Source organism: Cupressus sempervirens, chromosome 4 (assembly GCF_028749045.1).
Source record: "Cupressus sempervirens isolate cs-2001-9-10 chromosome 4, ASM2874904v1, whole genome shotgun sequence".
NCBI lineage: Eukaryota > Viridiplantae > Streptophyta > Pinopsida > Cupressales > Cupressaceae > Cupressus > Cupressus sempervirens.
Window position 1 is genome coordinate 466,913,572 of NC_143121.1, and position 144,179 is coordinate 467,057,750.

Genomic DNA, 144,179 nt, shown 5'->3' on the forward strand with positions numbered 1-144,179 from the left:
AGTATGTCGAGTCTTGTTATGATTACAATAGTTGGATGCAGATTATTAGATATAAAAAGTATGTGTATGTATGCACTCTCAGCAAATTATATACAATAGAAAGTTAATTTAAAAAGTAAAAGGGTAGTTATATACATTGATGGAAGGCCAAAAGCATCAACGAATATTGTAGGTTTTATAAATAGTATGCAACCCGCATCAACTATTAAGTAAACCAATTGCATATTTGAGGCGAGCAAGGGAAATTGCGTATTTTTTATGTGCGATAAAAATTGATACATGCAGGGGAAGAGTCACTTATTGATTACCATTAGAATCGCCTAGATACAAACAAAGCCACTATCGTGGCCAGGGTGGTCGTACTATTCACCATTTAAATCAACCTCCAATTAATGACTCCAACACGCCATTAAATTATTAAGTATTTTTGCTAGCGTTTCTACTAAGTTGTAAACTATTAGTACTGTTCAAGATAGTTGAGTGTAATTAGCACTTGTTATCTCATAAATAATTGGATTTGTTTATAGACTCGCATTTTGGTATTACATAGTAAAATGAACTTGTACATGATTTAAAATCTTTTTTTTTTAAATGGGTTATACAAAATTATTCTATCATCTAATTATCTCTTCTTTTAATTGAAGCTCTACTATAAATGTTTCTTATTCAACATACCTTAGAATAACAACACGTGTTTTAACATGTCTTAATAAAGACTTGCTGAAATACAAGGCTACATTATGGATCAGCAACCACATAGATGTGACGATGATGATCCTCATGGCACTTCTTTTTCCTAAAAGGTAAAACCCATTGTTATTGTACAAATTAGATACAAGAAAAATGTTAAATAGTATTTTTTATTATGTTTTTGTCTTCACTATTGTTTTCAACTAATTTAAAATATAGTGCTAATAATATTGTTGTCACAAGCGAGTGTTGATCAGAGAAAGGGAAAGGAACATGCAGTCCCTGAGGAGGAGTCCTCTGAGGACCCATTCTCTGTTGATTTAGCATCAATCACTGATCCTATGGTTGCATTTTAAAAGGTCATCTATAACATTTCAAATAAATGAATCGATTGGCATGTATACACCCTCTAACTCCTAAGTCATAGAGGAGAGGGATTGTATGATGCACCTAGCTAATAATTTTAAAGTGAATACAAAATTAAGTTCACAAGGGAACGAAATGGAGTTAGTGGGGGTTGTAGGTAAAGATTGATAAAGGATTATTTTGATAGCCTATAGCATGATCATATGATTGGCATGAATAGGCCTAGGCCTAGTTATTATTTAATATCATAGTATAGGTTGCCTCTGCTCACTAGTAGTAATAGTACTAATTATATTGTACTATATTGTGAAGAGACTATACAATGATCATAAATAATAACTAAGTCTGGGCCTATTCATGCCCATCATGATCATGCAGTAGGAAATCAAAATTATCCTTTATCAATCTTACCTACAGGCCCACAAATTCCTTTATGTTCTACTATGACCTAATTTTGCATGCATTTGTGGTCAGTAATGGTAGAAAGTAAGTGAATGCAAAATTAAGTTGCATGGGAACATAATGAAGTTTGTGGGGTTGTAGGTAAGATCAATGAAGGATTATATTGATTGCTTGTTGCATTACCATATGATGGGGCATGAACAAGGCTAGGCTTGGTTATTCTTTTTTATCATTGTATAGTCCCTACACAATATAGTATGGTATAGTTAGTACTATTACTACTACTGAGCAGAGGCAAACTATACTATGATTATAAATAATAACTAGGCCTAGGCATGTTCATGCCCATCATAAGATCATGCAATAGGCAATCAAAATAATTCTTTATCAATCTTACCTACAACCCCACAAACTCCATTATGTTCACTTACTTTCTACCATTATTGACAACACATGCATGCAAAATTAGGTCACAAGTGAACAAAAAGGAGTTTGTGGGGTTGTAGGTAAGATCAATAAAGGATTATTTGGATCGCCTGTCATTAGCTATCCATTTCTGGGTCTCCTCTCACAAGTCTAAATCAATTAATGTCTCATTTTCCTTAACTTCATTTTGCCCTCTCTCTGTCTTAGATCGAGTGACTCTCACTGGTGGAACTTCTATTGAAGGACTAGTTAATTTCCTTTTGGAGGAATATTTCTTCGCTTTATTTTTTGAACTACTTGTGTTACAGAGGTGAAGGCTTTGGTCAAGAAATTTAACATGAGGCTAATGTTATTTTAAAGCCCTAGTGGGTCTAGTCTCATGAGACTATAGTTTTGTTGACTCTTTTATCATTAAGCCACTTTTTAGTTCTTATAACAAGGAAGGTCTTAAACTTAAGGTCATCACTTTCGGGAACTGCCCAACGGATGGGCTAAGTGTTTTCATACATTGGATCTAGCAGATTTTCACCATCATCTTCAATTCCACTAGCATTCATCTTTAATCCAAAACTCACAATTTGTGAAAGAGTGAACCAACTCCATACAATTTTCAACACCTCTTCCTCATTTGCGTAGTCTTCCCAGAAATCTTCTAATGTGTGATGTAGAATCTTAGGTTTCATAACAGGTGCGCCCTAGCAAAGCCTTTGTTGTTAAAGTATTTTTTGGCCTTGTAAAATTGAAAATTAAACTTGAAATGGTCTACCTCAAGATTGAGGGCATCATAAACTAACTCATTATGAAAGGACGTACCTGTCTCGTTCTAAGGGTAATACATTTTACTCACGAGTTAATTGCTAATATAACTCTACTAGTATGAAGCAATCCAAGGCATATCTAGGTAGTTTCACCGGTTGGCCTTCGTACCCTCCTACTCTAAGCTAAGTAAACTGAGGAAACTATGTATAGTAGCCGCCATAGATATCTATCAATTGCTACACTTCTTACGACAATCTTTTATTTGGGATCCTAGCTAGCTCACGAGTCAACTTTCCAGAAAAGGCGTCATTTACCCTTTTGTAGTTTTGACTACATTTTCTCTTTTGTAAGCAAGAGTAATCCTCATAAATTTTAATACCTTCCAAATATGGTTTTAATACCTTCCAAATATGGTTCATGAGGTAAACTACTCTGTTTCCTAGTACAAGCAAAACGATAGAACAAAAAAATGACATGAAGAACCGTCTTCTACCAATCAAGGTATTGGATTCCCTACATTACAATTTGGATGAAAAAGTAGATACAGTCTTCAAAATTGTACAAATGATTTGACCCTTCACTCTATGTAACAATGCTACCAAATCCTTGATATGCAATTGCATATATTATTTGGTCAAGGGCCTGAGTAACTTGGAACAACCCTTCTGAAACTTAACCAACCAATTTCTTGCTATCAGATTCCTATATATTTGCTTCTTTTTGAAAATAACAAAGTCACCGGGAGACGGGGAGAATTCGAGGTCTCCAGTACTGATACTGGTACCGGTACGACAATTTTTCAAATAGGAGACGGGGGTACTTGGAGACGGCAAAAAAAAATTTAATAGTTTAAAGAGTCTAATACTAAAAGTAAATACAAAATTTGAAAATAGTAACACTGTAAGACTAAAGTAAATAATAATAGTAATGTCACATTAAAAATTAAAATAGACTCAAAGTCAAAAATTTCAAAACTCACATAATCACAATATTGTATCTCATAGACATATTTGTTTTTTCGAATATTGCATATGATCACCATCATATCAGATTGATAATCGCTGAGATTATCACTACATATTCAAATTTTAAATTCAAAAAAGTATAGTTTGACGTTGAATTGCGGATATGCAAACAAAAATGAAAACTTTGTACAATAAACAAAAAACAAAAATATATCTAGTATTAGTATGTTGATGGTACTATCATCTACTCCACAAAATTGTGATCATCCATCTCAAGGTCTTCAACTATCATGCTCTCCAAAAAATCATCTCTCCAAAAATATTTTAAATGATTTAATCATTTAAATTGTTGAATAAAAATAATTTTAAAAAAGTTTTCTAATGTTTTTAAAGTTATTAATTTATTAAATAAAATATTTTAAATGATTTAATCATTTAAATTGTCGGTGGTCCTAATTTTTGTATTAAAAACATTTAAATGAGGGCTAAAATATATAAAATTATTTTAATATTATATTTTACATTTATATTTTACTAGGAGACTTCAGGGAGACTTCACTTTTTGGATTAGGAGATGGGGAGACTTCAGGAGACTTCGTCGTGAAGTCTCCAACCTTTTTTGAGGTCTCTGGAGACGCAAAAAGTCTCTGAGACACGTCTCGGTCTCTGAGACGCGACTTTTAGGGGGGAGACGGGTCTCCCGGTAACCATGGAAAATAAGGACCAACTTAATGAAATGGTGAAATGGGAATAAACAGGAATAAATTATTCTCTCAGGGATCCTAAGAGCCACTATGACTATTTCGCTATTAATAGGTAACAAAACCTTTCTGGTAAAAACGTACATGAGGTTTAAAGTAGTTCAAATTCATTGAAAACTATTTAAGAGGAAGTTGTGCCTTGTTAAAAATCCAGAGGGAAATCAATTGTGATTTACTCTGCTGTTGTTTGTAGATAGTTTCTCAAAACGGGTACAGAGTCAATATATTTGTTATTTCTGTGAGAACAATTTGTTAACCAACAAAAACCTCTTGAAGTTGGCCCTAAATTATCTACTTAAGATGTGTCAGATCCAGTGAACCCCACTCTATACAAACAGCTAATTGGAAGTTTGGTCTACTTATCTACCATTCATTCAGATATCATATATGTAATGAGTTTGGTTTCTATGTTCATTGAACAACCTATGGAAACACATTGGAATGCAGCTAGAAGGATTCTCAAATATGTTAAAGGAACTTGGAGCTATGGTCTCAAATTTCAACATTTGAGGATAGCAGATTGGTTGGCTACATGAATTCTGATAGGGCAGGTTCTACAGAGAAGTCTACTTCTGGTTGCAAATTTAGCCTTGGATTTGCAGTTTTTTCTAGGAAGTCCAAGAAACAACCAACAGTACCACTTTCTACAGGGCAGAATACAAAGTTGCAACATTAGTAGCTTGTCAAAAAATAAAGGTTGAGAAGACTAATTAGAAGACTTTCCACAACTATAGAATGGATCTATCTTGTTGTATTGTGACAACAAGAGTGCTATAGATATGACAATGAAACCAGTATTCCATAGTAGAACTAAACAGATTGAGAACAACATCACTATATCAGAGAATTGGTTCAAAGAGGTTTGATTGAAATTTATGTACTGCAGTACAGAAGATCAGATTGCATGTATTTCCACAAAGGCTTTAGCCTGTGAAAGACTCTAGAAGCTCAGAGATCTACTTCATGTTCTTCCCAATGGTCACTATGAGGGAGAGTGACAAAATTAATGCCTATTGGGGCTGCTTCTTTTTACTTTACAGCAGCCCATTAAATATATGATTGTATGTATTTACTTTTGTAGTTGTAATATTGGTGAATATGGTTGAATTCCATGTCACCTCCCTTTTGATTTTCTATTTAATAGATGCCCTGCCTCTCATTTTTTCAAGGCGGTTTGGGGTTTTGTAGTTTGGTTTGTTTTATGATCAGCAGATCACCATTGTTAATTTAGTTTCCTTAACACCTACACAGTGAAGGCGATAAAATGTTTTTTCGTTATTTCACATAAGTTTATATTGCATGCGATTAACTTGGAATGATTTGGTAATAATGGCTGTGAAAGCAGAATCAGTAAAGCTTTGTTCTATAAATTGGGAATGAAATGGTCAGGTTTTTACATGATCTGTTAGTAAATAATTGTGTATGCACCCTGAATCGTAGTTTTCCCTAGAGCTAAAATTGGGAAACAATGGAATAGGCTTTTGGGTAACCAACATCATACCACCCTGCCCACACAAAGATTTGTAACAGCATGCTAAAATAATAACCTTTTCAAGTAAAACTAAAAAGCTAAAAGCATCTGAAACTTTCATAGACAATGTCATATTTTCACTTTTACAAGCCATCAAAATGAAGAGAATATGATGTCATAGGATCATGGTACCTGTTTTATCCAAACCTCAATACTATTTGTATTATTCTTCTCACAAATTATTTTATTCAGCTCAAGTTATCTAATATTAAGGTGAACATGTACTTTTTGGATTTATTTCATGACCATTAAAACATCAAATGGCCTTGGAACGCTGCTGCCAATAGTCAGGAAGAAAATTGAACCACTGACAAAAACAAACAAGCTGATAGTAGCGAATAGTCTGTTAATGGTTACTTATTCCAAATGTCACTGGTGTATGTGAAAAAAAAATTAAAGAGGTACTGATGTGTGGGCAATAAAAGCACATTAGAAAACCTCATGAATCAGTTTCTAAATTTTCAATCATTTCACGAGTTTCATCAACCACTAACCATGCCTTACTGTGGCCTCCAATCACCTCACCTTCTTTCTTTCCATCCTTCCAAAGCTACAAAAAAATCATTATTGGAAATTGAGTATCCATAGCCTTCATTCCGTTTTGAATACTGTGCATTCCTGCCAAATTCTATTCAATCTTTTTATATTTTGATTACTCCAGCTAACATAATTACTGCATAAAATGGACTAGAAACAGCCATGATAAAAATGTACAGCAAATGCATGTACTCGTGATAAAAAACTTCAAACAAACATTGGACTTCTGTTTTACCTGAATTGTTGGCATCTTCTGATATCATATCACCAACCATCATCCATACATGTCACAAGTACAGGCAACTTTTAATATAAATCTATTTAGAAGTTCAAAGCAGATATCTTCCAGATGTTGCAAAATCTGAATTCATACTCTGAAAGAAAACACAATTTAGATAGATATAGAAGATACATGTATATAAATTTTAAGTTAACCAATGTTCATCATCTTAAAAAAGTATTCTCCCATGCATTCCATTTCAAATATTTCAATTCAAGGTTAATTCCTAAACTAGGGTTTGACTGAGGCAACCCCTTGATGTAGCAAGAACCCAAGGGTACCCCTATTAGAGGTAATATAGATCCCTACAAACAACCATAGAGTGGAAATACAACAACAAAGCAAGATCTGACACCAAATCACAATACTTTATTCATAGATATAACTCTTTACATGCAATATGCTTTGACTATAAGGCCTTTTGTGCTAGGGCCAAATACAACAACAATTACAATAATAGTTCTACAAGATCCCACAAGATCCAATCCAATTGCTAATCCTAGCTAGTCTAGATCTGCACTCTAGAAGAAAACCCCAAGGAAATATTAACTTGTGCTCACAAGCCCACCAAGAAATTTCCTAGTTCTCCAAGCCATAGCTACTAACCCTTCAAAGTTTGCATCCTCTTCTCCAAGATAGATGAAAATGACTTAAAAACTCCACAAGACCTCCTACTTATACCCAACTAAGCCACAAGTTGGCCCAATTCATTAGAAATTTAATTAAAACCCTGACATTAAATATATGTTGAGCCACATGTTGGCTATAACACAAATTAACTATCCAAAATTGGCTCATAGACAACTCAAAGCTGGGGAAATGTGAAAGGTTCCAACTACAAACACAACCTTACTGAATCTATCTTGAGACAGCCAAAAGACAAACAACATTTCCACGAAAAATGTTGTGACCTAAGCAACCAAAACAACATCATTATACACAAAAGCAAAAATTACTCAATAAAGCCAATATATAATCTCCTTAAATAAAGAAGGCATTTGATCTTCAGAAAACACTACTTTGTAACTGATATAAAACAAGATATTAATTCTTCTAGAGCAAGGAAAGAATAAGAAAAGACTAAATTGTCCTTCCTTCCAAACAACGATAGACTGGCCTGTGTCAGAAAGTCTTAAGTGGAATATATCGGCATTGAAAACAATAAATCTGAAATATATTGTATGGTGTGATTTCAACAAGCAAAAAAGGAAGTTCCACTCAGTTCCAAAAGTATTTGCTGAACTCAAGGGTACTTAGGAGTTTTCCAAACAGACAAGAAACTTGACAACAGCACAAGCTGAGTCATCCTCCAAAACTCATCAATAACTCATGAATTACTTAGGAAGCCCTCTCTGAAATTGCAGTTTGGCATTAAAACTCAGCTGACAGACCAATAAACCCTAGAACACTTAAAACCCTCTAACTTGTCCAATTGTCATTTTTTACTCCAAACATATGAATCTCAATAGCATGTAAGTGATTGTCAGGCAATTGAAGTGATTTATCAATGGTTGGAGAGCAATTTAGTAGGTATTTCCTAACTATTTTTCTTTGTGGTGTCGTTTTTCCTTTCCAATTTCAATAGATATTTCTTATAGTGAAGAGCTTATCATCCACAATATACCTGTCATTTTGTAACTTTACACCCAAAATGTCAATAGCTAATGTGTTTTTAACATATTCAGTTCCTAGAGAAACCTTCTAATCAGAAGATATATCAGTCAGAGCAGAAAAAAAGACTTCGTAATGGGTGCTTTTGCCAACCCAGAGTATTATTTTCCTTGACATATTCAACGTTAAAATCATGGGATTGTAGCTTAATCCTTTCGATAGAAGAACTTTAAGTTGTTATGATGGTTTTTTGCAACATTCCAAGTATTATCTGAATTTGGCTAGTGAATGCATGACGGCTAATACGGCTATCATTACAGCCATTTGATAGCCTCATCAATTGATAGCAGCACATGTCTCATAGGTTTGACCTGTTAACTTAGCTTGTCGTTTATGCAAAACATCATGTAGGAACCCTTAAAACTTTCAAGCATGCCTGGCCAATAAAGATCTCAAGATACAATAAAGAAAAGAACATGAACCTTTCTATGTTGTTATCTAACCTTGCTCTAATGCCATGTTAGATCATTAACCCAGAATTTAGATAAATAGCAATAAAGAATAACCAGAAAAGATACAAAAGACACAGAAATATCCTAGGGAAACCCTTCTAGAATGAAGGGAAAAACCAAACCACACACAACAAAAGATCATTTTATTGATAATGAAATTCAAGTGTACAATGCCTTTTGCTTGAAGCAATATATATAACATAAAGAGAGACTCTTCATATTCTAACTAAAAATCTCTTTAATTTCCCAAAAACATGATTATTTATTTTCAAATAAACTCTTTATATTTTCATGCCTCAACGCATGTCGAATAACACTTCTTTATATAGTTAATATTACAATTTAATCATAAGTGTCCTCTTCAGCTGAAGGTGACCATAATGATAATAATGTCCATATTTCTAGAGATAAAGATCTCTATCGCAGCTACAATCTCCAACAAAACTAACTCCTCGCTCTCCGAGAAATTTTGCATTGTACACAAAACCCTTACACAATTATAGATGAATTACTAAATATGTGATTTTTGTAATACCTCCTTAACCCATTCAAGTTTATTCAATGTCCTCTACGATTAGATTGAGGAAATGTGCTACACAGAGGGGTAAAAAAATTAGCGGGGCATTTGTCTTTCAAGCATCTCCAGTAGAAACACAACCAACAACTTTGGTTGTAATAAAATTAACATCATTTGGTAACCTTACATTTTTTATCACCAAATTAAATAACTTGAAAAATACAAATGCAGATTTGTTTCTATGCAATGCATCCATAGATTTCAAAATATCAGGTCAATATCACAAGAGATGAGGAAATTGATGAAGGTTTGTCTCTTTCTATTCATCCATCCATCTAGCATTATGGTGTAACTAGTCTTTGTTCACCCTAGCCAATATTTATTAACATCTTTAACATCCTATATTGCATTACTGAAAATAGTAATACTCAATGCCTCAAAAGATGACGCTTTAAACTCAAGACATGCAATTGCAATAGCACCCACCATACCTTGTTGATGCAGTACAAGGCAGGGGAATCCCCAAAGGCGATGTCCTAGCCCCCAGCAATTAACCACACAACGGAAAAATAACAATAACACATATTTAGATCCAAAACAATGCCAATTCTCATAATAGAATCATAAGATTTACATCCAATATGCTCGGCTGTAAGGCCTTCTGAGTTATGGCCAAATACAAAGTAGTTACAATAATAGTTCTGAAAGACCCCGCAAGATCCAATCCCTAGCTAGTCCAGACCCACAATTTGATAGACCACCCCAAAAAGAATCTAAACTTGTGCTCACCAGCCACCAAGCAACCTTCTTGTTTCCCAAGCTCACATGTAGCTACTAGCTCTGCTAAACCTAGCTCTTCTCAGCTACTCCATGTTATACTGAATGACTCTAGATTTCACAAGACCCTGAACTTATACTAAACCAAGCCATAGGTTGGCCTAGCAAGTTACATTAAATAAACACCCACATAAACTCTCAAGCCACAAGTAGGCTTGGTAATAGACATTATATACATGAAATAATTAAATACTTAGGACAGGGCCCAAGTTTACAAAGCATAACTAACTCAAATGACAACATAAGAGTAAGTGCCCTTAGGCATAGGTCCACAAGCCATCCAATGATCAAAATCCATGAGTGCATGAGCCAATTCCCACAAACCGAAGCTCGTGAAAACAATCTCCAAAGTTTGTCCAAGAAATTAGGAACATGCTACCAGCAGCCACCAGAACGGCTCTAACTCCAACACGATTACTCCAGACTTTATGCGCACTTAGGACAAGGTTCCCCAATGTGCTACGAACACATCCCCATATGCGCGAACCATAGGCCCATGAATTTGAGCTCGATGCTCCTACATACAGGATTGGTGACTACCCCAGGATGCTCCTGCAAAAAATACCCCAAGTGCGAAGAAAAGATGTTCTTAACAGTTGGAAGAACATCTTCCAGGATTAAAAACATAAACCCCAAACTGGTTCTTCACATACATGTCCTCCAAGTTATCAACTTCTATACTCTTGCCTTTGCTCCACTTCTACAACTCCTTTCCTGCAGTTGTCATCTTCACATCTGTCTTTGGTGTGCCAGAAGTCTGTTTTCCATGCTGATCTCTAACCTTCGAGAATTCTTCAACTCAACTCGACTACCAAAACTCATGTTCCTCCTACTGAGTTCTACATTTTGCAAAGAATCGATGAAAATGTCTTGCCACCCTTCTCAATAGTAAACACATTCTTGACACAATCATGCACTGCCCTGCAATCATACTGCCAAGGTCTACCAAGTAATATTTGACAACTACTCATATCCACAATATCACACAACACTTGGTCAACATACGGTCCAATCTGAATATTAACAAGACACTGCTCCCTTAATTCCAAAGCATGATCATCTTGGAACCAACTGATCCTATAGGGACAAGGATATCTCACTCTTCAAACCAAGCTTCTAAACCATCTCCTCAGGAACTAGGTTATCAAAACTACCACCATCCACAATTACAATCCAACATTTACCTCCAGAGTTACGAGTCCTAAACAAATTCCTCCTCTAACAAGGCTCCAACACCTTCTTACCAAGCAACACTCGCTGAACCAACAAGCTTTCCTCCTCCTTCTTAGGCTCATTCACTGAGTCCACATTCTCATTTACCACAGCAACTCTTTTATCACTAGCCTTTTATGAACATTCAAAAGATCTGTGACCCTCCCTGCATCTGAAACAAGTACCCTTGAATGCACCTTTGTTTGTTTTATTCCTCTATTCAACAGGTTTTGGTTCATCCTCAGCAATTTGTTTGTTCTTCACCAAGTGATCCTGCTTCTCCTTCCCTTGAGAATTACCTTGATGTGTTCTTTCAACTTATCTTCTGCCCTCAGAGCATACTGATAAGCATCCTCAATTGAATCAATCTTTAGCATACCAATCTCATCCTGGATATTGAATCTCAGACCATTAATATATCTAGCCACCTTTTCCTTAGAAAGTTCTCTATGCCCAAACCGAATTGTCAACTTATAAAACTCCTCGGTATAATCCTTCATGGTCATATCCTTTTGTTTCAGATTCTACAACCTCTTAAACAACTCAAGTTCATAATCAACAGGAATGAACTTAGCCTTCAACTTAGTCACCATCAATCTCCACCTAGTGATCTTCATTTCACCTTCCTCTTCGCTATCTCTTTGCGATTCTTTCCACCATAAAGTAGCATGTCCTTTCAGCCTAGTTTGTGCCAACTTCACTCTGAGTGGATCACTGAAATCCTCTAACTCAAAGTAGTCTTCCAACTCACCAATCCAATCAATCAAGTCTTCAAGATTCAAAGTACCTAAGAAATTAGAAACATCCGTCTTATGCTTCAAGTGAGCTCCAGATCTATCCAACTGACCAATTTTGTCTTCCACAGGTCCCTCCATCCGATCAGTTTTGTCTTCACCACTAGATCCAACAGCCTCAAAGTCTTCAACAGCTTCTTCATAGCCATCCTCTGTACCCACCTTCCTTGGTACACCAGTTGTAGCCCTCGTGATCTTAGCTTGCTCAAGCTCGAACTCAAGAACCAAAATCTAAAAGACATTGTTATGTCACTCTCAAAGACTATCTTTGATTTGATACTGCAAACGGAGTCGAATTCTTCGCAAATTAATAGCTTCTCCACCACCTTCACCTCTGATACAATAGATATCAAAACACAGTTTAACACCATTAGTGAACAGCTAGGGGATTTGGAGACTCTTAAAAACAAACAGTGGGAACTTGCTGCTAAGCAAAATTCCATACTCCTTGAAACTAAACAACTTGGGCCACCATCTATAATAGCTATGCCCGCTCTTTCTGGAGTTAAAAAGTTGGTCAAGGGAAAGTTTGACAATGAGCAAGTAAGATGTTTCCATGAGCTCAACCTAAAGGGTTCGAGACCTTCCTCCCACCAAAGCAAATCCTTTCACTGCTGGACAGTCATTTCTTAGCGATCAATCGGGTATCTCAGATATCATACTTGCCAAATGTTGGTTCGGCCCTGACGACACTTTTTACCTTCAACTTCTCTATCTATCAGATAGGTTGCAGGCTCTTAAGGGCGATCCCTCTTCCCACTAAGATCTATTTGGACAAGGATTTCACGAGACACAAGTAGCAGAACTGAAACACTCTAGAGATTTGGTGGCAAAGGTGAGGGGCAAGGGGAAGTGGGCAGTTATTCAAAATCTCAGGGTTGTTATCTGTGATTCACCTCCCCTCGATTGGGAACAAAGACCGGATTTTATAGCTAAATGACGGTCTCACCAGCGGTTGGGCAAGAGTAAGCCCTCCTCCAGCTCTCTTCTTATGAACTGCTAGAATAGAAATGGTACTCTTTGGTCATTGTCTAGTCTCCTTTCTGATGTTGTGGGTTTGGCTGAGATTCTGGCTGTTATGGAGACTCATGAGAGTCTCGCCCGTCCTCTTCCTAGTGTAGCTGGAAACTAGTGGTTGTCAGTTTGCAGAAAGGAGGTTTGGGCATTGGACGAGGTGCACAGTTTCAGAGGGGTTGCTTGTTTGATTAAAAAATGCCCTTTTCAATGTTACCTCAATGGTTCATTTAACACCACTGCTAGGTTCATAGGGATCCATATTTTCCATACTAGTCGCCAACTCAAAGATAACTTCGTGGTGGTGTGTTACTTGCCACTGGCTTCCTCTCTATATGTCATGCACAATCTTGAGGACAGTGACCTTTTTCTGGATTTACACAAAGTGTATTTCCAAGTTTTTTGCCTTGGATGACATCATTATTTTGGGTGACTTTAATGCACTGACTAGGGATATGCAAGTTCCTCTACACAACTGCAACTTTGACCTCATTTGCACTCACAAGACAAAGCCTGACAATTTGGATCTTCGGCACCTCTCTAAGGATTTTCATGGCCCTCTTCCATGCTCGATCGCCACCTTCTTCAGTTCTAGGAGTCCTCTAGCCTGGTGATCTTGCACAGTCTTTGTTGTTACCCCGGCTCTAAGCTTTTTACTCACTGGCCTCATTGTGGGGGAGCAAGTATTGTGGATTATGTCTTAGCTAGCACCTTGTTCATCTCTTCCATTAGCTATTTCACCAACACCTGCCTCCCACTGGCCAATCATGCCCTCCTCATCATCTGTATCCACTTTTTCCCCCAATCCTTGGGCCCCCCTCATCAACCCTCATCAGTAGTTGCTAGCCCCAATACCCTTTTCATGTATCCTAAGAGTGATCAGGCCCTCTTTATCCTCCATCTTAGATGGCTCCTCCCCCCAAATCGCTTCTCAGATACTAGCCAAGCTTCTTCCATGTTCAAGTTATTAGCTACTACAATGTAGAAATCAGCTCTCCTTTCCATCCCCCACCGCACCTCTCCTTCCCCTCTCAGCTCGATGTGTAAGACTTTCCCTATGAACCGATGGTTCAACAATGACTGCAAGGCCTTCCACTGCTCTTTGCGTTCCACTTCACAGCTAACTCTCCCTCTTACTCACAGTTGTGGCTTTTGTATCATTGTTTTCTTCACCATAAGAAGCAGTTGTACATTGCTTCCCAGTGCAGATCCCTCTGTGACACGCTTGTTTATTGGTCAAAATTGTTCTGGTGCACCCTGTTCTCCCATCACCCACCCCTTGTCTTCCACCCTTGACCTTCACTCTTGCCTCGCATGCCTCCACTCTCTATGACATTCCCGGCCAGCCCTTTATTCACCCCACCCCCCCTCCCTAGTACCACTTATTTACTCCCTTCAACATTTATGAGATCGTCAGATCGTTGAGATGTAGTAGAGCCGCTAATGAGGAAGGATTCCAGGTGGATCTCCTTAAGCTTGGTATTCTGGTTCTAGGCTCCTACCTACCCATGCTTTTTAATAGAGTTGTGTGCACTTGTCTTCCAGACTCTTGGTCGAGTCATGTAATTTATCCGATTCATAAATCCAAGTTGGTTTCAAACCCCAATAACTATAGGACCATCATGATTGGGCATAACTTTTCCAAACTCTATGCCACTGCGCTTAACGCAATTCTTACTAGTGTACTTGCTAGGGGACATCATAGGGCAAGAGGTTAAGCAAGTTTTCAAGTAGACTTTGAGACCATGAACCATATCTTGACATTGCAGATTATCATTGGGGAGGCTCGTCACCGATCAGCGAAAGTCTACTGTTGTTTTGTGGACTTTTGCAAGGTGTTTGATTATGTCCCCCTGAATGGCACTCTTTCAAAGACTTAGAGACATTGGTGTTTCAGAGACTCTACTAATGGCGTTCATAAGGCTCTACAACACTGTTGTGTGTATATTCAGAACTCGCAAGGGCTTTTCAAACCCGATCTAGAGCACCGTTGAGGTGAAACAGGGCTGCCCTCTCTCCCACACTTTGTTTGGCATCTATATTGATGAGCTTGAGGCTTACCACCAAGATTCTTCGCTCCTAGGTGACGGCTGCTACTTACACCAAGTCATGATCTCTATTCTCCTCTTTGTCGATGGTGTGATTCTACTAGCATCCTCCATTGAGGGGCTTCAAAGGCTTCTTGATAAGCTGGCTTCTTTTTGCGACTTGCGTCAGCTCATTGTGAACCTGAGTAAGACTCGGCTTATGGTCTTCGATTGTCAAACGGAAGACGTCACACCTCCCTTGTTTATGGGGCCAAGAGATAGAGATTGTTTCTTCATACACTTAACTTGGGGTGAAGTTTTCTAGCCCCCGTTTTAGCTTGAGACCCATTGTTTGGCCTAGGATTAATAAAGGGTTGGGCACCCTTGTAATGTTAGAGAGAACGCTTCAAACACCATTTTTAGGACACCTACAAATTGTCCCTCCTGGAATCTTTGGTCAGATTCACAGTTTTATACGGTGGTTTGGGGCGTCTACCTCTTGGACTATGACTGATCCTTGCTTGAGTGGGTTCAAACATTTTTTCTCAAGCATATCATCAGATGTCACCGTTCCACTCCATGCAATGCTATTTTGGTGGAGTTTGGAGCTCACCCCTTCAGACTTGCAGTCATCTTCGATCTAGTTTGGTTTCTTCACCATCTCAGGGGCTTTGCAGATTCGACTAGTGGCTAACACAGATATTCATACCTAGGTTACTGCTCTTTGGTCACTGTTGTTGGATCCGATCTATCCACTAGGGCCAGCTACTGGTATGCTCATGCCACTACTCTACTAGGTTCAATTGGGATTGAGATTGATTGTCTCCCTCCCTATTAGTTCTCTCTGGATGCTCCCACTCACCTCCTCCCCTCTTGTCAAGAGCTGAACGGGTGTGTGAGACTTGATATTTACAGACAGTACATTAGGACGATTGGGATCAACCCTCTGGGAGGGTTGCATCTGCAGATGGGCTTTTATGCCGAGCACTTTTTAGATGTCTTTGATGGGATTATCATGCGTCCGCAATATTTGACCTAGCATTGGTGCCATGCCCTTTGTATCTCTCTTGGTTCCTTCTGAGTTGGATCCTGATGAAGTCCTATTTTTTAGGCCTCCATTTGTGCACCTGATGTATTCACTATAAGCAAGGCTGAAAATTGAATCCTTGTGATTTGGGGAACAAATTGAATGTTAATACATGGGTGGTGACAGCAACTATCATTTGTATATATTCATTGTTGGACTGTGTTTACCGTTTTTTGCCTGCAAAGGAACCATCAGAATTGTCAAGATTGGGAATTGGATATTTGGAATGCTGTGAAAGACAGGGCTTGACTAGCTGTTATATATAGGCCTGTCCTGCTAATGAATAGTTTGAGTTTGTATATTTTTGTTCATTGTTTTAGTTGCTCTGATGTATTGATAACTAAATAACAGAGAGGTAATGACAGCGATAACATCCGATGCTAGTGTCTTATAGTTATGATGACAAACACAGTTGTGAATCCACTACAAGAACCCCTTAATGTACTTCATCAGAGCTTCTCTATTTGTCCTTGTGCAATTTGTCAAACAATTGATATGAAGGTGTAGTTTGCGATTTCATTTTCAAGAGATTTGTTAGTTTGACTCACTTAGCATGCTCAGAATCAAAGATAATAGGATATCAATGGCATCAAAGAGTTGCACACCAAACATCAACTGAACATAAATGTGCTTATCATCATAAATATTTCATTGAAATCTCTTCAGAGAATTCAAACGACAATACAAACGGTCCTGATCTTTGTTGCAAAATAACCAGATACCTTATCTGTATATAAATTACTGCCTGAGAAATGTAACAGCAAGTGTGATATTGGGGGCACTTTATTTTCCCTTCTTGTATTATTTTTTTGGGAATGTGATGAAGATTTGTGGCAGCAGGACCAGAATAGTTGCTGAGTATGAGGAGAGGGGTACAATCAAGATTGAAGTCCTAACTTGTTGTTTTCAAAAATTCAGTGACCTCCATGCGATGCCTAGACATTCCCATGAATTCTCCCCTTGAAATGAGAAAACATGTCAAGTGCAAGAAGCTTAGCCTAATAACAAGTCTAGATTATGAGAGGCTCCAGGTTGCATAACGGCATCAGACTTGGGATTAGAACAGTGAAATAGATCTACACAGCCCGTGGAACGATATCTTATTTGATCACCAAGAATTTTGATTGGATGGGTCAAAGCCTAAGGAAATACTACCTTGTCAGAAGTGTTGGAGTTTTGTTTACCGTATGGATTAATTAAGCAACGCACACAGGAAATAGACACGAACACCGAACAGCAAATAGCAGAACTCTTATTATTATTCGCATATACCAACAGTACATTATGCTTTGATGACAAGATATCCTAATAATCATTACAATGCTTCCCGAAGGGGTTATAAATACTTTCCGACGAACCTTCCCGAAGGTATCGGTCGGCCAGGTATATTATACCCGCTACAAACTGTTTTACCCTTCGGCTACATAACAAGACTTCTACCGAAGGAACCCGTCGGCCAATGCACAATTTTTACCGACATCATCCCCCCCAAAAAGAAAATTCGTCTCCTGACGACTAGCAAAATTAGGAGACAACCCACAATCAAGAGAAATACTGGAGAGAAGGAGGGTTCCCAGAAGAGTGTTGTTGACGACGCAACTCATACACCTGGTCGGTCCGGATGTGCAGATCTGTCTGAATCTGTGAATTAACTTCTACAGCCTCCTTCAGTAGAAGTGCAGCATCCATAGCCTGTCTCTTGGCCAACTGTAACTCATGCTCTGCTGCATCTTTATCCCGGATAGCTGCGTCCTTCTCCTGTACCACTGCTGCCATATCCTTCAATAGTTTTGCCCGCTCTGCTGCCCATGCTGCCTGCTTGTCGGCCAAATCAGTGGCTAACTTTTCTCTTGCCTCTTTTTCAACCGCTAGAGACCTCTGAGCTGCAACACTGTCTGCTGCCCTATCCGCCTCCGCGCGCTGTCACGCATAGTAAACCTCTTTGTATAGTCCCACGATCTCATGTGCCAACTTCATCATCGGAGTGTCACTCGATCCCAACTCTGGCTCAGTGGCCCAATCTACCAACATTTCTGGTGTCTCAACTGCCGGCCAACCTCTATCAACAAAGCAAGTCTGAAATCGCTTAGGACAAATCCCACGAATATACGCACGAATCAAATGCCACTCCCTTCGCCGAGTGAGAGCCTGAATCGCCACATCATGCCCTTTCTTTAATGCAGACTTCATAGTCCTAAGGTAGTCCCTGCACCTGTCCTCATCTAACCCGTAATCCTCCTTGGCGAAGTCCTCGAATGACCATTCGGGATCACTATTGTCCTCCTCATCAGTGGGAGCCATGCCCACATCCGGTGCCACCTCCTCTGCTGTCGGCGCAATCACGGCATGTGGCATTCCCTCCTCCTGAGACTGAGGCTCTGGTACAGGTGCTACTCCTGAATAGCTAGGGGACTGAATGGACGGGCCACGCTTGTCAAGGACGAGTCGGAACTGCTGCCTCAGAAAAACACTGGCTCTATCCATGACCTCTGGTTGCGCTGGGTCCATACACTCTTGTACTCCTCCGTCTGGTACGTTCTCTACTGGAAGTGCCTGAGCTTCTGCTAACTGTGCTACTGTAACAACTGCTGTTGGCTGACTTATGGCAGACGCCACGGGTGCTGCTACCGGAAGTGCTTCAGGAGCTGCAGAAGTCTCTCGGTCAACGGGTGCGGCCAGGTGGGCAAAGCCGACCGTAAATCCTACCCCCGACCGGACAGAAGGTCGTACCCCATGTTGCCATGGTGCGGCTAGTGTGACTGCTTGGTGGGATCCTCCAGTCATCAATATCGGTCGCCGAGTCTGCCCAAATCCTGGAATGTGAGCCATGTGTAGGCCTCGGGGTAACAACTCAGAAGTCATAGGAACCGTAGTACGCGGAAATAGCAAGGGGGTAGCCGTGACAATCTGAACCGCTTCATTATCCTCGCCCTCGCCTTCTTCTTCCTCCACACTATCCTGCTCAGAAGATGTCTCCTGTCGGCCGCTGTCAGTATCATCTGCCATGTCCATCCGGGGCCTCTTTTGACCTGCTGAACCCTTCTGCCCAAAGATTGTGTCCAAGTGCTTCCATTGCATGATAGGAGGTTCTCTTGGAGCCAGTGGTCCAGGCTGTGCCTCAATCTCCTCTGTTGGAATCACCCGTGCTACAGCATCCAAGAATAGACCAATGGCGTAATGAGGCATATAGAAAGTCTTGTGCTGGAAAGTCATGAATTCATGCATCCGTTCAGCCAGCACAGACGCCCAATCATACACTTTCCCAGTCATTATGCCGTTCATCATGGACACCTGCGGAAATGTGATATCCGATGCCCTAGAGGATCCCGTGAGCCTGCTTTTGACTAAGTCCATCAGACACCGCCATGGCCCTTTCGGAATGTCGGTTTTCTTTAAACCCCTCCCCTTTGATGTCTCGGCTAATGCCGTCTGTTCTGCTTCAGTCAAATCTCCACACACTAATTTGATTAAAAATAGTTTTCCATCCTTTGGAATTTTCTTCGGCTGAATCTTTCTGCCCTGCTGCCCTGGAATGCCGAAAACCCGTGTGAAATCTGCTGCTTTGAATGATACCACTAAGTTCCGTCCCAGATACTGAAATGTGCTTCTGCGAGAGGCTCTGCCATATGTTTCAATCATGGTACGCAGGTACCCTTCATACTCTCTAATGCAAAAAACCGGCATCTGAATGGCCCATTCAACCTGTGCTCTTTTGATGCTTGCTTTGACTGGATGGTCATCAGGGGTTTCATGCCACCATTTCCGACAATCCATTCCATTTAATCCCTCAAATTGTATACTCTGTGGTGTGACTTCAGCTACTGCAGGTGCTATGGTCTTGCGCTTCTCCTTGCCACTACTCAAGCCTTCATTCAAATTACCTGTACCTGCCATGCTCCTGCCTTCCACAAGTTTGGACTGTGCTAATTGTTTTTTCCATTGCCGTTTACCTACAGACTCCATTAATTAGATTTATTTGTTTCTACCGGTCTCCCAAATCCGTACAGTGAAGAATTCTTCCAAGTCCGTACGATGAAGAGTTCTTTTCAAAAATATGTATGGTAAATTACCACCCTTGACATGCTTTTCACAATCCGTACACACAGGAGGAGATTGAAAATCCGTCCAATGCAAAAGTTAGAAGAAGAATCAAATAACAAAGCCGTACCTCAAAAAGACCACAAACCCGTACCACAATTTCCCTCTTCAAATCCGTACGGTGGTTGCATTCGTTGCACGCCTGAGAAAAATGCAGAATACGTACATTATGTTGCATTATTGTTTCAAAATCCGTACATCGCCTATTAAAATCTGTATTGCTCAAGGCTCCAGGAAAATCCGTACATTGCCTTCAGTTCCACTCTTTTTGAAATCCGTACACCACAGGAATGCATTTCTGATGGAGTCCGTACTGCTTGAAAACTTGTACAATTAATGGAGATTTCCGTACACACAAAAGTATCAAGGAAAGCCGTACACTTGAAATGCTGGAAGCCTTCAGTATGGTTAATGTACAGTGCCCTGCAAGTTGCATATTATAACTTGGCCCTTCTCCCACCTGGTCTTTGAAAATCCGTACAATGGAAATTACAACTTTTTTGGCTCCAAGTTCCGTTTGTTAATCTTTTGAGGCGGCTTCTTCTTGAAAAACCGTACCACAGCCATGGAATCCGTACTTCAACCTAAAATCCTTACAGTTTTTAAACAAACCGTACTACAATGCCACTTCAAATATAAAACCCGTACGGTGATTACTAAGAACCCGTACGGTGCTTTTTAGAACCGTACTCCACTTAAAGAAATCCGTACGGCTGAAAAACCGTATGGTGCATCATTAAAACCCGTACAGTGCCTCCAAAACCCGTACTCTGCTTAAGGGAAAACTGTACGGTGCATCACTAAAAACCGTATGGTGCCTCCAAGAAACCGTACGGTGCTTTACTTTTTTTTCTTTTTTTTTCAAGTCAGTGTACCTTTTTTTCTATCGTAGAAGTCTTCCGCTCATGATATATCTTCAACTTTGACCCATTCACCGCCTGAGGTACTTCGTGTCCATCCAAAGTCCATAATTTGATTGCTCCATTGTCCCCTACTTCCCGAATCTGATACGGGCCGACCCACTTAACCTTGGACTTGCCTAGTTTGATCTCATTCCGGCCGTCATACTTTAATACCCACTGTCCAGGTTGAAACTTGTTTAGCTTTAGGTGCTTATCGTGCCATGCCTTCCGCCTATTCTGCGTTACTTCAGTTGCCCACTGTGCTAATAATCGCTTCTCCTCTAACTTGTTCAATTTATACAGTCGCTCCCTTAAACTTTCCATGTCGCCCAACTTGTTTTCGAGTGCTATCCGCAAGCTTGGTATCATAAATTCCGCTGGTACTACGGCCTCCTGTCCAAACATCAGTTGAAACGGCGTGTGTCCTGTTGTGACTTTGTATGCCGTACAGTAAGCCCACAAAGCAGAAGGTAATTTCTCTTCCCAATCCTCCCCTTCGACGGCGCAGGATTTGTATATAATTGATACAAGGATTTTGTTGGTAGCTTCGGCCTGTCTGTTTGCCCTTGGGTAGTACGGACTTGACAGCGAGTGGTAAATTTTGAACTCCGTGGTGAGCAGTCGGATCACATGGTTTACAAAATGTCCTCCCCTATCGCTTGTTACTTTTAATGGAATGCCGTACCTAGTAATAATTTGCTCATAAATAAACTGTGTTGTACTTACCGCTGAGTTGTCTGGTAGTGTACGCGCCTCCACCCATTTAGTCAAATATTCCGTGGCAACCACAATGTAACGGCATCTTCTGGTTCGGCTCGGCTTTAGGGGTCCTATGAAATCCAAACCCCATCGTTCAAAAAGCTCCTGAGCATGAGAAGGATTTAGAGGCATGAAATCTCTTTTCAAGGGTTTTCCCGCGCGCTGACATGTATCGCATGCAACAACCCATTCCCTGGCATCATTGTATACTGTTGGCCACCATAATCCTGCTAGCAGTATTTTTCGTGCAGTTGTGTTCGGCCCCATGTGTCCTCCTGCCGGTCCTTCATGCGCTTCCTTCAGTACCCATGGGATTTCTTCCTTCAGGATACAATGCCGCAAGATCTGATCGGGTCCCATTTTATACAACAATCCATTAATCAGCTGGAATATTCCACTCCGTATCACCAACTTCCGTTTTTCATTCGGTGGCATGGTATTTGGAAACTGTCCTGTTGACAAGTATTCGCCAATGCTTGTATACCATTCTGGTAGTGCAGCAATCTGAAACAGTTGTGCATCAGGAAAGTCATCATTTACACCGTCTGCCGGTTCTCCTGTTCTGATACGTGATAAATGATCCGCGCTTACATGCTTCTTTCCTGGCCGTACGATAATCTTGAAAGTAAACTCCTGCAACAGGAGTAACCATCGGCTGATTCTTCCTTGAATGATTGGTTTGTTGATCATATACAAGAGGGCCTGATGATCAACATAGAACACAAATGGAGTGGCCAACAAGTAATGTCGAAATTTCTGCACAGAATAGACCATCCACAATGCTTTCCGTTCAGTTGTACTATAATTTTGTTCAGCTTTTGATAACAAACGGCTGGCGAAGTAGATCGGATGATCCAACCCGTGGCTTTCCGTCTGTGCGAGAGTCGCTCCGATCGCATAGTTTGATGCATCCACGTGGACGTGAAACTCCTTCTGCCAATTAGGGTATGCTAAAATAGGTGTTGTAGCCAGACGTACCTTGAGTTCTTCGAATGCTTCATCCTGTTCCTTGTCCCATCGGAACGATTCTGTCTTGGAAGTTAACCTATCCAACAGATAGGCTATCTTTGCAAAATTCTTGATAAAATGCCTGTAATATCCTATATGCCCAAGGAAAGATTTTACCTCTGTCACATTGGTGGACGGCTGCATCTCCAATATGACTCACACTTTGTCCGGATCTGTCTTCAGTCCTTCCTTACAGACTATGTGTCCGAGCAACCTTCCGTGTGGAACCATAAACCTGCACTTCTTCGGGTTGAGGGCCAAACGCGCACGGCGGCACCTTTCCATACACTCACCTAAGGCTGTCAGATGTTTGTCCTCCGTACTGAATACTGACCAATCATCCAAAAATGCCTTGAAGTTGCCAACGGACATCTTGTCAAAGATGTGTAGTATGATCCGCTGAAATGTTGCAGGCGCATTGCACAGGCCGAACGGCATCCGATTATAGGCATAGACCCCATCTTCTACGACAAATGTCGTCTTTAGTTTATCCTCTTCTGTGATTGAGATCTGATTGTAGCCAGAAAAACCATCCATAAATGAGTAGATCTCATGTCCCGCCACCTCCTCGAGGATGCTATCCGTGAATGGGATCGGGAACGGATCCTTGATGGTGACTGCATTCAAGCATCGGAAATCAACACATATTCGGATTTGAATGGAGTCCTTCTTCAGGGAAATCACGATCGGAGATACCCATTCACTGGTCTGTACCTTGAAAATAATTCCGGCTTCTAGCATCCGATTGATTTCTTCCGTAACCCGAGCCGCATAATTTTTGTTCATTCTGTAGGGCCTTTTCCGTACGGGTAGTGCTCCTTCGATTAATGGAATGCGGTGCACACATAATTCAGGTGGTACGCCCTTCAAGTCCTTGTACGTCCATGCAAAGACATCCTTATATTCTAAAAATATCTTGAAGGCTGCTGCCTTTAGTACTGGGTCCCAATTGTCCCCTACCAGTATGTTCCGTGGTTCTGCTTCATCCCCCAAATTCATGGTCTGCAACGCGACTTCATTATATTTGATGGGTTCTTCTTTAGTGAATTGATGTGCCCGGGTCACATCGAGTGACGCATCCCCTTCCTTTATTTCAATGAATTCCTTTGGAAAGGCATCGGTATTGTTTTCTTCTATTGTCAGTACGTTGCAGGTTGGAAACAATTCATAATCCTCTATCTGTCAATGGTACAAACCATTTACTGAATCTAAATCGTCGTCTCCTTCTAGTCGTAAAACTCCCTCCTGATCCGGTTCCATAATTTGCCCGTTGTCATCCTCTTCTCCCTCAGAATCTGACGAGAAGGCTTCGTCCCCAACCATCTGAGTGTGCAGGTCAATGACATACTTCCGGCCTTTGATTTCGAGTGATAAAGTATTTTTCTTCCAATCATGCTTTGCTTTTGCTTGTATTAGCCACCCCCAACCCAAAATAGCATCGCACCCCTTTCGCTTGAGAGGAATCACAACGAAGTCCAACAGGAATGGTTGGGTTCCGATTGTCACTGGTTGTGCTATGAGTACTCCCAATGGCTTGATTCCATGTTGATCGGCCGTTAGCAACTGGAAGGTAGGTGACCATAATGTCGGTCGTCCCAACTTTTTCCAAGTATCCTCTGGTAGCACATTGACACCGGATCCTCCGTCAACGATCGTGTCCGTTAGCACAGTCCCGAGAATGCCCATTTCAACAACCGCCGGATAGCGTCCAGAGGAAAGAGCTAACAACATCGGATCTTCTGCACTTGTACCCCCCTGTTTGGCGTTGTCGTGCTCTATGGGTTGCTTAGCACTTGGGACTATATTTGTGAGGGCCGTACGGAGTTGAGGCATTGTGAGCAACAGGTCATTTATCCTGACGAGTATCTCAGCTTGTAATATTTGTCGTACAATGTTCTGTTCTGCACAGTTCCGGACGGAAGTACTCGGCATGTCCTTCAGGTGTGTTGTTTCTGCCTGTGTTACTTTCTGGATCTCTGCCCTTGCTTCCTCCAGTCTCTTCTTTTCTTCCGCTGGGTCAGGGTATAACTTCGCCTGCTTCTGAGTGATTGCCAGAACTTCTTCCTCGTCTGCGCCTACAGTAATCAAGTTTACGCTGGACTTCGGGCACTTAGTATAATCATGATCTCCAGGTCCACACCAACGGCATAGCATCTTCGGTGTGTTCGTCGTTGTACACTCCCGGGCGAAGTGACCCCACAAATTGCATGCGCGGCATTGAACAATTGGCCGACCATTCGCATCATACTGAATTCGACTCCTTCCTCCATTGTTGTTGTTGCCACCATTGTGGTTATTGCTATTGTTGTTTGGACCGCGCCGGTTGTTTCTGTAGCCACCTGATGTGGCACCTTCCGTACTGGTGTTCCCGTTCCCGCCTGACGGGGATGCCTCCCGCGTCAGGAACACTTGCTGCGGTGTTCTTACTTGCAGATTGAAAGGGCATTCCTTTACCGAGTGTCCCAAAATCTGGCAGATTTCACAAAATTGATCTTTCGGGCAGGATCCCTTTGTATGACCTTTCTTACACTTCGTGCACCATAGATCATTACCCTTAGTCTCCTTGTTCATGTTTTTGAATTCCTTCATCATTCGCATCATGTCCTTCTGGAGAGCACGGACTTTCTTGCTGCTTCCCTCGTCATCGTCGTTGCTATCTTCTCCTGAAGGCTCATCGTTATCTGAATTCGATGAGCTGGTCTTCTTCTTTTTCTTTGTCTTCTGGTCACTTTCGAGGTTCATTGCCCGATTGTACGCTTCAATGTATGTCGATGGTGGCAGGATCTTCATCTTTCTCCGCAGCTTCGGGTGAAGGCCTTCAATGATCCATCTTTTCTGGAGCCCATCTGCTGGCTTATTCTCCATTTTACTAATTAAGTCCTTTAACCTCCTAGCAAAGACCCGTACTGTTTCATTCTTCTTTTGCTTGGTATTGAATATCTCGGCTACAATTTCATTATCATCACGCAAAAGTTGAAATTCCGCAATGAACTCCTTAATATTATCCCAACTATTTAATTTCTGTGGATCAGCATCAGTAAACCAATCAATCGCAACACCCCGTAGGGTAGCAAGAAATTGTCGGATCCATTCGTTTGTATCTATTATGCCATTTGCCCTCCAGATCGTTTCACATGTTTTACAATGTCGAATGGGATCAGTTGCTTCGTCACCATCAAATTTAGGCAATTTTTCCTTCGGACCTGCCATTATCACTGTATGTCGAGGGTTTTGTTGTGTACCTGCGCTGTTTTGCACTCCCGCGCTGTTTTGAGTACCCGCGTTGTTCTGAGCTCTCGTGCTGTTTTGAACACCCGCGCTGCTTTGCACACCCGCGCTGTTCTGGACAGTCGCGCTGTTCTGGACACTCGCGCTGTTCTGCACACCCGCGCTGTTTTCTGCTTCCGCGCGGTTTTCAATACCCGTGCTATTTTGGACTTCCGCACTGTTTGGTGAAGAAGAGGGTTTGTCAACCGAAGCTGTCCGTTCCGGAAGTATATCTCGGACTAAGAGGTCACTCCACGCTCGTGCTCCTTCGGCACTCCGAGCCGTGCGAGTCAATCTCCTTCTGTCAGGATTCTCTTCCCGTGGCGTATGCAGGTTCAGAAACTCCTTCCTTGCTTCTTCCACCAAATCAAGCTGTTGTCGAGTCTCCTTCAACAATCCTTTCGCGCTCTTGTTTCCATCGGAAATCTTCTGAAACCTCCTTCGACGCTCTATCTGCTGAGCCAAAATTAAATTTTCCTGCGCAACGCGTATGGCATCCTTTTCCTTCAGCTTACTCTTATCTTTGTTCAACTGATTCGGCATTTAATTCATATCCGCCTGCCTGCGTGCCATATCCATCGGGCAACAGCGCCAAATGTTTACCGTATGGATTAATTAAGCAACGCACACAAGAAATAGACACGAACACCGAACAGCAAATAGCAGAACTCTTATTATTATTCGCATATACCAACAGTACATTATGCTTTGATGACAAAATATCCTAATAATCATTACAATGCTTCCCGAAGGGGTTATAAATACTTTCCGATGAACCTTCCCGAAGGTATCAGTCGGCCAGGTACATTATACCCGCTACAAACTGTTTTACCCGTCGGCTACATAACAAGACTTCTACCGAAGGGACCCGTCGGCCAATGCACAATTTCTACCGACGACAAGTTTCACGATAATAACCAAAATCATATTCAAATAATGGAAACTATTGGTTGAATTTCTTCATGCGACAAATATAGGAGTACTAGGATACAAATTGAAAGAAGAAATTGCAGATGCTTCAGGTGACTTTGCACTGTTCATTGAGTGGTTTCAAATATCGTAGCTCAGTGTTAACCTGCATAATCACAGAGAAGTCTAGGGTTACACATATGCAAAACGCACACCTGATAAAGTTCCATGGTGTCACTAAAGTCGATTCTACCTTTGTTATGCAACTCAAGGGGATGCTCCTGTCGCAAAAGCTCATCGGTGATTTGAAGGACGATATATCCTTTCCAAATAATGTTGTACCCTGGAAGGACGGCATTCAGTTCTACTTGAACGGCTCATCCTACAAAGACATAGATAAAGTTAATTTGATTGACAGATTCCACTAGAAATCCTACCATCCAAGAACTTGTTATTAATAGAATAACAGCAAGTGATAAAATTAATAATAAATCAATTTTCTTTAAGTTTGGAGGGAACGATTAAAAAGTGTTTTTTTTTTTAAAAGGGGAGACGTGACTTTTGAGTTTGAAGAGTCACACTCCTTTTTGTGTTAAGATATAAGTAATGAAGGAAAGAAGAGAAGATATATTCCGAAGAGAAACAAAAAGGAGATATACTTACTTGTAAAGGAGGAATGTAAAATATTAAGATGACTTTAATAAAAATTAATAAATAATATATTTTTATGATTAATAAAATATTTTTGTTTGTATTTATTCAAGGCAGAGAGGAAAGTACAAATTTGATTTGTCCTTTATGATTAATAAGACAATTATTAAATTACTCTAGGAAAGACTTATGCATTGGATTTTTCGTAGTATTCTTTGTTTAATAAACAGGGAATGGTGTGAAATATGTAAGTGTGTTTGCATCTCTATCTAACTAGACTTCCATTGAATAAGTTAGATTCCTTTTGGACTAACATCGAATTGCATATAAGATTAATCTTATGCATTTGGAATTTTGGAGTATAGGGGTAATTGATGATATTTTAATATATTGTCTCATCAAGTTGTGTGTAATAATCTTCATTGCGGTTGACACTATTGCCCGAATAAACAAGGCACTGGTCTTTCAAGTCATTGAAACAATTATTCGGTTCATTGTTGAAGTTAACAATTCTTTGCTACATCTCCTCCTTACAAGCATCAGCTCAGTTACTATATAAACATTCAATCATATCAAAGCATTCATAAAAAAATTATTTTGAACAAGATTTAAAGATTTTGCCAACTAAGAATTCACAAAGTTTAAATTAGCTATAGAAAAGCTTTGAACCAAGCAATCAAGGTTTAAGGAAGGTCTACCTGCCCAGGTTTAGTGAAGCCTAAAGTGCAAGGAAATAAAGGTTATTCTCATTCATTGGCCAAAACTGATTAGGTAATCCTATTGGAGAATTGGCAAAGCTCTTGGATTTCCAATCCATGGTTTTGGGAACCAACAGATGCCATTGGCTTAGATACCTAACTAACCATCAAATCACCAAGGAGGGTTGTATTTGCAATTTATGTACATTAGCGGAGACAGAAACAGAGATTCACTTCATCTTTCAATGTCCCATTTACTATGAGATCAGAGGAAGGTTCTACTGTGTTTTCCGATATTGTAGGTCCTTATCGTCTTTTTTTAGTTACATTGACCAGCATTGCCTGGTGCTCTATCTTAGGGAGGCCACGCAACTTCAAGGCTATACTTTGTAGCTGTTTTTTCCTCAGCACCAAGCTTTGGATCAGCGTATCACAGACTTTTATTTGCCCATGTCCCACACCAAGGGCATGAAGCAGTAGTAAAGCAATCCTGCTCCCAGCCTCATCAAATCAGTGAGACAGTGGCACTCCTCATTCGACAATATTGAGAGACATTCTAAGACCCTTAGTTGCCCGATTCCTTATCCTTTAGTGATGGACTTCTTCCGGCCAAGGAAGGACCCCTAGTCCTTTTCCTAGGCATCTTTCAATTGCTTCTTTGTTGCTTTGTGGCTTTGTTTCTTTGTTATTTCGTGGGCACCATTTGGTGCCCCTACTGTAAGTGGTTTCCATTGTAAATTTTAATCCCTTAGACCCTTAATGGTCCCTTGTTGGACATTAATTAATTTATCTTATCCTATCCTATTATTTTAACATGCTAAAATTTCATACTAAATTAATAAAATGGAAGTATCAAAACAAATAACATTTCTTTTCAAAGTAACATGAAAGACAATTATAACTACCTATGCATGGATATCTTTTCCCCTTTTGTTTAAAGAAACTGAATTAACTACTCAAATCCAAATAAAGAGAAACTAACCATATCATCCAACTATAATACTGAAAATACAAAGCATAAATATAAAATAAAGTACCTGATTTTTAGAGGATTGTATTATTTTCTTTGACCTTGAGTTGCACAAGCCTTGGCTATCAGAGGAGAGGAGAAGCACTGCCATTGGACTTAACCTCCCAACCACGGACCCGTAAGTATCTCCACACAATCTCTAACAAGAAAGGCCCTTCCTGCGCTAGGAATCAGGCTTGGGGCACCACTGTCTAGCCACAAAACATCTTGGCATTAGAGTGTCAACTAGTCCATTAACAAGGTTATGGACATCTTCCATCAACCTATCTTCTAACTACTAGCACTCTGACCTCTAGTGATCACAGTAGTAATCATGCCACTAACCTACCTTGGCCAAGGATTTTTTAGGGCACCGTGTACCCGATCACCCACCGCTCGACTTGACAACAAGACTACATTGAGGACCATCATGAGTTGACACGGTTTTTTTTTATTGATATTACTTTCTTGTTTGAGTTACTGATGATTCCTTCTTTTATCATGCAAGAGTATCCTTTGTTTTACACCCTTCATCTCAACCTTACTGGTCTTCCTAGATGATTCATCAAGTGGTTGTATGAGTAATGGTAATCACAGCGAAAGAAATCTGCCTTACTAGCCTTGGCTTTTTTAAAGAAAATGTGAAATCATATCTTACTATCCATGGCCAATTCTTCTACCTTTCTAGCTTTGGCACAAATAGAAGACATCTAGAAATGTTTAAGCATACATATTTAATTGCCAGTATATCGGCCAATCTGACATTGATAGCATAAATGACAATTCCTTTTAACTTGTTCAATGATCGGCCATTTTGGCTTGATAAAAACACAATGGTATAGAAGTAAGCTCTTACAAATCTAATTACCTAGTATACAAAATTCTTATCGCAAGAAACATATGGCATGATGTTCCTCTATAAGTTTGCCCTGTACTAGCTTATATTTCAGTATTACTTTCAAAAATATAAATCACACATTTCAGCTGAATATTGTCGTTTATAAAAAAGATCATCATTTCATTTTCAATTAATAAAATAGCATAGGAAAACCTTTATTGCTTCTGTCAAGCATTACGATCTATTTATAGAATATATATATTGATACATATGTAAAGTTAACACCATGACCTATTATTGGTCGGACTTGCAAAGTATTTGTAGCTCCAACTGCTTGTACAGAAGGCCTTCTCCAAGAGGCTTCAAATTGCAATGAATGGCTATGCATTGATATTAGAACTTTTAAAAAGGAAGCATTGCAGAAAGAATATTGAGAGCATAATAGAGATCGGTAATGAGGCAATAATAATGTCCTGATTTGCAAAGATGAGAATTGTATAAACAATCAAAAGTCATCACGTGAAACGTAGCTCAGTTATAAGCAAGATACAAGGTGGCATGAGTTACAAGATTCTTTGGCCATCGGCTCATGTAGTAATAATAAAATTGATTATATGGCCGACCCAAAAATAATAAGTAATAAAAGGCCAATGAGAGATATGTAGAATTGTGACTGCTCAAAGAGAAAATAAATTATTGCAAAGATATATTACTTAGTATATTAGTGTCATCCACCACCTATCTATACTTGTCTACGTTAAGTACACACATATGTATGCATACATGGTATTGTAACCATGCATTTGCCATATACATCATATATAATGTGGACGCATACATATGTCTAATCCACACATACATAAATGTATGTATATATACAAGTATAGGTAAATGATATGACACTAATGTACTAAAGCATGGCAATCACCACAAGAAGTTTTGAGATCATTACGTAACAAAAGGTATTACAATTTCATTAAATGCTTAGTGTTTTCTTATTAGTGCACAATTATTGATTGGGTAGTTCATGGTAGTCCTTAACATACTCTTGATTGCCTAGTCATTTTTCTCTTAGCCTTGGTTGTTAGGTTTCATACCATACCTGTTGACTCCTAGAGGAAGTGGTTTCCCTCTCCCAACTCCTTTCTTGACAGAAGAAAATCCTCTACAATAATATCATATTCTTCAAAATATTCAAAATTATTTTAACAAACTTTTAATCATAAATCGTAACGGCTAACTACCATTTCATTTCTCATGAAAGCATAACCAACTTCCCAATATTTCAAAATAGCAATATAACATCGATAACTAACATGTCATCTTCACATGAAATCCTAATGATTAACCTTCTTACTATTTCACATGATCATGACCAATTTTAACTGTCAACTGACTTCACTTGAAAAAAAAATCACAATGGCTATATGAGCAGTTTAAAATTAAGCAAAAACTGGGATGTAACAATTATCTCAGTTGTCCATCCTCATTCAGCTTATTTTGGTATACCCATGTGGTTCAAATTACGTTCTTATTCTTAGGTCTACTACTAGTTCCATGTCTGATTCGGAATATGATTCAAATTTTCTTTAATTGCATTTACCCAATTTTCATCTTTGTTAGCTTCTTCAAAGGTCTTTGGTTCAAACTATAAAGAAAGCATAAATTCACTTGTTCTTTAGCCTCAATTGCTTCCTCCTCATTATGCTTTGTTCTTTAGCCTCAGCAACTTTTCTCCTTGGCAACTTTTCTCCTTGTCTGCACATCTTTGCCTTTATCTCTAATGATCTGATCTTCTAAAAGATTCTTTTGTAAATATCTAGTAGGTGTTTAAGGTGACTATTTAGCTTCTTTTTCTTCTTTGTTTGATTTATTCTATTTTTCACTTTTTAGATCATCCTATCTTTTTGCAGCTACTTGAGTGACCTCAATTTCAATCTCTAATTCAAATTTTGAAGGAGTCCTATTCCATTTCTCACAAACCTTTACATTTACACTCTCAACTACTTTGTTCAATCTTTTGTTGTAGTACTACTAGGCTTTGTTGGTTGTGTAGCATATCCCAAAAATATTCTCTCATAAAACTCTATACTCAAAAATCCCTAGATCATCCTCATCATCTCTTTTGATATAGCACTTGCTTCCAAAAATCCTAAAATATCTCACCATGAGTGGTCTTCCATTCCAAAGTTCATAGGGTGTTTTAGTATGATTAGCTCTAACTTGCACTCTATTCAAAATGTAGACAGCAGGGTGTACAAAATCTTCTAATATATATAAGGTAAATCAACATCTTTCAACACTGTTCTAGTCATTTCAACTAGAGTAATATTCTTCCTTGCAACTACTCCTTCCTATTGTGGAGTCCTAGGTGCAGACCAATGGGTCTTGATTCCATGCTTTTCACAAAATTCAATGAATTCATTTGAAGTAAATTCACCACCTCTATCAGACCTCAAACATTTGATTTTTGAACTAACTTGATTTTCAACCAATACTTTAAATGTTTTAAACCTGTCAAAGGCTTCAGACTTTTTTTTTTAAAAGATAACCGAGGTCATTCTAGAACATAGAAACAAGACTCGGACTCAGCAAGGCTGATCCACCTCACGACTTTGCAAAAACTTGGCAGGACTCCAAAAAATACAAATTTCCTAGTAAGTCTCACCTACAGTGAGTTCTAGGAGGTCTTGGATCCTAAGCAACATAAAGAAACATAAAATACCGTTCTTCATTGAGTCATTTTGTCCTGGTAGACTGTTACATCCCCTATTTTGCTCAATTATAAATATATTCTATATAGCCTTTGAGACTTCATGTGAACTTGAATTGATTGGTGAAAATCGGTTATTCATTATGGTTTCATATGAAATTGAAATACTAGTTATCTGTTATGATTTCATGTGAATAAGAAATATTAATTAATCATTATTGTAGTCTGAATAAAGTACTTGTTATGTTTAGTACTTGTTAAAACTAGTCGGGCTGGGTAGTTGGGTAGTGAGGAAATGCGTTGGTTGGTTTCCAACTGACCAACCTGTCTATAAATACTTGGAACATTGGTAATGTACTCATGTTGGTTTTTGGTATCAATAAAGAGGTCATTTCCTTGCCTATTTGGTACTATGGTATGAATGGTATCTATGAGGTTTTACTTCTTGTGTATCGATTGAACTATTCTATGTGATTAACATAGTTTTGTATTTGTGAAACTTGGTTGATATTTCCACTCTACACTTTTGGCACCCTTGCCTAAGTCCAAACCTGGAGGTCAGCAGGATGGAGTAATGGGAAGGCCCTTTGTACTGCTTATCCAAGTAACAAATAGTGACGGAGAAGAGGAGGAAATAACCAAGGAAGATCAATTGACACGTGATCTGGTAATGGCCTGGGAAGTTGCAGTCAATCAGTATGTACAAAGGGAAGCCTATAAGAGAACGGTCCCTGAGGGTACAGTATGCGACGAACTTTTGGTGCCACCAGCAGTGTGCAATCTCCTGGGAGAGATTCCTCGCTTGTTAGCACGGAATTTGTTACGAGTGGAAGAGGAAAGAGCGGAGACACAAGGGGAAAGGAGGAGACAACAAGTACTACAACAATTTGTGGAAAGGACAAGGGAGCGCGAAGAACGTGAAAATTCCAAAAAGGGAAACAAGCAGTAAAATGATTCATGTCCCTAATTCCTAATATATATCCCAGGAGAGCACAAGGAGAAGAAACTAAGGAAGAAGTCGCCTTGAGGATACTATGTCTCCAATAGAAAGAGAAGAGACATCATAACTGGAAAGGAGGACAAGGGGATTCCACAAGAATCCAGGAAGGATTGATTGAGAATACAATTGAAGGTATAGTGAAATTGACCATCTCTGAGTCAACAACAAAGTTGGGGTACAAAAACCCAGAGACACCGACAGGAGTGAAGTCAAGAAGGAGATACTTTCAGTAGTTCCTCCTCAAGAACAAACTTCCAACCGGGAGGGAGTGTCCCATCGGGAGGGAGTGTTCCATCCAGAAGCGTTTCATCGGTAGGTGTTCCATTAGGAGGTGTTCCACCAAGAACAAAACATAATGGCAATAGACAAACAAAACCTACCAAGATTCACAGGGGACAACTCGGAGAACCCTGCTCGCCATTGTAAACCGTGTATAACAATATGGCAAGAAAATGGACAAAATGATGCAACGGAATGGCTAAAAGCCTTTCCGGCCACATTAAGAGGTATTGCCATTGATTGGTATATGGACTTGGAGGCAGGAAAGAAAAACACGTAGAATAACATCTGCATAGCCTTCGAGGAAGAATTCAAACTCCTAAGAGATGATGACGAAATAGTAATGGAGATCTATAACACAAGACAGGGGAAGGGTGAATCTGTCAAGGCCTATAGCAGAAGAATGAAAGAGCTGATAGGGAAACTAGATAACAAGCCAGCAAATGGACTGAAGAAATGATGGTTTATCGAAGGGTTAACACTATCTCTAAGGAGAAAGATGAAAATAGTACCACCATCTACCTTTACAGATGCATGTACCCATGCCATGGACATAGAGAGTGAGAGTAAAACTTCCAAGGCAAGAAGGCATGGAAGTTCAAGCAAAAGCTCGGAGGAAAGCAAAGAAGAATCTAAAACCATTCAAGCCCTGAGGAAAGACCTGAGGTGTTTGATGAAGGAGGTGGCAGGGAGCAAGGGAGAAAAGAAAGAAGGGAGAGAACTTTGGTGTACAAAGTGTGAAATAGAAGGCCATACTAAGGGAGCTTGCCCGAAGAAAGCATTTTGTGAGATCTGCCAGGTACTGGGGCACGAAATCAAAGATTGTCCCTATAATTTGAAAACAAGGAGCGCCCAAGTATTCCTAACCCAAGGGGGCAATCCACACCTCCCTCCACTCCGCCGAAGAACACAAATATAGAAGCTTCCCCAGGGGGGTACAAAAACAACAGGAAAGGAAGGGCTAGACCATCCTGTGTATTTTGCAAGCAGGCTCCTATCGAAAGCAGAGCGTAACTACAACACCATGGAAAGAGAAGCATTAGGTATGGTGTATGCAATGCAGAAATTTAGACATTACTTACTAGCTACACCCTTTACATTTTTTGTTGACCACCAGGCACTGATGTATTTAGTGAATAAACTGGTGATCCAAGGGAGAGTAAGGAGATGGCTAATTCTACTGCAAGAATTTACATATAAAATTATAGTAAGGCCGGGAAAATCTCATGTGATCGCTAATCAATTGTCAAGGATTAAGTCAAGAGAAGCTTTGGGTAGTGGGGTGTGTGAGGATTTTCTAGATGCACACCTATTTAAGATTGCAGTATTACCTCAATGGTACAAAAAAATTAGACACTACTTATCAACAACAACCTTTCCCAAGGAAATGCGTACAGCAGAAAGACGAAAAATTGCCTTAAAAAGTAGCCCATTCCAGCTAATTGAAGGGTTATCATACAAAATGGGACTGGACGGAATATTTAGGAGATGTGTAATGGAGGAAGAAATTCTAGAGGTCCTCAACGAGGCCCATGAAGGACTGGCAAGAGGTCATATGGGACCAGATGCTACAGCAAGAAAGGTACTTTTGGGAGGACTATGGTGGACGACATTGTTCGCAGATGCCAGAGAATGGTATTGAGTTGTGACACTTGTCAAAGAGTAGGAAGGCCGCTCAAAAGAGACTTCATGTCATTATTTCCATCCAAACCACAAGAATTATTTGAATGGTGGGGACTAGATTTTGTGGGACCCTTATCGGTAAGCAAAAGCAATCGATGTAAGTACATAGTAGTAGCAACATAATACTTAACAAAATGGGCCAAAGTCTGGGCTCTTCCTGACAATACTGCTCTCAGCACAGCTAGATTTTTGTATGAGCAAGTGGTTACCAGATTCGGGATTCCACTCCAACTAACAAGTGACCGAGGAGTACATTTCCTCAATCATACCATCAAGAGGATGACAAGTGAGTATAAAAATTTTCATTCTTTTTCAAGTCCTTATTATCCAAGAGCAAATGGCCAAGCAGAGGCTACAAACAAAGTAATAGTGGCAATCCTATATAAAACTTCTGGAGTTGAAGGGCAAGATTGGGAAGAGCGAATTCCAACAAAAGTTTGGGAATGTAGAACTACATATAAGGCTATTACTGGACATACTCCCTTCTACCTCATGTACGAATAGGAGGCCATGGTGCCAATGGAACAAGTAGTACCAAACTTACGGGTGGCAGTCGAAAACAGGTTGGGGGATGAAGAGAGCCTCAAGGAGCGACTGTGTACTTTACTCAAATTGGATGAAAGAAGAACACTTGCTCAATGGAGTATTGAGGTGACCCAGCAAAGACAAATTTTGGCATGACAAACATTTAAAGAAGATGGATTTTAAGCAAGGACAACTAGTACTAAAATACAATGGGAAAAATGAAATAAAACTAGGAAAGTTTAAAATCCAATGGCTAGGACTATTTAAAATATCAGAGATAAAAGAAAATGGAGCAATAAAGTTATCTACTTTGGACAACAAACCTATCGGAGACCTAGTTAATGGGTCTAAGCTAGAGGCGTATGAAAGACGGAATAAAGTGGCAAGTAGCTATTTTATAAATATAAAAGAGGAACAAAGACGAAAAGCAAAAAGAGAAAAAACGAAACCTAGTCCTTATAAAAAGAGGGAGTCACAAAACATTAATCAAAACATTACCTGGAGAAACCGAGAAGGAAGTGAGAGAGAGGAAATTGCAGAGAGTGACAGGGAGGAAGTTGCAAAAATTGTCATACAGACGGCTAGATCGGAGGGAGGAGTGGCCATACAGACAGCCATATGAAAAGGGAGGGTGGCCATACGAACAATAAAAGGAAGGGTAGCTGTACGAACAGTACAGAAGGGTACCGAAGAAAGTCGTACAGCGGCAAGACATCACCAAGGCAATTTCGTACGGGAGCAACATGGAGGACGGCATCACCACCTGAATTTCATATGGGAACTAGAGGGAGTACGGCATAGCCACAATAATCACATACGGAAACCAACAAGAGTACAGCATCACCACAATAATCACGAACGGAAACCAGCAGGAGTATGGCAGCACCAACTCGCATCTGTACAGAACTTAAGCAAATTACACCAACTCGCATCCATATGGAACTCAAGCCAAGTACAGCATTTTTGAAATTCATCTGAACATGAACATGATAGCATACGGCTAGTAAACGTTGTGCCATTTCCATTCCCATTGTCGTCTGTACAAGTCCCATCACTATCTGTACGATATTCCTTCACACTCATACGGCAGCAAAAGCAACAAATTCCATCTGTACAGACACTTATACAACAAGGAGACGTAAGGAAGAGTTTCGTACGGCAAGAGGGCACAAGCAATAATTTTGTATGGCATCAGTCTGCACGAGTACGGCCGAAAGAGGTATGGCAAAACCAAGCATTCTTAGCAAACCACATGGAAGTTAGTTGCAAGCCATCACTTTAGGAGGACGGCCGGTACAGGTGGCATATACATTTGGTTCAAAAGATCTAGGAACTAACACACCAACGTACAATGGTGAAACTAAGCATTGGAAATCCGAGCAATGGAAACATAATCGATTACAAAAAGAAAAAATATGTGGCAAACGAGGGGAGGAAGATTACAAAGAGTAAAGGAAAAGTAGCACAAAACATCACCATTACTGCTGAAAATATTACATTATAAGTGTGATGGGAAGCGAGTGCAAGACCTGGTGGGAAAAAGCAGAGGCAGACCATCCCCTGAAGAAAGCATTATGAACAGCAGAGGTAGATAAAATCATTTTCATGCCGATTTTTGAATTAAAAGAGTTTGAGTCTATCCTACGGAGTTTAATCACAGGGTATGAGAAATCAAGTCATAAATCTATAATACAACATTTACAACAACATGTGACAATTTCTTATGCAACGAAAGAAATAAGTAGGGTGTTCAGAAATCCTAACAGAAGGCAAGAAGCGGCAAAAATTTCTATGACACTAGCAGACAAGAAAAAATCGCTGAAATTGATGTGCCGAAAAGACCTTACAAGTCTGCAATGGGAAGCAATCCTAAAGAACAATCGGGGTCTGAAGAAAATTTTTATAGCAAATGATGAATGGTGTTGCGTGGTAGATCTGGTTAAAAGCAAGCTCGTTGCGGGCAGCTACACTTCTGACATTGTCGTATAGATATTACCTATAGTGGATGGATATTACAACAGGCAGATATATAACTGGGCTAAATTTCTTTCCGATAAACTTCAAGAATTTATGGAGTTGAAACATAAGGCCTTTTATATGCCTCATCATACAGTGGCCTTGTTCTTAGAGGCAGTACACACATAGGTGAATAGCGAACACCAGAGAAAACTGGTACCGGCTAGTAGAGTAGAACCATATAAACCAGCTATGACCTATTAGCTCCATCTGGATACCTTGGATGTAGGATCTCATAATGGAGGAGAACCCAAGAAAAAGAAACCGAAACAAACAGTAGTAATTGAAGAAGCAAAAGAGGATGAGCATGATGAAAGTTTAGAAGAAGGCAGCGATATGGATTCATCCTCCTCCGACTCATAGGAGGCAGAGATCCGTTTGAGTTATCTCCAGGGGACTCCGTAGGTAGTGACGTTTTTATCACCTACGGAGGGACCACTTCCAGCAGGGGTAGCAGAACCTCCGAAACTTTACCAAAAACCACCTAGTGATCCCAACAAAATTGAGGCACCAAGTACTTCCAAGCCAAATCAAGCAAGAGTCACGAAAAGAACAAGTGGAGGTGGCAAGCAACAAATCCCAACATGGGGGGCTTCTAGAGTATCCGTTCCGAAGATGGCACCACTTATCTTTCCGAAATAGCCCTCTCGTACTAAAGTCATAGATTTGAGGTGCCAAACAAAATGTGTTCATAAAGTAAGGGTACAAACACCCCATGGTCCAAAAGTAGTCCATCTGGTTGCTCTTGTGGTACAACCAGTAGAAGGCAAGGAAAAAATTGGGAAAATTCACACCCAGGGTAGCATGAGGACACTAGCTGGCACAGATGGGGTCACGACAGATACAGTCCTAGATGAAGTAGACAGGTTACTCGAAGAGAAAGGTATGGTGTCTTCACCCCTAGCGACAATTGCTGAGAAACAAGTTGATATACAAAGTGAGTGCGAAGAACCACCAGACACAGCATCCTTTACAGCCAAGGCTGAACTATTCCTCACTGAGCTTCATGCCATGGAGCATTCTACTAGGAGGATCATGCAGTAGGCCAGGGCTCAGAATCTAGAGACCATCATCACTACGGCAGAGGCATTGACCACATTTATGCACACTGATTGCCACACAGATTGGGAATTACTAGAAAAGGGTGGTTATTCAGAGGACATGGCTACAACATGGACGGGCAGCTCTATCATTTCCATGGGACAGGAACATTCTCCTCTCCTAGAAGCATTGACAGCAATGGACGTTGCCTTTCGGGGAACCTTTTTGAAACTTCAAAAGGAGAAGAACCTAGCTAAGGTTTGGGAGCTAGAAAGAAAGAGTCTTCAGCAGTAGTGGGCAGCGAAGAAAGCTGTTGTGTAGGAAGCTTGGAACAAGGAAAAAGTTGAATTGGACAGCAAGGTTGCCGCGGCCGAGGCTAAAAAGATGGACACACTACGATTATTGCAGGGCGTTCGGACAAAGCAAAAGACAATGGAACAAGACCTACAATGGCTAAGGGGAACTCCGAGCACAAGGATGTCCTCCCATCCTTCTTCTTGAAGTTAACGTTGTTTTTGTTTCATGTTCTAAATTCGTCTGGAAGACAACTTCTTTTTTTGAGGGGGGGGATAGATGTAGTCCAAATAAAGTACTTGTTATGTTTAGTACTTGTCAAAACTAGTCGGGTTGGGTAGTTAGGTGGTGAGGAAATGCGTCAGTTGGTTTCCAACTGATCAACCCATCTATAAATACTTGGAACATTGGTAATGTACTCATGTTGGTTTTTGGTATCAATAAAGAGATCATTTCCTTGCCTATTTGGTACTATGGTATGAATGGTATTAGCGAGGTTTTACTTCTTGTATATCGATTGAACTGTTATATGTGATTAACATAGTTCTGTATCTGTGAAACTTGGTTGATATTTCCACTTTACAGTTATGATGCCATATGAATTGGAAATGATTAGTTGACATAGTTAATTGATTTCATTAAAATGGTTTTGGAAACATGTTACTACTATGATAAACATTTTTTGCAGGAACGCAACAAAGGGGGGAAAGCATCGCCAGAAAAGGAAAGGGCATGAGGGCACTATTTACCATTAAGCTAACAAGTATGGGTCCTAAACCACCTTGGTCAAGATAAAACTGGACTAGGCAAGCAAGGGTTTACCAAGTGATCACCATGAGCTAACTAGTCAATGCACCTAATAAGATAATAAAACAATCAAGCTAAGAACAAATGTTACCTTTATAATTTGGGATGATCTTAAAGCTCCCTATTATAACTGACATGTCTGAATATAATGATAACATGGTATCTACGTGTACATACATACATACATACATACATATACGTATATGTATACGTATATATGCACAAATTCAAATAAGACATACATGAACGTATATGCCTACTTAAAATATGATGTATACACAAGATATGTATGCTTAGAATATTATGTATATATATGTGTGTGTCTATGTACATGCATATACAAGTATAGGTAGATACAAGATGTTGTCCTTATATTAACACATTGAGATAAAGCCATTATTATTTCCAACCTTGGCAATGTTTTTAATATGATTAACTAATGTCATCGGTCCTTTATATTTCCAGCGGTCATATTTATTTATATTCTTTCATTCAACCATTATATTTCCAACAGCCTATTTGTTATGGTTGAATTAGCCATATGTCTTGTTGGCCTTTTAATGGCTCTTGAACATAACTCGTGATGTTGCCACCTTTTCTTATCTTGCTCATAACCAAGCATGCTCTGGAAACAAGAAGACAATCTCTTTATTTGCGGCTGCATTCATACCAACGATTAAATTCCATATCAATGATTACATTCACATTTTCTATTTGCGATTTCATTTGCCATTTGCAGATTTCATTCATAGTGTCATGCTCCCTACTTGAGATTGTATTCCATATTACATTTCTTCTCTTCTACGATTTGCACATACAATATCATGGACACATATCTATGATTGCATACATAACAGCCTTTGTTCCTCAACTGCAATTTATTTATACTAGCGATGGCCAGAATCTACAAGCAAGGAGCCATACCAGGCATTCTAGTTTTCACTAGCACTTGAGGGTGATAATACCTCTACTAGGTCGTGCATTCTTTCTACATTTCTTTTTCCATTTTTGTTATATTATAAGGCTTTGAAATTCTGGTTGGAAATCTGAAAGAAACATTGATAATATTGATAGATCCAGAGGAACTAGCTCCAAATTGACTGTCTCGTTTACCAAAGTCCATTTGTATAAAACTTGCATAAAGGTTTGAAATATCTGTTGCATACTATTATGAGTATTCTTTTTAGAACTTATATTTAATTTGGAAGGATCTCCAGCTCGGTGCAATACTTATACATGGGCATTTTCCATGTGCCTCTGAGATAAGAGAAGACACACTTAGAGAGTTGTGGAAATTGTTATGAAATATCATGAATCTTTTATATAATTTTCTGTCATAAGCCTTGGTGGGCAAAAAGTGTTTGACTGTGATAAACAAAGATTGTTCAAAGATATAGAGAGCCACACTGAGATTCATCGAGGATGACCAGCAAGGTCGAGATGAAGAGTGTGGGCTGATATCAAATGATGAGTGAGTTATACCTACAAGACAAGAGAAGAAATCATAAACAAAATAAAAAGTTGATGGACTTTAACAAATATATATGGACTCAGTCAGCTCATGGCAATCAAATGGTACTATTCTTGTTATCAAGTCGAGTGGTGGGTGATCGGGCACATATTGTCAATGTAATTCCTTGGCCAGGGTAGGTTTAGTGGCACACTTGCTACTATGATCACTAGAGGTTAAGGTTGCTAGCAGTTGGATAGATGGGCTAATGGTAAAGACTCCATAGCCTAGCTAGTTGCTTAGCTGACACTCTAACACCAAGAAGCTCAGTGGCAGGACGAGGGTATCCCATGCCTAATCTGGGTAGGGAGGGCCTTTCTCATTAAGATTGTGTGGGGCTACTTAAGGGTACACGGTTGGGAGGTTAAGCCCCTCACAATGCTTCTCCTCTCCACCACATGCCAGGACTAGCACAAGACAAAGGTTTGATCTGCATTCAAGTTATCTTCTTTCATTGGGTACTTTACTTTTATGTACTTGCAAGTTCAGTTCAAGATATGTTTAGTTAGTTGATATTGTTATAATCATTCAAGCAGTTAATTAGTTTTTCTCCTTTCAATTATTTGGGATTCGGTTAATCTGTTATAACCATTGATCTCTTTCATATGAACATGTATAATAGCTGTTATAACTACCTTCTCATGCTCATGAATATGAAAAAGTAATTGTGTGCAATGTTATGATAGTTGTTACTCAAGGCTGGTAAAATGAGATGTTACATAGACTTGCATACGTCTAGATGAATCAGCTGCAAGGGTTTTCATGTTGAATATTTCTTGCTCTTTGAGTTTTCCCTTTGTTTACTACCAACTTGGCATTCTCTACGTGTTGTGTCGGTTTAACATTTTTTGGTAAATCTCTCACTACTTGTTTTTATCTTTACCATAGTTTCAAAGTTGACATGGCCTAGTCTCTTATGCAATAGCTAACTCTCATATTCTGAGTTATCAAACAACCATTCTCACTCATGCCTTTTATGTAGTAAACGTTTCCACTTGTTTTAATACCTTTGGCAACTAGTTTCCTAGTGTTTCCTTTTCTGATTTCACAACTGGAATTAGTAAAGATAACTTCATAACCTTTATTGCAAATTTGATAAACACTTAGCAAGTTATGTCTCAATCATTTAAGACAATAGACATCATTGGTTTTGTGCTTGTCATCGACTGAGATATTCCCTATCTTGCATATAGAGGCAGCTTCTTCACCAGAAAATCTTCAAGACCCCCCGTTATATTTCTCAAGCTTCATAAAATTCTTTGTGTCCTCTATTGTGGTTTGAGCATCCAAAATCAATAATCCATGCAGCAAGTTCCACTTTGGCATGTAATCCAATCATCTTCTCTTCCTATCTTCCAGATCTTTCTTTATTTCCTTTCCTTATAGCTAGAAGCAATGACTCTACATTTGAGATTATCCTCATTCTCGGGTGAATGTTCCTCCATAGTACATAAACTTTTCAATTCTCTTTTATAAGCATCGAATCTATTATTTTCATCATGATATTCTCTGAATTCTTTTTGATAAGGACATCTTGAAGCAAAATGACCGATTCTACCACAATTAAAGCGTTTTAGAGTCAACTTACCTTTGTCTTTGTCAATCCCTCTCACCATTCTTCTTACAAAATTTTCTTCAATCTTATCCATGTATTTCTTAGCTCCATCTCTAGGATTGACCAGTGCCTTGAATGCTGCCTTTTTTCACTTTTCCTTGATTTCATCCATTTCAGCAATCTCCTAAGCAAACAATGAACCAAGAAGTTGATCCAAGGTGTAGGGGTTCTTTCCTCAATTGCATGCTTATTTGATTTGTAGGATTTAGGCAAAGTCATCAATATTTTTCTTACTGCTTTTTTTCTAATTGTTCCACCAGCACCCTTGATGCATTTACAATCTCATTTACTCTGTGAATATAGTCTTCAATGGACTCATTATCACCCATCTTTAAATTTTCAATCTTGTGTTTCAGATTTTTTATTTTGGCTTCTTCATAGACATTGCTTAGTGTATCCCAACAATCCAATGAATTTCCCGAACAACTCATCACTCAAACAATTGAGAATAGCAACCTTAGCTTTCAAATTGTTTTCTCCAACTCTGATCTCATTCAAAGTCTATGGTCCACCCTGAGGTGCAATATAACCCTTTTGAATACTTTCCGATAATCATTTTCACATAGACTCAAGATGAAATTGCATTCATTCCTTCCGATAGGCATTATTTATACCTTCAAACTTTCGAACTTTGAAACTTGAATCCTCAAACATACCAAATCTCCCTTAAGCAATTAAGCTTTATAAGAAGGGAGCAAGCTCTAATACCAATTGTTGAACACATAATCGGACAAGGGGGGAGAATAAATCTGGACCACAATAATAACTTTAATTGAAATCTTTACAAACCATAAATCACCATTAGCAATTATCTTTTATTAAACAATAAAGTAGAAAGCAGGAACACAAGAACACAAGATTTACCTAGAAACCCTAAGATTGGGAAAAAACACATTGAAAATTAAACTCGCAATAAAGATAATTTTGTATTACAATGATTAGGCTCACTCCCTAGACTTGCACAGCTAGGGGCTCGCTGCCTCGAAACAAGTTACAAAAGACTTGCTCAACTAAAACTCATTATCTCATAACAAAATACAAAAAGATATACTAGAAACCTCACTGTCATCTAGTAGCGTGGATCTCATTAATGAAACAAAAATATTGAGTATGAATCAGCAGCACACAGTCTCTAAATATATTTCTTTGAAGCACAGATTGTTGTACATCCACTTCTCTTCTTCCCTTTGCACGATGTGCTCTTCCACCTTTTCCACTCTTCCCCACACACCCTTTTAGCCTTGAAGACATTCTTTGAATATAAGATAGATCATTAAAAGATTTATTGCAAGTCGGCCTCAACCAAGATAAACAATATTATATAAAATAGATCATTCCAACCCAATATACACGAAGAGGTCCACTCTGGGAGAAAGAAGGATATCTTGAACACTCTCTTAAGATAGACCCAATAGTCCGCACATTGACAAGGGTATTTCAAAAACCTCACATATGAGTAGGAAAATAAAGCTCGTAGAATCAGTAGGCCAAGAAACATCTTTTGAAGCACTCTTGAAGCATGTGGATCTCCATGCAGCTAGGTGAGACCCAAATTTTGTGGATGATGTTCCAGTAGATAGTGGTTCAAGGATGGATGTCCCCCATAAAATTGTATGGGGAGTTATCTAGCAGGCAACTAGAAGGCCAAAGAATGAGGAGCCTGGGTTGCCATGCCATTAAGTAGATGGTGGATCAATGGGTCCTTTTTTGTGTACTGAGGTAATCTATCTGGCCAATTTCTGGACTTGCTCCAGAAAGGGGGTTGGGTCAATCGCTGGAACTAGTGAAGGCATGCACTTGATCGAGAAGCTTTTTGATGAGCATACTCTACCGGCTTAGAAACAAGAGAAGTTGCACTTGCATCAGTAGGGGCACAGAATGTGCTTGCAAGATGGCTATAGAATGGTGGGGGGGGCCTATCCTGCCCATTCAATAGTAGGGGTAGGGGCCCGCCCCGCCCAAAAATCTGGGCAATGGGGTTGATAGCCCCTAATTTATGTAGGCCTCTAGTAATCGTTGGGGGGGCTGCCCAACCAATAATGGGGGGCTTCGTGAGGCCCTATAGCCTATAGATAATAAGCCCATAAACAGATTCTTGTAATGAAAATAGTTCAATAGTTGAAGAATAGTCATAATAGGGTAATGATTCTAGACGTAACATTCAGAATAGCCATAAGGCGGGCCCTACCAATAGAAGCCGAAAGAGAGGCATTCAATTAACATCCCTCCTATAGCTTCCCCTACAATTTGGTTGGGCCTTAGGGCCCTTACCCGAGCTAGTTTCCCTTCCTCGGTCGTTACACAGCAGGGTGGGGGTGATAGTTGGCCTACCATTCTATAGGTGATTCTATACGTAACATGCCAATTGTTACACGTCAGGTGGGTGGACAAGTTACGTCTATAATATATGACCTCAAATTCTACGGTTCTCGTAAGCTCCCCACAATTTTATAGAGCGAACAGATCCATAGAATAGTAGGGCTTGTTTTCATTGCATTCAAATAACGGCCCCTAGGGCCTTGTCACCCGCATATATATCAGGCAAGGCCTAGAATTTGAAGTAGGGCATAGGGTAGTAGGTCAAAATGCCCAACAGAACCTCTCACAAATCTTTCATTAGAATAGTAGGGACCATAGAATTTGGCAGGCTCATGAAGGAACTTTTCACCGATTCTATCAATTGGCCCGACAGAACCTCACTTCTTTATCACAACTAGAAGACGTAACTTTTAAGGACAAACTAGCACGATTAAAACTAGCAAGATGAAGAACTCTCTTTTCACTTTCTTGCAACTCAAAGATGTCATTAGAATAGTAGGGCAACCCGCATTCCTTTCTACAGATCCATGCAGCGAAAAGGGCAACGAGAGCAGTTGACCCGGAACTAGCATAAGCACCAACAGCTACAGAGATGAAGATAGGAGAGGCAAACACAAGAGTACAAACAACACCAAAAGCGTTGGTAGCTAGAGAAAAGGCAATGGATAAAGTAGCAACAGTCCGGCCCTTTAGAATAGTATGGGCAAAGCCATAAGCATAGACAAAGAAGGCAGAGACAAAAACCCCTACTATGGAACAAGGCAATGGAGATTTATTCAGCATGCAAAGCTAGAAGCTTCAGCAGTTCCAAGTCAAGATCGAGATGCTATTCCATTTGATCCAATTTCCTATAGATAAGTAGGGGCGATGCCTTAACCCCAACCACTTGTTCCGTAACCCGCACTTCTGCAAGATAAACTTAAGGGCCCCGGACTATTCTTTTACTTTCGTCTTTGTATCTTTGTTACCAATCTACCCATATATAGTCTATATTGTGCTAGCCTACTATTCTATAGGTAAGGGTGATGTCTATTCATTAAGCTTTTGAGCCAATAGAGTAGTCGTTGCCCTACTATTCTAAAGGTGCCCGGTGATCCAGCTAATGATGCCTTTCCAAAAGGAACAAACAACACCACCGGCCTTGCCGATGATCAACAACAACATCCTAACACTAATTGTGAAGTATACTCTGACCAAAAGAATGATCTTGCATAAGGTAGCACATCCTGTTAGAAATAGGAATTACTACGGGGGGTGAATCAGTAATTTACAAACTTTAGTCACCAACTGAATATTATTTATTACTTTGAACCATGCATAAGAAAGTAAACAAGTAATGCTGAACAAAAATAATAACCATGCATAAAGAGAACTCATAACACCATATTTTGTTAACTAGGGAAACCCTGGCCAAGGGAAAACCTCACTGGGAATGATACCCACTAGATAATATATTGATATATATGTTCCTTGTTAGAGGATGGACCCCGTTAGGAGTCAATGAGAAAATTCAGTATAGAGAGTCCCTGTTAGGAGACTTTGAATCCCTATTAGGAGTTGTAGTACAGTAAATGCAAGGAGAGCTCACTACCCAAACATGCACTTCCAATTACAAGAAGAGCTCACTGCCCAAACAAGTAATTAGACTTCAGGTATATTGGTGTTGTAACTTCTGTCTTGATTGATCTCTGATCTCAGCTCAATCTCAGATCACAAAATTCAGTTCTCAAAAACTTCACATGTATCGCTTCATAGAAAGTTCTCATATCACTTATTACAATACATTTGCACACTTCTTTTCACAAGATGTCCTTTGCATAAATATCATGCCTTTTCACAAATTGCTGCTGGGTCAACTAAGACCATAGTATAATTTTCCAACTTAGAGTAAACATCTAGGATGTTGGCCCTAATTGATCAACTAATTATTCATAAACAAATAATTCCTTTACCTTTAATTCTGCTGTTTTGTTTCACTAGTAAAATGCGAATATCTCTTTTCCATACTGTCTGTACTTATGTCCGAGGTTATACACATCACCATCAACATGTATACTATCTCTAACTTCACTAATCATAATATAATGTCAATAACAAGTTACATGCAAAACAATACACTACTGTAAACCAATTTCATACTTAGACAATTTTATGAGTACCAAAAGCTAAGTATCTTTATTTCCGAGGTTTTCTACAAGTATGTACATCATGTGTTGCCATAAATGACAACAATTACATATCTTCATTAGCCAATTGTCAACACATTCAAATACATAGGAAGATAACATAACTGAACATACTGGGTATAGATCATCAAAACTCATTTGTTAACTACAAATATCATCAAAAAACAAACTGTATGACCAAGCATGATTAAGATCATTATTCAACAACAATGTATCCAATCAATATCTAGAGTCTAGACACTGAAGATCCTTTGAACCATTCTGACATAGCTTCTTTGCTCACTAGCACCGTTACCTTTCTAAACAAGTCTGTATACATCCAAATCAAGCACAAGCAAGGTATTAGCAAGTTTATTAATACCTCATCAATACATCATCCTCCTGACAAGTTTGACTTCCATTACAACCAACATGCCATATTTTGTAAAGACACTTTCTCAAACTTTACCAAAACTTAGTTGGTTCAGTTTGACATTTGTCAAAACCTTGGCATGATATTATGTCTGATATTTTCTGATTTCTTTCATCGCATGAGATATTGTATGATGTTTCAGTTACAAGAAATGCAAACATTCATTCCCACAAATTATAAGTATAAAGCACTAACCACAAGGACCATATCCAAAGTTAACATCACAAAACCAAAGATTCATATAAAGACGATTAGTCAAACACTCATGAATTGCAGCATTCGGATACTTCATTCGTCCATCCAGGTAATTCTATCAAATAGTTTGCAAGTGTTGTTAGTAGATATTGTGTAGCCGACGAGTTGACGTCGTCGGTAGATATTGTGTAGCCGACAGGTGGATGTCGTCGGTAATTGTTATGTAGCCGACAAGCCCTTCGAGAAGGTTCTTTGGAATGGTATAAGCACAATTTTGGATCATCATTGTAATCATGATTGGAAGCACTATGTAATCTCTTCAGCATATATGCGAATAATAAAAGGAGTACTGCTGTTCTTGTCTATTGTCTATATGCATTAAACTATTTACCCCATACGGTAAACATTTGGCGTCGTTGCCCAATGTACCTAGAACGAGGGCAAAAGAATGAAGACTAATGCCAAATCAGCTAAACAAAGATAGAAATAAGATAAAGGAAAAAGATGAAATACACACCGCACAAGAAAATTTAATTTTGGCACAACAAGCCAAGCGCAGACGGAGGTTTCAGCAGATTGCCGACAAACACCGAAGCACTGAGGAATTGTTGGAAGAAACTCAACAGCGGCTGGATTTGGTGGAAGAAGCAAAGGAGGAATTTATGAACCTGTATACGCCAAGGGAAGAGAATCCAGACGGAAGGGAATTAACTCACACGGCTCGGAGTACCGAGGGAGCACGAGCGTGGAGTGAACTCTTCATCCATGATACACTTCTGGAACGGATAACTTCGCTTAACGACAATCCTTCACCAAAGAACGCAGCTATTGATAAGACAACTGTCCGAAACAGCGCCGGTGTCAAAGTGCAAACCGCCGAGATACAAAGCGTTGGTGTCGGAGTGCAAACCGTCGAGATACAGAGCGTCGGTGTCGAAGTGCAAACCGATGGGATACAGAGCGCCGGTGTCGGAGTGCAGACAAGTGCCGATGTTGCAGTGTCGAACACCGCTGGTGGAGCAACATAGAACAACGCCCGAACACAAAATCAAGTAATATAGCTAGACCAAAGGAGAAGTTGCCAAAGTTTGATGGTGATGGAACGGCCGATCCAATCAGACACTGTAAGACATGCAAAACAATTTGGACAGCAAATGGCGTAACTGACACAGATGAATGGGTGCGACAATTTCCAGCAACCCTAAGGGGTGTAGCAGTTGATTGGTTTGCCAACACAGATCCCCAAAAATTAACTACACGGGCGGACGTTAAAAAGGAGTTTTTCAATGAGTTTCAATTGCTATGCAATGACAATGAAATCATAGCAGAAATATACATCACAGAGCAAGGGAAAAATGAAACCGTCCGTGTATATGCCAAAAAGCTCAAAGAATTAATAAATAAAATGAAAACTAAGCCAGCAAATGGGCTGAAAAAGCGATGGTTCATTGAGGGACTACGTCCGGAGTTAAGGAAGAAAATGAAGATTGTGCCACCATCATCATACACCAAAGCATACAATTGGGTAATGGACTTAGAGAGTGAACAGAAAACAAAAAATAAGAAGAAAAGTAGCTCATCCGACTCAGATGACGTGTCTTTAGAAGAAGATAGCAGTGATGACGAAAAGGGTAGCAAGAAGGTCCGAGCTCTCCAGAAGGACATGATCAGAATGATGAAGGAATTTAAGAATATGCAAAAGGAGAAGAAGGGAAACGAGCTATGGTGCACAGAATGCAAGAGAGAAGGTCACACAAAAGAATCCGGTCCAAAGAACTAATTCTGTGAGATCTGCCAAATTATGGGACATTCCACAAAAGAATGCCCCTTCAATATGAAAAACAAGAGGACATCAACAAGTGCTCCTAACACAGGAGGCTTCCACATCAGGAGGGAGCAGAAACACCAGCAATGATTGTGCCACTTCGGGTGGGTACAGAAATAATAAAAGAGGGTAAAACAACAATACCAACAATAATAATGGGGGCCGCAACCGAATTCAGTACGATGCGAACGGCCGCCCGATGGTTCAATGCCGAGCATGCAATTTGTGAGGCCACTTTGCACGAAACTGTAAATCAGCGAATACACCAAAGTTGTTATGCCGATGGTGTGGTCCTAGAGATCATGAAGATGCCAAGTGCCCGAAATCAGAAGTGAATCTGATCAACATTGGCGTGGACGAAGAAGTCTTAGCAATCACTTGTAAACAAGCAAAACTGTACCTTGACCCAACGGAAGAAAAGAAGAGATTGGAAGAAACGCGGGCGGAAATTGAGAAAGCAACGCAGGCAAAGAAATCACAATTGAAGGACACTACCAATACTTCAACAAGGAACTGCGCAAAACAAAACATCATACGGCAAGTATTACAAATTGAAGTACCAGTCAAGTTAACTGATCTGATCCTCACAATGCCTCAACGATGGACAGCACTCACGAACATAGCCCCGACTGCTAAATTACCAGGAGAACACGGAAGGGAGAAGGAAAGTGGAGTAAGTACAGTAGACGGAAGGGAGAAGGAAAGAAGAGCAAGTGCAGCGGACCCAATGCTGTTAGCCCTCACATCCGGACGACATTTGGCGGTCGTAGAGATGGGTATATTAAGAACGGTCCTTTCAAACACAATTGTAGATGGAGGTTTAGGGGTCAATGTCTTACCAAAAGATACCTGGAAGAAGTTGGGACAGCCGACGTTGTGGCCACCTACATTCTAATTGCTCACGGCAAACCAGCACGAGATCAAACCATTGGGAATCCTGATGACACAACCAGTGACTATTTAAACACAGTCGTTCCTACTCGATTTCGTCATCATCCTGTTGAAGAGGAGAGGATATGATGCCATTATGGGCAAAGGATGGGTCGTACAAGCAAAGGTTAAACATAACTGGAAGAAGAATACCCTATCAATGGACCGCGGAGGCAAAAGATTCATAATTGACTTGCACACACAAATGGTAGGTGAAAGGCAGCGTCGTTAGATTCCGAAGGCAAAGGTGGAGGGTATGACGAGGGGAAGAAGAGAATGGAACCTGATGAAGAGGGAGTATTCAGACTGGAAGGAGGAATTGGTAGATGGAGGATTACAAACTCTTCCCATGCTGCAACATGTTGGGCGTTGAAGAAGAAAAAGGAAGAAACGAGTTATAGGAGGAATATAGTGAACTAGAGGAAGGAGAAGCGCAGGTGGATGAAACACCAGCGCATACGTTCAGTGAAGATAAGCCACTAAAATATGAAGAGGCCATAGTACAAACCATGAACCTCGGAGATGATATTGAACCAAAAAACATACTGGTGGGAGAAGAGAGAGCTTTGACCCACACGAAAAAGAGAAGAATACACCGTACGGCTAGAAATTTGTAGGAAGAGACCTGGAGGTGCACCATACGGCAAGCACAGGGCAAGGGAAAAATACCTTTCAGACTGGAGGCTACGTACAGACAAGGAGCTACAACCATACGGCCTTCTAGAAGCAGGCAAGGAAGTATTATACGGCCTAGACAAAGCAACTGTACAAATTCAGGAAAGGGCAGTACGAACCATCTATGGTACCGTATGATATTGTACGAACATGAGTACATCACTGTATGGTACATGAACAAAACCGTACGGCCACAGAGGGGGATACACATTACCAAACAACACTGTACGATCAAAAAAGGTAATCATATGGACGACCAGAAGAGGCTACCATACGGATTGAAGGCATCGTACGGACAAGGAACCAGCACCATACAGCCATGTAAATGCTTGTTGTATGGACATGAGAAGTATCGTATGGCCAAAGAGGTGTATTGTACGACAATACGACAAACAAATGAAGGGGAAGCCATGTCTAAGCATTACACCATATGACAGCCGTATGAGTACGGCTTAAGGAAAACAAAAGGGAGGGTATGTCATATGACCATCCAATGCCGGGTATGTCGTACGGACTTGGAGCGTAGGGGAATAAATCAGGACACACCGTACAGCCATGGCTAGGAAAGTTGCAAAAAAAGTAAGAGCACCGTACAGTCGTACGACCAGATTGCTTGGAGCTTGGGTGGATGTACAGCGAAGGAGAAAGACCATATGGCTTACTCATATGGACATCAATAGTAGGAGAACCATACCGTACGATAGCAGGAAGATGATACGGCTATGACAGAAGCAATCCATTATGTAGTTGTACATTGGCAGCGAGGTTGTAACATAACAGAGAGAGACCACTGTACAGACATAGAAGAAGGGTGACAGGAGGTTTTCTAAAAAAAAAAAAATTAACGATGACAGATTGAAACAGTTCAAAATGAGTAATGCATGATGCCAAAGGGAAGAGAAAGACAGAAATAGGTAGTAAAACATAAGCAGTTGTCAGATAGAGTGTGGAATCGGAAGGAAATGACAAAAATGGTGTGTTCCATGAACTTTTGTGTGAGTTTGAGAGTGCTAATTTGGTGTTGGCGGTGGGGGTGCTGCCCCTCGACCCCGCCCTGTATCGCGACAAGGAGCACACTTGGACCTCGATGGGACCCCTAGTCAGTTCAGTTATCAGTTGTGGAAGTGTGACTAGTTGATGAGACCTGGAGTTGTTGCAGGCATAGAGTGTCTGAGTACCAGAGGTAGAGAGAGCACTAGAGCAAGCCTTTCAAGAGGGATGATATGCTTGAGGCACTTGGAGTAGGTGTTGGACGTGAAGCTATCTTGGTGGATGCATAGAGAGTTCGGGAGGAGCTGATCATCCAGTTGAAGGCAGTACAACGACACTTGGCTCAGGGTACCCACGAGTTGGAAGCAACGAAAGCAGCACGGGTGGCTATCAAGGTCAACTTGATTAAGGAGACAGTATTGTGTTAGCAGAGGCTACAGATGCAACGTGCTTTGGAGACCAGTATGGTGCAGGCATGGGACGAATGTGAAAGTGGTGTGACAGAAATAGATCTATCTTGTTGTAGTTAGTCAGTCAATGTATTATGTTCTGTTAATCTGTCTCGGATATTTTGTAATTGTCGTTCGGAGACGACTTTTCTCTTTTGGGGGGGATGATGTCATTGGTAGATATTGTGTAGCCGACGAGTTGACGTCGTCGGTAGATATTGTGTAGCCGACAAGTGAATGTCGTCGGTGATTGTTATGTAGCCGACGAGCCCTTCGGGAAGGTTCTTTGGAATGGTATAAGTACAACTTTGGATTATCATTGTAATCATGATTGAAAGCACTATGTAATCTCTTCGGCATATATGCGAATAATAAAAAGAGTACTACTGTTCTTTTCTATTGTCTATATGCATTAAATTGTTTACCCCGTACGGTAAACAGCAAGTCCCCCCTGTTTATAAGAGAAATCCTCGTTCTTGTACTGACTATGACTCACTTATTACTAGATTGAAACAGATTATGGCAATACAATGCCCTATCAATACATTCAGAAACTCTAACTGAGTTTGCTCAGATTTGCATTCATCTAAATATCAGACAATTTGTGCATTCAGGAGGTGATTAAATACAAATCAGATTGTAAGATAAATGATGCAGCTATGACCAGATTTTAATATTAACTTCTTCAAATAGAACCATTGATTACAAAATGCCTTCATTACAACCAGCACATGTATAGGCATCAAATGGCTTGGAATACAAAAATGATAGATGATTCTATTTGCAGCTGATTATGTCAATATTGCTTGTTTAATCTGACCTGTGACTACTGTAGCTTATCTTTGCCTGATTGTTGTGTTGAGTAGACAGTCCTTAGCACAATGATCCCTTACTCGAAGACAGCACTGTATATAATGTTTCCACAGCTGTAACTTGAGTCACTTGGGGATTGTTAGTATTGTAGACCTCGTGCCATGTGAGGAATGGTTCCCATCTCATGGTGACAGTAGTCACCTTCAACAATGTTAAAACACTCAGCTCCAGAATTTAGTCACCCATGTATAACATCAGGTCCTTAACATTTGTGATCAGCATTTGATAAAGACTTGGCATAAGCAATATATGGCGCCAATCTGGAGTAATTTCCACCCATAAGAAGTTTGCCTGGCCGCAACCCAACTACAGTAAGATGAATACTTGCCCACAAACAAATGTATGAACTTCACCTCAAGAATTGTTGTAGGCACTTTGGACTCTGACCCAAGGCTACATCCAAGGAAAGCAAACCACTAGGAGAGCCATCCTAGGATTCGAAGCTTAAACTAAATTTTGGAGAAATATCCAAACAAAAACATATGTTGTGAAATGTATGAATGAAAGATTTTAGTAACGTCCGTGAGGCCAAAGCAACCTATGGGAACACATAGAAAAAGAAAGCACCCCAGAATAGGGTACCAAACCTTTACGCCTTTTGAAATGATCACTATGTTTGTTGTCTTGTCTAGTTATGTTTCCTCAAAAAGAGTACCTAAATTGCTTACTTCTAGAATATCCTCATAGCCGGAGTGGATGTCATTATATACTAGACACTCCATGATAAAATGCCGTTTGCTACCACTCTCGTGTTGCAAAATAAACATATTCTCTCCTCCCACTCTTCCTTAGGTGTCATCCATCTACCCATTTCGCACCTCAAATGATGAGAACTTGTCCTAAGCTGCACTAAGAGCATTTTAGCTCTCCATTTGATATTCGTTCCTATGTATGCTTTCCCCGCATGGTCTCTCATGGGGTTAAATTCTTTGATATAAGTGTCTTTTTTGTGCCCATTTTATTTTGACCATATAAGACTCCCAAATTTTTCCTTCACAAACATTTTTAATTCCATCCTTGTTATCCAAACATTCACGCATACTAACATTCCATTTTTGCATCCATTTGACATTTTATTTCATCCAAGAGTCCTTTCTTCTATCAAGTCTTTCCTCTATGATCAATTTAGGCTAATGGTTTTTTTCATACCTTGAGTTTTCTTTAAATTGCTTGGTAACCAAAACATTTTCAAACCCTCTAAAGTGAATATGCTTGCTTCTAACAACAGGATCTCATAAGGAACAACAAGTTTAGTTTTGAGGTTGTTGATGCTTAAATGTTTATAGATTCTTTCCACTTGCCTCCATTTCTCATCTAATAGGCTGCTGCCCCAAATCTCATGTCCGTAACAGAGCAACAAGGTAACCAACACACCAAAAAGCATCTTCTTGATTTTCCAATCCCATAGTTTTGCATTCCTACATCTACATCGTAAATAATATAGTTATTTGCATCCTCCCTAAATCCTTTTTGCCCTACAAGTTTCTCAACTAAGTTTGTTGTGGAAATCGATCCCAAGATACTTGTACTCATCCACAATCTCTGAAGGATTGCCTTCGATAAGAAAAGTGTTTTGCTTCCTCTTGTTTCTTTTCAAAGAGAAGAATGTCGCTTTCGTTTTGCTAGTGTTCACTTGCATCTCAACCTCATGACAGGAGGCATCAAGCACCTTCAGACTTTCCCTCAAACCATCATCCGCTTTGACAATTAAAATGAGATCATCTACACGTAGAAGTAGCTTTACCACATATTTAATTAGTTGAACCCTATCACCACTACTCTTGTTTAGCCATTCTTTGAAAGATCCCTGATGGATCTTATCTGTTGATCTGCTATAATTTTATATTTTTAAATCTGTTTTCCTATTTACTTGTGTTTTCTTGCAGAACTAGACAGAAGTGCAGAAAGGTTTGTTTGTTTTTGATGGTTTTATAACATAGAAAGGAATAGGGAACAGCAACCATGAAACAAGACTGAAATAAATAAGGTATTCAATAAAAATCAGAATTATTGCAAACTGTACCAAGCAAATTTGTCTGAATTATAGAGCCAAGCAATAAATCCAATGCATTTCCCAAAGCTCACATACAAATTTGATGTCAAACTGGAAGGTGAAGATTGTTCTCGAATCTAGCATACATTTGGATGTGAATACAAGCAATACTCTATACACCACGTGGTGTATCTATTGCAAATGGCATTCCACAGGCTACAATGAACCACGTCCCAACTGGAAGATGATATGCCACGCTGAAACCCCAATGAGAATTGATGCCTATGTCCTTAATCACCACACACAATGCCAAAGATTGTTGAGGGCTACATCCCAGCCAATCACTAACCTGGGGTTTGCGTCCTAGACTAGAAATCGCCCATTCAGAGCAAATTCATAAACAAGTTGCCAAATATGCAAAAGATGATCTTAGAATGAAGCTTCTATCTCCTTATAACCCCTCTCAATTGCAAATCAAACCCTAAGTGTCTCCAAGTGGCATTGGGTAGTGAAAGTGTTATAATTTCTTATTTTAAAGTGGTCATGTTACTAGAAAATGACCTTTTTCCTCATAGACAGAAATCTGTTCACTGAATTGCCCTGAGACCAAAGAGAAAGATTTAGAGAATTTCGAGACCTTTCCAATGAGCTATCACACCATAGGATGCGCATCCAGATGAGGCCAAAAACCCCTTATTACTCCAAAATGGCTAATAACTTAGCTTATTTAATTATTAAACGCTAACTTAGGAAATATTAAAAATATAACCCAAATAGCCACAAAATGCCCAACTGACATCACAAACCATAAAATCATCCTGTCACCTATCTGTGACTGAAGTCGGAAATTAAGGAGCCACTGGCAGTCTCATTCCTAAAATCTAGGGATGCTCCTAAAATTTAGGAAACAAGCCCTATCCCTCTGAAACTGAACCCAAAGAGTAATCTCATAAAGCCCCAACCCTAGGAAAGATCATACCTCCTAAAAAGTAGGAACTACCTCCTAAAAACAAGGAATGACTCCCAACTGATCAATAACTGCCAAAACATCAAGTCCCCAACACTAAATAACCATACTGGGTCTCTATCCAACCCTGTCAGCCTACAAGACCCCATAATAAGTTGACTCACATGTCTCTGCTAGACTGAGCTAAAAGAGGGGACATTACATTCTTCTAACTTATTGATATATATCCCAAACAAGGTTTGCAAAAGGGGGCATCCTTGTTTGACACCTATATTGCTGCCAAAGCACTCTGACATCTCATCCATATTTTTGGTTTTAGCCATGACTTGCTCATATAGTCTATGTACCGCAGCCCTAAGCTCAATAGGAATTTTTTGTTCTTTCATTATATCCCAATGGTACCGTGTCAAAGGCCTTTTTAAAGTCAACATAACAGAAAAAAAAAGCGTCCTCACCATGTGTATTCCATATTTTTTCAACCAAGAAACTAAGTGTAGCACCATGATCAATAGAAAATGAATGCCCAAGCCACAATTTCCCTTTTTTATATTGCCTTTTCCTCTAATGACTTTTGAACATTAAAATATCACTTAATATGACTTACATTTAATTTTCCCAAAATATATTTTTCTTTTCTCCATTGGCTCTAAAAGTTTTAATTGTTAATAATTTACTAAGCCATTCAATTTAATAACATGCCATTTCATTATATTTTAATCTTGGCTTAGCATATTATTCACCCAAGACACTTAAACACCAATATTATAAAGGGGCCCACCATATTAATTGAATTTGGTTGAGTTATAAATTAAGCTTGGAATTAATTATATATTTAATTTGCACATTTGTATGAAGGGTTGTGACTCTTCCAAAGGTGCTAATTGTGAAAGGATGTGACCATTGCAAAGGGTAGACATGATGAAGAGGCATGACTCTCACCTACATTGGAAGATATGAAGGGGAGAAAATTTCACTAGAGGACATCCAAAGGAGATCAATCTGAGAATAATATATTAATCTCTAAGGCCAACAATAAAAAGTGGTGACTCAATCCTTATGAAAGGTGGTGAGCCTTCCACCAATAAAGTATAAAGGAGGATTCGCTCCAAGCATTAAAAGGGATACATCACGTTGTGAACCAAAGGATAAATAATCAGTAATCATTGTGATATGAATATCAGGATTTAACTGTGTGATTTTGAGCATCACCTAGATCCAATGAGTGCTAAGTGTTCCATTTATTCTCATGAGAGATGGATTCATGTTGAATCACTACTCATGAAACATGGGTCATCGAGTTTGACTCAAAATCACACAGTTAAATCCTGATATTCATATCACAATTTGACTAGCTGTGGAAATTATCTCCTACTTATCAATTGATGAGCTTAAGGGGCTTTCTAATGAATGGTTCATAAGGCACAACACTTGGTGAAGGTTTTGCAAATGGGGTTCCAAGCTTTGGGTTTAACTATGGAGGAAACTCTGTAGTTAAGCGCGCTCAGGCTGGAGTAGTACTGGGATGGGTGACCTCCCAGGAAGTCCCGGTGCTTCACCCCTGTGAGCATCACCTAGATCCAATGAGTGCTAAGTGTAGATCTAATGAGTGCTAAGTGTTCCATTTATTCTCATGAGAGATGGATTCATGTTGAATCACTACTCATGAAACATGGGTCATTGAGTTTGACTCAAAATCACACAGTTAAATCCTGATATTCATATCACAATTTGACTAGCTGTGGAAATTATCTCCTACTTATCAATTGATGAGCTTAAGGGGCTTTCTAATGAATGGTTCATAAGGCACAACACTTGGTGAAGGTTTTGCAAATGGGGTTGCAAGCTTTGGGTTTAACTATTGAGGAAACTCTGTAGTTAAGCGCGCTCAGGCTGGAGTAGTACTGGGATGGATGACCTCCCGGGAAGTCCCGGTGCTTCACCCCTGTGAGCATCACCTAGATCCAATGAGTGCTAAGTGTTCCATTTATTCTCATGAGAGATGGATTCATGTTGAATCACTACTCATGAAACATGGGTCATCGAGTTTGACTCAAAATCACACAGTTAAATCCTGATATTCATATCACAATTTGACTAGCTGTGGAAATTATCTCCTACTTATCAATCAGTAATCAATCGGCAATCAGTACTCATTAAAGGGAAGATCGGAGTAAAAGGCATTGATTAAGAGAAGATATAAAGGAAAATAAAATACAAGAGCAGACCAGCCTAATCAGAAGAGCAAATTAACCTAATCAGAAGGGCAGATTGACCCAATCAGCAGACATGTAATCAGATATAAGTAGCGATTAAAGCAAATGGTGACAAACTAATGACAACAATGGTGAAAAAATGAAAAGCTGTGATGGATGCAATTAAGCAAAGATATTAATTAAGGTAACCACTTAATATGCTACATGTGCAGCAATTATGGAAGAGCAACAGTTATAATGAAAAGGGGTAAGAGCACCTTACTACAATTTTGCTTCTAACCCCTATGTTGAGGGACTGTTGACAAACCCAAAGATCTCTAATCATGTGAGAATGGAGGGGGAATGCATGGAGGGGGAATGGATGCCTTAAGGAAAACTACCATCCCTCCTTTGTTTGAAAACCACCTTGCGAGAGAGAGGGTTTGAGGTGTAAAAGAAGGGTCACAAGGGGCTAGTGAGGAGGTCGTCCTAGTAGGACCGTTGTGGCCTACAAAAAGATGACACTTGCCAAATCAAGTCATGCCTTACAGCCTCTACCCTGACTCCACAAGATGGAAATGGAGAATACTTGTGCATATTTCCTAAAACCCACCTTGAAAGAGAAAGGGCCTGAGATGTACCAGAAGGGTCAAGAGGAGCAGTGAGGAGGTCCTCCTAGTAGGACCATTGTGTCTGAGGACAAGGCACTCACTAAGTCAAGTCTCCCCTTACAGCCTCTGCCTAATTCAACAGGGTGGCCACTGTTTGTAGCAGATGAAATGTTTGTGACATAAACTCCTCTTAGGCTCGATTTGAAAATAGCTTTGGGTGGACCCATCATATCACTATCCCAGTATGTTTTCTAAAAAAAATTGACTAAATGATGAGATATATGGTTTTGCATATATTGCATATGTTTTTCTTTCATGTTGTTTTGTGAGATCTGAATCCAGAATCATTATATTGAGGAAAACTTTATTTGGTGAACCAAAACCTTGCCCCTAATTTGTTACAATTGTGATTTTAAGGTAAATTAGAAACGGGATATCACAATGTCATCCTTATTTCTCATGTTCTCACGCTCTTGATTAGTACATTAGTTTAACTTCTTCTATGCTTCCTAGATACTAGCAAGTTCCTTGTTTGGTGTTGGGTTGGCAATGCTTTCAGCTTCACTTACTTGCCTAGTTCCTTTTAGGAATGAACTCGAGGAAAATGCTATTCTCTTTTTGTTGAGGAAAATGCAACTCTTTTTTTGTTGTACACATTGCATCATATCTCCATTAGTTCTTTACCATCATGAGAGTGTAAAGTTTAGATGCAAGGTACCTTTCTTGCAAAAGTGCACATCGCGTGTGCTGTATAAACATTTCTTCCATGCCTTTTGGGTGCACAGGGGTAATCATACATAATGACTGCTCTTGTCTATGGGTGCATGTTGCATCACTAGTTCAGTGTTGCATTTGGTATCATGAAAAAAACTTCTTAAATGTATTTTGTGAGTCTTGTTCATGGTTATTTTAGGGCAATACACAATTACAAATATATCCTTAACCAATTATTATAATTGTATGGAAAAGATTAGAAGGTAACACCAACATTAGTATTCATTTCTTAAGTATAAGAAAAACTCAATTGAAACTAATTTGCTTGGTTGTAAATCTTGTCAGTCAACATGAAATGTCAGGGATCTTCCACACAAGCACAATCTCTTCAAAAACAGTAAATTGTCTTGCCAACTAAGGTATAGATTTAACTTACGGGGGAATTTTCCCAGCTACAAGAATAATACATCGTTGAGAAAAAGGATTTTTAAATTTTGTTTGGTACTCCAAACTTCAAACTCTACAAGAAAATACATTGCAAAGAAAGAGCAATTATCTAATTTAGTCTTTAGGGTTCATCTTCAAAGAAACGGATGCTTTCATTAGGGGAAGATCAAGATGACCAAACAGGTCATCTCATAGAGGAGATATAATCAGGGGATAGGATGGGTGGGAAGCAGATAACTTGATGGTTGGTTTTAGCAGAAAACAGAAGCATGGCATAGACAAAAATAAAAAGCAGGACCAACAATTGCTAGTACTTCTAGGATGAGGAAGTTCGGTTACATTTTGCAAATGCAGATCATGAAAGGCGTACAGAACCTGTGAAACAGGTTAACAGAATATCACAAGGTCAGAGAGTTGCATGTATAAGAAGAGAAACAGCAGATCATATGGGAAACTGTGTCACTGTGAAAGATTTAGGAAGTGGTATGATATAGTTCCCAAAAAATTCTGCTGATCCAAGTGTCAAATATGGATTCTAAGGATTCAAGAAACGGAAGTAGCTATAATATGTTAATGGCATATCCTTGAAGAATTATGTAGGAAATTGGAAATGACAGAAAATGTCGTCGGTGATTATAAAAAGCTTCAGCATACAGGAAAAAAAATCAATATAAATTTCAGGCATAACTGTTAATCAGAACTGCACAAGTAAATCAGACATAGAATACTTCATGACAGTAATGCCCATCTCTGAAATTATTCGACCCAGACTTCATTGACTGTTCAGTCATTGATGGGTTCTACTGCTCAAATCTTCTAAGCTGGCTATCTGCTAGGGCTCCCCAATCTGCACTTGCTACTTTAAGAGTTTTTTTTCTATTTTTTGAAGTATCACTAAGTGGCTAAAGCCTTAATGTAATTTCCTTTTCGAAACTAACAAGTTGGCAGAGTTCAAGGCCAGTAGCTTTAATGTAAGACGGGGGGGGGGAGAGAGAGAGAGTCAAGTTTCGTGTATGAAACATACTCTAACAACACAAAAACACTTTACAGCTTTAATGAGATGTTTTAGAGTCTGTCTATGCAAGATGACATTTTCACGGGTTTAAGGAAACCAGAAATATTTGTTGGAAATGGAAAGAAATACTTACCCTCCAAGAAACATTTTTTGTGGACATTTTGTTAAAATCATCAATTAAATTTCAAATGACACTTTTTTTCAAATTCAATGAAAATAAGCCAGTGATGTCTAAAGAGAAACTTACAACAACATTGGCACGGTTTACAAGTGCTTGTGGCACAGAATTAACATTTATATAGTAGAACCTAACTCTGCAAACAAGCACAAAAAAAATGAACAGTTCAAACAGGAGACTAATAATCATGTAATAGAATCACCTAAGATAAGGTTCATGTAATTATACAAAGATAATCATAACACTCAAGCAAACAAGAAACCACAAAACTAAGATATAAAACATTCATACCTTGGATAGAATTCAGCTGCTAATTTCTCCAATTTAGGCTTTAAATATATGCATTTTCTGCACCATGTTGCCATCCTAGAAACAAATCAAAAGAATTAGTTGCCATCATGACACAAATTTATGAAGCTTTTCAATTTAATACAAAGACTTGACTGAAATTAACCACAGAATGCCTATGTAAGCTAGAGGTCCACATATTGTGCGCACACACACACACGCACACACATATATGCATAGATGCATACATATATATACATATGATAAGTATATGTGTATGTGTGTGTGTGTGGGTGTGTGTGTATATATTCATGCATACTATTATAATTGGATCATAATTGCATTATTTGATTCAGTTTAGTTAAAGGGTCAAGACAATAGACTTACTTTAAATTTTGTACTTTATAGGACTCTTTAAGTGTTTGAGACATGTTTCCACTCATTCCATCATGCAGAATTGGCCAAACAAACAGTGTGGGCATGAATAAAAAATTAAAAATATACAGACTTGCAAATACAGTTTATATATCATATAATATTATTATTTAAAATAATCATGACATTGAAATCTTTGATAGTATGAAATTATGACGGTCATAGAGATAATTGTCTAAGTTGACAATTTTTTCTCCACTCCCATAACCCTCTTATTGTAATCAAGTTTCTTATACGACAAGAGATCCTAATAACTACTGGAAGCTAGCAGTGGAGACCCCAATAATGTTGAAGGGGCAGCATACCCAGCAGGGTCAAGGGGCAGCACCCATCATGGAGGTTTGGTGGCAACTCCCCAAGTGGAGTCAAGATGCAATGTCATCATAAGAATCCAAGACAACACCCAGAGCAAGGTCGAGGGGCAACATGCCTAACACATTCCTTATCCCAATACAAGATAGCGTCGAGGGGTAAAGTAATTTGCCACTAAGCCCAAACCAAGGTCTTTGAAACCAAACAAGCCTTCATGTTGCATGCCATTTTCACAATTTTACACTTACTGGCAAGTACTTGACACATTTTTTGTAACATCCCCTTTTCCAAGGCCTTAGCTAACAACTAGCATATCATCAAACTACAGTATCTACTTCATATTCATGAGAAAGAAATTATAACAGTTATGGTCATCCAAAAGAGATTAACAATCACAATCAGTTTAACTGAAATATCATAAGTTCATAACTAACAATTTAAGCCATCATTAATAAATCTAAAATAGAGAATTTAAGTTTCCCATACCCTAAATTCTGAAACTGGAATCCACCTACGGCAGCATTTGCAAAACCCAGATTAGTCCACATATACCACTTAGGGCACAAATAGTTATACTGTTGTATAGTCCCTTTCCTTTCCTATTGCTAACTATGGCAATGACATATAGTTAAAAAATATGTTCATATTCATTATTCACATAAAAGGACAATTATAACAACCATCAAGTAAGCCAATCTCATGCATACAAATATATTTCATGTTCAATTGGAAAATCAACTGATTTCTAAGCATTTGAAGGGAATAACTGATTAAACGATAATTAGAGTCTAACATTCTTCAACTTGAGATTGCAAATATTATAAAAGTAAAATACCCACTACCAAAAGGTGTTGAATGCAGATCTTATCTCTGTCAAGTGTAAGCCTTGGCATCTGGCGGAGAAGAGAAGCATTGTCAGGGGCTTAACCTCCCAACCATGAACCCTTAAATATCCCCACACAATCTCAACCGAGAAAGACCCTCTCTGCCCAGAATAGATATGGGACACCTTGTCCAACCACTAAGCATCCTAGTATTTAGAGTATCAACCCAGCACTCAACTAGACAGCAAGATCTAAAATGTTGGACTATCATGAGATGACTCAGTTATTTAGATGTGATTATTTGTTACTGATTTATGTTTACTTTATCATGCAGGAGTATTTTCATTCTCACCCTTCATCTCAACCATGCTGGTCCTCGTGGATGAATTCTTGGGTGGTTCCATAAAGTATTGATATCTCACTTATTGTCAAAACTACTCTATGGAATTATAGATGAAAATTTATAATTCTTTCCAGATTGTTTCCATTATTAAACATGTGTTGCACTCATCTCAAAGATATATTGGCCATACCTCTGTACAAGCTGGCACTTCTTGGCAGAGATAGTCGATTCAACACCATACACATTCATTCTTGAAAATGCCATTATGGGAAGAGCCCTTAGATAAGCATGCTGGTACTTTCTTATATAGACATGGAGAAAAGGTAAAAGAAGATATACACACAGCTGTGATCCATTCCAATTTCTGAATACATAATGATAATGATGCCTTCCTTTGAATCTGGTAATCTATTACCAGAATTCTGAATAAGCACAAAGAAATCAAAGTATAATTCATGAGCTAAAGATTGTGAGGTTCAACCTGATTTGGGAAACATGATGGATATATATACAAAAATATTCAGTGATCACTATAATGTTGTTAATGATGTCAAGTTCGTGCCTTGATAAATATACTCAAACAACATGCATGATTTAGACATAATGGTTATTAATACAAATGTATGATGGCCTAAGAATGCAAGTAATGAAGAACATCAGATGTGCAGAGCAGTGGTAATAGTTCACAAAGAATTAAAGAAAGAATGCATACACAACAGTAGCAGTCCATTAATGACAAAGGTTTGAAAAAAATAGTGAAGAGGGATCATGAAAATCATGCACAGCAAACAGTACACTACCTGCAATAGCAATGGTACATCAATGGAAAAACACTAACGTTAGCACACATCAACAATCTTTGTCATACTCAACCAGATCTCCAACAGGGTCCTTATGGTAAGAGTTTGAAGTCTAAAACACAGGTTGAATGTTGATTGACATGCATATGAAGAAGTACTACTTGGAAAGGTTAGTGAGTCTCCTTTGCATTTGTGAATTAAAATTGGGTTAATTCCTTATACAAGTTGAGTTAAGAGTTGGGTATCAAAGAAACATTGTGGCAGTGTTGTCTATTAGTTAAAAAACGTTGATGTGACCTTTCCTCGTGTTGAATTGAAGATCTTGTGATGCCAAAGTGTGTACGTTCCCAAGAACCTTCCAAGAAGGTCAATTGTGTGAGTTCTTTTTCTTGAACCATGTACCTCTGCATCATGGTGGTATCATAGCAAGCAAGTAGATCCTTAAAGAATAAAAAGTTGTAAGGATGCCTCCATAGAACAGCCAGGTAGCTAGAGAAATCCAGGAGTTCAGAGAAGCCTTGGAAACGAGAGATAGGGAACATGATGCAGTAAGGGAGAGAGAGTGGAGGAGAGTTAGATGAGAGAATGCAACCATACAAGCAAGACTGGAAGCCTTGGAGAGGAATACAAGAAGGGATGAGCACATGATCAAGAGGAGAATAAAAGGAAAACTGAGAACCTTCATGAAGAAAGTGAAGAGGAGATGGATTCTGATGAGAGAAGGATGGTGAGGATATGTTGTCCAAATAGGTGGGTCAAAGGCCGATTTTGAGTTGCCTATGTGTGGAGTTAGAATGGGTAGTGAAGAAGTGATGAGGTGGATAGATGCCCTAGATAAGATAAGGTAATTTAATTACTGTCCAACAAGAGACCACAAAAAGGGTCAAAGGGACTGTCAGGGATCAAAGGGATAACTACTTTGAATATAAAGACATGCCTAAGGACAAGAAGGTAAAGTTTGCCAAGAACAATTTGAAAGGACCAACATTGACATGGTAGAACTTTGTACAAGGGGAGAGGGTTGCAAAAGGGATGAAGATCAATTCTTGGGGTAAGATTGTGGCCATGGTGAAGAGCCAATTTCTTCCCACTAATTATGCAATCCAAACCTATAGCCAAAGGCAAAATCTGAAGCAAGAGGACATAGAAGTGATGACACCAAGTAGTTCCACAATGAAATATCCCAAATCGATATTAGCTCTGTTGCTGCTATAATGTTTAATTATATAAATTATATTTTCCTATAGATTTTTCTTTGATCTTATAGAGCTAGACAGAAGTTGCAGAAGGATGTTGTTTCTTTTTTGTATTTTTTAGAATATAGGAATTACAATGAATAAATAACAATAACTGATAAAATAGAAGTGATAGAAATCATATGCAGCAATACATACTAATCTGGAAATGATTCTAAAACCATACCAGCAGAAACTGATTTATTTAAGAATAGTACCAATACAGATGTGCTTCAAATAAGGTTGATGCCAGCTGAAAATAGGATCCAAGTGAGCTGCTATAAAGAAACACCAAGTTGAACCAAAGTGTCCGCCTTCCCTAAAAATCCACTGCCTGCAAAGTGTGACTGCAATACTAGAAATTGATCCCCTGCCTTGATCAAACTGTATGCATAAGAACCTTGGAACCTAATCCTGTTGAGGGCTACATCCCAACAAATATGCTCTCAGCACTAGGGTTTGCGTCCTAGGTGAGGAATGTTCTTCCAAAGCAATGGCATCCAAAATAGGTTGACAAAATGATAAAAGATACTCACTTTTAGGTTACCATCTCCTTGTATCCCCTCTCCAAGGCAAATCGAACCCTAAAAGAACCCTAAAGTGGATTTCATTTGAACTTTATAATATAACATTATTTCCCCAATAAAGGTGTCCAAATAGAGAGAAATCATTACTTTATTAATGACAAATAGCTCCAAGCATCAAATAAGTCCTGGCAAGTGATAATCAAATCGTAGAGATTGCACTCTTTCTAATGAGCTATCACACAGGAAATCAATCCAAATGGAACCACAAAACTCCTTCTTACTCCAAAATGACTAAACCTTTAAAAATTATTAAAATGCTAACTTAGGAGAATATTTAAATATAATAAAATATTTCCCAAGTAGCCAAGGAACAACCCAAACACCTCCAAAACATGAAACTGAGTTTGTCACCTGCCTATGACTAATTCCGAACAACCTGGGCCAACTGGCAGTCTCACCCTCCAATCTAGGGGTACTCCTAAATCTCCTGAAATTGAGATTAGGGGTGATCTCATAGAACCTCAACTCTGGAAAACGTCACAACCTCTTAAAAGGTAGGAATCTCCTTCTAAAATCAAGGAACTACTCTCAACTGATCTACTATTACCTAAAACGCCAAATCCGGACATCGAAAACCCTAACTGAGTCCCTGATCACCATTGCTAGCCTACGAGACCCTATAATAGGCTAACTCTCATGTCACTGCTGGATAGAGCTAAAGAGGGGACATGATAGTCCTCCCCTCTTGGAGATGCTTGCCCACAAGCAACTGCAAAGCTGGATGTTGTAAAACAGTCTCACCCTCCCAAGTGGAGTCCTCTATAGGAGACCTCTCCAACGAATTGAATACTCTCGAATCACCCTGCTTCTCAGTTGGCATTCCCTCTCTTCCAAGATCTCCTCAAGAACCAATGTCAGCTTACCTTCCTCATCCAATGGAGGTAGAACTGGAGATGGTATCATATGTTGTACTAGTGCCTTTTTTCAGACAGGACACGTGGTAACACATTATGAATCCTACTGCCAGATGGTAACTCAATCTCATACACAACCTCTCCAGCACACCTGATAAACCTGTATGGTCCATAAAAACGAGGCTTGAGCTTCTCAGCTCCACCCCCTTTAAGGGTGCTCTGTCGATAAGGCTGCAATCGTAGGTAAACCATATCCCCCACCTCAAATATCCTTTCAATCCTTTGCCAATCATCATAGACCTTTTAATGATTCTATGTCTGCTAAAGATTCTCTTTGAGAGATCTCATGATGTCCTAGTTCTCCTGCACCCAATCCTGTGCCAAAGGAACCTTGTTGTCAATAACCACCAGATCAACAAAAGATAGAGCATCATAGAGGGCTCTAAATGGAGTCATAGAAATCAACATATGGTATGTAGTATTATAACAATACTCGCCCAAGTGCAACCAATGCACCTATGTCCTTTGCTTCCCTGACACATAACTGCGTAAATACCCTTCAACCCATTTATTAAAGATCTCAGTCTGCCCATCTGTCTGTGGGTGGTAGCTGGTACTAGGTGTCAATTCCGTACTTGTGAGCCTGAAAAGTTCTTGCCAAAAAGAACTCATGAACCTACTATCCCTGTCACTCACTATGGTCGAAGACCATGTAGCATAAACACCTCTCTGAAAATAACTTTGCTACCTAAGATGTTGTGAAGTCAACTGCAATAGGAAAGAAGTGGGCGTATTTAGTCAACCTGTCAACTACCACATATATGTAGTCTTTCCCTTGTACTTGAGGGAGACCTGTAATGAAATCCATAGAGATTCCTGTCCACTTTTGTTCCGGTATGGGTAAGGGCTGCAATAAACCAGCAGGGTGAGTATGTTCAGACTTATTCTGCTGGCAGGTCATACACTCCCGAACATGACGTAGAACATCATCCTTGAAACCCTTCCAAGAGAATCTCTCCCAAACTGCCCTATAAGTCATACTATACCCTGGGTGTCCTTCTGAAGGAGTATCATGGTAGGCCTGCAGAATCTGTTCCTTCAACTAAGAAATAGGAACAAGGAAGACTTTGCCTTTGTAATAGATGACATCATCTACCACACTGTACCTATCATCTAAAACTAATCCATCCATGACGTCACATGCATGTTGATCTTTGGAGTACTCAACTAAAAGTTGAGCTTTCCAATCTATTGAAATCTCACTCAATGATCATAGGGTGGCAACTAAGGGTTTCCTGAAAAGTGCATCAACAATGGTATCGTTTTTGCCCTTAATGAACTCAATGTCAAAGTCATAAGCCTGGATCTTGCTCACTCATTTTTGTTGTCTATCATTGAGTTTTGTTTGATCAAGGAAGTATTTCAAACTATTGTGGTCCATTCTTACCACAAATTTACTGCCAACAATTTACTGTCTAAACTTGGCTAATGCATGCATGATAGCCAACATTTCCTTGTCATATATGGAATACAACCTCTCATTATCTCGTAACTTCCTACTCTAATAGGCGATGGGGTGCTTGTTCTACATCAAAACCACTCTTATGCCCATGCTTCAAGCGTCAAACTCCAGCACAAATGGCTGAGAGAAATCGGGAAGTGCCAAAATTGGACAAGTACTCATAACCTCCTTGAGTCTGTCAAAGATCCCCTATGCCTGTTTTGTCCATCTAAAAGCTCCTTTCTTTGTGAGGTCCATTAATGGTACTGCCAACTAAGAGAAACCCCTCACAAATCTCCTGTAATAAGCACACAAACCAAGGAATCCACGCAACTCAATAATGTTTTGAGGGCAAGACCAGTCATGAATCGCCTGAATTCTCTCCTTATGCACCTTCACTCCATCAGCACTGATCACATGTCCCAAATATAAAACCTCTCTAAGTCCAAACTCACATTTGGATAACTTAGCAAATAGAGACTGACTCTCCATGATGCTAAGTACCTCCTCCACATGTCTGAGATGGTTCTCCCAAGTACGGCTATAAATCAAAATATCATCAAAGAATACCGACACTGATTTCCTCAACTGCTTGTTGAAGATGTGGTTTATGCATGATTGGAAGGTGGTCGGTACATTGGTAAGGCCAAAAGGCATCACCAAGAACTCATAATGTCCATAGTGGTAGCGGAAAGTATTCTTGTGTACATCCTCTAATCATACATGAATCTGATGATAACCTAAACGAAGATCAATCTTAGAGAAGTAGATAGCCCCATGAAGCTCATCTAACAACTCATCAATGCGGGGGATCAGATAGCTATTCTTGATTGTCTTTTTGTTTAGTGCTCTGTAATCTATACACATCCGCAAGGTCCCATCCTTCTTCTTGACAAGTACCACAGAAGAAGCAAAGGGGCTAGAGCTAGGGCGTATGAAGCCCATGTCCAACAAATCATGAATGGTCTTCTCAATCTCATCCTTGTATGCCCTAGGATGACAATATGGGGTGGTGATCACTAGTTTATCTCCATCCTCCATTTCTATCCCATGCTCAAACCCTCTATCCAAAGGTACACCAGGAGGTATGTCACCAAAAACTCTACCATATCGGTCCATTACTAATTGAATATCAACATGAAATGTTCTGCCATCCTGAGGAGTAGGTATTTTGGACTTCACAAAACAACGTGTAGCTCAAATCATATCATCATGTCTAATAATAGACTCCATCCTGTGAGAAGTCACCTCCTTAAGTCCATCGTCTAAAGCTACTCTCAAGATCACCTTCTTCCCACCAGATAAAAACTCTAATTGCATGCGCTGGTGATCAATAATATACCTTCCAATACCCTATAGCTACTGCATACTCAATATAACATCATAATCCTCCACGGGTAGAATATAGAAGTCATCTATCAAAGTAAAATCCCCCATCTGAATACTAAGCTGTGAGATCCTCCTAGTGCAGCACAAAACTGCACCATCTACAACCTTTACTCCAAAACCCTCAAATATCTTAAAGATTGCAACCCACATTTTTCAACCAATTTCTAATCAATAAAGTTATGCGTAGCTCCTGTATCAACCAAGCTCATGATTCATTGGCCCTGTAATGTAACTTTCAGCCGAAAGGCGTGGAATCTGGGATAACCAAATAAGGTACCCATAGTCACTTTGGCCGCCGCCAATGACTCTAGCATGTCCAACTCCAACTATGATTGCTCCTGATGAGTCTTGTTGAGACTGTCCTCAGTGTTAGTGTCAGGTATCTCCTCATCACCATACTCAGATGTCACCTCAATCAAATGAACCTTGCCCTTCCCCATACAATGGTGCCCAGGCTCCCAAGGTTCTTTGCATGAGAAGCATAGTTTCTTTCTTCTCAAATCATTTTGTATCTCTAGATCCATCCTAGGAGGTCTAGCTAACTAACCATCCCTAAGTTGTAAGGTGTTGGCCTTATGTGCAGGCTGTGAATCTCTGAATGGCCTTTTATGCGATGGATAAGTTGGAGTGGTGTCCAGTCTCAATGTCACATCAATAGCATCCTTAACAATGGTCGGCTAGAAAGCACAAACCAATCCCTTAAGCTTGTCCTACAATCCCTCAATAAATAGCATCACACTATGCTTTTGGGGCATATCAGGTACCATAACTGCAATGCATTGGAACTCATTAACATACGTCTCTGCATGTCCAATCTCTCTAAGATGCGCCAACTCCCTATAGTAGAGTTCAGTGTCCTTTCGGTCAAAACAGGTAATTAGCTGCTCAGTGAACTCAGCATAGGAATGAATCAAGACGTGATCTTGGGTAACCAAACCATGGTGCCATCAGTCATAGGCAACCCCATCTAAATGCAATACGGAAAACTATATAGCCTCTCTCTCTAGCATGGTTTGTTAAGGATAAATAAATGTCCAGCTTGTGTACCCAAGCTCGTGCACTCAAATCACTAGTGCCATCATAAGTAGCCAATGAAATCTTCCTAATAGCTCTACTAAGATCATTGTTTTGTTGTGGCCTATTGTCTCTGTCTCCTCTGAACCTAGCAATATCCTTGCACTGTGAACAATACTGGGGAAGAGAGAAAACATCCCTAACCTCTAGGGGTAGAGCTCTCCACACAATTGTTGCTGCCATGACGGATTCCTGGAATCCCATCTCGGGTGGGATTCCAAACTATGCTGGCCATTCACCAGGTAAAAACTATGGAAGCAAGGGTCTATCCATAGTAGTTATATGAGGTCGTTCCTGTCTTTGGGAATGAAGGGAGCTCCCAACCGATGCATGGGATCTATGACTTCCAGCAACTAACACAGATTTGTTGTGTCCCTGCCTACCTCTTCGCCTATCCAACTCCGTCCACTCCAAATTTCCCTGTAACCTCTCAAGCATCTGGACTATTATAGGCTGAGTATTGATGAGAGTCCTCGTCAATTCTCTTTCATCCTCATCAGTGGTGTTCTGTCTGTTTCCTCTCTGTTCATCTACCATAGTATTTCCCTGTTCAATTCCAAACCTTGCTCAAGTTGAGCTCTCCTGCGCATGTAAAATCTGTATATCTCAGCTCTTGGATGCAAAGATTTGTAATTAAATCCACAGGCTGGCAAGAGCTAGCTCTGATACCACTAAAATATTCCAAATGGATATTTGCTCTATTCCTGCTTTAATTCCTGTAGATTTTTCTTTGATCTTATAGAGCTAGATAGAAGTTGCAGAAGAAAGTTCTCTTTATTGTATTTTTCAGAATATAGGAATTACAATGAATAAATAACAATAACTGATAAGATAGAAGTGATAGAAATCATATGCAGCAATACATACTAATTTGGAAATGATTCTAAAACCATACCAGTAGAAACTGATTTATTTTAGAATAGTACCAATATAGATGTGTTTCAAACAAGGTTGATGCCAACTGAAAATGGGATCCAGGTGAGCTGCTATAAAGAAATGCCAAGCTGAACCAAAGTGGCCACCTTCCCTAAAAATCCACTGCCTACAAAGTGTGACTACAATACTAGAAATCGATCCCCTGCCTTGATCAAACTATATGCATAAGAACCTTTGAATCTGATCTTGTTGAGGGCTACGTCCCAACAAATTTGCTCTCAGCACTAGGGTTTGCATCCTAGGTGAGGAATGCTCTTCCAGAGCAATGGCATCCAAAATAGGTTAACAAAATGATAAAAGATACTCACTTTTAGGTTACCATCTCCTTATATCCCCTCTCCAAGGAAAATCGAACCCTAAAAGAACCCTAAAGTGGATTTCATTTGAACTTTATAATATAATAGTATTTCCCCAATAAAGGCGTCCAAATAGAGAGAAATCATTACTCTATTAATGACAAATAGTTCCAACCATCAAATAAGTCCCGACAAGTGATAATCAAATAGTAGAGACTGCGCTCTTTCCAATGAGCTATCACACATAGGCAATTCGATCCAAATGGAGCCAGAAAACTCCTTATTACTCCAAAATGGCTAAACACTTGGCCTTATTTAAATTATTAAAATGCTGACTTAGGAGAATATTAAAATATATCAAAATATTTCCCAAGTAGCCAAGGAACAACCCAAAAACCTCCAAAACATGAAACTGAGTTTGTCACCTACCTATGACTGATGCCAGACAACCCGAGCCAACTGGCAATCTCACCCTCAAATCTAGGGATACTCCTAAAAATAGGGAACACACCCAAATCTCCTAAAATTGAGATCAAGGGTGATCTCATAGAACCTCAACTCTAGAAAATATCACAACCTCCTAAAAGGTAGGAATCTCGTCCTAAATTCAAGGAATTGCTGCCTAAAATCAATCAATTGCTCTAACTTAATCTACTACTACCTAAAATACCAAATCCGGACACTGAAAACCCTGACTAAGTCCCTGATCACCACCACCAACCTACAAGACTCCATAATAGGCTAACTCTCATGTCACTGCTAGACAGAGCTAAAGAGAAGACATGAGACACAAACTGAGCAAAATGGAAGGACACAATGAAGATGAGGAAGAAAAAATGGTTAGGTACGTGATAACATCCAGATGAGATTAGGTTGAATATACCTAAGACAATGGGGGATTGTTTTCAGCTTGCAATCAAGGCTGAGGGAAAGCTAAAGAGAAAGCAAGAGAGACAAGGAGGTAGAGTAAATGCTAATGGGGGAAGAGGCTCAAGGTAGATCATTGAGAGCCAAGGAGACACGCAAGGGTAGAGATCAAGGTGTAGATACAAGAGGAGGTTTCAGAGGATCAAGTGGCATATTTGGAAATGGTGGTAGAAGTTCCAATGCCTTTTCAAGGAGATTCTTTAATTGTAATGAATTTGGACACGCATCATTCAAGTGTTCTGAGAAGCAAGGATCAACATCAGGTGGGGGTGAGAGGACAAATGGAAAAAGGGTACAACTAATACAAGAAGATGAAGAGGAAAGTATAAACTCTACTAGTACAAGTTGAATTGCAGAAGTTGGACAAGCTTTGATGCTCAGAAAAACACTCTTGCAAGCACCCAAGGAGAACATGACACAAAGGAGAGCTCTCTTTAAGACCAATTGCAAAAGCCAATACAAGGTATGCAAATTGATTATTGACTTGGGTTCACATGATAATATGGTCTATAAGGAAATGGTAGATAAGTTGAGTCTAGAAAGGGTTCCCCATGAAAAACCCTACAAAACATCTTGGGCAAGTGATAGTCAATCACTTTTAGTGGAAGTGCAGGCCTCTATTGATTTTCAAATTGGTAAACATAAAGATAGGGTCATATGTGACTCTTTAGCAATGGATTGTTTCCATTATTTGTTGGGAAGGCCATGGGAACTTGATGGAAAATCAACATATGATGGATATGCTAACACATACACCATCAAGAAGGATGGAAGAAATTTTGTACTAACCCCACTGCCAGAGGATGCTAAAGTAAAACAAAATGCAGCCAAAGTTATCTTGATGGGTAAGAAAAAGCATAGGCCTCATGGATGAGAGGCAAAGTGCATTTCCAGGTGTTCCAAGTGATAAGGGAACAAAAGAAGAGGGTAAGCAACTTGATACATATGTCTACAAGTAGAAAACAGTGGTGGAACCTGTTGGTTCCCAAACCCGCAAATTGGAATCCTATTGCCAACTCGATGCTGGAATTTACAATTGGTTACGGCCAACTTGACAAGACCGATCAATTTGATTCGAGTCTTTTGCACTTTTGGCTCTACAAGGCCAAGGCGGATATACCTAATCCTAAACAAATCACTTAAGTCCAAGATAATTATAACAAATCAATTTGAATATGAACACAATAAAAGTTTCCAAATGGCAAGGATTACAGAAAACTTTTGAACTTGCAAATTACAAATTAAGAACAAAAGTAAATGATTATATAAATGTGAGAATGTTTTTAAAAAAAGAATAATTATTATGAATTATTGCAACAAATGAATATATTAATTCTTCAAAAGAAAAATTTGAAATAATTGCCCACATATGGATTATGAATCATGAATAATATAAAGACTAGTGTCAATATTTAAAAGGCAAAAAGGGTCAATATTATAAGTTATTGCATACAACTTTATAAAGTTCTATGCACCCCATAAACAATTTAGTAATCAAGATGCGATAGATCAAATATATAGACGCAATTTTAAACTATTCTAGAATGTACTTTAACTCCTATGGTTAGGAGACAAGCTAGACATAGATTTGGAAACAATTAAATATTTCACAATATCTGTGATAATCAAGTTTAAAGTGCTATAATTGACCCTATCCACTTATCTATCATATAAATTATTTATATAACTTAAAAATAATTATAAAGGACACAACTTAATAATATTTCAACTCTAAACTTTATAATAAATAATTATACTTACTGATTATGTAGGAAATAAAATTGCACTAATGACACTCCTTACAGATTATCCATCCACTACAAATTTATCCCAGAATCCCGCAAAATTTTATCCACTAATCCACATCCACGAGCTTTGCTCAATTATTCAATCTTCGCCAATAGAAGAACATAATATATCAGATGTGCAAGAAAAGCTTGAGTATGTAAAACTTGTAGGGAATTGTATATGAATATGAATTGTAAGTATTGTCTTCCTTTGATTTCACATCTTATATTTATACAATACCATAGAGTTATTTGGTTGGTTGTCAACCAAGGTGATTTTTCAAAACAAAAATTAATCATGCTAATTATAATAAGATGTAATTTGCTAGGCCACAGAATTCTAAACTGTCGCTTTAATCTTTAGTTAATTGAGGAATATCAATGAACCTTTAGGGGATGTTTTACTAAACAATTCCGCACTCTTCCAATTGACAAGAGCCTTTATCCTTGATCATCATGTGTCTTGGTATGACCTATTCTCTTTCATATGTACTTCTCCAAACCTGCAAGGAACACAAAACATCATTAGATATCGATTTTTGAATAAAGTTTGTCAACAGTATGCAACTAGCGACTTTGGATTTTCTAGTAGCTACTATCGAATAAGTTCAAAGATTTTGTGAATCTCTGAATGCAAGGGTCATAGGAGCGGCATGGCTTCCTATATATGTGCGATAAACTTTGTCAGCGGTATGCAACCAGCGACTTTGGATTTTCCAGTAGCTGATATCGAATAAGTTCAAAGATTTTGTGAATCTCTGAACGCAAGGATCATAGAAGCGGCATGGCTTCCTGTATATGTGCGATAAACTTTGTCAGCGATATGCAACCAGCAACTTTGGATTTTCCAGTAGCTAATATTGAATAAGTTCAAAGATTTTGTGAATATCTAAATGCAAGGATCATTGGAGCAGCATGGCTTCCTGTATATATGTGATGCTCGACAATGATATTACTACTCGGAGACACTAGATAAATATTTTTCATGTTTCATTACTTCCATCTAACGGAATCACCTAATTCGACAGCACAATATTTCAATCTAGTTTGAAGGTTATTGACATACTCAAATTAGATTTTGATTTTTGACAAGCCATTTACATGTTCCATTCTTCTCGCGTATGTTTTTCGATGATGTTGTTCACACATTTTCTTTCTACATGCCTGGTTTTGGATGCAACTTAAACAACTTCATCTCTGCCAACAAATAATTAACATCGTCTGATACCCGACGCCAGTTGTATTAATGGTTTTGAATGTTGTTGGAACATACTTCACACATCAACTACTAGAGACATTGCTACATATATTTCTGTTTGAAACAATGAACAGCATCTCCCCTTAGTTGTTTGCAATTATTCAAGAAGCTTTACTCATGAAGCGTTTGCCAATGTTCATGGCTTGGATGACATGCTACTTATACACGTCTCTTCCTCCCTTCATTACATATCGTGTTGGAGTGATTGAGTTTCTTAGAATCGAATCTCCTAAGCAAATATCTTTATGTCGTATGTTATTCCTTATTGATTTGAATCCTTAGTTTAGTGGTGGTTTCGGAACAATATAGTCTTTGTCGTGCAAAGAGATTTTTCCATTGTCTATTAGGCTCCTTTAATTTGTTGGACCTATTTCAATAACTCTTGGCATCTCTGATTTCCTTTGTAGAAGACAAACTCATAATTTTTGCCCTAGACTCCTTATTGCGAGTCATCATTCAAAGTGCATATGAACTCTCCATTGCCGTGAATGCAGAAGGTAGTTGACACATTACGTTAGAATCCCTTGTGACTTTCATTGGCTTTCATAGCATTGGAATTCTGTGTTCTTTGATGACTGCCCAGACAAACATCATCACCAGAAAATAGTTTGAGAATTCACCCATAAGTACGCTAAAAAACATTTGCATCATTTCCAGATTTCACATGTTTGGTTAAAATCCCGCTAATGAATTGCCCATTCATCACACGGCATTTCTGCTTTGAAAATCTTATGTTCTCTGTTTTTGCTTACTTTCAGATGACCTCTATTTATGCTTGTTACTCCTTGCACAGGTGGTTGTCTGATATCAGATACGTATCAGAGTGATGCTGTATGATGCTTTTACTGAAGGCATCTACTAAGATCTTCCACATACTCCTTTTTTATTCTCAATATCTTCAGAGTTTGTTGTTAAACAGGGCAATTTTCTCCTTTCCATTGCACCTGAATAAGATGGAAATTCGGCGGTGTTTTGTCAAGCAAGATGTGCAGCCTTCAACAGATATATCCTTCCAGTACCATACAAGCCCATACATTTTTATAATTGCTGTACGCTGGAGACTATACATCTTTATTTTATTATAGAGTTCTTTTTCTTAATTTCTTTGTGTCCTCTTAATAACATAACTTCTGCAGTTTGGCTTGTCTCTGTCATTGTAAACTTTGATAGAATAATTAAACTAATCCATAGGACAGTGATCTATGTGTTCTTCCATGAAACATCTGCTCACCTTTCAATCACTGTACATGTGTAATCATTGTCTCATCATTATCTCTGCATAGCTCAGACATATCTGTTACCACAATCATTTCTATTGGATCATTAGTCTTACCGACTAATATATATTGCTGCTGCACTCCCAGATTCAACTATAACAAACTTTTATGCAATATCGGGTATCAGATTTTTTATCCATTGACCATAGTATATCGCCTTACACATCATCTTATACTAAAGCAACCGATATAAAATGATACTCTTCAAAACACTAATGGAGGCTTCGAGTTTTCAAAAATTAAGGTTCCATCAGAACCAATCTGCAGTAGGGCAGATGCAAGGAATGAGATAACAGTCCCAAAGAAGTCAGAGATGAAAATGGAGACGACGACCCCAATTGGGATGGATAAGGAGGGTGTAACTATTGTTGGGAATGTATTATGTCCCATAATTGGTAGCAGAGTTAATGGACATGTAATTTTTAGACCAAAATCAGAGTTGAGGATGGTCAGAGGTGAAGACAATGGCCACAGAGTAGCCAGGGGTCGTCAGAGGGCATGGAAGGTGAACAAAGGCACACAATCAGTCATTTTCTGGAGGGAAATCAGAGAATTTTCAAGGACAGATGTAAGTGAAGATCTGATACCAGTGACAGGGGTGAGATATGATAAAGGGTAGCCACCAAGGGGAAGCAACAAGTTCCATGCAATTCCAAGAGCCAAGTTGATGAAGGCGGTTTGAAAACTTCATGGCAAGGTAAGAGCATGTGAAGGACATCATCAAGGAGGATCAATGCAAGATTAAACAATCCAGTCTTCAGCACTTTCTCTTGTGACAAGAGAATTCTCTTGGGGGGGCTGTATGGTACAGTAGCACCAAGGAACCTCCAAAAGTATCCAAATGGGGTGCCAATGATCTAATTATGTTTTAGGATCATATTGGCATGTTTGTGAAGTTTTAGGTTGATAGGAGGTCGTTTGCATGGGACATGCCAAAGTTGTTAAAATTGCAAAAAAGGTGCTATGACAACTTTTACAACTTTTATGCAAAAAGTGTAATACTTGTCCTCCAACACGCAACTGATTCAAAAGCTGGTTAAAGACAGTTGTGGAGGTTTTTGTGAGTCTACAAGTCCTCTTTGGGTCGAGGATTGAAGGTTGGGACTGAATGGAGAGAAATTTGAATACAAGACTTCCATTTTCTGTCTAAGTGACTCTGTATTTTTGCTGATCACAGGCTTATACATGATTGATGTTGTTTTGGTTTCGCCCCAAACCTGCATGGACTTGGAGGAGGGTGAGTTCACTTTCTTTTGGAAGAGATTGGAGCCTTTTCTATGGAACGTGGAGAAAGTTTGAGTCCTTTCTTCAGGAACTGTCAGGAAACCCTCACTGTCAAGTGTTGGGAAGATACTAGATAATTTGTCATATTTTTCACCATCAAAAAATGTGTAACTCTAGGGTTCAGAAGTTTTGGATGCCCTAAATATTGATGATGATCTCTGGACAGAAAGTCATGTTTGATGTTAGAAAAATGATGCCCTAGCAAGGTCTGTATCAGGAGTTCCACTGACAGTGACAGTAAAATCAAACTTTCTCTAAGTTGCCGATTCATGTTCACACATGGATTCAGGTTCGAGGTTTGAGTCCATGGGTCTAGGAAAAAAGAAAATTTCCCATTTGGGTTCGTGGGTGGGTCCATGAGAATATATATATATATATATATATATGCAAAAAAAAAAGTGCTTCATTGTAAAACTAACTTACTAAATCATTTCATAGTATGAATATATCAATGTTACTTGATCATTGATCAATGCCAAATGTCAAAGATGAACATTAAATACTCACCCATTAATCTATGTTCATAATTGTAAAGAAAATCATACATTGAATTAGTAAATTGCAAAATGAAATTTCAAAACATAATCTAGTTCATCAAATTGGCAGATAATAAAGTTTGAAACATAATAATAAATGGCAAATGTTTAATAACAAGGTCACTAGGAAACAAGGAGACTTGGAGGTCTCTGGTACTAGTACTGGTACCAGTACGACAATTTTTCAAAAATAGGAGATAGGGGTAATTGGAGACGACAATTTCATTTTTAATAGTTTAAAGAGTCTAACACTAAATACAAAATAGTAAATACTGTAAAACCAAAAGACTAAAGTAAATAGTAATAATAATGTCACATTAATATAGAGTCAAATATTTCAAAACTCGCATTAATCACATTATTGTATCTCATAGTGATACTTGTTTTCCAAATATTGCATATGGTCATTATCATATCAGATTGATAGTCGCTGAGATTATCATTACATATTCAAATTTAAATTCAAAAAAGTATAGTTTGATGCTAAATTGCCGATATGCAAACAAAAATGAACAAACTTAGTCTAGTAAACAAACCAGAAATCTATCTAGTACTAGCATCTTGATGGTACTATCATCTACTCCACAAGGTTGTGATCATCCATGTCAAGGTCTTCAGCTATCATGCTCTCAAATTCATTTAAATTGTCATTGGTCTTAATTTTTGCATTAAAATACATTAAAATGAGGGCTAAAATACATAAAATAATTTAATATTATTTTTTACATTTATTTTTTATCAAGAGACTTCACTTTTTGGATTAGGAGATTGGAAGACTTCATCATGAAGTCTCCAACCTTTTTTGAGGTCTCTGGAGAATCGAAAAGTCTCCAAGACACATCTTCATCTCTAAGATGTGTCTTTTAGGGGGGGGATGGGTCTCCAGAAACATGTTTAATAGTTTATCAATGGCCATAGACTCATAGCATCAAAGATGCAAATGCCCTTCAAGGGTCAAATGGGTCATAAAAAAGTGAGGGATCAATGGCTTCATCCCCAACTATATCTAGATCCTCATAATTGGAACCCAAACCAGTTCCACTAGCCCCAAATGTTGTCGCATCCTCCTCGTCCTCCTCAACATCTAGCAAGGCAATTCTAGCTAGATCCTAGACGATCATATCCAAGTCAGCAGTCTCGGGTAATACATCCCACAACTTCTCTGGCCCCTTCTTATATTTTGGATCCTTGCATGACAAGAGGTGCCAATTGTTGTGAATATATACCAAGTCCTTTGATTTCTTGAAACCCAACCGGTTATGCTTCACTAAGTAGCTAAAGGAGTATGTACTCCAATTCCGCTCAACAATAGAAGAGCTCGCAACTGAGAGAGACAACCAACAATTTTTTTTAAAAAATAGAAACTGTAAATTATAATACAATAGGAATTTAAGGGTGTTAATTCTATAAGCTAAGTGACCATCAAAAAAGAGAAAAAAAAAAGAAACCTAAATACTTACTTGTGAGAGGATCTTAATGGCAAGAGGTTGGAGTTACATGTAACCTTGCCCATGTAAGTACCACCATCCAATGGCATCCATTCTACTTTGGTCATTAATTGCATTAGGGTCTGCATTTTTTCCTGAGACAAAGTCTGCAAACTCTCTTCTAACAGTCAATGCCATCTCAGGATCACTAAAGAGCCTGCTAAATGCCTTCTTATACCCACTAGCAACCTTAGGATCTTTGTATGGTGCCACTCTACCAGGAATAGAAAGTATTTTACCACTATAATACCTGGGAGAAAGTGCATATGCCAGGAGATATAAAGGTGTATTCATTTTGTTCCAACGATGTAGAACAATTTCCTCCACTTTTTTGTACAAGGTTTTGGTGCAGCACCTAGGGGTAAAGGTGAAACCCTAACTCATTTTTAGTTTGTAATGGTCTAACCAACCATTGAGAAAATAAGGACTAGTAATAAAAGTCCCAAGGTAAGTTTAGGAGGTTTGAATAGGTAGGATTTGGAATGTGAGTCGAGTTTTGTCAATTAGGTCCTGATAGGCAAAAATTGGAAAAAAAGGCCTAAAAGGGAGCAAGATGTGTTCAAAAATGGTCCTAAGTGTTTCAAGTTCATTTTATAAGGTTTGATAACGAACTGGTCAAGTTTGAAGGCTCAACTTGCAAAATTGCAGTTGTCAAAAAGTTGCTCATTGACAACTTTGCAATTTTTACAAAATTGCATAACAACTTTTTGCACAGTTTTGGCAAAAAGGCAACATGGGAAGTTATGGGTCAAACCAAAGGGTAAGGTGGTTAGGGGAGTCTATAAGAACACCTTCCAACTTATTGTTAGGGGTTGGAGATACCAGTGTACGGACAATAGATGCAAGAAGGATAATTCTAATTGACAAAAAACGTGATTTGAAGGATTGAATAAGATTTTGGATTGATTAACTTACTATTTTTGATGTAGTGTCTTTGAATCATGTGTTCAATCTATGCATAGTTGTTTTGATTCAAAGCATTCATTTTACAAGGTTTAGAATATTGATTAGGTTTTGTGTTCTTGCTGTCCAGTTTTGAATCACCGGCACTAAAATGGCTATGGCTTGAACTTATGGTCAAAAAACCATGGCCTTTGGAAATCAAGCAATAGCCACTGTAAATAATGTATATAGTGGTTTAGGGGTTTGTGCAAGTCAAGTAGTTAATTTTTTAAGCTAGCCCTAGGCAAGCAGTGAAGGCTTGGCAAGGTGCAATGAAAGCTTGAATTGAAGTTTTGTTGAGAACAGTGGATTAGCACATGCCAATCTTGCTTAACAATGGAGGAGGATACTAAGAGTCCATAACTTAGACGAGGAGGTTGGAAGTGGAGTTTGGAAAAATTTGTGAAAGATTCACTAACATTGCCTTTGAAACCCCTAACATGAGGGCTTTCTGAAGCCATACTGTACGGTCATCACAAGAGCCTAAGACTTGAAAAATCAAAGGAATCAAAGTCCTAAAGACACCAAGTGACCTTGTTAAGTGTTTTTGGGAGTTATAGCTTGTTCCTTGTTTTTAGGAGGGCTAATAGGGGCTCTTAGGGCTACAAGGGCAAACACGACAATTTAGAGTTTTGGGTATGGTGGAACTACCAAAATAATGCAGTATCATGAAATGTGGTAAGAATCAGGGGAAGATGGTCTAGCCCTGACTATGGCCCTTTGGGTGCATTTGGTGAAGTTTTGGCACTCCAGGTCAAATAGTGCATAGTAGGTGAACTGAAGGTAGAGGATGGAAACTTGATTTGTTGGTTGAATTTCTTAGTGAAAGGGGATTGGGAAAGAGTTCTCTAGGTTGGGGTTTGGGATACTAACCCTATGTAGGCTAGGAATAGCCTTGGTAGAGCAAGAAAGCTCTGAAGTAAAGAAGCTCCCCATCAAGTTTCCTCAAGATCCTGATCTCTCCTCTAAATGACCTGGGATGTCAATGATGTTCATGTAAGTTATCTTGATGTAGTGTTAATTAAAATTAAAAATCAAACCCTCTCAATAAACAAGGATAAAGTACTGTATAAAAATTTGAAATTACCATTTTCACTCTCTCTGGCATGGAGTCCATGGCATCATATATGTCCTCCAAACAAGGCTCATCAGTGTCAACAAACCGAAGCATAGACATGATGGGTACGGTGAATTATAATACATATTCCACCCTATTCCAAATATCATCACTCAAGATCAAATCCTTTACATTTTTAGCCCTTGTTGTATCAACTTGCTTCCATCCACCCCATTGGTTGCTAATAACCATTTGGGACAATGCTTGTTTTACCCTCACAACTTGTTTAAGGACGATTGTGTGTGAAGAAAACCTTGTTTCAGCAACTTATTACCGTGTTAATTCAAATTGTAAGTTAATAACATATTTCAAATATGTAAACAACACAAAAAAAAATTTATTCAATTATGTAAAGTATGACACAAAAAGATAAATGAAACTAAATAAAGTTTAAAATTTACCTTCAATAATTCCAAGCGGGAAAAAGTTCTAAAAATTTCTTGTGATATATGGTGGTTTGTCACAAACATTTGGATCTCATCACCCTCCTCATACACTTTTTCATCCATTCAATTTGGGTGCCCATTGCTTCCATCCACCCCATTGGTTGCTAATAACCATTTGGGACAATGCTTGTTTTACCCTCACAACTTGTCTAAGGACGATTGTGTGTGAAGAAAACCTTGTTTCAACAACCTATTACCGTGTTAATTCAAATTGTAAGTTAATAACATATTTCAAATATGTAAACAACCCAAAAAACATTTTATTCAATTATGTAAAGTATGACACAAAAAGATAAATGAAACTAAATAAAGTTTAAAATTTACCTTCAATAATTCCAAGCGGGAGAAAATTCTAAAAATTTCTTGTGATATATGGTGGTTTGTCACAAACATTTGAATCTCATCACCCTCCTCATACACTTTTTCACCCATTCAGTTTGGGTGCCCATTGCTTTCATCACCAAGTTCAAGGAGTGAACGGTGCATGGTATCCAAAAGATATGATCATATCGTGCTTCTACCAAAGAACTTGCAGCCCTACAAAATTTAGTGTTGTCCGTTATTACTTGGAAAACATTGTCAACTCCCACAGACTCTATGGATTCAATGAGAAGCCCAACAATAAAATTTGCATCATTTACCTGTCCTTCACAATCAACTGCCCTCAAAAACATTGCCCCTTATGGAGAGAGCAATCACATTTATTAATGGACCATTTTTGCAATCTTTCCATCCATTAGAGACAATACTCAACCCCATTTGGATCCACGAATCTCTTATTGGTTTGAAGAGGGTGTCTACATTCTTTCTCTTACTATGCAAAATGGTGGTTCTCAACTTTTCATGTCCAGGGCACCAGCAACCATGAGGTGCCTTATCTATTGCTTGCACCATCTCTCTCCAATATGGTGATCTCACTGGATTGAATAGAACACAATTCCTAAAGAGGCAACACCCAACCTTTATGTCAGCAATTTCTCTCAATTCATTTTGAAATGTCTCATCTAATGGGCCTCTCTTGCAGGATGGGGGTGTTTCTATTTCTTCTTCATCTGTAGAAGGGGTAGGTAGGAAGGAATGTTGTCTAGTGACTGTTTGAGAGGGTGGTGTTGATGGTTTTTGCTTTGTTCTGTCTTTTTCCCCTTTGACACTAACCTATCAGCCTCTTGTTCTTTCTTTGATATGCCTGCTATTTGAGAAGTCGGCAGCCCTTTCCTATCTCCACTTGGGGACCCCTCACACATGCTAATCCCTTGAACCACAGAGCTTACGAAATTATGTTTAACTCGGCAATATGAGCTTCTATATTGGGTTTGGCAAAATTTGCATTTCCATATATACCCTCCCCCTCCAACACATTGCTCAATTCTTATTGTATAATTCCACAAAGGAGAACTTTTATTAATTTTAAATCTTAGGGATCCCTCCGCCTCCCCCACCCCCGCCCGCTAAACTCTGACTACTCATTCTTGCAATCTATAACAAAAATAAATAGAATATATTTCAAAACTTATACAAAAACTTGATAAAATTTTAGAACAATAAAAGAACTAAAAACCATCAAAGAAGCATAGGGAAGGACCAAATGCATACCTGGAACACTCAACACTGATTATTGGAAGGATTTGAGACTCCACAAACAATCTCTACAACCTTTCAAACTTGCAAAATGGCCACATCAAAATGAGAGAGCAAAATGAGAGAGCAAATGAGAGATTAGATGAATGAAATGTTTCTTCTTAGGCTTCTTTTAGGGTTACAAACAAAAAAGTATTAAAAAATTGGTTTACTATGTTGGGTCCTTATGGTAAGAGTTGGAAGTCTAGAGCACAGGTTGAATGTTGATTGCCGTGCATATGAAGTACTACTAGGATACTACTAGGAAAGGTCAATGAGTCTCCTTTGCATTTGTGAACCAAAATTCAGTCTAGCCCTTATACATGCTGTATTATGAGTTGGATATCAGGCAGGGCTGTCTATTGATAAATATGTTGTTGTGACCTTTCCTTATGTTGAATTGAAGACCTTGTGATTCCAAAGTGTGTATGTTCCCATGTACCTTGCAAGGTGGTCAGTTGTGTGAGTTCTTTTGCTAGAACTGTGTGCCTCTGCATCACTGCCTAAGCACCCTAGGTTGCTCGAAAGAACCTGGGTAAACCATACTCACTCTCATTGTAGGGCTTGTGCCTACACCCACTCGATAAAATACCAGGACCCCAGAGGGGCATACCCAATAACGTTGATAATATTATTTCAAGTATTAGAAAAGTTTTATAAACACTTAATAATAACAAATATACTAAATACTTTTGGAGGGAAATTTCAATTCATGGGCCAACATTAAAGAGCTTGAGAAAATGGCACTTGGATTCATTGTGGATTATCTTGTCTCCATTTTGCAATTCAACATTTGAGCCTTGTGTTCAATTTTCCCATCCGAGGACAAAAACTTTTGGCTGTTGGGAGATCTTAGCAGATGAAAACCCTCTTGGATTTTTATGATCAGATCTGAGGACAAAAGTCCTCATCTCCAACTAGGGAAATTCCTATTTAGGGTTTGCATTGGAGCTGATTTTGGCAATATATCTTCAAATTTTCAGTTTAGAGTAGTTGGTATTTGCAAGCATATACTGAAGAATTGTAGCTGTTCTGCTGAAGTGTCATTTTTTGTCAATTTTTCAAAGTTTATTCCCATATTCCATTGCTGATTTGGTGAACAACATCTATCCATCATCCAACCACATCATTCATTACACATTACAAAGGGTTCGCCAGCTTTTAGACGAGAGTTTTATCTACATGTTTTCTGTTATTGTTTCTGATCTTGGAGCCGCACCAGTCTACCAGCTGAACATAACCCTGTTATGCTTCATTTGGGAGTAGATATTGAGATGTAAGGATCGTAGCAGAGTTCTGAGAATTTTCATGTGCTGATTGCTGCAGCAGCATAAATTATTGCTATTCAGAAACATCTACAGATTGTTGTGCACAGGTTGCACCTTACATTTTGACTGTTGTAGTATCCACTATATGTATTATGTACTATCCACTTTGGAAGGGTCTCATGAGACTACAGATGCTATCCAGAACATTAAAGCCAGCCGATACAGTTCAACAAGTACCTAGAAGTCTGCAGCACCATATATTCTTCCAACCACAGGTTTATCACATAGTGTAGGAGTGGCAAACGGGGTTCTGAGTTTCTGTAGCATGTAACAGGTTGACATTGCACAATTCCTTGTGAAGATTTTATAAGTTCCAAGTTATATTTCCATATGCAACAAGAGCGATGCTTGTTGTACATGGAACATTGTTAAATCTGAAAATTATGATATCAAGAGGGCTTTCATATTGTCATAGCTTGCTATACTTAACTGCATTTCAAATTATTTCAGTTTGCAAACTTTAAGAAAATAACCAATGGATTTAACACTGGCATTTAATTTTATTTGAATTTACTGTTTTACTTTTAACTTTTTTCTTGTTTCCAGTAATTAGAAAAATATAAAAACAATATTAATAGTAAAACCAGTTTTCTGACATTACAAGCATGCATGGGGATAAGTTTAGAACTGCCAAAGGCACCCAATAAAAGATAAAATTTGAACTTCACCCCCATAATGAAATCAAATATTCTTCCACCACTTCGTGGAAATAGCATTCAATCTAATCTATAACTTTCCAATTGCTTATATATTTGAACTTCAACCACCCTAACGAAATCTAATATTCTTCCAGCACTTCGTGGAAATAGCATTCAATCTATAACTTTCCGATTGCTTATATGTTTGTCTAAAATTCCTACATGACCATGCAATTCACATTGTAGAGTTATACATGTAAAAGGTGTTAAATTTACAAACCAGAATAGCATAACCAAATTGCACATATCTTGATAAAAACGATTAACAGATGAAAACAAGAATTTACACCAAGAACAATCTTTTATTGAAATAACAATGACAATCCAGATACAAGGCTCAAATACTTAGACTGCACAACCTAAGGAACATCGCATTGATTCCTCCATATGATAATATTGTCTCAGATATACTACACACAAATGATGAATATCTTCAAAACATTTCTGACAGTATACCACATAATAAACAACTACATAAATCTCAGACTGACTGAATCAGATATGCGATAATGACCAGATGATATTTTTATCATCCACCCTGCAACAACAGTCTCAGACTCTCGGTAACATAAACAATGCCCCCCAACAGATAATGATTGGATATCTCAGTCTTCAATTGAATGGTTGCGAAAATATCAGATGCCAACACACCCCAAATCTTGAGTGTCAAGAGAAAGAATTCCCGCTACAGAAAATTATCATTGCTGATAATACATTGCAGAGATTGCAAAAACAATGCTACAGATCTCACTTATTCAAAAGGTGGTGCCGTTACACTCCCTTGAGCAACACAACAAACATGAATGATCACCCAAACAGTCACGAATGCAAGAGCCATAATGATGACAGCAGTTATGCCAAAGATGACCCTTAGAATTCCAATGTCAATAAAAGAGGTCTTCAAAACTGATCACGATATTAATGAAGAAAAAACACTTGATTGAACGACAACCATATACATGAATGAATGGAAGTTATAAGACAGATATGCAATTCCACCTTCAGAACACCATGCCACATGAATTTACAGCTGTTAATAAAGAAATTTTGTTTCATGAACTAAGATTGAATATGCCTCAATGCCATTACTTACAACACCAAGGAATGGGATGCATTTGAAGAACCATTCTCTATAACACTGACGCTACATTTGATGTAGCTCTTCTAAGACAAACAGCATCACATACACACAATCTCTATGATGAAGCAATTATTTCAGGTAAGCAGATATCTCCTGCAGCTACAATCTTCAACAAAAGGCTACTAGGGTTCAATTACAGTAATGCTTATGAAGTACCATAATGTTCTATAGGGCTTATTTAAGCAACTGGCTTCTAATTCTTGCATGACTATGATAGTGCAGATGAATGAAATATTTATATGTAAAAAGAATTGAATAAGCACACAATGAATTTCTAGGGTTGATGTGGCATGAATGAAACGAGATGATGGATGTATTAAAATGGATTTCTATGGGGTCTCAAATGGCAACTAGGGGCCATCAGGATCTGGTTGTGTGGCAAGAGATGCTTCGTGCAATATATTGGCAATTGAATCAAAGAAATTAGAAGATAGTACAAATAATAAGGTAGAAGCTCAAGCTGCCCATCTAGGCCAAATGCATAAATGTTGAACAACTCCACCTTGAAGGAGATTCACAGGTTATTGTAAATACCATTGCAAACAACCATTCTCATGCATGGAAGATTGATAAGTTTACTACAATTATACAAAAGAAGTTAGTGAAATTTTGTAATTTGAAAGTATCCCACATTTATAGGGAAGGGAACTCCCTTTCTAACATGTTGTCCAAAGTTGGCAATAGCTTTACCATCCAAATATGTTTGCAAACAATCATCTTGCCAACTCGCGAACCAAGTTGGCAATGCATTTGGCATATTGGTTCATGGCAATTGATGACATTTGATGTTGTAACCTCATTTATGAGGCAATGATGGTGGAGGGTACAAACCCATTACTTTGCATGCTGCCTGTTGGTTCCCAAAACCGCAGATTGGAATCCTACGAGCCTTGCCTGCTCGATGCTGGGATATCCAACCGTTAAGGCCAACTTGACAGGATTAATTGATGTGATCCAAATCCCCTACGCTTCTAGCTATGCGAGACCAAGGTGGGTGTACTTGATCTGGACAAAACACTCAGATCCAAGACACTTATAGTAGATTGATTAGAAGGCAAATGCATTGAATGTTTCCCAAAGTGCAAGGATTATAGAAAACCTCAAACTTGCAAATTATGAATTAAAAATAAAATGACACGTACAACTTTATAATAATGGGCAAACAGAGTCAATATTATAAGTTGACACATACAACTTTATAAAATTCAATGTATCTAAACTATAATCAGTTTTAACAATTCAAACGTGATGGATCAATTATATGAATGCAATTTTAAACTAGTCTAGGATGTACTTTAACTCCTATGGAGACAAACTAGACATAAATACTGAAACAATTAAATATTTCACAATATCTATGTTTATCAAATTTAAAATGCAATAATGACCCAATCTACTTATCCGAAATTTAAAAATTTTATAGAAAATAAATAAAAATATTTATAAAGGACACAACTTAATAATAATTTAAAACTCTAAAATTTAAAATAAATAATTATGTCAGAAAATAAAATCACAATAAGGCACTCCTTACAAATAATCATCTATTGCGAATTTATCTGGGTCGCACAAAATTCACCCAATAATTCAATCCACGGGCTTTATTCAAGAATTCACCTCTTCGCCAATGGGATAATGTAATACATTATAAGTGCATCATAATATATAAAAAATTTAAAATATGAATTTGAATTGTATCTCCAATGTAAGATTTTACATCTTATATTTATAAAACAAGGGGTATCGGTTCCCTTTTAAAAAATCGCACCTGTTCATAATGGAACTGCTCGATAATCCCATAACATTAATATGACAAACTAAAACATAAATAATCAAACCATCGATTATTTTAGAAAAGTATGGGGACTCTCGCGGAGGTCATATTTATTCATTTTTGGGCGCAATATTTTATCTTCGGCTCCTGAAAAATTCATTCCTTCTTCTGTTCAATGTCTGGTGTAATTCAGAAACATGGAGGCTTCTAATCCGTCAATCTTTACTCCTCCGCTAGAACAACTTTCTCTTGAGGATTAGACGTGAAATTCAAATTTGAAAGGGTTCCGTAAGTTGTACTTCCAAATGCTCATGCTTGCATTGTCGGGCATGGTGGTCAACCATCTAAATAATGCTCGAGCCACTTCTCTCTGATGCATTACAGACTGATCCTCTGCATCCATTGGTTTTTTCCTTGCTAACACATTATTCTTCCAGGACGACTTGGACTCTTTGTCTCCAATCCTTCAATGTTATAGGGCATTTTGCAGAGCACATGCTGATTCATCCATGTCTTGCATTAAATCTGTGTTTATGCCTCTATTTTTCTGTGTATATCTCCAAACTTTCTTTGTCGAGTCCTCTTTGCTTTCCAGTTATTATCTTCTACAAACGATGATGTGGTATCACTCAAAATCTCATAACTCGGTGTATTTGGAAGATCATTTCAAGTCTTTGCTAACTATCCTATACTCTGGCCAAGCAGTGAAACTAGAATAATATAACCATTTGGGTTTGCTATGTTCAAATTTGCTCCATATTATTCACACTTTGCATTTAAGCCGGCACTCCATCTTTGTGTGTTTATTTATACCTGCAAGATACAAAGCATCATATAGATACATATCATCAAATAATGATAGGTAAAACTCCTTTCTTGGAAGATTCTACAGGATACAACAACTTTTAAAATGGCAGTGTATTTGCTTGGTGACTGCTTCATCGGGATTCATGATATGCCCACACTGCACTATGAGTCGTGTAAATTAAGAACTCCATCATTTTTGTTATATGCTTTACTTCCAAGTGAGATGATATATTCAATGGAATTGAGATAGTATTTGCAGAAGTCATTGTTTCCTTCTACATGCTGACGTGCTCAATTTTACACACACACATATCCATATCCAGTAGAAGATAATAACAGTCCCAGAATCATTGTTAAAGCCAAAACTGATGCCTCATGTTGTAGCCACAGTAATAGACACACAGGTTAAGGATACTTTTTAACACAGATCTTTTCCTTCCCAAACTTTCAATATCAGTTGTCTCAGAAATCTTCCACTGGCGTAGATATTTGCAATTATTACACAAGAATCAACTAATGGTTTGGATACATCTGTGCTCATATCCTTAAAGTGGATTCTGAAATTTCTGGGTTTGCATATCATTAACTAGCAATGAGAGGATAGGATCATATACTACTGAAATAAGTTTGAAAATTGTCTGATTTTGTGCCCATCTGAAGTATTCCAGTGTTGCTTCTGCATTCTTCTGACAATACAAATTTCAGATTGCTCTCCACAGTCAAGTAGCTGATATCTACTAGTTTTTTGAAAAGCTTCTTTTGGCAACGATGAAAGTTACCTTCTCCAAGCAAGTGAACAAGTGAAATTAGAATGCAGGAAATCAATCCACCAAAATGTTATTAATTGACATGGCTAGGCAGCGAATCCTTGATAGGTAGAGAAAGGCAATGTCAATAGCTAGACCAAAGATTGAAAAGGAATTAGTGTCTTCAAAACTTGACTTCACATATAATCTTGTCTTCTCCTCATGCTCCAGTAAATGGTCTGATTTCAAATACTTAAGAGAATATATAGAAGTATCTTACCACTTAAAACCTTGTCTTGCTCTTAGTACTTTTATGGTTCTGCTATATTAGGAACTGATGTTATAAAATTTTGATCCTCTCTTCCTAGTCTCCTAAGCCATAATCAAAAACTTTCCACGTTTTCCCAATCTTGACAAAAATTGGAGACTCAATCAAGGCTCCATCACTGCCCACAACCTTGGTTTGTAGCAAGGAATGATTTCCCTTAATTTGCAACCACATTTGACATGAAGATGGAGGCCCATTTTAGTCTACAAACTACCAAACAACAAATATCTTACTAGGGCAAAATTTCTAAGGAAATGTTGAAGATTGTCTTAGCTACTGATGACCCTTTCTTCCTTTCTAAGGTAGGGGGTTTGTTGAGGATTGAATATATGATAGCAAAGTATAAGTACAGAACTAATATCGATATTTCCTCCATTTTTTGTGCTTGGGACCTTCAGTTAGATGAAATTCACGAGGTAAGAAGAGTGGTGAAATAATGTGTGAGACCAAAATGGCAACAAGGTTTGGATGCTCTTTTGTCATTTGTTGAACCAGGGCATGAGTTTGTTAATGCATTGCAGGATTGGCTTCATATGCATGGCTATCTACATCATGTACATCCCTTTTCATTGTGGTGTTCATTGGAAAACAGAGAGCAGAGGAAATATGAGGCCAAGAGGATGTAGAGCATCCTCTACGATTGAACTCATGGTTGGAGGTTGGTGTTGAAATCTAGCTTGAAAAGGAGCGAAATGGACATGAGTACACTCAAATTTCAAACTACAAACTATTGGAGGAGCGAACAAGGAAATTATTGTCAATCAAGAACCTAGCAGTAGTGGAGCACGAATGGGTAGAGATGGAAGGAGCACGGGAGGACGTGGGCAAGGTTGTGGTCAAGAAGTTCGTGGACAGGGAAGAGGTAATGCCGCCCATGGCTATGGTGTAGAGGCAGAGTTGGAAGGAACTCCTAAGACGTAGGGGCTCATGTCTCCTCTGAGTGTGAACTTCGATTGTTATTTTTGAATTTGTGGACATAAATGGCACTTGTATTGGTGAATTTTGAGTTTTTTTGTAGTCAAGGTACATAATGTCCTTGTTTGATCCATCTTTTGGTAGTTCTGATTTGTAATGCACTCTCTTATGGCACTAGATGAAATATGTATATATCATATAGGCGATTGTAATGGTTGAATGCCGACTTTGATTATGGGGCATGCAGTGTTAGGCATAGAAAACTCGTACAAAGATTTTGCTATAATGCAATCTAGTATATGTTGGGGTGGTAGACTATAGTAGGGTGTGAAGGGTATGATATTATCTTTCAATACAAAACTTTAGTATTAATAAATATACAAAAAATATTTACCGACCAAAAAAAGCATAAACTGCTTTATTTAAAAAATGAATGAAAATAGTTGATTTATTGTGATGGAACTATCACAGATATAACACCAATCAAATATCGGAGGTGTCAATATAGAAGAATATCCCACCACAGAAAGAGGTTCAAAGGGTCCATAAAAGCCCACAACAAACTATGTGGTGAAAGGACCAATGTTGTTAGATTCACTAATTTAGTATTTTCCTGTTGACAATCAACCCAATCTTAATCAATTTATGGTTCTTTTTTCCTTACTTTTTTAAAATCCTGGAAATTGCACACACACCCTATTCAAGCCTATTAAACTTTTCAAACATGGCCACCATGCATTCTACTAGGCCACAAAAAACAAAGCTCTGTGTATAAATAAAATGACCACACAAAATCTTTGACAACCCACACTTGAGAACATAACAACACTAGACAAAACCAACTCTATCATACCACTACAGAGAAGCAGAACACTTTAATCTCCATAAATGAGGATTTTCTTGTGGGATAATCAAAAAATAAGGACAAACATTAACTTTACCCAAAATTTTCTACATTATATGCATTCAATGATTGAAATCCCCGAGATTTACAAACGGAAAAACTACCTTATACGCAATGAAGGTGTCTATAGAGTCCCCCTTTTAATTATTGAGTTTTGAACCAAAATAGCATAAAAATAGATAACATAAGAAGATGAACAAAAGCCACAAAAATTATCTTGGGAAAACCCTCCTTGAAGAAAAAACCCAACCAAACCAAGAAATATTACTTTATATTAATGAAAGAATAGAAAATGTGAATACAATATTGCCAAATGTTGGATTGCGCTTAAGCTATAATCCCTCATTGTCTTGACCCTTCATTGTCTTGATAATGAAGGGCCAAGCAATTACAACAAAGAATGATCTTCAAATTATAAATGAAACGAAGAGGCATCCACAAAAAGATAGCTCCAGATGCTAAAACATCAACACTCCCTCTTAGCTAGGGAGGCATATTTTCAAATATCCATGTCATAGAATCTCTCAACATGACACCCATAATGGCTACACCCATTTGTGAGGAAAACGAAACTTATAAGTAATGTCTCAACATAGTAGCATCATGGAGTCACTCAACATGATGTTGACCACTGCTACTCCCATGCATGAAATAAATGTAAACACAAGCTCTCATTACGGAGTCACTCAACATGATGTTGCCATGGACTTTTTAACAAGACATCCACTATGGCTACTCCCATGAGTGGAAAGTGCAATGTATCTCAAGGGCTTTTACCTCTTATTTCTCTCTCTAAGAGAAATCAAGGGCTTTTATCTCAAACTTCTCCCTCATTGAAAAAAATGCAATAAAAGGGCTCTCACCTCAAATTTCTCTCTCAAAGAAAAATGCAATACAAGGGATTTCACCTCAAATTTCTCCCTTTGAGAGAAAAATACATAACAAGAGCTTTCACCTCAAATTTCTGCGTGAAAGAAAAATACATTACAAGAGATTTTACCTCAAATCGCTCCCTCTCAAAGAAAATGCATAACAAAAAATCTTCATGATGAAGTGACTCCCTCTAAAGCTCCAAGCACTTGCACCAAGACGAATCTTCGTGATGAAGTGACTCCCTCTGAAGCTCCAAACACTTGTATCAACACAAATATTCATATCTTTCCCTGCTATTGTGTCATGTCTCTACCAAAATGTTGGTTAAAAATTTTGCAAGTGATTGCAAAATTATGACTTTAGGCAAAATCTCATGTGATTTCTCATTCCTCTCAGCAACAAGGGAGGCTCCCTTCTCACCGTAGGTGGCTTCAACAAGGACTTAATTGAAAATGACAAAATATGGCCGTTCTCTCAATCAATTCCTCTTTTTTTGGGAATGACTCAACAAACAACTCATGAACACTAATACTTAAACAAAAAGGACATGTTGCTACGATAATACCAATGACCCTGGGATTGACATAAGAACAACCCTAGAGGCAGCAGTTTACATTTTATGTTCTGTGGAATAAGTACAAGAACCTGAAGTCCCATATGATTATCCAGAATTAGGATTCAAGTAAAATAACCAGTAAAGCACAAAGTCTCTTACTGGATACTCTCAAACTTAATTAAAAACACATACAACTAAAGCCCAAAGTCTTCATCTCTAAGTAATTCTAACCACTACCAATAATAACAATTTTTCCTCTTATAGCACAAAGTCTTCAAAAGTTCAAATTGGCTCTGAATGCAATAGGCAACTCAAAGTCTACACAATTGAATTCAAATCTCTCTTGAGCAAAGCTCCAAAATTCACAATCAATATCTAAAGAATGTTGTCACATAACACCTTGAATCAACACAAAGTTTGAAAGCAAGTTGCCCCTTTTACTGAAAGCAATTCAATTTACGTCTAAGCTAAGTCTTAGAGTGCAAATACAAACTCACAAAGTTCTCTTGCATTGCCAAAAAAATGTTTTTTTACAATGAGTTCCTAATTTATATAGGGAAAGAGGAGAAAGGTGGAGAAAGAAAGGGAAAACCCTTAGACACCTTGACTTATTCTCTAACTAACTAACCAACTTTGACTTATTCAATGCTAGAAGACTTAAAGCACTTGCAACATGATTACAACAAACATCTTTGCACGTGAAACCATCACATGCAATTACATTTTGTTTTTGTATTACATGCAATCTATTAAATAGAAATTACAAATACATAATCAAACTATTATAAGTGCCTAACAAGATATAACTTATATTACATGACCCTTTATTGGTCCGTATGCTGCTATGGGATGCCTGATGGTTGATGTGTTCTAGTTTGGTGAAAGCATCTCAAATCGAAATATGAATCCACATCTTTGATTGCCCTACATCATAGTGGTGATTACTAGAAAAGCATCTTGTGATGACCATTTTAGTCTTGAAAGCATACTATGCCTGCAAGCAACAAAGGATGAAGGATTTTAAGCAAAACCAGCTCTTAAAATGAGGGAAAAACTCAAAAATGGGATCTTCTAGAGGCATTGCATATGAGCGACAGCAAGCTTTAGGTAGGAACATGGAGCAAGAATGGATATTTATACATGTGGTGAGGCATCTTCTCATAAATGAGGTTTTTAAATCCCATTACAAGTCAACCGGAAAACACTTGTAGCTTTCAAATGGAGTTTTTAAGTTTATTTGTAGCCTCAGTAAAAGCATCGAATGAGTGTGTAATGTGCTTGAAAAGTGGGCTTTAATCTTGCACTTGCATGTGAGACAAATAACTTGCTTCTTGAAAGTAACTCAATGCTTAGAATGGGGTTTTTAATCCTGACTGCATATACAAGAATGAAGAGCTTTTTGCATATGCAACTTGGAGAAATTTTAGATGGAAGTAGAAGGATCATTAGCAAAAATAAAAATATGCAAACCTGAAATTTGAAATTGAAGACTTGTATATTTTAAAGATGTATACAACACATAGAAAACAAAGCCTCAAAATTGCACAAGAAAATAATTACCTCTTTCCTTGAGAAATGCAAATGAAAAAGTCTTTCATCTTAGAAAAAATATAAACCAAATCCTAGTGATCTTGACATGAGGAAAAGGTCCCAAGTTTGAAGCTATATAGGAAAGAAGGTTTGAAAAATTCTTCTTCAAATCAAAGCAGTTCTCAATTCATTAGATAATTTTTGACAAGTATTCAAGATAGAGAATAAAAATGCATGATAATAGCAACAAGAAAGACCAAATCAAACCTGCAAATGGTTGTGCTCATTGCAAGATGCAATGTCAAGCATTAAAAAGCGCCCAAGAAGGAAAATGCGTGGATTTAAATGAAGAAATCAAGCTGCAAATATTGTTTTTGGCAAAAACATGCCCTAGACAGGATTTCAAACTCCAAAAGCAGCTCTTAAAACTTGAATTTTTTCATCTCCAACCCATTATTTATCAAAAATATGTCATAGATGGGCTATTTTTGGCAAAACGCAGCTCTTCAAGCATGTAAATGCTTCAAAAAACATCGCTTATGGACTTTCGAAGAGAAAACACTTCATATAGAGGGAAAACAAGTTTTTTTTTTAAATTCATTTGCGTGTATTTTGGGTGTGCAAATGAGCCAAAAATCGCCACCTTTAGAGTCTTGAAGAGAAAACACTGCATATTATAATAATAATGGGCCTTTTTGTGAAGATTATTGTCGGTATCTCTAACCAATGTTGTTTATTAGTGTCAATCACTTAGTCATTTACGAGGCAGAGTTAGACAGTCAAAACTTCAACCGAGCTACTTTACATAGGCCGAGTCATGTACATAAGATAGTATGTACCGAGAAATTCTATAGAAGTCGAGAAAGTATGGTCACAAAGCAATTTTCTATATGGACCAAACTCATTCAGTGACCAAGCAAGTCATCAACAACCGAGTGAAATTCAAAGTATATAAGTACTGAGTGATATAGTATGTGCCAAGCACAGTATATGCCGAGCATCAGAAGACTAATCAAGGCCGAGCAACAACAATGCCAAGCACCAGTAACAATAGAGGCTGAGCAATGTCGAGTCTACATAAAAGTCAGGAATGGAACAGAATTCTAGACAAAACGATTATCAGACCGACTTAGAAGGATTGTTTAAGTTTTGAAGAGGTTGTTATAGAACATTTAATACTTGAAGAGGTTGTTACAAAACATTTACATGGCGTGGATCACATATCCCCATGTGTATGTTCAACAATCAGGATGAACAGGCAAAACATGGAACCATCTAGAAGACTCTTCATGGAATCTTTATATAGCGATGAGCTTCACCTAGATCATAAGTGATCATGTGGGTGCGTGTGAAGATTAGAGAGGAGAAGATCAAAAGTCATCAAAGGTTTTGTTATCATCTAACAGAACAAGTGACTTATTCATAAGTAGTGAAAGTGGAAGGGAAAGACAAGAGTATCAAATCAAAGGAGAGGATCACTTAGAAAGGAGAAGACTCGAAATCAGCTTGCAAAGCAAATCAAGAGTCAAGTACTGAGTCAGTTTTAATAGACTTGAATCTAGGTAAATCTCTTAACAGAGTGGTCTTAACAGATCTTTGTAAATCTCCTAACAAAGTCCTTACTTAGTTGTAAGTGTCAAATCCTCTAACGATGTGAAACCTAACAGTTTCTTTAGTCTTTAATAGGACAGACTCCTCACAAAGTAGATCATATGTTATGGTCAAACATTGTAACCTTAACTAGTTAACTTCATTACTGCAATAGTGAAGATTTGTGGGTGTCATCCCACCCCAATTTTACCTTCACCTCGGAGGGTTTCTATGTAACAAATATTGTGTTATGTGTTATTACTTTCATGCATGTGATTGAATTGATTTACATGTTATAGCAAGTTTACATGTATAGATTTCCATGCATAAGTTATTATTGGATGTGGATGAATCTGTGAAAAGGTATAAATTGTTATAGATTCTGATTCACCTGCCCCCGCCCCCCCCCCCCTCCTCTCAGTATCTAGTTTACTCCATAAATCAACAGATTACATGCATTTTAAATCATGCGCTAATACCAAAAAAATGCCACCAAAAGAAAACACAACAGTTAGGAGAATAAAGAGGTGTTTTTAAAGTGTAGTTTGATGTTTAGCACATGTGCAAACTTCCTCAAAATCAGCACCCAAAAGTTTAAAGTATAAAAGTTATTAATGATGCATTCTTATTAGCCAATGCATATGGAATTGGGATAAAAATTACCAGTTATACTCGCATAGTTTTGAAAAGTAGCAATGACGTCTTTTTAGAAACACTTTGCATGTGTTTTAAACTCAAAACATATGAAAAGTAGTTCAAAATGACCACCTTACACTTGAAATCACTTAAGACACACTTTTCATATACATTTGCATGTGTTATATTTAAAAGATATGTAATAGAAACCAAAGTGTTTACAATACATGCAACAATGTTTGACCATCAAAAACAATGATAGGCTATTTAAACCCTTTTGTGTATATTTACAACTTTGGTTTTAATACATGCATAAATGCATTTAAAATAAAACCCTTTAGAACTTGGGTGCAAAATATTGATAGTGAAGATAAAGAAATGACTAAAATCTCCACTTTATTGCACTAAAAACCTCCCATGTTTTAAATTTACATGTAACTATAGTTTAAATGAAGAGATGTGTAATGGGACTGAAAAAGTCCACCTTTACATAAAAGTTCATTAAAAACCATATCTTAATCTCATCGGAATGATATGAAATTTTAAAATAGGGTTTTAAACCTACTTTACATATAAATGACATTCTTACTTGTGCGATTGTCAAAATAAAGCCCACTTTTAAGAGATTTCCAATTAAAAAAGAAGGATATGCAGTCAGGTCAAAAAACCCCACCTGCAGCACGTTTAATTCCTTAATAACTTTAGCTATACAACTCTGTTTGAGGCCTAAGAGAGCTCGAAACGAGCAGTATTTAAAATGCTAAAATCCTAGGGCAAAAACAACACTAAAAACAAAACACAAAACTAAGAAAAACGAAGAAAAAATCTTGAAGGTTACCAAACATCAATTGCTCACAGTCAGAGAAGAAAAACTCATTCTGACAAGCAATAAGGTGATTAACTCGACAGAAACCCTCAAAAAGGATACATGAAAAGTGCAAAATAAAGGACAATTCAAGGATGACAAGTTACCTTTACACCGCATTATCTAATACATCAAAATCGTAGAGGATACACCTACAAATCCATGAGAAAATTGCGTAGGGTTGCCCCAATTTTGTGATGTCAAAATTGAGGACAATAAAACACTAAGGAAAAATCCTCCCATTTTCAGAGATTGCCAAGCTAGTCAGAATGGGAAAATATTTTTCAAGAACGGAAATGCACGTCCTAGCTTAGAGATCCCATACTCATACTGCGGTATTTGTGCCTCCAGAATTCGGCAAAGGACATCCATGAGGATCTATAGATGAAATATAACCATTGTAATGCACGTTTGGTGGCCTCGAAAAGAATGTGTGCAGAATTTTCCATCCATATCTCACACAAGAATATTTCTGTCAGCACCAGCACTCCAAAAGCATCACAAATCATTTCTGCCACAAGACCATTATGCGCCTTCCATGATCTGATGCAGGTGAAATCCCAAAGTTTAGCTTGCATGCTTTTGACTAGCAGCAAAGAGTAATTTCTCATCAGGGCTGAGTGCCAATGCAGTGATAGGCTTAGAATCTCCTTCCAACGTACTTCTGAGCTAAGTCTACATGTTATGTTTTGAACCAGAATAACATAAACAAGATGACACAAAAATCATCCTAGGGAAACCCTCCTCGAGGGAAAGACCCAGCCACACCAAGAAATTTTACTTTATGATAATGAAATATCAGAAAATTTGATTGACAATATTGCCAAACAGCGGACTATGCTGAAGCAATAATCCCTCCCTCCTGTGAATCATATATATATTGTCTTGACCCTTCATCGTCTTGATATTGAAGGGTTAGGCAGTTACAAAAAGAAAGAAATGAGAGACACCCATGAAAAAATAACTCCCTCCTGTGAATCCATCAAGATATACTCTTGACCCTTCATCGTCTTAATATTGAAGAGTTAGGCAGTTACGAAAAAAAAAGAAATAAGAGACACCCACGAAAAAATAACTCCAAATGCTAAAACATCAACATACCCTTGCAACAAAAAATGAAATGAGAGACACCCACGAAAAGATAACTCCAAATGCTAAAACATCAACATTAATGAGAGGGGAAAATGCAATTGCCCGGGATACCAGGAAAATGTTTGAAAAAGTATTTGAATTCAAAAATTCCATGATGATGGGAGCTGGGTTCTAGGGTTGTGGATGCCTCCAGGTGGGATATACTTTTCTCATAAATATTACTAATTAGCCTAAAAACCTATATATGTTTTTACAGTAGAAAGATTTTGCCAAAAAAAAGGTTGAGTACAAGCTTAAAAGATCATCTTGATGATATGGACCACTAAATGTGATCCGGAACTTTAATCCAAACAAAACGTAAACAGTTTGTTCCAGGCACCTTTCCTATCACGGTATTTGGACGTTAAAATCTCATTTGCACTAACAAATGCTATAGTTACAAGTCCAGATGGCCTTAAGTGAAGTCGTGTACTCCTGAAGTATAGCTTGGAAGCTGTTGGTGGACAATTCTTGCCAAATAAATTTAGTCAAAAAACGAAATTAAATTGACGGAAAAGTAGGGGCAATGAAGTCAACATAAGGCCTCAAGTTTCGTTTGATAACAAGATGAGACACTAGCCCAGTAGAAAAGCGCCTTGGAAATCACCAGTCAATTATAACAGGCTGTGAACGCTGTCGGGCTTGAGTTAGCACTTGATCAAATTGCTCCTCCGAGGTGATGGGATGCATTTCAATCGATGTTGGTAAATCCACATCTTCAATTTCGTACAGAGCTGCAACCTTCACATCTCTTAATTGATTCCTCCCTCTTCTAGCAGAACTGTGTATGACGGGTATATTGTTTTGTATAACACGACTGCTTATACATTGTTTTAGAACCGTTGTATAAGGATTGATCAGTACTGCCCCGCGTGGGATTTGTGAGCACGGTATGGGCGACTTATTGATTGCAGACGAAGCCATAATCGTATATCATACCTGCCACAGAGTTCTCCTATTTTGTGGGGATAATACACGATACTTCCGACGAGCTCTCCAAGGCTCTTTCGAACCAAAGCGCCTAGAAGTAGGGACGTTGACAATCTTTCCAATTACACACATGAAAAACTTGGTCTCTATTCTCGCCACCAGCAACTGAGCAGCCAGAGATCCTCACTGAAGGGAAGGATGTTCATGAAAGGTTAGATTAAGAGTGGGACCGCCCAATCACCACCGTTAAATGAATGAACGATCGATTTGACGTCCACAGAGTCTATGGGACCAGCACAACGTAGTAAGCAAATTTTGTATTTCTTTCCATTTCCAATCTTATGATATGATGTTGGATCTTAACCAAGAAATATGTTGTTTGCTTGATCTTGTCAACTTCAAATAAACTATACATGTTATCTATCTTTTGGATGAAATCACAGTAACTTCTGATGTTCTTGTAGGTTGTGCACTTGAGAAAAAATATCATTTTGTTTTAATAGCTCCCATCCTACAAAACATGCATATCCTCTCCTCCAAAGCCTCTTTGGGCCTCTTTCATCTGTCTATCTTGCACCGAAGGTGATGGGATCCAATTCTCAACTAAGCCAATGACAACTTTTCCTTAATTTTAATAGCAGCCCAAGGTATGCTTTCTCGCCATGATCCCTAGTTGGGTTGAATTTTTTGATGTAAGGAGTCTTTTTTCCATCAATGTTATTATTCCACATGGCCTTTTGAAACCTCTCTTTAACAAACTTTTTTATGCCCACCTTATTGTTCAAACAACCTTGATGTTCCATTTATTTATCCATTTAATATTTTATTTCATCCAAGTCTTCTTCCTATTGTCAAAAGCTTTTTCTTTCACAATTTTTGGCCACTAATGGTCATACACATTTTCCATCCTTTTTAAGTAGCCAAGTAACTGAATTATCGTCGAAGCCTTTAACAACAAATTGTTGGCTTCTAACAAAAGAATTTCATAGAGAACAAAAGATTTGACTTTGAGATTGCTAGTGATTAAGTGTTTTTGAATTCTCTCTATTTGCCTCCAACCACATTTTGACATGCTGCCCCCCACACACCTCGCGACCATAAAGGACCACTGATGTGGCCACCAAGCCAAAGAGAGTCTTCTTAGTTTTCCAATCCCATAGTTTTGTTGTCCTGCATCTATTCTGAAGTAGAAATAGAGCTATTCAACCCCCTTGAATCCTTTTCGCTCTACAAGTCTCCCAGCTAAGTTTATAATGAAAGACAATCCCAAGGTACTTGTATTCTTTCACGATTTTCCAGTGGCCTGCCTTTGAAAAGGAATGTAGTACTCTCTTCCTTTCTCTTTAGAGAAAAAATTATGGCTTTGGTTTTTGAAATATTCACCTGCATCCCAACTTCGTGGAAAATTTTCTTTAAGGCCCTTAAATGATCTCTTAATCCTTGAGTCATTTTTGTTATCAAAATAAGGTCATCGACGTATAGAAGAAGCTTCACCATATACCCTGCTAACCGAACACCCTCCCCCTCTAAGTTATCTAACCAAATTTCTAGTTTGTCAATGTATAGCCCGAACAAGTTTGGGCTCTTCAAGATGAGAAACTAAATATGGTTCCATCATATTATTAGTAGTAGTAGTAGTAGTAGTAATGGTGTTCCCTTTATTAGGATGTTAGATTTGGTTATGTCGAAGTTTTGGATAAAGGAAGGTTAAATTATTTGTTTGAAGAAAATTAGTTAGACAAAATTATAAGTAGGATTTAACTATGCAGTTTTTGAGTCAAATTCATTGACCTATATTTCATGAGTAGTGGTTCATGCAAACCTATTTCTCATGAGAATGAATGGAACACTTAGCACTCATTGAATTTAGGTGATGCTCATAGAGGTGAAGCATCGGGATTTCTTGTGAAGTCACCCATCCCAATACTACTTCAGCTTGAGTGTGCTTACTAAGAGTTTCCTCCATGGTTAAACACTCTCTGCTTGCAACTCCATTTGCAAAGCTTTCACCAAGTGTTATGTTTTATGAACCATTCATTAAAAAGTCCCTTAAGCTCATCAATTGATAAGTAGGAGATATTTTACCACAACAAGTCAAATTGTGATATTGCTATCGTCATTCAATTACATAGTTTTTTAGCCAAACTCATTGACACATACTTCATGGGTAATAGCTCACACGAACCCATCTCTCATCAGAATGAATAGAATATTCAGCACTCATTGGAACTAGGTGATGCTCATAGAGGTGAGGCACCGAGACTTCTTGAGAGGTCACGCATACCAATACTACTCTAGCTTGATTTAATCAAGAGATTGTATCTTGTTTTGGCTTTGTGGGTGTTATTAAAATATTTCATTCATTCATTCATCCACCTAGCCCTTCTTATGTGTTCCTCTCTTCAGCCCCTCCTCTAATAGATAGGAAATGTCTATGTATGCATCAAAAGAGTTTGGGAGAAGGATAGTTTTAGTATTTAATCATAAATGTTTAAAATTTTGTGAGGACTCTTTTGATGTACATTTTCCTAAAACCTATATTCTATTGTTAATTGTCTATACATTATGATGATCAAAATATTTTTATTGAGAAGTGTTTAGAAGTACTATGATTGGGTATAAATTAGAAATTAGGTGGAAAAAGAAAAATATATATATTTCAATAATTGATGGTGAAGTGTATCACTCAAACAATTAAGAGTGGGAAGTGGGAAGCAGAAAGCGGGAAGAGCTTATTATTGTTTTGTCAAATTCAAAAAAAAAACTTTTGATAAATTTTTCACATATAAATTATAGTGTATAATGAAGGACATTAGTATCCCAATACAATATGGACTAATTGTCAAAATATTTTATAAAATTCATGCAAAAAATAGAATTCATTGAAATATATTAAAAAGTTTTAGGAACAATGTTATATATTATCTTCTCTCTTTAACTTTTATACTGATAAACTTGAAGAATAGTTGAAATGAAGGGGAATGAAGTTTTCTCTAAGAATTTGTTGTGAAGTTTTTGTTGTATGTCAATAACTTTATTTTAATTATATCACAACGTTGTTTAAACAATTTGAATTTACATATATGTCATAAGACGATAATAGTATGTTTTTTAGAATTGAGTGTGACTTTAAAATAATTGTTTATATATACATAAGCATAGATATATCAGTTGAATTCAAAATTCTTAACTACCTCTTAATTTGTGAATGACTTACTTTATGTAATCAAAATTAAGATGTCTTAAGATTGTGTTACATATCGATCTTTTGCTTTCACACTTATGATATGTTGTTGTATGAAAATACTAGATTAGACCATTGATGGTGTCATGTGTTGATCTATGTGTGATGTTATGGATGATAGTTGGATGTAATTGATTTTGATGCATGTGTTAGAGTATATAATGATATAATGTACATGTCATCTAGTCTATTGGTCTATGAACTAACTCTAATGATATGAAATTGAGGTTGAATAAATACAAGTATAATATTGAAGGTGGAAACATGGGCAAGGTAGAGATGTTTAGTTGATTAGAATCTTTGAATGTGAAGGAATATTGCATGTTGCATTCAATATCCATGTATGACCTTAAATGAGTGTTACATGTTTGATAATGAGATACCATAAATTTTTTAAGTTAATTAAACTTCATATATTGTCCAAAATAGAAAATTAAAAAGGCATAATTTAGTTTTTGGTCAATGAGAGTGCTTTCTAATTTATATTTTTTGATTAAGTAAAAACAAGTTTTGAAAGGACCTAAAACCTTTTACATAGAGCAAAGCATATTATCAATTAAAGTCCAAGAGGAACTGTGCAACAACACCAAAAAAAGATAAACAAGCCAATACAGAAAGCTCTAATATAGTAGGCAAATAAAAAAGACATCAAAAAGACAACAGAAAGACAACAACATGACAACTATAGAGTCATCAACAGGTTAGTAGCCTGATCAACTAAAATGTTCATGTTCACAGCAGAGGCCCTTAGCTCATTGATCTCTTTATCATCCATGACCTCAGTCTTCTCTAAATTTGTCCTTGTGCATTTACTAGGGCCATGATCATCCTTCATCTCCTTTTTACCCAAGTTCTTTCTCCCTTGCTCCATCTTATCCAATAAAATCTTAATAATATCAGCAATAGCTTTCCAAATGGAACGATTCTTATCAGCAAACTTTTTCAAAACATTCTTTGTGCCCTTAACTCTGGTCTCCAAAATATCAATCTTCCTTTGCATATCATTCATCATTTGATCAACAGCTCTGGTTTTAACTTCTAGAGGTGGGACTCTCTTCATCATATTAGTGACTTCTTTAGGATTCCCAATCACATCCGAAAGCCTATCCAGATGCCAACCTAAGGTCTTCTCACCTCTATTAGTTTTTCTTAGGTGCTCAAACTCCCTTATGAGATCCTACATTTTCTCCTTTATATTGTCAATGTCCCTCCTCATTGCACCTGGGTTACCAAAGACACCCTTCATATACCCATGATCTTCTGGGACAGAGATCTGATTTAGATTGTCCTAATCCATGTCCAAAACTTTCTCAGCATCAACATCATAATTATCTATGTCCTCAGCCTCCCCTTGAGGCATATTCTTCTTACCTCTCAAATCCTTCTTATTCAGAGGATCATCATCTAAGGGGATGTTCATACATCTCTCAATTTTCTTCATTTTATTTATGGTTTTCATTCTGCTACCAATTGTTCCCGTGATAATATTTTTGCCCTTATTCTTCTTCCCTCTTTCCTCTGTAGTCTCCTCCTTGGTGCTCGTCTTTGTCTCATAGTCCACCTCATTGCTTTTCCTTCTCTTAATGACAAGCCCCCAAGGGTTAGATTCTTTCTCTTTTTCTCCACTAACTCAACTTCTTCCTCTTCAATTTCCTCTTCATAAGCCTCTTCTAAATCACTCCCTTCAATATCACATTCCAAAGTCTTTTTACTTATACGGGGTTTGTCCACTTTCTTTGATTTTAAGAAGCTCATAATCAAAACCATCAGTCCTTCATGACAGGCATGATCCTCATCTAGGTCATTTTGAAGGGCTAAAATGGTACTATTCAAATATTGTCAAAGATAGAAGGGGAAATTTATCCTAACCCCATGCCTAAAGTGATTAATTGACATGAAATGGTGGCCATAAATCTTGGTAAACAACCATCTAAAGTAATATACTCAATCAAAAAAAATGAAATGAAGGTCTAGAAATAGATTTAGGGCAGAAGTAAGAATTACTAACTTTGACCAACCTATTTCTCTCCTTGATCATCTTTGCAAATTCATCCATAGCTCTATTAGACATCTTCTTGTCCCTGTAGAAGTTAATCCATTCCATGTCCAAGCCAGTGGCTTTGGCAATGATATCCTTCATGACCTCCATTCTCTAATTTCCAACCAGGATGTTGTTGTTCTACTAAATTTTAAGAAACTACCTAGTAATAGATGGGTTACTTCCCTTAAGTTTCTCCAAATATCTCATAAACTTACCCTAATCCAAGATATCCCATATCTCTAGTTTTTGATTCCGTTCCTGACAATTCTTGGGCTCACACCTCTTTCTCCTTCCTCTCGTGTTCCTAATTCTACCAAAATTTCTATTTTTTCCAAAGGGCTCGAGGAAGTTTCTAATTAATATGTTATTATTAGCATAATTATTGAGTTATTTTGTATATTCTAACTCCAATTTAAATTCTTTTCACCTAGAGCTATTTGTAATCACCTAAAATTGGTACCCTAGACTAGATGCCCTTGATATGAAATATCAATTAAAACATCATAAAAGTCCTAACCCAAAAGGGACTTCAATTTCTATCATTTATCTTATTTGAATATCAAATTGCATAAATCATCAACATTTGCAATAATCGTCAAAAATCGATCAATTCCTAAATATTGGCATTAATTGGCAATTAAATCATCATAAATCAATTAAATTAAATTAATGTCCTAGCACATTAATTAAATTAACCACATTTATCAAGGAAAAGAGAATCAAATTGAATTAAATCTCTAAAATATTAATTGTTGAATTAAATATTCATAAATTAAAAAGATCTAATTAATTGAGATAAATATTCAATTATTCTCCAAATTTGAGAAAATCAAGAATGAATCCAAGTTGAGTTCAAATTAATTAATTAATAAGAAAAAAGAGATAAATTAATTAACTCAATCAGAAAAGAAAGTTAACTGAAGAATGTTGAATCATGAAAAGGTGATAAAGTTGTTAATTGAGCTTTACATATTTTTATTGATTTTTTAACTCCCTCATCCTCTAAAATCACTCAAAATTAGGTTGATCAACTATGCTTCCACCTCTTAAAGAAGTCATTAAACTAGATATGAGTGAAAACCCAACTTCGACTTGCCTTTGGATGAATCTCAACTATCTATCTCAATTGATCTTGACCGTCGTTTTCCTAGAGTTTCTATAAAAACAAAGCTCCTTCCCTCATTTCTCATGTGCAATTGAAGAGTAAGGAGAGTTTGTTGGGTTGGTTCTAAAGATATTGTGTACTAATGTTGGAGATTATTTCTTATTGTGCTCATTTATCTTAATTTTGCATACTAATTAGGTTATTCATCTTGCTTTCGTCATCTATAATTGTTTATTCATTTAGCTTATTTCTTATCATAGTGCATCAAAAATAAAATAAAAAATAGCTTAGATTGCATACATTTAAATCTTCATTTCAATAGTGCCTATAGTCATGGATAGCTTAGCAATCTAAGAGCAATCACATGTTGGTGCCAGCCAATACTGAGAGGGGGGGTTGGGAGGCAAGGGTGAATTAGTACCGACTCCACAATCGATTAATATATTAGTCACTTCAGACACACTGAGCAATATTCACTTTAACACTAAGGCAAAAATGAATGCAGTATGCTAAAGATAGCTAAGGGGACAGAAAGATAGCTAAAGAAAAAGATAGGAACCTCAAAAGGCAGGATGCTAGCTGGCTTCTCCCCCCAGATGGTTGGTCAAAAGCCAACTTTGATGGGGCTTCTAAGGGTAACCCAGGCCCTTCAAGTTGCGGTGGAATCATAAGAAATAGCTATGGGGAGGGAATAGCTGCCTTTGCTTCCCCGCTGGGAATCCAGACTATTCATCTGGCTAAAGCTAGAGCTGCGAGTAAGGTGGTCAAGTTGGCTTTTGAAGCCGGGATTACTAAACTCTGGCTTGAGGGGGACTCCAAAAACATTATTAATACCATTAATGGTATTTCCCCTCCCTCGTGGACGGTTGCGAACATAATTGTTGAGACTTGCACCACTCTCACAAAGTTCAAAAAGGTCCACGTCACTCATGTTTACAGAGAGGCAAACCCAGTCGCTGATTGGTTTGCTAATAAAGGGGTTAACGCCACCAATAATCTGTCCTGGCATGCCGAAAAAGATTTTCCGACGGAGGCAAAGTTGCTCATCGACCAAGATAAAATATTGGGAAGGACGGCTCAAATCCAATGCAATTATGGATAATAAAGATTGCTTAATAAATGCTAAGTGCCATTATTGGCATCGTGATTTGCACCAGCAAAAGGGGTTTCCTCTGACTTTTCGACACGTTCGAAAGGACGATACCATTATTTTCAGAAAGGGGTATACTCACGGGTATCATAAAAGAAACATCACCATTTTTTCGAATGCAAATAACTTGCACAGATCAGAGTTCATGAGAATTGTGGAAGTTGATCAGGTAAACATGACGGGTGAGAGGAGCAGAAAGGAGCCGGTGGGGGAAGTTCAGAAGTGGAAGAACAAGGCCAAAGTTTGGAGAGAGCTGGAAAAGGGTGGGGTTACTAATTTCTTCGAGAAACTTCATGGCTCGGATCCTGAGATCACTAACAGCATGGTGAATTCGTGGAATAATGGTAAGGTTAAGGTGAACGGGGTCTACTTTCAAATTACTAAGGATGTGGTTGCTGAAGTCACGGGGATTCCGATGGAGGGGCATAAATTCTTCAGAGACAAGAAGATGTCTTCTAATGCAATCAAGGATTTTGTGAAAAACACTGAAGAGCTGAACAAGCTGGGCAAGAAAGAGACGTTTTTTGTAATGGATACCATAAAGAAGCTCTGGAGGTATGTTCTCTACGCTGTCATTGAATATATAACCCTAGACCCCAGGTTTGATAGGGTTAGGACTCACCATTTTGTGATTCTGAATCATTTTTGCCATGGTAGTAAGATCTCCTTCCCGTATTATCTTTTTAACTCGATGAACAAGGCCATTTCTAGTTTTAAAAAGAAAGCTACCGTCAACCCGGCACTGCATGAGGGTCTTCTGCTTCTGATTCATGAGCATTTCCACGCTCAAACCATTAGCAAAAACCCTATCCAGGGGGCGGATGTTGACAAGAGCAGCTCCAGTTTTTCCTCAGATTTTGACGATGTCGAGAGCATCAGCTCTGATGAGGTTTTCGAGCATTCCGGTAAGAAGACTAAAAGCCATAAGAAGTATTACCCCTCTATCAAATTACCCAGCAGAAAGAGCCCTAGAGGTCATACCCCAGCTAAAACTGGCTCTGCTGAGGTGGAGGAGGAAATGGATACTGATGATTCTGACAAGGTTTCGAAGGAGGAGCTGGATGAGGAGAAACTGAGAAAAAGACAGAAGAGGGAGGGAGAGAGCATGGAGCGCTCCAGTAGTCAGGGAAAGGATTCTCTGCCCATTCCCCTCTCCCCTATACATCCTCAGCCTCCTTTGGAGGAAAATGATAACTCTGGACAGATTGAGGGGGAAGTGCAAGTTAATAACAGAAGGAAGGCTTGGAAGAACTTCAATGTGAGAACGGCCACTATGGGAATCTACAGAGAGGCGATGAACCCCCAACTCCTGGTGGATGACCTCGAGAAGCCTAGACTCAATGAGCTAATTGACCCAGCTATGGTGGCTATTTCTGATAATGCAAGAGAAACGGGCATGAATCTGTTGAACAATGCCCGCAATAGCATGATCGACAACTTCAGATCAATTAAATGGCTTTTCCATGAGCTTGAGGATGTCAGAGATAGGGTTTCCCAAATGGAAAAAATCAAGAGCAAGACAGGTGCAGAAAGCCAAGGCGACCGGAACAGCTGGGAGACTCTGATGGAGAGGAGAGTAAAAAATATTGAGAACTACAATCACAACCTAGCAAGTCAAATGATCTCCCTCCTCGCTTCGATCAACGACAACATCCTCTCTCTCTTGGAAAATCTCAAAGACAAGAACCAGATGGAGGAAGATGATAAACAGAACAGAGACAAAGATAGGTTGGTTGTGGATAAAGCCAAGGATAGCACTATGGAGCAGGATTTGATGAACGCCCAGGATCATAAGGCAGAAGAGCAACAAGAGTGCGCTGAAGCTGCCCAGACCATGCTCGAGATGGAGAAGTAGTCTTCTTGGTTGGGTCTCTGTCCTTTGGTTTTTGTTTCTCCTGGCTTTGGCTTTTTGTCTGGTCTCTGTTTTTCTGGTTGGTTCTCTGGCCTTTTTTGTGGGCAGTTGTTTCGGGCTGGGCCTTTGGGCTTATTTTCAGCCGTAAGGATTATGTTTTGGCTGGGCATTTTTTTGCTTATTTTCAGCCTTTCTTGTTGTTAAACTTATGGGTTTCAGGACCCCTTAAAACCTATTTACCTTATCAAAAACAATGAATGCAGTAAGATAGAAACATATAAATTCTTACACAAAAGCATTCATCAATGGACAAATAGATTTATATGTGGAATCCTTCAATGAGAGGATGAGCACCATGGTGGGAATAATATATCCACTAGCCTTTTACTACCGATAAAAGGTTGTGTGGTTAAGAGCTACAAGTTATTCCTTTTGAGAATGCATGCAGTTAAGAATGCATGTAACTTGTTAGGATTGCAATTAGCCTATTAAGGCTACCTTGTTAAGGGATTTCACCACTCCTTTTGAGAGGCACTTGGTTAAAGGTTTTATAATATGCTTACAACTGAAGCATGCTCGGTTAAAAGCTTACCAAATGATTACAATGGTTAGAGAGTGATCAAATATGATCTAGTACATGTAGCACACCTAATGTGATAGATCTTCAATTAATACATTTAGAAGATCACATGATCTCCTCTTGTGTCTTGGGTGAACTCAATGATATACTTTCTATCACTCTTCTTCTCATTATCTGCATGCCCCTATCTGTAGTGCAAAACTCTACTTTCAGGAAGATGTAGCTTTCGGTCTTGATCCTCTATTCAAAAGTTATTTTTCTTCATTCCATATTCTTCCTTTGAACTAGTTCAACACAACTTTTATTCTTCTTGCTTCAATTCATACTTGTTGGCACATCTACATGCATACATTATCTTCTACACACCAGCTCTCACTCCTCTTTCAACAACAATCATTTTAGATGTGTGAAGTCCCTCTTTATTTCTAGGTATTGAAACCCTAAAAAGGTATCCTGCTGAAACTAGTGAATTCAAAATTTGAATTCCATAGCTAAGTTGTTCATGAACAACCCATGTTCATGAAATAGATAATCCAATACAATACACATCATCTAGTCATATGCTAAACATCATAATATGGGAATGCATCAAAAAAACTAACATTAGCTAAACATGATATCCAAGCATTCTAATGAAAGCATAAATCACAAGAAAGCATACTCTTAAACTCGAAGCATCAAGTGAAAACATCCAGCAACGATCACACTAGGATAAGAGACTGTCTCTGTACACCAGTCTCTAGCAGTGGTGAAAGTAGCTATGCCTCCCAACCACATGGCACCCATAGGTTCACACTTGTCGTGCTGATGGAGATAATGATCCAACCACAAACACACACAAAACAATCATCCATGGCTAACACTCATGCCAAACAATATGATGGCTATAACCAAGAACCTAAGACAAAGCAAGGAGTACAGGTCCTGGTCAGACACTCAATAGGCTACTAAGTAGGGGCTGACATCATGGAGAGTCGGTTGGCATCAAAAGGCCAAAGTTCGGATCATGTGTCCTCAAACTTAAACGAGTGCTTACACATTGTGTCCTTGAAACTTAATCGGGTGCTCGCACATTTTTTTATCTTAAATTTTATTACTATTCATACATTTTATTTAGTTATCACTTATATAAAGCTCCCTCTGCCAACCCATGGTGCCATGATCATCGGGCTACAAGATAGAAGCCCCCTCCATATGCTACCATACCCTACCCATGCTCATCCTATGACAAGTGTCCGTGGGCATGCATACTCCCATCCCAACCCCAATGATCATAACTTTCAAAAGTACAACAGAAGATCGAGCCTCACAAGTCACCTGATAAATGTACATGCACGTACTCATGTGCGGTGCACCACCATCACGAAGATCAAAACATAAGGATAGGATGAGAACACAATGCAAAAGATAACCCTCAACTGAAAGCAACACGGGAAGGACAGATTCTACATGAATCCCAAAGCCAATAAAACCATACATCATGAAATCACTCAATCGGCCTCAATCTGAGAGTATGGATTCTACACGACTCCTAATGATGTAGCAAGACCAAAAACATCATGAACTCACTCAACTGACCTCAATTCGGGAGCATAGATTCTACACGAATCTTAGTGTCCATGAACACAATAACAAAGATCCAAAAGAAACCATAAAACTAGGTATAAAATTACTCAACCAACCACAATGTCAGGAGTACGGATGCGACACGCACCCCAATGCAACATAAAAGTGCAATACTGGTCTGACTGATATCCAAATGGATCATCAAGGTCCACGACCCACATTGTGCCAAGAAAACCTAAGAAAATAGGGTGACACGCAAAATGAGGTAAAAACCCCAAAATTTGAAAAACTTTAAAATTAAAACCCATTTGGCCTTTGGGCACAAAAATCCCAAAAATCCAAAAATAAACAAGTTTAGACACTGTATGCAAAAATGGCTAGCATAATGGTGCAAAACCGCAAACCCTCATCCCGAAAAATAGGGAAATGTTCATACTCGCCCAATCGGGTAAAACTAGCATACAAAAACAGAGGGGAACATTAGTTCTCAGCCTCCAAACAAATGACTACCAAAAATAGAAGCAAAAACAATAAAACAGGAAAGCCCTACCTCACAGCCAAAAGGGCAAAACGGGAATTTGAACCATAAAATAAATAGCCTACAGAAGTAGCTGAAAATCACGACAATCCAAGGTTTCCCCAAGCTGGATCCAACGAGCCCAACCTCGTGACAATCTCACGCCCGTAGCTCCCACAACGAACAAAACAATAAATCTTCATGAAGAGGATTTTGGGTTTTACTCTCCAACTTTCTAATTCAAAAGTGAGAAGTGAGGAACTAAATTCCTTTTTTTGGATATTTATTCACTTTTCAAATGAATGATCGATTAGGACAATTAACTAGCCAACCTAGTTAAACCCCGAATCGACCCAAATGAAAACAAGCTATTCCTAGAAATAGGAATTCATATATGGCAAAGTTGCCAGAAATCAAAAAAAATCAATTAAAAGCCTAAAGACCCAAAAACACATAAATTTCCTAAACAACTTTCGCAACAATGCGAACTACTAAATGCACAGACACACTTACTAGTCTAATCACATAATGCAATGAGTTCGGATTTAATAATCACCGAAAGGTTTAATAAAATAATTAAAATAAGGATACATCAACCATACAAGGATGACATTGGTAAAATATGAATGGTTGAATCATTAACTCCATGTCCCACTATCAGGGATATAAATCTTGCACACTAAACAACACGATCAAGTGCAATTGCATATAATAACATAGCCGAAGCAATAAATGCATTAAATCACCTAATTTAACCATTTATTTAATTATATTAAAATAATCTATTTATATTACTCACGTTCGCATAAAGCATAACAACGCAAGAATGAAGTAAATAACCATAACATTAAATCCATCACCTAACAAAATCAAAGGTATGTACAAATACCAAATAACCAGATATCATCATAAAACACATTGTCATCTCAAAATGGCATCGTCATGCAATTTGATCAACTAAACAACATAGTAGTCTAAAATCTATGATACTGAAATCAAAGTATAACATCTGACCCTCAGGTCCTCTCAAATATAAAACATCACATAAGTAACAGATATCTCTCAGATCAAAATATAACAAGGTAAATGTCCGCAACACATAACCAAATAATTCAACATGAACAATCTATTTCTAATTACTTAAGCATTTAATAATGATTTTTTAAACAACACTTAAAGGCACTTAAAAGATATAAGCAAACAGAGTCATAAACATGACTACCCATTGCTATAGGAACCTAGTCTAGTGTAGCATGGTAATAGTACACAACGCAATCTCTGAACACATCTTAGGGTAATCACGGAACAACCTCATGATACCACATTGATCCTAGTAAGCACTGGCACAAACCTCAGTGAACCATAAATCATATCATAATCCCATAGATCAGTCAAAAGCATAATCAAGGCAACTGATACAGAAACATAAATCCAAACACCTCAACAGTGTAGACCACTCATGGTTACAATCATGATCCATCACAACAAAACATCAACAAGGTTGCATCCAATAGGATGACTTACGCAAGTGAAATGGGAGAAGCACTACATAAAATATTTAATATTCATCTCAAAGTCAGCTAGAACCATCAAACAAATCAATTGAACTCAATATACCAAAACAAGAAAATCCTTTGTTAGCCAACCCTACTCAGTAGATAATAACCAAAATATTTTTTCCTTCATTAACTAAGTGAGCTTGGTTGACACTAGTTTTCATGCCAACTTGCTTTGTCTCCTAACTAAACTTGGCGTACATTACCTTCTACGAATTCTCTTTGGTAATCGAGTGATCTTGGTTAATGCTCATTATCTTCCAACTTTCCCGTGTCTCTCGAATGAACTCGATAGACATTGACTTTTGAACATGGCATACATAGGAATGCTTGGTAGACATGAGGAACTATCTTCATCGCCCGAGTGAGTTCAACATACACTGACCGGTAATGATATGACATTTTGTGTAACATCAAAGACAATATACAATTGATTAATTATTTTCAACAATCTCCGTCTTTGGCATTGATGGCAACACAACATGTCATAATCCAATGAAATTTTTAGAACAAGAATAAAGTAAGGAACATATCCTTAGTTTCATTTTGATTCTCATCCATGAGAACTCTCTCTATTAGTAAACTCCATCTGTCAACAAAAAATTGTCTTCAACATCTTCTTCTAATAACAAACTCTTCCTTTTTTATATCAGACCAAGTTCATCTTCTTTCTACTCCCCCTCTTTATTATTTTTTTTTATGACAACAACAAACTTGCCCTCTTTGACATCTCATGCCAAAGACAATATTCAAAGAATATCAATATACCTTATGTACAAATTCATATGTAATGTGCCCTTTTTAATATTGCATCAACCAACTAATCTTCAACATGCTTTGGTTGATGCATCACTAAAATTCACTTGGTGACCTTTAGATAGGGGAATAACTCGTAGCTTACCTCATAGATACAAAAATGCATCTTTAGGTAATGGCTTGGTGAATGTTTCTACAAGTTGTTCTTTGGTATTCACATATTCCAACCTTACTTCCTTGTCTTGTACCAATTCTCTTAGAAATTGATATTTTATAACAATGTGTTTGGTTTTGGTATGCATCACGGGATTGTTTGATATGTTAATTACACTAGTGTTATCACAGAATATAATCATTGGATCCTTGATTTCTATCTTTATACCTATCAACAGTTGCTTGAACCAAACAACATCAAAACAATTAATTGTTGCTATCACATATTTTGCCTTTGTTGTAGACAAGAAATATAATTCTACTTTTTGCTTGTCCAAGACACTAGCCTTTTACCAAGAAAGAATGCCCCACCACTGGTGCTTTTTCTATCATCAATGCTTCTTGCCCAATCAACATCAATGAAGGCTTGTAACTCTAAGTTTCCTCCTTTCTTGTACCATAAGTCATAATCTTCAGTACCCTTCAGATACCTCATGATTCTCTTGTTTCCATCATATGATTTTCTTTAGGATTTTTTGAGAATCTTGCGACCATACCAACTGCAAGAGCAATGTCAGGCCTAATATGTACAACATACTATAATTTTCCAATCATTGATCTATATGTGGTTTGATCTACCTCCTTAGAATCATCATTTTTGGAAAGCTTATGTCCAATAGACATAGGTGTTTCAACGGGTCTTGAATCTTTCATTCCAAATTTCTTTAGTATCTCCTTGATATATTTAGACTGAGTAATGTAGATACCATCTTTCTACTAGTGAATTTGCAATCCAACAAAGAAATTCATCTCTCCAAACATGGACATCTCAAATTCTATACTCATCTCTTCTAAAAATACTTTGCATAAGTCATCATTTTCAGTAAAAAATGTGTCATGCACAAAGATTTCTGCCAATACAATTTTTTTGTTTGGTCCTTCTTTGATCTATAGGCTATTGTTATCATTTGTTTTTTGAAAACCAATCTTTATCAAATAGCTTGAGACCATATGATACTTTGAGCAATTTACAAACCATATCCTTTTTTCTAGGATCCACAAAACCTTCAGGTTTTTCTATATAAATTTCCTCTTCAAGAATGTAGATTTCACATCCATTTGATAAACTTTGAAACCTTTATGTGCTTCATATGCTAGTAAAGTTCTAATACCTTCTAATCTTGCAATAGGAACAAAAGTTTCACCATAGTCAATACCTTCTTCTTGAGAATAGCCTTTAGAAATTAACCTTGCCTTGTTTCTTGAAACTTTTCCATCTTCATTCATCTTATTTTTGAAAACCTACCTTGTGCCAATCACATTTTTATCCTTGGGTCTAGGAACAAGAGTCATGATCTTATTCCTTTCAATCTATTCTATTTCTTCATTCATTTCTTCAATCTAACTTTCATTATGCAAAGCATCTTTAACATTTCTAGGTTCAAATTCAACAAGAAAACATGTACCTTTCAATTTGTTTCTTGTCATTGTTCCATATGACTTGTCTCCAATGATCTGATCAGGTGCATGGTGCCTTTTGACATATTTTGCTAACATAGGTACTTTGGATTTTGAATTTATTTCACATAGCTTGGCATGATCTTCAAGTTTGGGTCCCATTATCGATGACTCAGGTCCATTAGACTCAGTTTTCTCTAGCAATAGTTTGGTAGCTTTTTACTATGACTCAAGTCCTTCAGATTGTGACCTAAGTTGGACTAGTTGCAACTTGGTAGCTTTTGGAGATTTTGGAGACTCGGGAGGCAAAGTTTCCTATCTTTCAATTAGATTTGGCAATGTATTAGGTTCATAATACACAAATCTTTTGCAATCCTTAGGTTCTTTGTTGCTTTCTTCTTCACGCTTTTCTACAAACTCATCTATTCTCACATGTGCACTTTTTATGATTTTATGAGTAGTTAGATTCAAACACTTGTATGCTTTACTTTTGTAGGAGTATCCTAGGAATATGCTTTCATCACCTTTGACATCAAATTTACCTTTCCTAGATTTCTTCAAGATATAACATTTGTTACCAAATGCTTTCAAGTAACTTACATTAGGTTGTAGCCATACCATAGTTCATAAGGAGTTTGATTTGTGTCTTTCTTCAACTATATTCTATTCAAGGTATGTACTACAGTACTAATTACTTCCTTTCAATATTTGATTGCAACAATCTTTTCTATCATTAAGGTTCTTGCACAATCCATGATGGATCTGTTCCTTCTTTCTATTATACCATTTTGCTGAGGTGTACTAGGGGTTGATACTTGTCTCTTAATTCCTCTTTCAATGCAAAATTCATTGAACTCATTGGAAATGAACTCACCACCTCTGTTTGATCTCAAACACTTCAACTTCTTTCTAATTTCTTTCACTACTCTTGCCAGATACCTTTTAAATTTTTGAAATGCTTTGTTTTTAGATACATTACAGTCATCATTCTAGAATAATCATCAAAAAATAGAATAAAATACTTATCTCCGCTTTAGCTCTCTGTTCCAATGGGTCCACATAAGTCTGTATGAACTTGCTCCATGACTTCTTTAGAATGATAGTCCTTTCTTTTGAAACTTGTCTTTCCCATCTTACCAATTTGACAATTTTTGCATAGGCCCATATTAGGTTTCCTCAAACTAGGAGTACCTCTTACTCTTTTCTTCTTGCTTATCTTGATTAGATTATCAAAGTTCACATGATACAACCTTCTATGCCATAACCAACTTTCTTCTACTTGAGCAATAAAACATGAACTTTCATTGAGATCTAGTTAGAATAGGTTACCTTTATTTGTTTGCCAAACTCAACCATATTTCCTTTTCCAACCAGCAGCTTAGCCTTCCCTTTCATGAATTCTACCTTGAATCTAATGCTATTCAACTGTGCCACACTCAATAGATTATGCCTTAGTCCTTCCACCCAGTAGGCATTATCACATCTGAGTTCATTTGTTAGTGAAATACAACCTTTTCCCTTTATGCAACAAGGTTCATTATTTCCAAATCTAACACTTCCACCATCATAATGATTCATATGTTTAAACTTTGTTTTGTCACCAGTCATATGATGTGAGTAGCCACTATCAATAATCCATTTATCATTTTTTCTAACATGAGAGATAAGTGCCATTTTATCTCCTTCATCATTAGATTCATCTTTTACAAAAATATAAACCATTTCATCATCTTCACTGTTATCTGAATCTTTATCCATAAAACAAGATTTCTTACCTTTGTCCTTGTAGTCCTTGAATTTCTTAAAATTGTTCTTGCCTTTGTACTTGTTGTGCTTCTTTTCATCTTTATCTTCTCTGTTTGGGCATCTTACAGCAATGTGTCCAACTTCTTCACAAGAGAAATAGATTAGAGGGATTTTAGCTTTGCACTTTCCTTTTCCTTTGGAATACCTTCTTGTAAGCAATGCTTCAATGGCTTCAAGATCATTGTCAAAACTTTCTTCCTCTTCACTTTCAGATTGTTTTCTTTTAGACCTTTTAGCTTTCTTCTTGAGTGACACCTTAGCTTCAAATGCAGAGTTAAGATTGCTAGAACTAGGAGTATAATTGTCATATTTATCTAGTTCAAATGTAGTCAATCTTCCAACTAAAGCATCCAAAGTTATATTGTTATTTGGATCAAATCCCATCTCTTGAATAACAAACACTCTGATTGCATAGATAGGAAGAAGGGTTCTAAGTACCTTGCTTACCACTGTTACATCTTAAATTGTTCCTCGAGAGGCTTTGATAGAATTGACATTGGCTTTGATTCTCTCAAAATATTTTGCAATGTTTTCATCCTCTCTCATTTTCATTTGATCAAATTGTTATCTAAGACTCTTTGCTTTGGCTCTCCTTACATTGTCATCTCCTCCATAGATGGCTTTTAGTTTGATCCACATTTCATGAGTAGTTCCACAATCTTTGACCTCATCAAATTCAACATAGTTGAGAGATGAAGCAATATCAATCATCATGATGTTATGACTCTTCTTCCCTACAATTTCTTCAATAGTCATAGTTCTAGTAGGAGCCTTGTATTTGGTGTCTAGATACTTTAGCCCTGAATCTCTAATGGTTTCCAAGTGTAACCTAATGAGTTCTTTCCATGCCTTGAAGCTATCTCTATTCAACATTGGGATCTCCCTTCTATAAGACATCTTGATCTTTAGCTTAGGTTTTTGAAACCTTTTTCTACAAGCACCAAAAGCTCTAATAAGAATTGTTGGAAATATAAGAGGAGTAACTGAGAGGGGAGGGGTGAATTAGTTACCACAAAATAAATCCTAGATCCCTTAGATGTCAATACAAATTAAAACATAAACTCTAATTAAACTGTATTCTACTATTACTTGGTAAACACATAGGCACTTAGTTAACATTAACAAATATTGCAACTCAGCAAGCATTAAGAATCAACTGTAACTTGAAAATAACTAAATATACCAATATTAATGTGATTATCTATGATTAATCTTTAACTTAGTTGCATACACATAAAAAAAATAACATAAACACAAGTGACACCGAGATTTAATGTGGAAACCCAATTTGGGAAAAAACCACCAATTGCAACTAGTTACTGATTTTGCTCTTCTAAAGTGAGCTCTGTTAGGAGACAACCTTGTTAAAGGTTGCAAAAAACATTGTTAGGTGTGACCCTATTAGAGGATTTAATCACCTTGTTAGGAATGACCTTGTTAGAGGTCTTTAGACACTTCAATTTAGAAATGCCAACTTGTTAGAGGATTTACAAATAGTTGTTAAGCCAGCTCTGTTAAAAGATTAGATCACTTCTACAATGGTTAGAAAGCAATAATGAGATGAACTGATTTCTAATGCAACTAAATTGCTGATTATATATCTCAATTCTAGCTTCTATACTTGATCCTTTCTAATCAAATGAATCTTTGCAGCTCCACAATGATATTCTTCTTATCCTTCTAATTCACTTCATCTAAGCATCTTCAAATCTTCTATTCACTTACACACATTAAATCCTCAACTTGACCTTATATTCATATCTTACACATTGTCAAGTCAGCTTGAATACAACTTAGAATACTTAATATTCATCTCCTTAGTCGGCTAGAACCAACAAACAAATCAATTGAACTCAATATGCCAAAACAAGAAAATCCTTCTTTAGCCACCCCTACTTGGTAGACACTAACCAAAATGGATTTTCCTTTGTTAACCAAGTGAGCTTGGTTAACACTCTTCATGCCAACTTGCTCTATCTATTGAGTGAACTCAGTAGAAACTACCTTCTACAAATTCTCTTTTGTAAACAAGTGAGCTCAGTTAACACTCATTATCTTCCAACTTTCCTTTGTCTCCTGAATGAACTCGGTAGACACTAACTTCTGAACTTGGCATATATAGGAATTCTTGGTAGACACAGGGAATTGTCTTCATCACCTGAGTGAGCTCGACATACATAGACTGGTAATGATATGCCATTTTGTATAACATCAAAGATAATATACAATTGATCAATTGTTTTCAACAAAAGGGTATCATGCCTCAACAAAATCTAAATGTGTCTTACATGGATGTGGGAGGCTTCAGGGTGCCACTATCAGACTCCTAATTTTTGGTAGGAACTTTTGCATATCTTCAATGGTGTCCACAAAGCTTGTGGATAGTAGATTACTTACCTCTTGAACATTTCCTTGGATAATTCCTATTTCTGGTAATAGGAAACATTGCAACTAAGAGAGAGTGGAGGTCCTCTTGTGATTCTCTATAGTGACCCCATTGATTAGCTGAATCTTTTCTTAGATCTTACTAGTGTGCTTGATAATTGAACTTGTTGTAACATCAAATGATGCCTGAGTGACATGTAGTGTCTCATGAGTCATTTTTAGTGTATCATTCAAATTGATAGGAAAGTTTTGTGAGTTTGATATCTTGTAAAAGATGGGAGAAGAATCCTTCAACAATTCTATTGCCATGTCTCTTGCTTGTGTAAGCTCTTTTATCTGATGCTTAATGAGTTTCTTGAACTTCTCCATTTTCTTTCTCTTACTGGTTTAACTAGTTGCTTTAATAATATTTGTAGTTTGGAGTATTTACTCAAGTTGATCAATGAGATTTACATTAGCATCATATTTTTCATCACCAAGTAGTCTTTTGACCATTTCCCTTGCTTTGATCAATGTTTGTGCTTATTCTTGCTTCAGATGAGATTTCTTTATTGCTTTGAGTCTTTTAAATGAGTGTTGATGATGATCGAGCTCTTTACTACTCATCTCCTTTACTTTCCTTGCACTCTTGTCCAATCCTTCCTGAATTATTTGAGGGTCCTTTGCTTCCGAAACATGTTGTTCAAATAGTGCTCCTTCATCTTTAGAACTTGAAGATGATAATGTTCTTCTCCTTTTCCTCCTTTTTCTCCCTGTCTTCTACTAGTTTATCCTTTCCCAGTTGAATCTTTTTCTTTACTAATTTTGGTCTTGTCAAACTTTTTGACCTTTGGGTCATTCCACCAATCATTCTAAGTTTTTCTAGGGTGGTTTACTTGACCAATTGGTTAGCTTCCTATCACATAATTACTTGAATAGGTTCACGAATAGGTGTCTTAGTTGTGTCCCCTTCTGAACTCTCTTTTATCTTTGTCCAATGTGTCTTCTTTTGATGACAAAACATTTGTCACATCATTGTCCATTTCTTTTGTGAATTTTGTTGATGAAATTACCTTTTCATGTCGAGCTTTTATTTCTGTAAATGGTTAACACCTTCATTCCTTCCTTCTTCTTATTGAGTTTTGCACAATTGGTCTATATCAACTACCTGTGGTAGTTTAGTTTGTTTGGGGTCCTCAACTTGTTCCTATGTTATTGGAGTGGCTTGCAAATTTACCAATCTTTGGGATATTTCACTTTCTAGAACAACTCTATTGCGAGATACTAGTAGGATATTATTCTTTCCTTAGCATGGTAAGAGGGTTAAAATTAATAGGTTCTTCTAGAAGTTTCTCTATATATCACTCTACTTCTATTTCTCTACTAGGGTCAATAGATGTGATTTTTTTCTTCTTTCCCTTATCATTTAGATCTACTTTGGTTAGGGATTTTTCTTGCTTGACTAGTTTTTGTATAAATATTATTTCTATTTTCTCTACTAATGAATTCCAACATATGATTTTATATTCAAACATTTCCTTTTCCTTTCTTGTAGTGATTAGTGAAACATTTTCTTGTGTTAGAGAGTCTTTGAAGTACGCTTCCACGTACATTTTTTCTTTGTAATGTTGTGTATTCTAGTCTAACTTTTGTCAGTAAATCATCAAGGATTCCTTTGAATTGGGTGACACCAGTTCACCACTTTTTGAGAATAATAGGCATTAACTCTTTTGGTAAACCATTCTTCACCATTTTACATGTCTTGTTGTAAGTTCTCATGCTAACTAGTACACCACTTATAACACTATTATGATCCTTCTCACTCATGAGTGGATATCTATACCTTATTGTGTTATCATTTCCATTATGAATTATGTAATTTATTATGACATCAATTGATAGTGGAGGGGTAGGATTACTACCTCTTCTTATAGGTTTTGTTGTTCTTGATGTTGATTTACCTATTGATGGGTTTGATCTCTTCTTTGCAGGTGTTTGTTTCTTATTTATTTCACCTTCAGTTTTCTTTATCTTGGTTGCATCTTCCACACTTGTCTCTGGTTCAATGAGGGTAACTCTCTTCCTGAGTCAATGGTTATCTCTTCATCTTCCTTCCCTTTGGACTTGATGTCTCCTTACTAGTGTCCTTTTTGCTTGCCCTCTTGGCTTCTTTTTTGTTCTCATCCCTGTCCTTCTCAATTATAGCAATTTCACTTCTCCTCATTATGCTAGAGCCACACATTCATAATTCAATGTCTACAAGCATTGATAGTAAAAATGCAATGCAAGGTTTAATGTTAGAAATGTAGAATAGGATAGGTGACTGAGAGAGGAGGGGTGAATTAGGAATGAATAATTTTTTTACTTCATTTCACCAACTAATCCTCTTTAAGCTAATCTAATCTAATTCATTGCATGAAAGATTGAAAGAAATAAAACATTCATAACACATGACACAATAATTGGTAATCCATAAACCATCCAAATAGAAAGTAAAACTTGGGTGGGAATTATACCCACAAGCTTTAGTAGTGCAGTATAAAGTTGGCTTGTTAAGGCTTACAATAATCACTTCTGGTGATCTACATTTTTAGGAGTAATAAGGACTACTAGGTCCACCTTGTAAAGGATTTATACAATACAATGAAATATGTACTCGGTTAGGAGATTCTGCATAAGACTGTTAAGTCCACCTTGTTAGAGATTTGACTAATGCACCTATTAGGATGAACCAATAGTTGATCTTTACTCTACAACTCAGTTAGTTGATTTTGATTCCTTTGATGTAAAAATGATCACCTTGTTGTGATAGATGAGACTATGCTTTTCCTTATACTGCTTGTGTCATTTACTCTTCCATTTGCATTCATACTTGTTACACATACTCTTTTGGATATGACAAGATATCTTACATATATACCAAATCAAATAGTTACCTTTTGAGGTTAGCTACAATACCAAATTCAACAATCTTCACCAAGTCAACTCACTAGTAATACTCGAGATTTGAATACCACTAGGGTGATATACATACACTCAACAACACAACGAACTTGACAAACTTTGGCACTTGGTTGACACTAGTGCTCGGTCCACAATGATCACTCAGGAGTAGATATGAACTCGGTTAACACTGATGACTTGGCAAGCACTGTAGAACTTGGTTGACACTATAGAGCTCAATTGACATTGAAGCTCGATCGACTCTACATTTTCTCTACTTGGTTAACATTGCTAGCTCGATTTACATTGTCTTTTTGTTCTAGTTGGTTAACACTTACTTTCTGCTTGGTTGTTACTACAACAACTTAGTTTACACTTTGAGGCTCAATTAACACTACAATAGCTTAGTCAACACTATGAAGCTCTGTAGCAATGTGACCAACCAAATGATCAAGTGTTTTGGCACTAATTGACAATGATTTAACCATAAGGTCAACAATCTCCCCCTTTGGCATTAGTGACAAAAAATCTTATCATAGCAAAAATTTTGAATGCTAAAAAAGATAAGTTAAAACTCCCCCTATCAATGTACTTGGGTCTATAACTTACTTTTGACTACTATGTTGATACTCAGCTAACACTAACTATGTTTTTTATTTTTTTAAATTATTTTTGTAGCTCTGATGTATACATAGATTCCTACTAAATAATCATATTTACCACTTATTTTTTTCATTCTATATTTACCCCTTATATATATGCAATATTATATATTCTCCCTTGTTTTTGACACAAATTTCAAAAAAGACATATCTACAAGGTAACACCAAAATGTGAGAGGAAATCACTATGTACCTTCAAAACTAGAGACATTGTTTTGTCTCAATTTTCTTTTAAAACTTTTGAAGTATGCAAAGCTATCTATACTTCAGCTGATAATTCCATCATATGATTAGCAATAGAGAAGTTATTATCATGGATTAATAACTTTGCATGAGAAATGTGTTTCTACATTATATCCATGTTTGGAATTATCATACTCTAAATTTCTACCTGTGTAGCTCTGATTCTTGCTTCTTCCCTTAGTAACTTTGCCTGCAAGTCTATCAGATACTCGATCTTTGCAAAATGTGTTGAGCTGGTGCTAAGGTCAAGTGACAATTGGTTTGCACTTGCCTTTAGATCAATATCAATCTTTGACGACTTGTCCTTGATTTCCTTGGTGAAGTTTGTAGTATCACTTAATTTTACAAACAAGGAAACAACGATATTTATAGTACTCTCAAAATTAACAATAATAGTGGATAGTTCCACTTGATCTATGGAAATTTTCTATGCCACCTTTTCCAAAACCTTGTTATCAAATTTTCTCTTTGCCCTTTTTAGTAGTTTCTCTTGTCCATTCAAATCTTCATTAAAATTGTGAACTATGTCAACAACTTGATCTGAAGTAGGCTTCTTATCATCAATTTCAATACCAAGTGCATCATAAATATACTTTTGATATCCTCCAGCACTTGATTTATTTTCTTCTTCTCTGCTCTCAACTTCTATTGTCTAGATTTTTTCTTTGAAAGAGTTCTCCAAGAGTACCCATCTGATCAGAAGTGAGATTGGAAAGATCCCAATTTGGAATTACTATATCCTCTTCTAGATCAATTTCCTCATGAGAAACTTATACATCTTTACCTATTTTCTTTGAAGGAATAATTTCCTTACCTTTGTTCATACCCTCAGTGCTCAGTTGAGGCTTAGCTTCAACTATCATTGCACTTACTATGGAATCACTCATAATAGAAACAAAATTACTGATTTGAGAAACAACAACAATAGTATGAGTACTTACAATACTTTTCTATAACCTGATTTGGCTTAGATTTGTGAAGAGTGGAGCCTCCTACTCAATAGATGAAGTAGTGGTGACATTACTCATCACTATAATTGATAAGACAACTCCAACAACCAATTGAGTGCTAGGTTGAACAATGTTTTAGCTCAATTGTTTGTGACTTGGTTGCAACCTTCTCTAAGCTAGATATCACTAAGGCTTTGCTTGGAGAGTTAGGGAGGGAGCCCATTACCTCTACTGAAATCTTTTCAGGATCTCAATCTTGGATATTATGAATATTAGGTAGATCTTCACTAATTGTTTGGTCATCTTTTTCCTCTTCATCATCATTAAAATCATCAAGTTGCACAACTTCTTCAATAGGATTTGGAAAATTCAATCCATAAATGTTCTTCCATGCATTTGTATTGGATTACATAACTGACTCAATGTCATTTTCCAAAATTAGGGGTGTACTGAACTTAGGGGTTAATTCTTGTTCATGCCTTTTCAATGCCTCCTTCACTTCTTTATCTGACATGTCTAGCATTAACTTTCTCAACATTTGATCATAGATGTCTTTGGTAATATTTACCACATTTTCCCAATGATATGATATTGCCTTTAGTACAATTTTAGGAACTTGACTGCCTAGTTCACTCAGAGAGTATTTCCACTTTGCCATCTTCTCCACTAAGGCTTCTTCAATTTGCTTATGTTCCTCTTTATTCCTAGTCTCATATTTAAGAAACTTGAAATCTGCCATACCTCCTTTTAGTCATTGCAATCTATCTTCAAAGGTTAGGAAAAGCCTTTTGAATGATATCTTCTCTTCATCTTCATCTTCATTTGCAAGTTTGAGTTTCTTTTTTGACTTTGTAGGTCTTTTGGTGAAGAAGGCAGGTGAGGACCTTGTGGCTCTTTTTTTATGGTTACTTTCCCCTTTTTCTTTGGAAGTTCCTCTTCTGTTTCTTTCTCTTCCCCTTCTTCATGTTCATCTACTCCTTCTTCTTCATCAATGTCATCTTCCTTTCCTTCTATGAGTAGAAGAGGGGAACCATATTTCACATTCTCCTTCTGAATCTTTTCAATCTTCTTGCTTCCTCTCTTCAGGGCTTGAGGAATCTTGATTTCAAGGGAAATACTAGTTATTGCCTCTTCATATGTTCCAAAATATGGCATTTTGGGGTCTATAGGCTCATTTAAAAGAGTCTCAATTATGTCCTTAGTATCATTAATGTTTACCTCATAACCAAGATGTTTTACCCATGCAACTCTATGTCTAACTACCTATATATGTACCTTGTCACAATCCACAAGGAAACACATGTCTTGTTCATAATCATCCACTAGTTTCTTAGGTATTTTGAACCTACTCACCATCCTTTCCTTGAAAGTATCAAAATATGCATGCATAATGCCCTCAAAATTGTCTCACATTTTAATCTATAAGCTCATTGATCTGATATACAATAGGTCTATCCTTTTCCATATACAGTGTCTTTTGAAGGGAAAAAACTTCTGAATATAAAAGAATAAACATACAAGAAGTGATCCAAACTTACACAAATTGGTCTTGGGTGCTCAAATGCTCTCTATGTTCTTGCTTAACTGGCTTAGGTGCAACTTGACAAGGTCAAAGGATAGATTGTTCTTGACCACCTTGAATGCTAAGTCCATAGCTTAACATGGGACACTATTCACTCAATTAGAACTATATATCTTCTCAGAAATCACATGAATTCCAAACTTGATCTCCATGTCACTAACAAAATTTAGCTTCATTTCTCTGCCATCCTACTCAACAAGTCTTCTTTGCTAGCTTAATTCGACCTAGGGTTTTTTTTGTTTTAGGTATGTTAAACATGGGAAACTCGATAACCCTATTAATCATTTTCTTTGTGATCTGGAAGGGTTGGTCAAGCTAGAATTGTATGTTGTAAACATGACTAATGATAAACCTAATCAACTTAATTTGGAAATCCCTTGATATATGTAGAATGTGGGTTAAACCCTTTGCTTTAAGGTGTTTATGCTTGGGTTTTAGGTTTATGTCCACACACAATGCTTCATACACTTGATTCATCTCTAAAGTTTCCAATTTTTGTATCGAACAATGATAAAAGGATCTAATGTCATGTATCAAAAGTACCTTTAGTGCAATTTTTTAGCATGAATGCTAATGATACTACATTAGGGGAGTATCCTAAGCATTGAAGAGTATTGATATGTTGCATTCATGACTATATTTGTCATTGATGTCAACGTAGCAGTAATTTTATTAAGACTGGAAGAATAATAGTTAGTAATCTTAAGATGTGAACAAGCTAAGGAATTTTTAGATGATGCATAGTGGAGGACATGCTCTTGAGGTTGTCTTGATGACATGGTTATGAGGACTAAGTCCAAGTCAATGTTGTACGAAAATTACACTTGATTTATTGGAAGCAGTATGGAAACAAAGCATTGGAAAATAAAGTTCTGATGATCTATCGCTATGTTTCATCTGAGATGTAATGAAGCTATGCACAATTACACAATGATAGAAGACAGTCATATGGTGATGCCAGTGCGTGTGCAAGATGTGGTTTCACATGTGTGAAGTTTTGTATAGATTGTGAGCCAATAGTGATATTGTAATTGTGAATTGATTAATTATCTTGTTTAAATTAATTGGGAAAGCCTCAAGGTTGACTCAAGGAATTATTATGAAGATATGGTATAAAGGAAAGTTGTTTTCCTTGCTTATGAAGTAATGCAAAGTATTAGTGCACAGTGCAAGAAGGAGATGAATGCTTGCTAAATGCTTGTAAGCAATCCAAGGGATCATTGGATGTGCAGTATGAGATCTGGTTACAAGATCTAAAGGAGCAGAAGTCTGGTTGATGGCATAAAGATAAAGGAAGGATATACATTTCAGATATATTATTCTACAAGGAATTATACAAAGATCATTTGGATAGTGGATTCTTTGATCTTAACCTTGAAGCTTTTTGCGTAGTGGGTCTAACTATCTTCCACAACTCCTAACAAGGTTGGCACAACTCCTAATAGGGATTCAAAGTCTCCTAATAGGGACTCATATGTAATGAATGTTGCTACAAACTTGTAGCAGGGTCTATTCTCTAATAAGGAACATTTATATTAGTACATCATCTTGTGGGTACCATCCCCATCAGGATTTTTCCTCTGATCAAGGGTTTCCCTAATTAACATATTTGGTGTTAATTATGTATGAAAATCTTGTTGTGGTTTTAGTTTACATTACTCATATGGTTAAGATTGTTTAAAGTAAATGGTTGTGATAATAGTTGTATAATTGATTCAACAACTCCCCCCCCGACCCAATTATATTAGTGGACTATATATTATAACAATTGGTATGCGAGCCAAGTTGTTGAAGATAAAGGTTAACAACTTTGGGAGATCAATGGTGAATATGTTTGGGGAGGATAGTCCAAGATTTCAATGGGGCCAACTATGATAATTGGAAAGAAAAGATGAAGACTCATCTGCTATGCATGGGTCCATGATATTGGCTTTTGACAAAAGCTAGGAAGGCAATTGTTGAAGAATCAAAGTTAGAGGAATGCAGTGAGGGAGAAAGAGATCGGTTCATGTGTAACATGAGAGCTAGAGAAGCCCTATTGTTAGCTCTTCCAAAGAATGAATACAATCAAGTAAAGACATTTCAAAGTTCTCATGAAATTTGGAAAGCATTAGAAGTTACTTTTGAAGGTGATGATCATGCAAAAAGAATGAAATTGCAAAATTGGATTTGTGCATTTCAAGATGCTAAGATGATGGAAGATGAATCCATAAGAAATTATTGTGGGTATTCAATCTCTTGGTGGAACTAAACAAGATGATGAGGTTATATGGAAGATCTTGAAAAGTTTATCACCAACATTCAAGAAAACAACTCAGATGATTCAACTAGTAATGTTGTCCACCAAAGATTTCACAAAGGAAGCATTTCTTGGAAGATTAAAATCTATAGAAGAAGAAATGAGACAGTTTGGAGAAATAGCCAGAGTTGAGACAACTTTTAGTGCTCTAAACATTTGACCTAATTTGTCAAGAAGTATAAGTGCAAGAGGAGACTTTGCCAGTAATAGCATATTTGAAGAAGATAAAAAGATTAAAGAAGGAATAGCCCTTCTAGTAATATGAGAGAAAGATGGTAAGACAATCTTTAAGTGTTGGACTTGTGATGAATATGGTCATTATGTATCTAAATGTCCTAAAAGGGAGAAAAAGTTTAGAGGAAAATTTAAGCCTAGAAAAGATAAGGATATAAATTATTTATATGCTAATGAGAATGAATAATTTGAGGAAAAAGATTAGAGTGAAAGTGATGATAAATTAGGGTTTGTGCCTATTAAGGAAGATAATCTTGATAGAGAAATTAGAGAAGAGAGAGTTCTAGTTACCCAAGTTGAGAAGAAATTAGATTGGATAATTGATAGTGGATGTTCACATCACATGACTAGTGATATGAACAAATTTTTCAAGTTCATAAATCATGATGGAGGTATTGTTAGAGTTGGTAACAATGCAACCTATCATATTACAGGGATTGGATCTATTACTCTTGATGGTCAAACTAACACCGATGATATTTACTTTGTTGATGGTTTGAAACATAATTTGTTAAGTGTTGGGATATTGGTAGACAAGGGATATCTATTGCAATTCATAGAGAAGACTTGCATTATCAAAGACAAATATGGTAAGCTGAATGGTACTAGAACTAGATCCAGAGGTAATGTATTTAAGTTGAATCCTACTAAAATAATGTGTTTGATTACAAAGGTTGACAACAGTTGGTTATGACATAGAAGGTTTTGTCATATAAACTTTCATAATATTGTGAAGGTTAGTAGTATTTATGCAGTGAGAGATCTACCCAAGATTATTAAGCCCACTAATGTTATCTGCAAGGAATGTATTTTGGCTAAGCAAAGGAAACTATCTTTTACTAGAAAGAAGTTCTCTACTATAGAACTGGAGATTGTTCACACAGATCTAAGTGGTCCTGCAAGAACCCGAGGATTCTATGGTAAAAGGTACTTTATAATTTTTGTTGATGATTTCAGTAGGATGATGTGGGTAGCATTTCTTAAAGAGAAGTCTAAAGCTTTTGAGAAATTCAAGATATTTAAGAATAGAGTTGAAAATAAATCTGGTGTCAAGATTAAGTGTTTGAGATTAGATAGAGGAGGAGAGTTCACCTCTAAAGAGTTCAACATGTTCTATGAAGAGAATGGAATCAAAAGATAGTTATCTTCACCTAGTACACCTAAACATAATGGGATTGCTGAAAGAAGGAACAAGTTAGTGGCAAAAGCAACAAGAGCAGTGCTATTTGAGAATGATGTCTCAAAGACATTTTGGAGAGAAGTAGTTAACATTGTAGTATATAATCTAAACAAAGTACTAATAAGAAAAGGTATGAGAAAGACATTTTATGAGTTATGGTTCGATTATTCACCATCACTCAAGTATTTCAAAAAATTTGGAAGTAAGTGTTACATTAAGAGGGATGATGATATTGGTATGTTTGATCCTAGAGGTGATGAAAGTAAGTTTCTTGGTTACTCATTGAAAAGTAAACCATATAGATGTTTCAACTATAGAACTAAGACAATAGTTGAGTGCACAAATGTAATGATTGATGAAAAGTTTGGTACTAAAGAGAATATGGTAGATTATAATTCTGATGAAGAAGAGGATAATTCTAGATTTGTTAGATAGAATGTTGAAGTTCTTTTTGAGATTAACAATGACTTGTAGAATGAAGTATCTATTGAGCATAGAGAAGAACAAAGATCTAAACCTAGAGAAGAGATAAGAGTTGAGATAACAACTTCTACTTCCAATAGAAACATGACAAAGAATCACCCTCCAAAGCAGATAATTGGAGTGAGGATAAAGGTGTGATGAAAAGGAACACAGTGAATGAGGAATTATGTCTGATTTGTTAAGTGGAACCTAAGAGCACATATGAGGCATGTAAAGGTGATAACTGCATGCAAGAAATGAAAGAAGAACTAGATCAAATTGTGAAGAATGAGACATGGGAATTAGTTCCTAGATCTAAATACAAGGATGTTATAGGAACCAAGTGGGTATTAAAAAATAAGATGAATGTGCAAGAAGAAGTTGTGAGAAACAAGGCTAGACTTGTTTGCAAAGGTTACTCACAACAAGAAGACATAGACTATGAAGAGACATATGCACCTATGGCAAGAATGGAAGTATTAAGCATGTTCTTGGCTTATGTAGCAAGAAAGAATTTCAAGCTTTATCAAATGGATGCCAAGTCAACTTTTCTAAATGGAGAACTTGAAGAAGAAGTCTACATTAAGAAACCTGATGGATTCCCTCTGATAGAAGATAAAGATTTTTTTATGTAGAATAAAGAAAGCACTATTAGGTTTGAAGCAAGCACCTAGAACTTGGTATGCAATGTTGGACATGTATTTGTCTAAGCTTGGATTTATCAAAGGTACAATATATGGTGATTTGTATTTAAGGAAAATTGATGATGGTTTATTTATCATTTTAATATTTGTGGATGACCTAATATTTGGAGGAAATGATAAAAAAAGTGATAAGTTTGTTGAAGAGATGAAAAATGAATTTGAAATGAGCATGATAGGAGAAATGAAGTTTTTCCTAGGATTGCAAATTGCATAGAACAAAGATGGGATATTTATTTCACAAACTAAGTATCTAAAATATTTTTTGAAAAGATTTGGCTTGGAAAGTTACAAACCTATTGGTACAACCATGATACCTGGTCACAAGTTATCCAGTAAACATGAAACACCTATAGTTAAGTAGAAAAAGTATACATCTATGATTGGAGGATTGCAATATCTGACTCACACCAAACCAAATATAGCAAATGTAGTTGGGATTGTAGCAAGATTCCAATTTGATCCGAAAGAGTATTATTATGCAGTAGTAAAGAGGATATTTAGATATTTGAAGGGTACATCTAATTATGGAATTTGGTATGATAGATGAAGTGATTTCACCTTGTGCACATATACTGATGCAAATTGGGCAGGCAGTATAGATGACAGAAAGAGCATCAATGGTGGAGCATTCTTTCTTTGAGGAAGATTGGTTTCTTGGTTAAGCAAGAAATAGGATTGTATATCATAGAGTACGACTGAGCCAGAGTATGTTACAACAAAAAATAACTGTAATCAAGTTACGTGGATGAAACAAATGTTGAAGGATATTGGGATTGAGTTTACAGAACCTATTATCATTTATTGTCATAACACAAGTATAGTATGTCTAAGAATCTAGTATTGCATTCTAAGACTAAACACATATTCATAAAATATCATGTTTTAAGAGAGAAGGTAGTAGAGAAAGAGATAATGTTGGAGTATGTAAGCATTAAAGATCAAATTGCAGATATCTTTACAAAGCCTTTGCCTAAAGATACTTTAGTACAGAGAACTATGGTTAGACTAGACAAAATGTTGATGCTTCCTATATGGGAGAGTAGTTGGTATGTACTAATTTATTAAGGACTCTTGGTATTTTGGTATTTTGTATTAAATAGTGTCTTTGGACACTTGAGCTTATTGAAAGAGTTGGAATAATAACTATATTGATACCTTTGATATTGATGTCAATGGGGGGAGAAGAATGTGTACATGAAAAACATCTCCTAGGCAATGCAGAGAGAAAATATGAAAGATGCACCAGTTGAGTTGTTAATGGGGGAGTGTTATCTCTTTAGGGAGATTTAGAAAGATTCATGTAAATGCATAGAAGAATATGTAAGTGCACAGAAGGATATATTTATGGGAAAGATATGTAGCCAAAAAAGTGTTGGAAGCTGTTTATCATAAACAACTCATGATAGTAAACAAAATATTTCAGATTGATGAAGAGGATTTAAGAAGATGGCAACAACAGCAACAACAGAGTACAATTTGGTATTCTTGGAATTTAGATGTTTTTCATCTATGTTGCCATCAATGCCAAAGGGGGAGATTTTTAGCATGAATTCTGATGATACCACATTAGGGGGGTATCCTAAGAATTGAAGAGTATTGGTATGTTGCACTCATGATTGTATTTGTCATTGATGTCAACGTTTTAGTAATTCTATTAAGACTAGAAGAATAGCTCTTAGTAATCTTAATATATGCAGAAGGTGAGGAGGTTTTAGATAATGTGTAGTGGAGGACATGTTCCCAAGGTTTTCCTAATGATGTGGTTAATGGGGCTAAGTCTAAGTCAATTTTGTATGAAAGTTACACTTGATTTACTAGAAGCAGTGCATAAACAAAACATTGGAAAATAGAGTTATGATGATCTAACACTATCTCTCATTTGAGATGTAGTGAAGAAATGCACTATTACATAGTGATAGAAGATAATTGTGTAGTGATGCCAACATGTGCACAAGATGTGGTTTCACACATGTGAAGTTTTGTATAGACTATGAGCTGACAGTGATATTGTAATTATGAATTAATTAATTGTCTTATTTTAATTAATTGGGAAAGCCTCAAAATTCAAGGAATTACTATGAAGATATAGTATAAAGGAAAGTTGTTTTCCTTTCTTATGAAGTAGTCTTGATTTAGAGGATCAAGTGGAATGCAAAGTATTAGTGCGCAGTGCAGGAAGGAGTAGAATGCAAGTGATCCAAGTGATCATTGGATGCATAGTATGAGATCTGGTTAAGATCTAAAGAAGCAGAAGTTTGGGTGATAGGATAGAGACAAAGCAAGGATATACATTTCAGTCCTATTATTATACAAGGAATAATACAAAGATCGTTTGGACAGTGAGTTCTTTGATCTTAACCTTGAAATTGTTTGGGCAGTGAGTCTAATTGTCTTCCACAACTCCTAATAGGGATTCAAAGTCTCCTAACAAAGACTCATATGTATTGAATGTTATAAAAGAATCCTAACAATGTCTATCCTCTAACAAGTAATATTTATATTAGTACATCATCTTGTGGGTACCATCCCCACCATGGTTTTCCCTTTGATCAAGGGTTTCCCTACTTAACATATCTAGTGTTAATTGTGTATGAGTCTCTTGTTGTGGTTTTAGTTAACATCACTCACATGGTTAAGATTGTTTAAAGTAAATGATTGTGATAATAGTTGTATAACTAATTCATCCCCCTCTTAGTTATATTAGTGGACTATATATTCAAACACAATTTGTGAATGTGCACCAACTGGGTCCAATTCTTCTGTGATTGTTAGGAAAAGTTTGAACTTTGGGTCTATAGGTGCAACATTCTTGACTAACATCTTAGAGCCCTTCTTAACCTTACTATTGGATGAGAATGCCATATTTCTTAGTGATGGAGGAATGAACTCTATTTATAATGAATCGCTCGGGGGCTCTAGAATACTCTGCTCTTTTTGCTCTCAAATTTATGGTGAAAAATTAAACCTTTTGATTCTTAATTTTAATAAAAAAATATATCTTTAATTCACCATTAATGCATCATATGAAGGTAAGCTCGATGACAACCTATTAAACTCAATAGGCATGAAATGCTTAGCTAAGTCTTCAACTTGGTAGATACCTTTGATCTTCAACTCAGTAAGCATAAGCTCAGTTATGTCTTGAACTCAATATATGCCATCTACCTTAAGATCAATTAGGTCATCAACTTAGTGATCCCAATGCATCTAAAATGCTTATTTGGATCTTCTTGTTTGTAGACTAGAACTAATATAAGATGTTTCTTCAAAATCACAGTTCTAGTGATCCTTATGGACCATCAGTTTGAAATGATTGAGTCACCCAATTCATTGTCTTGGGTGCCAACGTTCTCATGAATTTTCCTTACATTATCTGGAGATTTATTTACCCATTTCTAACTCATTTGACTTCTAATGTTGTCAGCCTTTTCTTTCTTTTCATCTTCAACTGTAGCTCGGTTCATACAGTTCTTTTCTAGATGACCAAGTTCTTTGCATACAAAACATCTCTTTGTAGGGTCTCTCTTCCTCATGTGAGTTCTTGTGTAATTTTCTCCAATATTTCCATGCTCACCACATAAGTGACATCTACATCATGTGTTATAATCCCAACCAAAGATAGCTTTCACAATTTGTTTTGCTGAATTCCATTTCTGGGTCTTGCATTCTAAAGATTTGTGCCCTTGTTTTTTGTAATCGAAACAATTTCATCCAAAATTGATTTTCTCTGTGCATTCACTTGCTCTATAACCTTGTTTTTTGTATTCCTTATCTTTCCACAATGATTACAAGTAGGTATTTTGTTCTTCTGAGCTCCTTGCTGAAATGATTCACCTTCATCTGTATAGCCTAATCCCACTTTTCCTTTGTATCTAAATTGAGTTTTCTTGTCCAATTGATTCATGATTTCTTGATATTTCATTATTCTTTCATTGGTTTTCCTTTATATATTGAGATCATTCTACAATCTTGCATTATTTATCCTCAAGTTGATAAGCTCTTGATTTGCACAATTGAGTTGATTTATCAAATCTGCTTGTTGAAGAGATAGGTGTCAAATTTCATTGTCCTTTTCTTCCATCCTTTTAGTTAGCAATATTTTCTCTTCTTTTGCTATTTCCTTTTGTTCCATGTCTTCACAAATTCTAATTCACTCAAATTTTTGTTCTCTTTTCAACTTTTGGACTTCTTCATGAAGAATAAGATTCTTTTCAAGTCTTTGATTGCTGCATTAGCTTCACCATAACTTCTTCAATTCTTTCTTCTATTTAGAGATTTCCATTCATCTATACTACTAGTTCTTTCCTTCTTTGAAAATATTTAGAGAGTTGCTCCTTCATTTTCTTGAATTGTTCCATGGCCAATTATAGATCCAACTTTTTATTTTCAATAGCTTTCTCTAGTCTATACACTTCGATTGCCTTTGATCTTTTCTCAAGCTACTAAGCTTCTAATGTGAGAACCAATGCTCCGATACCAATTGTTGGAAATGTAGAATAGGCTAGATGACTAAGAGGGGAGGGGTGAATTAGAAACCAGTAAAACTTTTACTTCATTTCACCAATTAATCCCCTTTAAGCTAATCTGATCTAATTTCATGCATGAAAGATTGCAAGTAATAAAACATTCATAACACTTGACACAATAATTGGTAACCTAGAAACCTTCCAAATAGAAAGTAAAATTGGGGTAGGGATGATACTAACAAGCTTTCACTAGTACATTTCCCCTTTTTTTTTTACCAAAGGCCATATTGACCTAGGATTTCTTCTTTTTTTATTTTTTTAATCCTCAAGTTGGTCAAAATTTCAACCAAGTTGGGTTCATAATGAAAAAATGAAAATTGTAACATCATTTTTTATTTGGAAAGTTTGTTTGGCAACAAGAGTTTGTTGTTCGGTCTATGCTCGACTTCCTTTAGACTCAATCTAGCTTATCATCTCCCTCTTATGTTGTTTCTTCTTATACCATGATCAACATAATTGATGCGACAAGGATGAATCGAGGGTAATGACATCAAGAAGTGGTGGTCTTCCTTGCCCATTAACCTCTCAAATAGTTTGGAAAAAAGTAAATAAGTGTGGTTTAGGAAGTTTCAAACCTACTCCAAAAGTCATCAGAGAGGTATGGCTCAAAATTTCTCCAAAAAAATTGAAGGTTAGGGTTTCTATAATTTTCTATCTATTATCTGTTTCTATAGGCCATCTAGGGCACAATCCTTAAAAAGTAAAATAGAGAGATTGAATTTTATTTTCCCTTAGATCATTTAGTTTCCCTTTTCAAAGTAGTTTTTTGATAATTACATAGTTAATCTTTGATAACTAAAAGAATTTAATGTGTGAAATGGAATGTATGCATGTTGGTGGTATCAAACATTTTTTTTGGGTTATTTGTAAATGCTCAAGATCGAGGATTCATAGTTGTTGCAGGCTCAACAAAGGCTAAAAAATATGGCTTGATGAGATTCACACGGAATAATTTGTGAACTCATAATTATAGCTATTGGTCAAGGTTGCACATGTTATAATGTGGGGGTCATAGTGCAGAGGCTTGATATTCATATGTATGGGCCTTTTTGAAATACTCTTTACCCTATTTTGAACATTGTAATGTGTATAATGTGCTTCATTACATATATGCAGCAGAGAAATCTATTGAAGTAGATACACATGAATATGTAGTTCTCTTTTTCTTTTCTTTATTAAGGCTTTTTGGAAAAAATTGATGCATTACCTGACACCAAGGAGCTGATGCAACTTGAGAATTAGGTGTTCCTCATTAGGTGAAATGTATCTTCTTTTCACATCTGGTCATAAGTAGTTCATCCATCTCAATCGACATCTTTTACCATATCTCTACAAACCTACCAACAAATTATAGTTCAACTGTCATGAATATTCTTTGAAGAAATTTAGCCATTGTAATACTATATATAAATGCATCCATATGTGGATAACTCAAATGAAGAGTTGTTTAAATTTTGGAAAATACCACCCCTAACAAAGAGCCAGTTAATTATTATTCCTTTGAACAAATATGTTGGTTGGAGATTTCTAGCATTTTGATTCTTTAATGAATTAAAAATCATTTTAAAGACCCAAAAGCATTTTAAAAATCAATCAATTTCTTTGAAAATACTACATAGATTTCTAGCCTTCCAATTGAAAGAGATCATTTCTTTATATAGGGAGCATATCAACAACCATTTTGATACAGAATCAACAGAATATATAAAACTCTCAATCAGATATATTATATGTTTATATGCTGCAATATGTTCTGGTAGGAAACACCTATAAACTTCCAAGTTTATTGGGTTGCTTATGTCACATTAAAATTCATGAATATGATAATGTGCTATATTGGAGGTTCTATGTAAGTATAGTATCTGATAGATATTACAAAGCATTAGCATCAATTACATAAATGGGGTTATTCTACAATTCAGTGAATGAAATTTGAAAGTGTATTAAGTTGATGGATCTAAATATAGGAGAAATAAATATTTGATGTTTTAAATTTAAGCAACCTACCAAGTCTTGGTTCTTGCTTAGTTTTTGGTTCTGGTAAACAAATTGTTATGAACATAAATTTTTCCACTACTGCTTCTTCCCCATCTTTTCCTAGGCTACCAATGCTGAAAATAACAAAAAAACACATTAAAATCATCCCTTAGACATGTAATATCTCATGATTAAATCCTTAAATACCTAATGCCATGCCTTGGTCCACATGTGATATTTTGAATATCAACATTAGAGGATCCACATATAATGGAGATATAATCATCCCTTTCTTCATAATCAATAATAATTAGAATTAGCAAATTAGAATGAAGTATAAACATTTCATAATTTATTAAGAATATTGTCACATAATTTTATAATTAGCATAGTTGAGGCATCTTTTAAGTTAACAACCATATATTCAAGGCATTGCCAAGGCAGGTGTAAAACTGAATGTCAGGCCTTGTCAAGAAAGACCCAAAAAGAAACCAAGTATCCTTATGCTATGAATTGAATATCATAACTATGACAATTTGGGTTATACAAAATATTTTCTTTCTATAGATGATAAAGTAATATCTAATTTAGACTTGGCAACCTGTTCCAATATCACTATTGCTTATTTGGACATTCTTAGCTCCTTGGAGATGAATTCCATCTGTATTAGGACTTTTCTTAGGAGCTCTAATCTTTAATCCCATGACTTGGATTTATGAGTAGATTAAAGCAAGGTGCATTTTTTGACTATTCCAAAATTGCAAATTTGCCACCACAACACTTGTGCATTTTATGATAGACACTACCTGAAACATGGCAAAAAAAATCTAATTTGTCAGATTCTATTAAAAATGATACTATTGTATTTAAGCAATAAAATAGTGATATTTAGGAAACAACCTACAACACAACCATAAACTATGAGCCTTTTATCTGAGAGATCTTAACTTCATGTGAACCATCACCAACTGCTCCAAATTACATAACATTGAAATTCACTGAATGACCCTAATAATTTTGCTTCCTCTTGTAGAATGTTTTTCAAGAAACCACAATCTATATTTGAAATATTTCCTTTCATAATCAATTTATTGATACCAATTTATCTTTCTGACTTTAAAAAATATCAAATGGGAAATGATTAGAGAGGCCCATCTACACACAAATTTGTGCACACTTAGAGCTTGCATACTTGATTGTATCCTTTAAGGTACAATAATATCTTTTCATACAGTTCATTAGATTTCTAGGAATGATTGTGTGAGTTTTTATTACTATCAATGTTTCAAATCATACTACATGATCCATCATCCAAAATGTTGATGGCAAAAAAACTCACACAATCATTCCCAGAAATCTAATGAACACTATATATGAATTGTGGAAATTTGTAGCTTTGATCTTCTCATACATCAATAATGACCTGCAAGTGATAGGTAGATGATTTTCAACATTAGCATCATCATCTCTAGCTTCTCAACATCTATGTATCTTTCAAATATTCTTAAGGTTGGATATGCACCTTAGTTGGCTCCAAACACCAATCCTAACAAACTGACCTAATGAGGGCTCTTCATTGTAGCCTTATCTTGGGGTTTTAGAGCAAGAAATCAAAATCTTTCAAAACAACTACCAAAACTAAAGGAGGATTCAGCTACACAACATTGAGCTCTACTAAAATTCAAAATCTTAGGTTTTCAACTATTCATTAAGGCATTCAAATTGTAGGCCCTAATCTAGGCTAATATGCCTAAAGACACACTCAACTCACAAACTCACAAAACTCTCAAAGAACTTGGACAATGAACTTGCCTACACATTTACCTTATCAAGAGTGTCCAAACTTTTGACTTTTGGGAACCTAGCTACTGTGGAGATGACTAAACCTTCAAACCCTAGCCTTAATGAGGGTTTCATTGCTATTTTAAGAAACAACTTCAAACCTCTATTATCTCATCTCCTCAACTCTTTCAATGGCTTATTTAGCATCTCATGAATGACTGCAACCTGCCAAAAACATGTAGCTTATACACAAGCCTCTGTCACGTTTCTTAAATGCTGATACATTTCATTCTTCATGTAACAACAAGTATCTTATAGACTCTTTTCCAACTCCATTATGAAGAGTAGGGGTATGGTGTCAACCTACAAGATGGCAACCTAAAACAACAAAGAAAACCTTTCAATCTTTGCTAACTTCATAGCATGAGAACATGCATCCACTATGGTACTTTACCCCGAAAACACATGTAGTTTACTATCCAACTAGTGGTTAAAGAGAACTAGACCAATAATTAATGAGGTTAGGCACAAAAGTAGTATTACTATTGATTCTAGGCTCCATTCAACTTGGTAGAAATATTTTGAACTATTACATGCATGGGGTGAAATCTTTTCCCATCTATACTCCATGTCCCACAATGTATTGATAGTTGATTACTTCTATCCTTCGCACACTTTTTAAAAATATAATTTATTGATGAATTCACTTGGATTATGAACTAATGATGGCACAAATTCCTCAATCTTTGTCATTATTTTTAGATCACTTCATTTAGCTTAGGTTTTTCCTAAAGTCTTTTTGATACATATGTATTTGGTACTTAAATCAAGACTTGAACACAACCAATGATAAAACAAAGACCATATTCCAGAATCCAAATAATAAAACAATAAAACTCACTCAACTCGTGCTAACTAAATCAACTCAAGATCCTACACAAAAATAATGTAGACTAGGAAAAATGGGCAAAAAATCTTAGAAAAACATAACATAGTAGATATTTTTAGAAAGAAACAAGCTATAACCTAGTTAAATTGGTCTAGTTGCTAATTAGCTGGATTGATTACAAATTCCTATAGAATTGTCATCATATTAGGTACAATAAATTGAACAATCAGCTATTCCCAGCTAGTAGGATCAAATATAGTTTTCTAAGGTGATAAAAGTGCATATGTAGATGTATGTATGTATGTATATATATTTATGTATGTATATATGTATGTATATGTATGTATGTATGTATATAGAGAGATCTTGTGGA

At 37.4% G+C, this 144,179-nt stretch overlaps 1 protein-coding gene across 3 annotated transcripts; it reads right to left on the reverse strand.

Annotated features, from left to right (window-relative positions):
• Positions 1 to 6,035: 6,035 nt before the first annotated feature.
• Positions 6,036 to 103,439, reverse strand: LOC149561996 (thioredoxin-like 3-2, chloroplastic). Of its 3 annotated transcripts, none has more exons than XM_089825529.1 (5): positions 102,903 to 103,439; positions 63,213 to 63,287; positions 62,991 to 63,057; positions 6,673 to 6,690; positions 6,036 to 6,450 (listed from the first exon to the last, which is right to left on the reverse strand). In XM_089825529.1, exons 1-5 carry the CDS (start codon positions 103,217 to 103,219, stop codon positions 6,340 to 6,342), a joined length of 588 nt encoding a protein of 195 aa, XP_089681655.1. In that variant the 5' UTR covers positions 103,220 to 103,439; the 3' UTR covers positions 6,036 to 6,339. The 3 variants fall into 3 exon arrangements, with proteins under 3 accessions (XP_089681655.1, XP_089681656.1, XP_089681657.1); XM_089825530.1 differs by having other exon boundaries at positions 6,036 to 6,528; positions 102,903 to 103,430; XM_089825531.1 differs by having other exon boundaries at positions 6,359 to 6,518; positions 102,903 to 103,428.
• Between the last annotated feature and the right edge of the window lie 40,740 nt (positions 103,440 to 144,179).

Bases quoted from the DNA above. Each gene is read 5' to 3' on its own strand.
- LOC149561996 (XM_089825529.1), bottom strand. From the start codon at position 103,219: ATGGCTTCGTCTGCAATCAATAAGTCGCCCATACCGTGCTCACAAATC. The intron at 63,288-102,902 runs GTGATTTCCAAG...ATTTGTTTCTAG, and splicing joins CAGCCTGTTATAATTGACTG to GATGGCAACATGGTGCAGAA. The intron at 63,058-63,212 runs GTATGAATGTTT...GCTTGTTTGCAG, and splicing joins GCAGCTGAATTCTATCCAAG to AGTTAGGTTCTACTATATAA.